The 115000-nt window shown below is 42.3% G+C and overlaps 6 protein-coding genes across 7 annotated transcripts in view; 2 read left to right on the top strand and 4 right to left on the bottom strand.

Annotated features, from left to right (window-relative positions):
• Nucleotides 1-16236, top strand: part of LOC143294080 (uncharacterized) — an 18317-nt gene extending 2081 nt beyond the window's left edge. The window contains exons 3-9 of the mRNA XM_076605501.1: nucleotides 7038-7061; nucleotides 7510-7614; nucleotides 10341-10441; nucleotides 11824-11932; nucleotides 13600-13773; nucleotides 14449-14609; nucleotides 15871-16236. Coding sequence (XP_076461616.1) covers nucleotides 7038-7061; nucleotides 7510-7614; nucleotides 10341-10441; nucleotides 11824-11932; nucleotides 13600-13773; nucleotides 14449-14609; nucleotides 15871-15969 — 773 coding nt within the window. The 3' untranslated portion in view covers nucleotides 15970-16236. The remainder of the gene's footprint in view (nucleotides 1-7037; nucleotides 7062-7509; nucleotides 7615-10340; nucleotides 10442-11823; nucleotides 11933-13599; nucleotides 13774-14448; nucleotides 14610-15870) is intronic.
• Nucleotides 16237-20248: 4012 nt separating this feature from the next.
• On the bottom strand, nucleotides 20249-28948 carry LOC143294079 (uncharacterized). 2 transcript variants are annotated; one of them, XM_076605499.1, is made up of 4 exons: nucleotides 28883-28948; nucleotides 26348-26513; nucleotides 23570-23616; nucleotides 20249-22667 (listed from the first exon to the last, which is right to left on the bottom strand). In XM_076605499.1, exons 2-4 carry the CDS (start codon nucleotides 26508-26510, stop codon nucleotides 21168-21170), a joined length of 1710 nt encoding a protein of 569 aa, XP_076461614.1. In that variant the 5' UTR covers nucleotides 26511-26513; nucleotides 28883-28948; the 3' UTR covers nucleotides 20249-21167. The 2 variants fall into 2 exon arrangements, with proteins under 2 accessions (XP_076461614.1, XP_076461615.1); XM_076605500.1 differs by lacking the exon at nucleotides 28883-28948 and adding an exon at nucleotides 26892-27027.
• A 5126-nt stretch (nucleotides 28949-34074) lies between these two features.
• Nucleotides 34075-40909, bottom strand: LOC143293494 (elongation factor 1-beta-like). Its single transcript, XM_076604392.1, has 6 exons — nucleotides 40751-40909; nucleotides 38603-38719; nucleotides 37544-37722; nucleotides 37063-37188; nucleotides 36524-36591; nucleotides 34075-34225 (listed from the first exon to the last, which is right to left on the bottom strand). The coding sequence occupies exons 1-6, from the start codon at nucleotides 40828-40830 to the stop codon at nucleotides 34139-34141; spliced, it is 657 nt and encodes a 218-aa protein (XP_076460507.1). The 5' UTR covers nucleotides 40831-40909; the 3' UTR covers nucleotides 34075-34138.
• Nucleotides 40910-41109: 200 nt separating this feature from the next.
• On the top strand, nucleotides 41110-64245 carry LOC143293492 (NADH-ubiquinone oxidoreductase 75 kDa subunit, mitochondrial-like). Its single transcript, XM_076604389.1, has 20 exons — nucleotides 41110-41162; nucleotides 43120-43186; nucleotides 43678-43778; nucleotides 45436-45543; nucleotides 45928-46004; nucleotides 47017-47098; nucleotides 47377-47441; nucleotides 47618-47695; nucleotides 48164-48349; nucleotides 49321-49420; nucleotides 51078-51227; nucleotides 52071-52216; nucleotides 55838-55966; nucleotides 59162-59228; nucleotides 59813-59875; nucleotides 60557-60718; nucleotides 61117-61270; nucleotides 61513-61688; nucleotides 62141-62275; nucleotides 62936-64245. The coding sequence occupies exons 2-20, from the start codon at nucleotides 43126-43128 to the stop codon at nucleotides 63083-63085; spliced, it is 2190 nt and encodes a 729-aa protein (XP_076460504.1). The 5' UTR covers nucleotides 41110-41162; nucleotides 43120-43125; the 3' UTR covers nucleotides 63086-64245.
• Nucleotides 64246-64386: 141 nt separating this feature from the next.
• LOC143293493 (Y+L amino acid transporter 2-like) lies at nucleotides 64387-88030 on the bottom strand. Its single transcript, XM_076604391.1, has 12 exons — nucleotides 88017-88030; nucleotides 79833-80137; nucleotides 78917-79141; nucleotides 78304-78432; nucleotides 77193-77292; nucleotides 74121-74165; nucleotides 72691-72814; nucleotides 70823-70926; nucleotides 70453-70549; nucleotides 69188-69340; nucleotides 66212-66392; nucleotides 64387-65659 (listed from the first exon to the last, which is right to left on the bottom strand). Coding segments are annotated over exons 1-12 (1527 nt in total). The 5' UTR covers nucleotides 88019-88030; the 3' UTR covers nucleotides 64387-65597.
• A 5615-nt stretch (nucleotides 88031-93645) lies between these two features.
• LOC143294077 (Y+L amino acid transporter 2-like) overlaps nucleotides 93646-115000 on the bottom strand; it is a 25346-nt gene continuing 3991 nt past the window's right edge. Inside the window, exons 2-12 of the mRNA XM_076605498.1 lie at nucleotides 114561-114849; nucleotides 112008-112232; nucleotides 109089-109217; nucleotides 108587-108686; nucleotides 108093-108137; nucleotides 105073-105196; nucleotides 103577-103680; nucleotides 102682-102778; nucleotides 101371-101523; nucleotides 99945-100125; nucleotides 93646-94876 (exon numbers count right to left, since the gene is read on the bottom strand). Coding sequence (XP_076461613.1) covers nucleotides 94815-94876; nucleotides 99945-100125; nucleotides 101371-101523; nucleotides 102682-102778; nucleotides 103577-103680; nucleotides 105073-105196; nucleotides 108093-108137; nucleotides 108587-108686; nucleotides 109089-109217; nucleotides 112008-112232; nucleotides 114561-114843 — 1503 coding nt within the window. The 5' untranslated portion in view covers nucleotides 114844-114849 and the 3' untranslated portion in view covers nucleotides 93646-94814. The remainder of the gene's footprint in view (nucleotides 94877-99944; nucleotides 100126-101370; nucleotides 101524-102681; nucleotides 102779-103576; nucleotides 103681-105072; nucleotides 105197-108092; nucleotides 108138-108586; nucleotides 108687-109088; nucleotides 109218-112007; nucleotides 112233-114560; nucleotides 114850-115000) is intronic.

Here is a 115000-nt window from a genome sequence, read left to right as displayed (position 1 = left end):
AGAGGGAGAGAGATGTCATCAGTACAGAAGTTCCAGAAACATCTGGGTGTTCAAAAGGTACAGTATTGTTACTGCCTCTGAAATCTACGTGTGGCAAGTGCAGCATACTACAGTGACTACCACCATCACCAATATTACTTGGACATTTGTCACGATTATGATAGAACGAAATGAATAGATTTATGCATGCATAAGAAATAGAAAAGAAAAAAAGGAAAGAGCAAAACAAAACACGATGAAATGAGAAAGCACGAAAAGAACAAAAACAACAGCAACAATAACTGATACAATAAATAAGACTTAACTGACCCCTTTGTTGCTGTCTACAATAATTCAAAGATCAGAGTTATTTACTGTTGGAAGGGGTGAAGATGTTTGTGCAGACTTGATTTGAAAATTGGAAGAGAACTGCCCGTTTGTATGTGCAAAGGAAGGGAGTTCCACAGGGATGCACCCGAAATTGCAAAACTAGTTTTGAACAAATCAATTCGGGTACGTGGCAAAATGTATTTGTTAGAGCGTATCGGCATGAAGCTCGTGTAAGCAGGTGTTTGAGAAATTGTGGTGTTTTGTACATGAGTAATGCTTTGTTGAATTCTAGCTGGTTTTGAAGTGGAAGGATATTTAATCTGGCTTGCTTTTCTAAGGTTGACAGTGAGTGATCTGGTAGAATTAATCTGGCTGCTCTCTTGTGGAGAGAATTTAGTTTCTTAAGGTGAACATCTGCAGCACAGCTCCAGACAACAGATGCATAGTTGACGTGAGAAAGACAGTGAGCGTGGAAGAACATTTTGCGAGCTTCACTGTTTATGTAAGGTTTGAGCTGATTGAGTAAGAACAGACTGTGTGCCAACCTTTTACAGACAGACTCAATGTGAGCTTGCCATTTCAGTTCTTCATCAATTATGACTCCCAAGACGCGGTGCTCTCGAACTTGATCTATGGATGTATCATCGACATTCAGGGTGAGAACAAGAGGATTTTCTTGGTGCTTTTGTCTTGACGTGATAATCATACTCTTTGTTTTTTGGGATGAAGTGTCACACAGTTGGATTTGCACCATTTAGAAACATCATTTAAGCCCGTTTGAAGAGAATTCTGAACTGAGGCAACGCTGACAGCACTGGAATGAAGGGAAGTGTCATCTGCAAAAAGGTCACACAAGATTCTGGAGTCTGATAAAGACAAAGGAAGATCATTAATAAATATGCAGAATAGAAGTGGCCCTAAAACAGATCCTTGAGGAACTCCACTTTTTATTGCTTCCATAGAAGAGAATCTACCATTGGTGAACACATGTTGTGTTCTGTCGGAAAGGAATGATTCGAAAAAGGACAGCGTGGCGAGGTCTCTGAGATACAATGACAATTTTGTGAGTAATATTTCGTGGTCAACGAGATCAAAAGCTTTCTGTAAGTCAAGAAAAACAGCGCCTACGATTTCACTGGTTGATGCCAGACAGCCATGAATCACACAGATGGACTAACGCTGTTTGACATGTCGGAAACCCGACTGCAAAGGATGGAAAAGTTTATGTTTTTCCAGATATTGCATAAAATGTTTATGAACATGTCTCTCGAGTGGTTTCGACAATACTGACAGAAGCGAAATAGGTCTAAAGTTGTTCAGATCAGACGTGTCTTTTGACTTCGGTAATGGAATAACTTTTGCTGACTTAAGAGCAGGGGGAATCATACCCTGTTCGATGCACAGGTTGTATATGAATGTAAGGGGGACAACGATGTAAGGGAGAGCGAGTTTAAATAGAGAAGCATTAATACCATCAGGTCCTATTGATTTTTTGTTTCTTAGACTGGAAATGAGAGCACCAACTTCATGGACGGCAAGAGGAGGTATCTTGAAGGAATCTTCTCGTTTAATTCTGCTGTTACAGAACGTTAAAAGAGAGGATGGCACATTATAATTTTCCGCGGACAGTGTTTCGTTAGATTTTGTTGACTCAGCTATGTTTAGGAAATGATTGTTGAATTCATCAGGCGACCATGTGTAGTGTTTTTGAATTTTAACACGAGACTTGTTAGTAATTTCATGAATTGCTTGCCATAGGGAGGAAGTATCTCTGTTGGTTGTTAACAACTTGTTGAAGTGTGCTTGTTTTGAAGTACGAATGAGATCTGTTACTTTGTTTCTTTGTTTTTTGTAGTCTGGTTTCTTTTTTTCTTTTTCGCGTTTTTTTGTCTTTTAATAGACTCTGGTAGATGTTCTAAATTTTCCTTCTCTTTTTTCTTTGTTTCGCGTTTAAGACTATCGCGTTTATCCATTGCTTCTGAAATTTCTGGTGTGAGCCAGCCGGGAAGATGGGGACATTTAACTCTTTTCCTCCGAAAAGGCGCATGCTTATCTATTATAAAGAGTAGTATGTCATAAAAAGTATCTAGAGCATCGGTTGGGTCAGAGGAATTCAAAACATTATCGAACGGTGCTAAGCTGAGATCGTGGAAAAAAACAATTTTGTCGAAGTTCTTGAAAGATCTGTAGTACATAGTTGTATGACCTTTGCTTGGTGATTTAGGGGGATTATATAGCAAAGTGCAGACGATAACAGAATGGTCACTGATGCTCTTGTCTAATACATTCATATCTGGTTATCGAGTGTTCGTTATTAGTGTATATGTGATCCAACAGGGTAGAGGAAGTGGACGTAACTCTAGTAGGATTTTTTATTATTTGGTGTAAGCCAAAAAGTGTGATGGTTGACTGCCAGGCTGGTTGGGGTTTTAATAGGTCATAGTTAAAGTCACCAAGCAGTAAGGTGTTGCGGTTACAGGCGTTAACTTGATCCATCATATGTACAAAGTCATCAAGCCAGGTATATGTCGATGCAGGGTTTCTGTATAGGTATCCAAGAAGAATGGGGGGTGACATACACTATTTCATTTCAATCCAGATGCACTCAACCATTTTGTTCTCTAAATCAGTTCTGCTTTTGACATATTGGGATATACTATTGTGCATATAGATTGCAAGTCCAGTTTCACCGCGGTTGACTGCATCCCGACGAATTATGTCATAGTTGGGGATCGACAGCATTTCGTTTGTTATCCGGGAGTCAAGACGCGTTTCATGGAGTCCAAGCACGTGGATGATAGGGGGTCCATTCAAAAGTAAACATATATCGGGTATTTTATCATACAAAAGGTAGACATTTAAGTGAGCAATTCTTGTCCCGTTGGCTTGGCCAAGCCGCACGGCATTTCCATGTAAGTCTGACATCTTTTTCAGTGGATGGTTATGATCAATATTATTATACAAAAAAAATTATAATAAAGAAAAGAAAAGAAAAGAAAACCTTTTTTAACTCAAAAAAGTAGCTGACAGCTGCAATATAGCTACTTGAACCACCAAATGAAATGTCAAAGCACAACACGATGTACACACTCAACTCAGACAGGAAAACCCACACCCACAATAATAAAAGTAGAAAAGGAGTGTCACTGTGATTTAAGAGTTCACAATCGTTCCGCACAGTTTGCAGTTTGTTATTGTCCAGTAGCACCGTAGGGAGATAACCATCATCAGAGACTTTTTGTTTGCTGATGATTGTGCCCTCAACGCTGGATCTGAAGCTGACATGCAACTCAGCGTCGACAAGTTTGCCACTGCCAGCAGGAACTTCGGCCTTACCATCAGCACGAGGAAAACTGAAGTTCTCCATCAGCCAGCCCCAGGGAAACCCTACGTTGAGCCCAACATCACAGTCAATGGTCAGAGACTCAGTGCGGTGGAGCGGTTCACATACCTTGGCAGCACACTGTCACGAAATGCGACCATCGACGATGAAGTGAACGTCAGGATTGCAAGAGCAAGCGCAACTTTTGGTAGACTCAGTGCAAATGTCTGGAACAGAAGAGGCATTAGTCTTGAGACCATGCTAAAGGTCTACAGAGCAGTAGTTCTCCCCACACTACTGTACGCCTGCGAAACTTGGACAGTGTACCAACGACATGCCAAGAAGCTGAACCACTTCCACACAACATGCCTCAGGAAGCTACTGAACATCAAGTGGCAAGACAAGACCCCAGACACAGAGGTGCTCGCAAAAGTCACCCTCCCCAGCATCTTCACCATCCTGATGCAGTCCCAGCTTCGCTGGGCTGGACACGTGGCGCGCATGCCAGACCATCGGCTGTCCAAAAGGCTCTTCTATGACGAGCTGCAACAAGGGAAGAGATCACACGGAGGTCAGAAGAAGCGCTTCAGAGATACTCTGAAAGTCTCTCTGAAAGCGTTTGATATCAACCCTGACTCCTGGGAGGAATCTGCAGTGGACCGTGACAAATGGCGCGCTGCTGTGCACAAAGGCGCCAGGTTGTGCGAGGCCAACAGGACTGCTGCAGCTGTTGAGAAGAGGCAGGCCAGAAAGTCACGGGCAAACAAGCTCCCTGACAATGGTATGCCTGTCTTTGTCTGCCCCAACTGTCAGCGAACATTTCGTGCGCAGATTGGACTATTCAGCCATCTGCGCATTCACAGATAGATTCATGAGCATCCTCCCCCCCCCCCACCCCACCACCACCCTCCCCCCAACCCCCAGCTGCATGACAACGATGGTCATCATCGATCTCGATGGACACACCACCAGGGAGATAACCATACGAAAGAATCCATGAAAAGAAAACAATTTAAAAAAAAAAATTAAGATAAAAGAATAATAATAATAATAATAAGGGGGAATAATAGCACAAAGGTAAAAGTATTGTCACGATGAGTCAAGTTCACAGAATATATTCTACACAGTTTGTGCAATAGCAGCACTCTGAGAAGGTTCACCAGAGTTCAGGTACAGGTTATTCTTTAACGGGGTTGTTCCGACTGCCAGCATCAGGGTTCAGTTCTTTACTTCACTTGTTTCAACACACACACACACAACACACACACACACACACACACACACTCACTGTGTCGAAGTTCTTGAAAGAACACACACACACACACACACACACACACACACACACACACACACACACACACACTGTGTCGAAGTTCTTGAAAGAACACACACACACACACACACACACACACACAACACACACACACACACACACACACACACACACACCACACACACAAAACCACACACACACACACCCCACACACACCACACAAACACACACACCCCACACCCCCCCACCACACACACACCTGTGTCGAAGTTTTTGAAAGAACACACACACACACACACACACACACACACACACACACACACACACACACACACACACATGAATATATATGTTGAAAAAGTTTCAAAAGTTATAACCAAATGGGGGGAAGAAAGCAGGTGGCGGCCAGTTGTACCACAGATGTGGTGGTGGTGTGTGGACGGGGAAGGCAGGGTGGTGCACAGGGGGAGGAAGGTGTGGTGGTGCCATGGGTCTGTACAGAGCACCGTATGACCACGGAACCCTGCGTTCGGCACTATGTGCACTGTTGGCGTGACTGAAGGACGGCGGCGGGCAGAAGTTATGCTGGGGTCGGGTCACGGTATCGCTTCGCTGCGTCTGTGCTGACTGGCTGGCTGACCAAGTGGAGGGGGAAGAGGGGGGAGGGCGCTCCGTTGCGCGCGTGAAGAAAGTATTGGATTTGCTTCAGAGTTTCAGTGTTTGTTTATTCCCATTAACTCTTTTGAGTCATAGAGAAACAAGGAAACATGACAATAACAGGATGGCGGCCACAGAGGAAGAGCGAAGATAATTTAAAAAGAAGAAACAAAACGGGGGATAATACAAATGGGGGAAAATAAAATGATATAAAAGGCCAAATGTAATCATCAGTCTGGTACAATGCAATAGAAATGGACAAATGCACAGAGAACAAATTAGATTTACAATACGGCTCTGTATCAGACTAGTTGAGCCTGAACTGGGAACTGGGGATGCCTTGGTCTGAAGTACTGACGTGAATGGTGGTGGGGGGTGGTTTGAAAGGAGGATGGTGGGAGGGGGTAGAACCATGGAATTTGGATTGGGGAAGGAGTGACCGCTGATGAGAGGGCAAAACTGGGAAATCTGCCTGGTTTAAGGGAGGGGGGAGGAGGGGGGGTTTCAACCATTCCTGGTGGTACGCCCGACACGCCAGGCTGGTGCTTGGGTGGGCGGGGCAGCAGGAATAAGAGGGTGTGGTAGGGCGTGGAGGGGAGGGGATGTGGACAAAAGGGGAGATCGCTTTTTAGGGAAAATATTTTCTGTGATGCCTGCGATACCTTTTTTACTGGGCTGAGTTGCACTCGCATACAAGGCCAGTCTTGGTGCCCCACTTTGTGTGGTGAAGGCGTTGAGATGGTCGGTGAACAAAACCTTCATGACACTGCAGACCTCTTTCAATTTGTTGTTGCTGGGACGGATGACAGCGTTGAGGGGGTGTCGTCCTCTAGCAGGACTGATAGAGGAGGCCTGTAACTGTGCCTTTGGAAAGGCACGTCGACACTGGGCGATGAGATTCTCCCACTGCTGTGTTGTGACACCTGTGGCCTCCGTTGTTGGTTGGTGCTCACGGCAGTCATTGATTCCCACGTGAACTATCGCTTTATCACAGTGTGGGATGGGGTCTGCCGAAGAAGCCACTCCGTGAGGCCGGAGACAGTCAGATCGGTGGAACAGACTGTCTGGTGTTTAGCAGGGGGAGAGGTGTAGTGTGCAGGGTTGGCGTGCCGAGAGAGAGAGAGAGAGAGAGAGATGAACTGAACTCAACTCAACTCAACTGAACAGAACCGAACTGAACAGAATAAATGGAATAAACTATAAAGATAACATATATCTAAAAAAAAATCTAAGGGTAACAGAGTAAGCAAGACAATGATTTTTTTTCCATCCAACCCTCGAAGGGGAAACAGTAAATTAAAACAAGGGGGGGGGGAGGTGGGGGGGGCAGTGGGATTGAGGATGTTTGTTTATACAAACCAAACGTCTTTCAGCCTTTGTGTGTGTTTGTAGGGGTGGGGGTGGGGTGTGGGGGGGAGGTTTGGATGGGGGGGGGGTCCGAAACTTCTTATATTTCTCTGTGTGGTTGTGTTTCAGAGGAGACATGGGACGGACTCAGCGGTAAGTGTCCTTATTGTCTGTTTGAGTGAGTCCCGTTACAGTGTGTGTGTGTGTGTGTGTGTGTGTGTGTGTGTGTGTGTGTGTGCGTGCGTGTGTGTGTCTGTGCGTGCGTGTGTGTGTGTCTGTGCGTGCGTGCGTGCGTGTGTGTGGCTGTGCGTGCGTGTGTGTGTGTGTGTGTGTGAATGTGTGTGTGCATGTGTGTGTACGTTTAATATGTGTAGGCGTGTGTTTGTGTGAGTTTGAGCGTACGCTGCACAAGCACTTTTATGTATTATAATAATTTTCCTGAATTCCAACCTCATGTATTCATTTTGGCCTCCCCATCCCAAACCCATCCCTAATATTCCTTGTGACCCATATATATTTGGTAATTAAAACATTTTCTGCTCTATGATCTATTCTTTTCTGTTCTATTCTATTCTATTCTATTCTATGTCCCTGTTGATAGTGACGTTCGGAGTTAACCCCTTTGATCCCAATGTCTTCGCCGACCTGCCCAGAATGGAAAGCGCTGCTGTCGATAAGGGCTGGACCAAAATCGCCGATTGTGACGGTCAGTTTGTATATTTGTGAGCGCGCGCGCGCGTGTGTGTGTGTCTGTGTATGTGTGTCTGTCTGTCTGTCTCTGTGTCTCTATGTCTGTGTCTGTCCGTCCGTCCGTTCGTCCGTCCGTCTGTTTGTCTGTCTGTCTGTTTGCCTGTCTCTGTTTCTGTCTGTATGTCTCTGTCTCTGCCCCCCCCCCCAGCCCCCTAAGCCCCGACACTGCCCCCCCCCCCCCACCTCTCCCCTTTGTATAATGGCCTGAGGCCGATGTACAATAAACCATTTGTCTTGTCTCTTTGTCTCTGTCTGTCTGTCTGTCTGTCTGTCTGCCTGTCTATCTGTCTGTCTGTTTGCCTGTCTATCTGTCTCTCTCTCTCTCACTGGATGTATTTAAATATGACTTCCCCATTTTTTTCATTCTTTGAGCGGAACTATCTGTCTGTCTCTCTGGCAAAAGAAAACTGGTCAAACGAAAAGTTACAATAGCTGTCGATAGACTTAAACAACAACAACAACAACAACAACAACACACAGACACACACACACACACACACACACACACACACACACACACACACACACACACACACACACACACAAACCAAGACTATAAATTGTTGTACATCAATGCTATATGTACAAATAAAACACAAATCAGTAGAACACACACACACACACACACACACACACACACACACACACACACACACACACACACACACACACACACACACACACACACGAAAAGCGCACGCGTGAGCATATACACGTGTGTGCACGCACCCACAACTTATATCACGCCAATAAATAAGTACAAAATCCATGTTATCTGAAAGTCATTCAAGTTACACTTCCAGTAAACGTTGGCACGTGCACTCACCCCTATAAGAGCCCTGCCTCTACCCCATTCCCCAACCCCCCTGACACCCCGACCCCCCACCACCCCCCAACCCAACCCAACCCACACACACAGGCACACACACTCACCACCAACCCAACACACAGATGCACACATACACATGATCAACCACACACTTCCACGTGCACGCAAAACGTTTCCACTTACGCACTCGTCTGCTTGTGAAGTTGAGAGGGTATGTTTACATGTCATTGAAACTGCAGCATGTTATGAATAAATGCGCAAAATTAATGGCAGCGGCGATTGATTAATAATTATGGGATGTTCTTGAGCGTGGGGCTGTAAACATGTCACTCCTGTCTAAACGTCTTCTCTGGCTCTCTCTCTCTCTCTCTCTCTCCCCTCTCTCTCTATCTTTCTCTCTCTCCCTTTCCCTCTCGTTCTCCCTCCCTGTCTCAATCGGTCTTTCTGTCTTTCTCTGTGTGTGTGTGTGTGTGTGTGTGTGTGTGTGTGTGTGTGTGAGAGAGAGAGAGAGAGAGAGAGAGAGAGTCCTCATGAATGAGGAGATTTTTCGTGTCATGGTTCATTGTTTTGAGTTGGGGGGTTTTCTGTACGTGTCCCACTTTTTTTTTCTTCTTCTTCTGTTTGCGCAATGTCTTGCACCTTCAGACGAGATATAGCTCTCAATGAAATACGCTCACAATATTGTCCTTTGTCTCCTTGTCCAAAAGCACGAATGCAGGTGATTTTTTTGTTTTTGTCTGTTTTGTTGTTGTTGTTGTTGTTTTTTAATCAAAGGCCACAGAGTATTTGTATTTCTTTTTATCACAACAGATTTCTCTGTGTGAAATTCGGGCTGCTCTCCCCAGGGAGACCGCGTCGCTACACTACAGCGCCACTCATTTTTTTGTATCTTTTCCTGCGTGCAGTTTTATTTGTTTTTCCTATCGAAGTGGATTTTTCTACAGAATTATGCCAGGAACAACCCTTTTGTTGCCGTGGGTTCTTTTACGTGCGCTAAGTGCATGCTGCACACGGGACCTCGGTTTATCGTCTCATCCGAATGACTAGCGTCCAGACCACCACTCAAGGTCTAGTGGAGAGGGAGAAAATATCAGCAGCTGATCGATCCGTGATTCGAAACAGCGCGCTCAGATTCTCTCGCTTCCTAGGCGGACGCGTTACCTCTAGGCCATCACTCCACATAGTGATGTTGTCAACAGTGCGCCCGTATAGCTCTCTTGGCTGAGCGCCGGGTTCGGGTTTTCAAGGTTTCGGGATAGAATTCACTCCAGATACTCGATGGAAAGACTTTGTGTCAGCTTTGACCAGGACAGCGCTGTATTCTGTCCATCGATTCCTCAAAATACCTGCCAAATTAACGTCAATGGAACTTACCTGTCCTTAAATGGAAGGGGGCGAGGAAGGGGAGGTCTCAAAATTTAAGTTGTGTATTTTTTTTTCTATCAGCATAAAGGTGTCACGGGAGGGGGGGGTGAGGGGGAGAGGGGGGGGGGGCGAGTGGGGATGTGGGGGGGAGTGAGGGGAACTAGTGTGAGTTGGTGGGAAGGGGCGGCAGGATGATGATGATGATGATGATGATGATTGATGATGATGATGATGATGATGATGATGATGATGATGATGATATCGCCAAGGGGCGGCAGTAGGGAGGAGATATAGAATGATAACGATGATGATGATGATATCGCCAATTATGACGATGGTGGTGATGATGGTGATGATGATGATGATGTTGATGATGATGATTGATGATCATGATGATGATGATGATGATATCACCGATTATGGTAATGACGACGACGATGATGATGATGATGATGATGACGACGACGACGACGATTGTGTGTGGACAGAGAACAGCAAATTCCGAGGCGTTCGCTACGTGAAGAACGACGACTACGCCGTGGTGCTGCTGTTCGATGTGAACGGCAACATCGCCGGCATCCAGTGCGGGGTATGTGTTCCTCACTCTCTTTAAAGTCTCAACTCCCGAGAGCAAGGTTTCGGTTGCGCCCCTTTTCTCTGCATTCAAATTTTGTATTACGTGTAGCTGACACATTTTGTACTTTCCAAAGTCAATTCAGGTCTAGATTGGAAGATGGTAGGCAAATCTCGCTCTCTGCCATAAATGAAGCCAAACCGTAGCTTTATTAGGCTTTTATTTTGAATAAACCTTCACCGACGTCACAGTGTCAGACTCTGGTGAGAAACTGGCTTGATTCAAATCGCCCGCCATTTATAGTCCGGTTCAGGCTTTAAGTGCTAGGTGCGGCCTGCAAGTGTCAACAATCTATATTGGTCAATGATAAATCATGGTTGCCGAATAGCCTGTTGAGCACAAGCGGAAAGTCAAAGTCTCTCTCTCTCTCTCTCTCTCTCTCTCTCTCTCTCTCTCTCTCTCATTCTGTCTCTAACTCATATTCACTATCAGCAGACCATTAGTGTTGTCAGATCAAAATATTTGTTGGTGATTTATTTGCAGCCGAACTGTCGCTCTCTCTCTCTCTCTCTCTCTCTCTCTCTCTCTCTCTCTCTCTCTCAGTATTTTGGACGAGACGATAAATCGAGGTCCCGTATACAGCATACACTTTGTAGTGCACGTCAAAGAACCCACGCCAACAATAGCTCAGGGTTGTCCCTGGCAAAATTCTGTGGAAAAATCCACTTTGATCAAAAATCAAGTACACTTGTAGACAGAGAGAAAAAAAAGAGGAAGAAAAATGGGTGGAACTTTCGCAATGCGCTCTCCCCCGGGGAGAGTAGCCAAAATCTGTTGTGACAATACAATACAATACAATACAGTACGATACGATACAATACAATACAATACAACATAAGCTCCTCAGTCACTGTAAAGCACGGCTCACACGTAGGTTATACCAACTATCACGACTGGTCCATATGGTGCAGGCACGGACTTATGCAATGGAATATCCGTTCCTATCTTTTCATTACTGCGAAATCTCGGATGGATAAGTGGTAGCCAGCATAGAAACTTGACATGTGTGAGGACCGCCTTATAGCCAACCATGCCATTGTCACCACAGAGTCATATGGAGGCTTTTAATCGCTACTGTGTATCTTTTGTTCCGTGTATCGTTCATATTTTAATAGCGTGTACTTGTTAGTTTATTTGTTTGTTTCGAAATACACTTCTCGTTTATCTTATTTCATATTAGGCTACTGCGCTTGCGTGTGCGCGTGTATGTGTTGTATGTGGGGTGTGTGTGTGTGTGTGTGTGTGTGTGTGTGTGTTTTGTGTGTGTGTGTGTGTGTGTGTGTGTGTGTGTGTGTGTGTGTGTGTGTGTGTGCACGCGCGCGCGTACACCTCTACAGGTGGCCAAGGCAGGTCTGCCCAGCTACTACCCCCCTGCCAACCAGAGAGGCAACATCTTCCAGGACGATGGCGACCACTACACCCTCACTGCCTACTTCGTTGATCCAGGTGGGTGCGTTAGGAGGTTGGGTGTGGGGTAGGTAGGACTGTGCACTGGGACGGGGCAGGGGGGTGGAAGGTGGTTCAGGAGGGCGCGGAAGGAGTGTGACTGGGTGGCTGGTTTGGGTGGGTGGATTTGTGGTCTTTCGGGAGAGAGTTTAAGCCCTGAAGTCCTGCGTGGAAATGCGTGATTATAACGCTGCACGTCAAAGAACTTACCTACAAAAAAAAAAAATAAATAAATAAATAAATAATAATAATAATAATAAATAAATAAATAAATAAACTGTCAGTGATAAAGTATTTGCAAATAAAATAAAAATGAAATGATAATGATTTTTTTATGATAAAGATGATGTTTATGATGATGTCAACGACAACACTACTACTACTACTACCACTACTACTACTAATTATGATGGTGATGGTGATGATGATAATGATGATGATGATAAGAAGAAGAATAATTTCGGAAAATCTTGAAAGAAGAAAAATTTGGAGAAAAAAAGAGATAATGATGATGAAATGATATGGTTGATATATGGCAAACAACGTATGCGCTACACCACACCACACCACCCCACACTACGCCACACCACGCCACACCACACCACATCACACCAAACCACACCACACCACACCACACAACCCAGTCCAATCAAGTCAAATCAAACTAATCACACCACAATCCAAAAACCTCAACCGAACCAAACCAAACCAAACCCAATCCACCACACCACACCACATAACACCACACCACACCACACCACATAACACCACACCACACCACACCACGCCACAACACACCACACCACCACACCACCACACCACACCACACCACGCCACACCACACCACACCACACCACACCACACCACACCACACCACCTCACCACACCACACCACACCACACCACACCACACCAAAACCCTCACCCATCTCAAGACATCAACAACAATGCGGTAACATCCAATTTTCGCATCCTCAATTCCTGGAGCTACATGCACGGTATATTTCGTGTATATTATCGCAATGCCAGGCATGAAGTATATCATAAACAACAAACATAGAATAGAATAGAATATGTCTTTATTACCAAGTGTACCGGGGTCACAAGGAATATTGGGGGGGATAGTACATAACAAGGTACGAACATAAATCGAAAATCATACACAAACACAGATACAGTATAAATTAGGATACATACAAATACATATCAAAATAAAAACTTGTGCATACTCACACATGCACGCACTGCACACACACACACACACACACACACACACACACACACACACACACACACACACACACACACACACACACTTACAGTGAAAAGACGTTAAACTAAAGAACGAACACACACACACACACACACACACACACACACACACACACACACACACACACACTAAAGAACGAACACACACACACTAAAGAACGAACACACACACACACACACACACACACACACACACACACACACACATGTTTGAACAGAAGCCGCATATCACATGTGGGGCTGATGACTAGATCTTCAGGTGGATGGTTGTTGATTGCACAATTCTATTAAAACATTTGCCCTTTGTCATCCACTCGGACTAGGTAGTAGCAGTAATAATAATAATAATAACAACAACAACAACAACAACAACAACCCGATCATGACTTTCCACAGCGACCATCTGCAGCTCTGGACGCACGTCTGACCAGCTCATGTCGGAAGGAACCGGAAACGCTCTGTACATCCAGAACGGAAGTGACCCCGTGACCGAGTCTGTGCGCATGCCGTCCGTGCAGTCGGACGTGGCCGGCACCAGCTGGGTTTTGGGTCATTGCTTCCCTGCCATGGGTGTGTGTCGATGTGTTCATCACTATCGGTATTTTGTTTGTTTGTTTATTTGTTTGTTTGTTGTTGGGTTGGGTTTTTTTCTTTTTTCTTGTCTGCTCTTCCTTGCCTTTGTGTCTATTGTATATGTTGTTTTCTGTCTGTCTCTGTATCTCTGTCTCTGTCTCTTTGTCTGTCTCTGTCTGTCTGTCTGTCTGTCTGTCTGTCTGTCTGTCTGTCTCTCTCTCTCTCTCTCTCTCTCTCTCTCTCTCATCGACTTTTTTTTTTTCAAACGCATATCCAGGTGGTGCACATATCACTGAAACAGCCATCCACGTAATAAACTGTGAGAGGCCGATGGTAGACCGTAATTATGCAGCCTGCATGATCTGAATTAACCCTCGAATTTTTTTTTAAACGCTATGTGTGTGTGTGGGGGGGGGGGGGGGGGAGGGTGGTTAGGGGTGCTTTTACAAACGAATCCTTAACATGTTTTTGCGAAGTCTGTTGTACTTCACGAGTACCCCTAAAAACGGTGCATAGCTGCCTACATGGCGAGGTAAAAACCCACTCGCGTACATACGAGTGAATGTGGGAGCTGCAGCCCATGAACGAAGGAGAGGAAGAAGTACTTCACGACTTATATCTGATGTCGCATGTTCCCCTCATCCTCATCCTCATCCTGACGGCTGTCATCAGGGGTGCACTACTGGTACAACGTCAGCACGGACATGAGCTGTGACGACTTCCAACCCGTCTTCCTGCTCTACAACGAGAAGAAGCTGACGGCCTTCGGCTGGGCCCTGGGCGTCGACCAGTCCTCCCCGCGCTTCGAACACCCCGCTTACTCCATGGTGTCGGTGAGAAAGGGGATAGGAAGGGACAGGACAGGGCAGGGAAGAACAGGGAGGGGAGGGCATGGCAGGGCATGGCAGGGCGGGGTGGGGAGGGCATGGCAGGGCAGGGCAGGGTGGGGTGGGGAGGGTATGGCAGGGCATGGCAGGGCGGGGTGGGGAGGGCATGGCAGGGCAGGACAGGGCGGGATGTGGAGGGCTTGGCAGGGCAGGGCAGGGCAGGGCAGGACAGGGCGGGATGGGGAGGGTTTGGCATGACAGTGCAGGACAGGATATGAAATGAACGTGTAGGGTAGGGTACCGCAGGGCAGGGAACGCGCTTGGAACATCCCTATACACAATCCCACTCACCCATACGAACGTTACCGTGTGGGTTAAAAAAAGGGGACAGGGCAGGGCGGGGCAGAACAGGGCGAGACAGGGCACCAGGACAGGGGACAGGGCAGGGAGGGGCAGAACAGGGCGAGACAGGGCACCAGGACAGGGCAGAACAAGAAAGGACAGGACAGAATATGGGAGATCACAATAACACAGGACAGCTAGGACAGAAGACATGATAAGACACGGCAAGGCAGGATAGCATAAGGCGGGACAGGACCGTGCTCGCGCGCGTGCGTGCGTGCGTGCGTGCGTGCGTGTGTGTGTGTGTGTGTGTGTGTGTGTGTGCTTGTGCGTGCGTGCGTGCGTGTGTGTGTGCACGCGCGCGCACGCGCGCGCTCCTGAAGGCAGCTATCAGCTGACTCAGCCCAGGTAGGCAACCTGTTGTGCAAAATGACTGTGTTTGTGAAGCACTTAGAGCTTGGTCTCTGACCGTAGAGAAGCGCTATGATAAGTATCAATAATGATATCAACAACAACATCAATAATGATAATATCTCAACAACAACAACAACATCAATGATAATAATGATAATAATAACAATAATGATGATGATGATGGTAATGATAAAAATAACATAATAATGATAATAACAATGATAATGATGATGATATGATAATAATTATCATTGTTATTCTATTATTATTATTATCATTATCATCATCATCATCATCATTGTTATTATTATTATTATTATTATTATTATTATTATTATTGTCATTATTATTCTTGTTGTTGTTGTTCAGTGTTATAACAATGACAATGATAATGATAATTGTAATATTGATATCTGTGTGTGTGTGTGTGTGTGTGTGTGTGTGTGTGTGTGTGTGTGTCTGTGTGTGTGTGTGTGTGTGTGTGTGTGTGTGTGTGTGTGTGTGTGTGCAGGCTTTCATGAACCCCGTGCCAAAGTGCCTGGCTAATTATGCCCGGCTGTCCACCATGCATATCTACCTGACCGCACACCCCACCAGGGACCTCTGTTAAAGTCGCTTTTCCCCTGAACTGGTTTTTATTCTAATTTCATTTGTATCATTTTATATTAGATCCCTGTTCAGCATGAAATTATGATTGTGTGCTTTCGGGTGGCAATGTGTGGTCTGAGTGAGATGGCGTGTCATTTTCGATGGTGAAATTAAAAAAAAAACAAACACACCTCTGATTCTGGCTGACGAAGGTGGTGAGAGACCACTGAAATGTTCAAGTTAAATTCGAACTTTCGATTGTGAGTAAAGTAAACTTTCCACTACACTATGTGTCGAGTTTGTTCTTTCTCTGTCTGACTGTCTGTCTGTCTGACTGTCTGTCTGTCTGTCTGTCTGTTTCCTCCTCCTTCTCCTCCACGTTGTTGTTGTCGGTGTCGTTGTTGTTGTTGTTCTTCTTCTTCTTCATCATCATCATCTTATTATTATTATTATTATTTTGTACTGTTGTAAACGTCAATCTATTATTCATTTATCCCTGATTCATAATTTTTATACTTCTTCCTCTTCCTCTTTGTCTTCTTCTTCTCCTGTACATACATACATACATACATACGTATATATATAGATACATGCATATGTGTCTGTGTCTGTGTACTTGTGCCTGTGTTTTGTCGTTCATTTAGAAATCATTCGATATCACACATCACACAAAAATGAAAATGCGCGCACCTGTGTGTGTGTGTGTCTGTGTCTGTGTCTGTGTGTCTGTGTGCGTGAGTGCGTTTGAGCACCGTTAGATTCACGATGTTCTATACTTTTTATGACATCAGATTTGGCGTAGCTTATATGGAACTGCTATACGTTCTGACACCTCCTTAAAACTTGAACTAAAACTGTTTTGCACACACACACACACACACACACAGAGAGAGAGAGAGAGAGAGAGAGAGAGAGAGCACTGTTCATGAAACTAAAATGCGACAATTAAAGTCATTTTCTCTCCCTCTGCACTCCAGGGATCCAATTCATGGGGAAGGCGTGAACAAAAACCTCCGGACTAAAGCGTGTTCTCCGAGACGATCCGTCCAAGTTGGAATTTATGGTGGGTGTCTCAAGCCAAATCCGAGTCTAAACGCAGACAAAAACGGTTGAAACTTAGTCCAACGATTTTTGCTGGACTGCAGTCCGTACGCCCAGATTTTGTTAGAGAAAAAAGGTGCGTGTGTTTTTGTTCAGCTCTGCAGTCGACTTGAAAGAGAATTTCGGGACAGAACACACGTGTCCACCCACAAGACGTGTATAAAAGAAGAAGAAGAAGAAGAAGAATTGTCTTTCATTAGAATGCAACAAAAAGAAATATATTTCATAAAAATTATAGTCACACACACACACACACACACACACACACACACACACACACACACACTGGTGATTCTCAAAACATAATTTAACGACTTGGTTGACTGACGTTCTCAACGAAGTGCATGCCACACTATCGTACGTGCCAGTGATGCCCTCCGGACACAACACAAAACCAATGAATCTCCATGCCAACCAAGCTTCAAGCCAAACTTCTCCCTAAGTGCTGACAAGCGTGCGCACAGCGATACTCATTCGGGAAAACCCGTTCTTGAATTTAAAAACGAAGGCGTTGTCAAGAACTATTTTCAGCAAGTCCATACAGTCCAGGCATTTTGAAGTCCAGGCGTTTGGCTTTACACCCGACGTTCCTCAGTCATTGCTCATGAATTAGAACACCCTGGACAAATGACACAGTAGACATTCAAACCGCGACAGACTGGACAGCGCAGTGAACGTCAAATTTTAATATCATCGTCGACTCCATGTCCGTCCCCATGAACTGGACCATAGACGACAACTGACACTGTTATAGGCCTATACATTCAAGCCGCGACAGGCTGACACGAGCAGCGAACGTAAATGTCATCGTCAAAATCCCTATGACTGTACTAGTCAGTTCAATGTCAATGACATACTGTCGGTGAGGAAGTCCATATCTTCCCACCCCCACACCCCAACGTCCCCCCCTCCCTACCACTACCCCTCACACACATCGGTCTCTCTGTGGAAGTATCGCTGTAGGAAAGATCATCCCCTTGACTTTCGAATCCTGGTGAATTGATGAGATAAGTGTGGCATGGTTTTGATGTGCAGTTGCTACGTTTAGTGTGTTTATCAACTGCGTCATTGATTTCGTGTTTGTTTTTTGCTGTTGTTGCTGTTGCTGTTGGTGGTGGTGTTGTTGTTTTGTTTTGCGGGCGGGGGCCGGGGAGGGGGGGTTAGTGTGTGTGTGAGGGGGGGAGAGGGGCGGGGGGGGGACTGTTGTTGTTGAACAAAGGTAATGCTCTCCAAAGAAGGAAGAGGTTCAAATACAGTGTGGTGACTTACATCCTGAGCTGTAAACTCTCTTTTATGTCACTGAGGTCACAGCCCTTCACTGACAAAATGTTCCCGTCAACAGCCGTTACAGGGTTAACAGTTTCGACCAAACACAAAATACAAAAACAAAACAAACAAACAAACAAAAAAACTAAAAATGAAAGAAATGTAAAAAGTGTTGTTGAGAGTGTGGTTCGATTCTAACAGAAGAGAAGAGAGGGGAGCAGACAGGGGGATATAGGATCAACTAATGATGCACTCACTCACTCACTCTCCTCACATCAATAGCAGGGCCACATGGAGTGGTTTTTATAGAGTGTTTACTTTACAATACAGCACACAGTAAAAAGTTCACCCTACACCTAAAGCAGCACCTATAAGCAGCACATAGTAAAAGTTCACCCTACACCTAGAGCAGCACACAGCCCAACAGGGATTTCCTTGTTCCTCACATCACTGTTCAGTCAGTCACCCTGTGTCAGTCAGTTCTTCTGGGAGACAGCTAAGAACTGGCTGTGCTGACTGGTTTTATCCCTTCCCACAACATACTGTGTATACTAATGCAAGCTACAACACTCACTCCCCCAACTAGTTGAACTGAAATAACCAATCTTCGCTTGCCCTAGTGACGCTATGTGAATGACTGACAGATTCACTGCTTAATCCCAATTCGTCCAATTCAACAGATTGATCTGATTCGCTACAATTCATTCCACTTGTTTCTATAACATTCTGTGATGACAAGTTTATCCGTTTACATCACAAAGAGATTGGGGAGACAGGACAATACAACTCTCGGCATGTTAGCCAGCATGATCAAGGTTCATATTAGCATAAATTCTCCTTAGTTTACGTTTCGAAGTCCCGCCATCTAAGTCAGCTGCGTTCGTGGAAGGGGAGATGGGGAACGACTTGAAAGACAGGCCGCCACACGGGATGTTCCGACATGCCGTGCTCGTCCGTTTCGTGTGGCAGACGTCACATAACCGCACGTGTTTCAACGACTGGGACTGGTGACGCGGTGTCACGGACCAAAGGCACCGACTAGGGAGGGGGGGGGGGGGGACAGAGTGTGGGTGGTGGGGGTGACACTGCTGGCACACTATAACAGAAAGAAAAGGAAAACCGCACAATCCACATGAGAACTGTGATCAATTTTCAGGTTGCTAGGTGTTTTCTATAGTTACCTGTATATCTTACATCCGTTTTGGAATCTACGCGTGTGTGAGTGTGTGCACAAGTGCCTTCAACGTGGACCATTTTCGTTCTTCTTTTATTTCTTTTAGATTACTTGCCTTCCGTGTATCATTTTTTTTTTTTCACTTAATTTCTGTTTACTTCCCTATTTCTTTACTCGGTTGCATATATTTCATTTCATTGGTGTTTGCTGTTTTTACATACATTTACACACACACACACACACACACACACACACACACACACATACTGGCACACACGTGTTATATATATATATATAGAGAGAGAGAGAGAGAGAGAGAGAGAGAGAGAGAGAGAGTCCCGTGGCCTGAGCAGCGCACTTAGCAGCACACTTGATTATGCATCTGCTCGTGGGGCCCCACCCCCCCCCCCCCCCCGGGGCCACACCCCCCCTTCCCCCCCCCTTTAAATCAGATGTTATGTAGCGCATGTTGATCAGTCCACACATCTGATGCCTCATAGCAGCTGAAACTGAATTGTACCAGTGGTCTTACAAGTAAAGGAGGTTGCTTGCTGATGTGGTTGTTGTGTGGTAGGTTGCCTGGTTTGTTTGTCTGTCTGCCTCCTCCCTCCCCTCAAACCCCTCCATCAATTAACCCACCCCCACCCAACCCTCGCCCCTCCCTCCTAAAACTCGAAATGTCATCGATCTTTTTTCTTTTCTTTTTTTAAATTTTATTATTCAGTTTTAAATAATGCACAAAACAGTCCATTCACAAATAATAAACATGTTTAAATACAGTATAAAAAAAATCCACATTCCAAAATATATGCATTTAATAGCTTTTGTTATATGACACAGACTTTGTAACAATGGAATGGATTAGACTGTTGCAGATAAAACCTTCTGAGTAAATCTCAGTTACATAGACAGGATTCTACACTTCTCCCTCGAACAACAAAACCTTCACATCACCAATACCCCCCAGCATTGAAACAGCCCAAAACGTGTGTCAAGATCACAAGTTAAACAGTCACCAGGATTTCCAGTGTGCACATACCCTGATGCAGAGGGACCATGAAAAAATGAACAGCAGTAATTCGATCCCTTCGTGCGTATAAACAATGCAGATGACTTGTCACACATGTTTGCTGTGTAATACTGCGACAGCTGCTGTTACCATCAGTCATTTTTGCTGCTGCCGAATCGTGCACACATGCATACGTGTACACACACGCAAGTGAGCGCAGCGCGCACGCACGCACGCCGCTCACGTGTACATTCAGCCACTCGCTCATTTATTTCAAACGTAAGTAAACAAAGGCAAATATACACACAAACTCACAGACAGACACACGCTCCATGGATCACACATGTGCATTTGCTCTCATCACGACGGACTTACCAAAACTAGCTGCTGACCAAACATTGCAGTTTTGAATCTGATTTGTCTTCCGTCACACTTCCGCACACACACACACACACACACACACACACACAAAATGTTTCCTTTGCAAATATTAGCCACCACCCGTGTATCGATCGTAACCAAAGTGGAAGTCTGACCCCACTGGAGTTCTTGCGTACGTGATCACACCCAAGTTTCCAAGGCACACGTGAGATTCGAACGAAAGAAGAAAGCGCGTCACTGAAGCAGATCTTCACAGGGTGTGTCCTACGAGCAACAGGAAAGCACGAACCTAAGTTTTTTCAAACAGTTCCGGGGGAGAGGGGTCATAACCAAACAGTATAAAATCCCACTGAAAGAATTTCTGCACAGCCAGTAACAAATCCCTGGGAATCTGCCGATACGCTTCGATTCTGAACCCGTCTTTCTGATTTTTCACATCCTCCGAAGTCCTCCCAGAGTTGTGGTACAGATCCAGAACTGCCGCTCTGAGTTTCACCTTACCCAAGGGTAACTGTTTCACCAGCCAGCTTTCGTTGTCAGCGGGAATGTAACCGTTGTAAACGAAAGCCTTGATCAGTCGTCGTTCGAGGTCCACGTCCGTCACACACTGCCTCTGGAGTCGCCTCTTGACGACCAGTTCGAAGTTGAAATCGATGAGCATGTCAATTTCCTGCTGCACGTGGTTGGCGCTCAGTTCAGGCACGAGGTGCTCCAGCGTCATGTGCCCCAGCACGTGCGCGTTGTCCTGAGCCATGGTCTCCATGTGGCCGATGAAGTGCGGGCGGAAGAAGCAGGGGTTGCAGCCGTGGTGGACAGGCCGGAAGTGCTCGTCCACCACGTGGCCCGTGGCGGCTTCCGTCACCACGTAGAGCAGGAACTGCCGGAAGGTGACGTCAGGGCAGGAGGACCCTTTGGTCGGCACACTGCCCCCGTGCACGTTGCTCCCTGCGTCTCGTGCTCCCACAAAGCTTGGAAAGAGTTGTCTGTCTTCTGTTGAGGTGGTGATAGTTTGGTTCGATGGCTGCGGACTCTGGTTGCCCTGAACTCTGCTGGTCGCGACAGGCTGTTTGCTGGCTGGTACCCCGGCTCCTTTTCTATACACTGCGCTCTTCAGTCTGGGGTAGTGGTAGGCCCAGAAGTAGTTGTCGGGCAGCAGGAACTTGTCAATGTACACAGACCAAAGGCGAGCGTAAGGGTCACGGGTGAAGAGGAAGCGGTAGCTGGCCTCCACCAACGCCACGTCCTGGGGCAGGCCCTTGCTGAGGTCGCGGACCTTGAGGGTCTTCAGTGGCAGCAGGTGCGCGTCCATCTTGGAGATGAGGAGAGGACTGGCCACGTGGCCGTGCCGAGTGTCGTTGTACAGCCAGCGGAACACGCGGACCCAGAACGTCGAGGCCACCTTGTGCGTGGAGCAGTAGGCCACCTTTCGGGCCTCGTACACGTACACCTTGCTCACCTTGCCCAGGATCTGGGAGCCGTTGTCCCGACACACCCTGGACACCTGAAGGAGTCTGGCGGCTGCTGCCTGCTGCCCAGACTGAAGACTGTCGGCGGTGCCGGCCCCGACTCTCAGCGCGTCCTTATGGCTCTCGGTACCGGCCTTGCTTTGAGGAGCTTCTCCGGTCCTGGCGTCATCATCATCTCTCTTTGCGGCGGGGTGGTCCTTCTGAGTGCCTGTCATCCTTGTCCCCGTGTCTTCTTCTCGTGCGCTTTCTTCACGGCCTCGCCGTGTCCAGGGTGTCTGTGTGGGCGTCTCCTGCATCGTCGGCTGGGCGGCTTGAGGGGCGGTCTGCACAGTGCGTCACAGCAACTGGAGAGTGCGCGGTCAGCAAAAGACAATACAATACAAGACAAGACAATACGGCACAAGCCAAGACAAGACAATGTTTTGACGAGGGTAAAAGATAACCCAAGGGACACGCATTTTTTTTAGAGATAGGCTGAGAGCGGGGGAGGCTACCTGTACAGAGATGGTGAAAGTGAAGTGACAGGGGAAAGTTATGTTTCTCTTTAAGTGCCTGGGATAAAGTGAACAGTAGTGTTTCACGTGCATGATGTTTTGATTGTTGTTGTTGTTCTTTTAGAAGTAGTAGTTGTAGTAGTAGTCGTAATAGTAGTAGTAGTAGTTCTTCTTCTTCTTCTTCTACTGCTTCTTCTTCTTTAATTGTGATTTGATTTGATTTGATTCTGTGGTGGCATTGGTGTTGGTGTTGGTACTGGTGCTGGTGTAGGTGCTGGTGCTGGTGTTGGTACTGGTGCTGGTGTAGGTGCTGGTGCTGGTGTAGGTACCGGTGCTGGTGTAGGTGCTGGTGCTGGTGTTGGTACTGGTGCTGGTGTAGGTGCTGGTGCTGGTGTAGGTACCGGTGCTGGTGTAGGTGCTGGTGCTGGTGTAGGTGCTGGTGCTGGTGTAGGTGCTGGTGCTGGTGTAGGTACCGGTGCTGGTGTAGGTGCTGGTGCTGGTGTAGGTGCTGGTATGTATGGTTATGTTGTCTTTGTCGTCCGTCGTCGTTGTTGTTTATTTTCAGTTACGCTCTTGTCGTTACTATTGCCAACAGGCGCCAACGCAGTTGTTATGGATACCAGTATTCTGTGATATACTATAGATAAAATATAAGTTCCAATAATAAGACCACGAAATGCAGCTGTCCTGAAAAAAAAGCTTTTCTTTTTCTTTTTCTCATTAAAACTTACACGACCGTGAGCGGTGTCTTGAGACGCTAGTTTTCTCGTGATTCCGTCTGAAACAGACAAGATTAAAAAAAATCAAAACAAGAAAAACAACAACAAACAAACAAACAAACAAAAAAACAGGAAGAAAATAGTGCCAACATACGTCATTCATTCCACTGGTAGCCTTTTATGTGTGATCCCCATCCATATATTGCTGCCCTTCCCTTTCCAACATGTTTTGTTGCCATCCCTTTCCAATTGTTGCCATCCCTTTCCAATTGTTGCCATCCCTTTCCAACATGTATTGTTGCCATCCCTTTCCAACATGTTTTGTTGCCATCCCTTTCCAATTGTTGCCATCCCTTTCCAACATGTATTGTTGCCATCCCTTTCCAACATGTATTGTTGCCATCCCTTTCCAACATGTTTTGTTGCCATCCCTTTCCAACATGTTTTGTTGCCATCCCTTTCCAACATGCATTGTTGCCATCCCTTTCCAACATGTTTTGTTGCCCTTCCCTTTCCAACATGTATTGTTGCCATCCCTTTCCAATATGTATTGTTGCCATCCCTTTCCAAAATGTTTTGTTGCCCTTTCCTTTCCACGTGTATTGTTGCCATCCCTTTCCAAAATGTTTTGTTGCCATCCCTTTCCAACATGTATTGTTGCCATCCCTTTCCAAAATGTTTTGTTGCCCTTTCCTTTCCACGTGTATTGTTGCCATCCCTTTCCAAAATGTTTTGTTGCCATCCCTTTCCAAAATGTTTTGTTGCCATCCCTTTCCAACATGTATTGTTGCCATCCCTTTCCAAAATGTTTTGTTGCCCTTCCCTTTCCAACATGTATTGTTGCCCTATCCTTTCCAACATGTTTTGTTGCCATCCCTTTCCAACATGTATTGTTGTCATCCCTTTCCAAAATGTTTTGTTGCCCTTTCCTTTCGAACATGCTTTGTTGCCATCTCTTTCCAACATGTATTGTTGCCATCCCTTTCCAAAATGTTTTGTTGCCCTATCCTTTCGAACATGTTTTGCTGCCATCTCTTTCCAACATGTATTGTTGCCATCCCTTTCCAAAATGTTTTGTTGCCCTTTCCTTTCCACGTGTATTGTTGCCCTTCCCTTTCCAACATGTTTTGTTGCCATCCCTTTCCAACATGTGTTGTTGCCCTTCCCTTTCCACGTGTATTGTTGCCCTTCCCTTTCCAACATGTTTTGTTGCCATCCCTTTCCAAAATGTTTTGTTGCCATCCCTGTCCAATATGTCTTACATAGCCTGACAGAAGAAGAAGAAGAACAACAACAACAACAACAAAAGAACAAAAGCGAGAACAAGAAAAGAAGAAAAACAAGAACTAGAAGAAACAGAAGATTGATTGAATCTTTAATGGGTAAAGAATTAGGTGCAGTAAAGGCCTTTTTACAATTCTGTCCATTTAACGACACAAAACATAAAAAACAAAGAAATAAAATAAAAAGATAAGAACGACGAATGAGAATAGTAACTGGAAGAGTCTATTAAAAGTAACAAAGCAATGAAAAGAACAATTGGTACATTATTAAGAAGATGAAGAAGAAGAAGAAGAAGAAGAAGAAGAAAACTGAGAAGCAGGTCTAGGAGGAAGGAGAAGGATGAAAACATGCAGAAGAAACAGACGAAGAAGCCGAAGACAAAAAAGAACACGTAGAAAAAGAAAAAAAGAAGGCAGGATGAGATGAAGCAGTAGCAGACGAATAAGAAGAACAAAAACGAAACGAAAAGGAACATGGACACCAACAAAAAGAAGAAAAAACACGAAAAGACGTGAGCGAAAAGAAAGAATCATCAGTCGGATGAAGACAAGATCTAAAGTGGAGTGATGGCCTAGAGGTAACGCGTCCGCTTAGGAAGCGAGAGAATTTGAGCGCGCTGGTTCGGATCACGGCTCAGTCGCCGATATTCTCTCCCCCTGCACTAGACCTTGAGTGGTGGTCTGGACGCTAGTCATTCGGATGAGACAATAAACCGAGGTCCCGTGTGCAGCATCCACTTAGCGCACGTAAAAGAACCCACGGTTGTTCCTGGCAAAATTCTGCAGAAAAATCCACTTCGATAGGAAAAACAAATAAAACTGCACGCAGGAAAAAATACAAAAAATGGGTGGCGCTGTAATGTAGCGACGCGCTGTCCCTGGGGAGAGCAGCCCGAATTTCACACAGAGAAATCTGTTGTGACAAAGAAAAAAAAGAGAAATACAAAAGAAGATGATGATAAAGATGAGTGGGGTAGAATAACAAGAAGAAGAAGAAGAAGATCATCATCATCAACAACAGCAACAGCAACAACGAGAACTGAAGAAGAACAATGAATTAGAAGAATGGGACGGAACAAGAAGCACAAAACTGTCATTGACATCACAGCCATTATTTGTTCTTAAACCTTCAGACATCGGGAACACACTGGGTATTTGTTTACCTTCATAAACTAGCGTGAGGACACACTAAGTATTTCATTTTACCTTCATAAACTATCGTGAGGACACACTAAGTATTTCATTTTACCTTCATAAACTATCGTGAGGACACACTAAGTATTTCACTTTACCTTCATAAACTATCGTGAGGACACACTAAGTATTTTATTTTACCTTCATAAACTATCGTCAGGACACACTAAATATTTCATTTTACCTTTATAAACTATCGTGAGGACACACTAAGTATTTCATTTTACCTTCATAAACTATCGTGAGGACACACTAAGTATTTCATTTTACCTTCATAAACTATCGTGAGGACACACTAAGTATTTCATTTTACCTTCATAAACTATCGTGAGGACACAGGCTTGCAGAAACACGTAGACTCCAGCTGCAGCCAGAACCCCAAGAAACATCAGCCTCCTGGACAAGCGTCTACCCGATGCCATGTTTACCTGGGTACCCGTCTGCCACCCCGTATGCAGGTGCAGAATGGTTAGCATACCCTGTCATCATAGACCATCCACTTTGAGTGAGTGAGTGGAGTGAGTGAGTGAGTGAGTGTGTGTGTGTGTGAGAGAGAGAGACAGAGAGAGAGAGAGAGTGTGTGTGTGTGTGTGTGCTCGGACAAACCCATATACTGACACAGGATGAATCCCTGCCTCCCCATAATAAATCATGGGAGTCATAATAGTATTTCTGTTCAATCGGAATAAAAATCAATGTGTGGAAATTCTTATCGTATTTTCTCCAAAATGTATACATATTCCTACCCTCAAATTTCACACCCATATACAACAAAAACCGGTATTTCCCATGGTATCAAAAAGTCTCAAACACACATAACCGAAACAACTTGAGGACATTATCACACACACACTCACGTCGTCCACGCACGTGCGCCCAAAAGCACTGCAGATAATCTTTACGCTGAACAGCTGTTGGGAGATCGAACATAATAATACCTCACAGCAGACAGATCAACATATTGAGACCTTATTTCATCTGATTACATTAAAAATTTTCAGTTATGTTCTTGTTCTTATTGGTCCGTGATCGTATCTGACCCCACAGGACACCAAACGTCATCTGGATTCACGAGCATGCGCGAGTCATTGATTCAGTCCGCATTCTCGATGTCACATTGATCCCACCGTTTCCTTCATGCGGCACGAATGTATCTATAATATATAAACAGATAGATAGACAGATAGATCTGTGCGTGCGTGCATGCGCGCGCGCGCGCGCGCGTGTGTGTGTGTGTGTGTGTCTGTGTGTGTGTCTGTATGTGTGTGTGTATGTGTTGCACGTGTATGCGATGGTGCATGCGTGCATGCATACGTGCGTGTATATATGCGTGCGCGCGCGCGCATGTGGTGTGTGTGTGTGACATGTATAGTGTGTAAGATTTTAGAATCTTTTATTTGAGATGCAATGATTTCGCAGATGAAAATAAATAACCATTATGCAGAATGTCAGCATGGCTTTAGACAGAATAGATCATGCATAACGCATCTATTAGAAGTAATCGAAGATCTGACTAAAATGACAGATAGCGGTAAATCTATTGACATAATTTATTTAGACTTCAAAAAAGCATTCAATTCTGTCCCACATGAAAGACTGTTATTAAAATTAGCCTCGTGTGGCATTACTGGTAACTTACTGAACTGGACAAGAAGCTTCTTAACAGGTAGAACATAATTAGTTAAGATAGGATAAGAAAAGTCAACTTGTGCAAACGTAATCAATGGTATTCCACAGGGCAGTATTCTTGGACCAGTACTTTTCACAATATATATAAACGACCTTCCTGATTGTATACAAAGTATGTGTAAAGTTTTTACAGATGACACTAAAATTTATGGTGATGCACGCAACAATCTCACATTACTTACATACACTAAAAGAATGGTCTGACAAATGGAACCTTTATTTTAATGTTTCAAAGTGTAAAGTAATGCACACAGGGGGAAAAGTCCAAATAATAATTATAATATGAAAATAAAAAACACGACACAGAATATTGAGAAATGCCATAGTATCAAAGACCTACTGAGGAATAATGTTTGACAATAAACTAACCTTTGATACACATTGATAATAAATTATTATAAATAAAGCCAGTCAAATGATTGGTGTAATTAAGAGAGCCTTCAATTACTTAGACAAAGATATATTTCTCAATTTATATAAAGCATTAGTTAGATCGCTTGTCGAATATGGTAATATTGTGTGGCACCCATACCTTAAGAGACAATCTATAGCATTAGAAAGGGTCCAAAGAAGAGCAACGAAATTATTAAAAGAATGCAAGAATATGAGTTATCAACAAAGACTTACACACTTAAATCTACATTCACTAAAAGGTAGAAGAGTAAGAGGAGAGTTGATTGAAACTTATAAGATATTAAATAACATAAATGATGTAAATGCAAGACATATCTTTAGAATGTCGGACTATGATAGTACAAGGGACTCAGTAAAGAAAATTTGTTTAGAACACTGCAACACCGACATTAGAAAAAAATCATTGGCTAACCGAATTGCACAAACATGGACGGAATGCACTACCAACCGAAGTTAAACTTGCACAAAATACTAACACGTTCAAAAATCTCCTTGACACCAACACCATCTTAAAAGAAAATATTTTCTACTATGATGAATAAAACAAAGTTTCTTGTAGGAGTGTACTTGCGTACCCAGCCCAACAACAACAAACAAAAGAAGAAAATAAATAAATAAAATAAAATGGAAGAAGTGAAGATGAAGATTCGATGGGGACATAAAAAGGCCGATCGGTCTAGGCAGATGACTGCCAGTCCCTATACTACTACTACTTCTACTGCTACTACTAGAAGACAGGTCTCACCTCACAAAACACACACACACACACTGACTATCCAGACAGCTCTAAGTCCAGCGTGTGTCTGCTCGCCCCCTTACCGTTCAGCTGGATGACCGGGACAGTGAGACGGTGAGACAGCTTGCATCCTTCAAGGGATCCAAAGCTGGTGACGTCAACAGTTCATCCCACCGCGCGCGCGCGCGCGCGCGCGCGCGTGTGTGTGTGTGTGTGTGTGTGTGTGTGTGTGTGTGTGTGTGTGTGTGTGTGTGTGTGTGTGTGTGTGTGTGTGCCAGTGTCTGTCTGTCTGTCTGTGCGTGCGCGCGTATGTGCGTAAGTGTTCTCTCTCTCTCTCTCTCTCTCTCTCTCTCTCTCTCTGTGCGATGGCAGACGTTTGCTGCAGTTCACAGACAAGACTCCACACGATAAGGCGTACAGGCAATAGGGAAGGTATCTATTATCGATAAATTCAATTGTTAAACGTATTATATATTGATTACTGAAGCAATCGAAATACATTTTCTTCGGACAGCCAATAACACGCTGTTGAAAATGTATGAAAGAACACTGAGTTACTTGGGTAACCAAAGCTCAAGCTGTGATGTGCGAAAATGGATTTGAACGAGTGTGGTCATATGGGTGCGGACAAGAGAAACTGTTTTTCAAAGAAGAGAAGATTTTTGCACATCAACACACGCGCGACCATGGCGTGTTTCATATCAGTCGTGTGTGTATCACACGCAGTGACACTGATACACTCATGCGCGCGCGTGGATGCATGCACTTACACTCACATAATTATGGCCGAGTTTCAGTTGTGTGGTTTTTTTTTGGTTTTTTCAGTTACAAGGACGTATCAGAGCGTGCGAATACGCTACATGGGCCATGATGTCAGCTGTTAATACTACTACTACTACTATTAAAAACAACAACAATAATCATCATCATAATAATCATAATAAACAATAATGATGATGACTGATGATGAGTGACGATGATGATAATAATAATAATAATAATAATAATAATAAAGGTGGATGATGGAGGTGCGCTGCGTAAAATAGTTATATAAAACTGAAATTCGGTTGTCAGTTTTTTTAAATGTCAGAATTACCAAAATACTGAAATAAATACATTAACATAATTTCATACTCAACGGAAAAGATATACGTATAAGACCAATGATTGAAATAAAACCAAGCACGAAAATGGGCCGTTAAAGTAGGAGATACTGAAAATCATCGAAAATGGGCCATTTAAGTAGACTATTATTGAAAATCACCAGTCTTTCAAAGCCTTTCAAAGGCCTCGCGGTGCACACTGGGTCCACACAACCATCAGCATCATGCTCAAACCGATCAATCTCAGCACTGAGCACCCTGTCTCAACGTCAAGACCTCATTAACTAAGGGAAGGGCCGAGGTTGCCTGGCTTTAGTGGCTGGCTGAGAATTAACTATGTAAGCGACAAAAGAAGATTGACGACACCTGGGTTCACTGACCACAGGGGCGATCAAGTCGTAACTGAATTGCGACAGTTCGGCCGGCTCCGAATAAATCACGAACAATATTTTGATCTGACAACACTAATGGTCTGCTGATAGTGAATGTGAGTTAAGAGAGAGAGAGGGAGAGAGAGTGGAGAGAGAGAGAGAGAGAGATATTGTGAGTGCGACAGTTCGGCTCCAAATAAATCACCAACAATATTTTGATCTGACAACATTAATGCTCTGCTGATAGTGAATGTGAGTTAAGAGAGAGAGAGGGGAGAGAGAGCGGAGAGAGAGAGAGAGAGAGAGAGAGAGAGATCGAGCAAAATATGATTTATTGAACCACTGAGGCCTTCTGCCAATGTCAGAAGGGTGGGCAGGCATGACTGTGCAGCTAGGAATGCGATCGAACATTGAGTGGTAGAGAAGGGGGTGGGGTGGAGAAAATCAGTATAATAATAACAATATTATCATACTAGTTATGTGTATGTTGTTGTTGTCTTCAGTTTAACGTCTTTCCATCCACTTGAAGTGATATTAGACAGGGGAAAAAACACATAAAAACGGAGAGGCAGGGGTAGGGGTTGTGGGAGGGGGAAGAAGTGTGTGTGTATGTGTGGGGGTTGGGAGAGACAACGCTGGGCCGACAAAATGGAAACGTTATAAACGCCAACATCATACAACTTTTACAACTATAACAAATGCCCTACTGGACTACGCAACAAACTTTTTGCAATAATATATAACACAGCGGAATTGTTTTTAAAAAAAAATTACAAGAACTTGTGTGAGTGTCTGTGTGTGTGTGTGTGCGTAGGTGCGCTCGAGTGTATGCGCGCGCGCGCGCGCGCGCGTGTGTGTGTGTGTGTGTTTGTGTGACAGAGACAGACAGAAAGAGAGGGAGAGACTTGCCCAGAACAGAAATGTGCGGCCATTTGCTGATCTAAGGGAAATAGTCCTGTCTTGGCCATTTTATTTGAGTAATCTGTTCTGTCCACAGCTATGCTGTAAGATTATAATTATACAGGTTTAGATCAACAATACAGTTGACTCCGGATAAGTCGACACCTTGGGGACAAAAAAAAAAAAGAAGGTCGACTTATACAATGGTCGGTTTGTCCACACTACGGATAAGTCCATCCTTTCTTACAGATTCAACTTATCCAAGGTACCAAGGCAGGCCATGAAAGCCAGCCTTTTAAATAATTGACTGCTGATTGGCTGCTCACACACACACACACACAAAGAAAGAAAGAAAGAAATAGCGCGCGATACATCTCATGATTTCCGCCTGTGTGTTGCATTGATGCATTCATGTTAAACATCATTTGGTTATTTTCTTTGTTTTTCTTTCCTTTCTATTTTTCTTTTGCTGTGTTTTGCCCCCTTGCACTTGCAGACTGGTCCATTATTTTCAGTTTCACACAGTGCTAGTGCTACCACAGTTTTATATGTTGTTTTTTTGTTGTTGGTTTGTTTTGTTTTGTCTTTTTCTTGAGGCATGCAGGATTTACACCCCTCACGAACGTGAGCGGGGACAGCTTTAAATAGACAGGTCTACATATATTGTTTTGGTCTGTCCCTGTTCTGGTCCTCATCGGATTTTTTTCTGTTGAGATGACAGGGTTTTCAATTTTCACCAAAATGTTGTTGTTGTTTTTTTATTTTGTTCTATGCTTTTCTAATTAAAAAAAAATTAATAGATTTTTTAAAAAGTCCATCCTCTTTTTCTTCCTCAACCTCATCAGGTAGTTTATTTTTTTGTCTCATTTTCAGTGTGTGTGTGTGTGTGTGTTGCTTCAACTCTTTCCATTAGTCTCGCTGTGATGTCAGCGCCAAGTTGCCTAGTTTTGTAACCCTTTCCTCCTTTTTGATTGATGCTGATCGTTAACGCTCTGGGCCCCTGCGATCAGGGGGAGAGAGGCCATTATAACTACCCGTTTTTGTTGCTGTCCCTCTTTCGTGCTTTCACATGGGTTTTCTCCCGTGCTGTCGATTTCCACCTCGGCCATGCACAACAACTGTTTTGGTGTGCCGCAGTCCCAGCACTCCATAGGGACCTCTCAGGGTCAGGTCACAGGATGGCTACTCACTAGAGGAGACCCTGCATTGTTGGCCGAGTCCAAAGTATTATCAGCGGTCCTTGCATTTGAGTAATTGTGTAGAGCTGCATTCCTTTTTGTCACAACAAATCTGCCGGTCTCCCAAGGGAGAGCATGTCGCCACAGTGCTGCACCAATCTTACTTTTCTGCCTGCAGCTCTTTTTGTTTTGTTTTTTTAACAATCTAAGACTTTTTCAACAAAACATTGCCCGGGACAACCCTTTTGTTGCTGTTGCAGTGTGTGTGCATATGTGTATGTGTGTAGGTAATGTGGTAGATGGGGAATGTGTGTGTGTGTGCATGTCCGGCGGGGGTGCATGCACCTGTATGTGTGCTCAAGTCGATGTGTCTGGGCTCATAAGCTTTTATGTAGTGTTGGGCCTGTGACACTTGTTTGTGCTTTCATATCTGTGAGACTGCATATTTGTCACCTATCTGTTGAGCATGTGAATGCGTGTGCCTGTTTATCTATACTTAATTTTAGATTTATTTTATCATTAGTTATTTACATTATTTGTTACTATTTTCTCGGATATTCTATTTCATGTCATTTAGTTATCTATGTTGTTTTCTTTCATTATATTTAATTTGTGTTCTTACTATGGTAATTTATCAATTCATTCATCTAATTCCTTATCTATTTATTTACTTTTGTATCTTATTTTACTTCATTTTTCTTTCTTTTCTTTTTCAAGGCTTGACTAAGCCTGTTGGGTCATACTGCAGGTCAGGCATCTGCTTAGCAGATGTGCAGCCTATATGATTTGTCCAAACATAATGACACCTCTTTGAGTAGTAACTGAACTGAACTGAACTGCCATGGGTTCAGTTTTCATGTGCACTTACACATACAAAGACACTTCCAGTTCCTCATGTCAGTCTGTTAAATAACAAGTCAGTCCCAGACTGTCTGTCAACCTCATGTGCAGTGGAGTCGTTTTATTTTTTGCTGCCTCATCATCTGCTCTGTTTCAGTGGCATTGCTCCCATGCCGCTTATTCCGAGTCCCCCAAACACAGCCACACCAGGGTTCATCTGTCACACTCTCAACATCGGCAGTCCACAGGGAACCACTTAGGACAAGAGTTGTACTGACCACCATGTTCTTTTAAACCTATGTGGTTGGAGAAAAAACAACAGAAAGGAATGTCTTTAAAACATATTCTACATCTTCTGCTTTTTGACTCACATTGCCTGAAATTGCAGGACATCCCAAGTTGTTTTTTTATGAGCAATGCTACGAACCATTTCAGAATGCCTGTTCCTAAAAAACTTTTTTTACAGTGTCTTTCCTCTTCTTCCATTTTTTTTTTTTTCAAAACACACAAATCATGGGAAGGATTACTGCCTGTGTTGAAAATAATGGCCTGTTATGACAAATGAAGTGTGGATCTGACTATATAATGTACCCATGCAAAACGGGACTTTTTTCCTTAGCCACACAGCATGCCAATAAAAACACAATGCTTTGCATGTCAAAGGTTTACAAATGTGCAAATGAAAAACACAAGAATAAAGGAGATGCTAAACAGATCTTCCCTTGCCATTAATTTTTTATTTATGGTTTTCACAAACACACATACATGACGGTCATTTCTGATCAAAACATCACCCAATAAAATCAGGAGACATCAACCACTGTTTTTATTCATGCCCTCTTCATTCACCCTGGGATTGGGATGGACACATGGTTACACTTTGTTGAATGCCAGCACATCGACAGACTGCACATAGTCTTCAAAGGCAGTGATGCTCTCTTCCAGGAAATCAGTACCCACCTGAAACAATCAAAATTTTTTTTTTTTAATTAATAAATAAAAAGTACCAAAAATTAAAGACACAGAAAAACGTACGTACTGGGGTGTCAAGATTTATAAACAGAACTTTCCCAAACATTTCTTTAAAATTCTTATTTAAAAAAGAAAACAGAAAAAAACAAAACAATGCTCTATCAGTTACAATAACTCACATTTGTGCATCAATCCTCTCATTGAAATAAAGTAACAGTGACACCGCCATTTTTTTTCAGCTCATGAATTTAGAAGGACAATGAATACAATAAAACCAAATACAATTTACATACAAGATATATACTTTTTTGGAACTCAAAATCCAGTGAAGTTATATAAGAAAATACTTGAATTCAATATTGTTGCTTACATTCCAGCAAATCACTGATGAAAGGTCAGTTTGGATAACCCATTTTATATCTGGAAATGTTGTACGAAAAAATAAAATAAAATAAAATAAATGCAATCACTTTTGAACACTTGATTCAGTCTTGCAATCTGTTTAACAACATTATTTCTTCATTAGAGGAGATAGCAAATGCCGGCTACAAATGTGTATTTTTCAAGATGTTTTGCCCCATTTATCTTCTGACATGGAAACTGCATATAATAGTAATATATACCATCACCGATAGCGAGGGACAGTGTTGCATACTTAAAAACACATGTACATTTTGTTTTAAAACAAAAAATCATATCAGTAATACCAGGATTTGTGTGCTTGCTTAGCAAAATATTTCAAAATCCTCCCCATCCACCCTTGAAATTGATGACAGCTAGCCATGAAGGATAATATATATATATATATAAAATAAAAAAAAAAACAAAAAAACAAACACCCAGCTTTCCTGTATAGCTATGGTACACACACACACACAAAAAAACCCCAAAAAAACCCACCTAATATATACAATGTGTAGGATCTCCAAAACCATCATTAACAAATCAGAATAGAATGGAGATTGTTGGGGGAGGAACGAAGAGCGTTACAATAATGCAGCACCGCTCCCAGAATTCCCCACTTTGCTATTGGACTGACTTTCTGGCAAACAGCACTGACAAGCTAACAGGCTGAGTACCATTTCACATAGCAATCCTATTATCTCGAAATACCTGACCTCTGTATTTCTCTCTTATCTGTAAACTTGAAGCAGGACTGTTAGCTGGCCAAAAAGAGGCTTTCCATGCACATTTGTTGGGGGAAAAAAACACCACCAAAAAGCATTTCTAAATGTGCAATTTGCTAATGTATTAATGTTTAGTACATTTTGCATGTGTTATATGCATAAAACACACATCTCTTATATATATATATATATATATACATATACATACACACACATCTATATATGGAGAATGTCAGGGGTGGAACGAAGAGTGTTGTGCACAATTTGCTAATGTATTAATGTTCGAAGAGTGTTGTGCACAATTTGATAATGTATTAATGTTAAGTACATTTTGCATGATATAACATCTCTCTCCATCTATATATGGAGAATGTTGGGGGAGGAACGAAGAGTATTACAATAATCCAGTACCACTCCCAGAATTCCCCACTTTGCTGTTGGATTCACTGTCTCTGGTACAAGGCACGGAGAAGCTAACAGGCCCAGTACTATTTCACACAGCAATCCTACCATCTCCAAATACCTGACCTCCATATTTCTCCCCAATCTGTAAACTTGAAGCAGGGCTGTTAGCTGGCCAAAAAGAAGCTTTCCATGCACATTTGTGGTAAAAAAAAACACCACCAAAAAACATTTCTATATGTGCAATTTGCTAATGTATTAATGTTAAGCACATTTTGCATGTTATATATATGTATATGTGTGTGTATATATATATATATATATATATATATATATATATATATATATATATAACATCTCTCTCTCTCTCTCTCTCTCTATATATATATATATATACACACATCTATATATGGAGAATGTCAGGGGAGGAACGAAGAGTGTTACAATAATCCAGTACCACTCCCAGAATTCCCCACTTTGCTGTTGGATTCACTGTCTCTGGTACAAGGCACAGACAAGCTAACAGGCCCAGCACCATTTCACACAGCAATCCCCATCAGGTTTTTGGTTTTTGTTTTTTTGTTAATCCAAAATCTACTACAAGGTTATTTTCAATGCTGAATTTTTTTTTTGTTAATCCATAAGCCTGACTGCTGAGAGAGAAATTTCTAAGAAATCACAAATCTCTCCAACAAAATACCACTTGTTTTTAACATTTTGCCTTTTATCAAAGTTATCCTGCTTGCTGCATATTTACCTTTGCATCTTCAACGACGCATGTGATTTGCAATTTGTTGATTCCATATCCCACTGGAACAAGTTTTGCTGAAACAGACAACAAAATCAAGTGACTGCACATTTTTACAGCACTAAATTCTTTATCAGCCTATAACCGCCTTTGACAGATTCCATGAAACAGGCAACTTGAGTGCACTTGTTATGTGCACCAAACTACATATCCACCTAGAACAAGGGTTGCTAGTCTCCAAATCAATCTTCTTCCACATGATGACCAACATCAGTATGCTGATGAAAACTGAACATGGTTAGCTAAATCAAAGAAAAAATGCAGCAACAGAAAACAAGGAACATATATGCTTTTCTGGAACTTGCTGATTCCATTCTCAAAAAGACTGAACACACTTTACCCATTTGGCTTTTGCACATGTCCTTCCAGACCCCGACTAAAATATCTCAACAAAACCATGTCAATATCTCAAGAGAGGCCCTCACTGGCTGAACAAAATGAATCCAATTCAGTAATCAACAAGTGTTAATTTCATATTTTAAACTTACAGACTCCCCAGACAAGTCCATCGGTGTTAACACTGCGCACACTCTCCTCCAGTTTTTTCATGTCCGTCTCATCGTCCCAGGGCTTCACTTCCAAGATGATGTTGCTCTTGGCGATCAGAGCTGGTTCTGCCACACAATGTAAAATGAACATCATTTCTATTCTTCCTTCTTTTCACAAAAAAACAAACAACTGAAACTTTCACAAAAAAAACAAAACAAACTGAAACAAAGATCACAATGTAAAAAATTCATTACTTTCTTTTCTCTTTCTCCAGGACTAAAACTAGCAATATGTGCACTCAAGGTTCATGAAGACTGGAAATGAATGTAACAATGGTTTTTACTCAGTCTGGAGATTACAACCCATGACCTCTCTTTGAAGGCAACACTCATCATTTGTAATGCTAACCTGCCTTGTGGATAACTGGCCAAGCACACACAAGCTCAGTCAACATTAAGGGTCCACTTTAACATCACTTACTCTTTGCCTTCTTATCAGCGTAAGCCTTCAGACGCTCCTGCTTCAACTTCTCTGCTTCGCCGTCATCATCAGAGCCAAAGAGGTCAAAGTCATCGTCATCGTCCTTGGCATCTCCTCCACCTGCAGCGGCAGCAGTAGCACTACCGTAGCTGTCCAAGGACTTCTTCACTCCTGGCAGGCTGTAAACACAACACAATCACTGTACTGTCCATAGTTAGTACATTTTGGATGGTCAATTCAAAAACATTTTTTGAAACTTTCAGTAATTCACAGAATTGAAATGCAACACCTATCTGACACATTTATCTATGATATCAGCATCAACAGATGCAAGACTTTTTCGCCTGAATCATGTGATAGAAAAGTTGCATGCAGGCTTTTATAATAAAAGACATGAAATGAATGAACCAATTATCTCATGACAGATAAACTGATACCATGCTCCTGGCAGGAGGTTGAAGGAGCAATCTGTGACAAAAGAACACCCATTTCACTGACAGTTCAGAAAAAGAGACCCTGGGAGACAGGGGAACCAAAGACATGAACTTCCTTATCCTCTTCCACTTTCAATAAGCAAGGCGGTGAAGTGACCTGCTGCTGTAAAATGATTTAATGTAACTACTCTTGCCCTCCCCCCCCCAAACACCCAACTAGTTCCCTTCTCTCTCTCTTTTTTTTTTTTTTTTTTTTTTTTTTTTTTTAAGAGGTACAGGGACAGTGCAGTCTTGAAGTCAAAACTCAAGAGTGCAGAATGAAAAATCTTGGGTTGGGATTTAATTCTTAAGATCTAACTGTGCATTTTCATCTTAACTGGGCATGTACTGGAGTATATTTACTCTTCAAGGGATGTCAGTCATGTTTGGCTCAAGGGAAATTCTTTGGTCTTGGTACAAAATTCAAATGTCTTGGCTGTTTTTTTGCCATGTTACTTATGTAAAGGATTTTGCCTAACAAGTAATATTTGAGAGTTAACAAAAACAGCTATTAGCCTCCCATTATCATGACAAGATAAACACAACAGTGAATGGGGCTCGAGATACAGCTCTTCAGCAAACTTACGCGCTTCTGTCCATGGATTTGATGTGGTTGAACCAGCGAAGGGCATGAGGAAAGCTGGCTTTTGGTGCACCGCTGAGGCCAGCAAACACCACAGAGTCGGCCTGAGAAGCTGTGAACCTGCAGGGGAAAGTAATCTTGGCATGAGTCTGAGAGTAAATCTCATTTTAAAGTGACAACACAATAACATTTCATATTGATACATGCTTTACAGTTTATGTGTGAATGAGTGAAAGCCTGAAGAGTGATGTAAAATAGAGAGCTTTCAATGGTCTACTACATTTATCATTATCTTGCAAGCTTCCACAAAGTTTGTTGAAAAGGTACTGCTGGAAAATCAGACTTGTCAATGCATATGTCCTAACATTTTATATTAATGTAGATCTAACTTAAGTAGGTAAAATACAATCATTAAAAATTAACAGCTTCTTTTGGAATCAACCCTCAAATGTGATACTGAACAAAGATTATAAAATTTCAACCATAATGCCACTTTGGCAAAACAAGTCAACATTATAGCAGACTCCCATCATCAGACATCACACAGATATTTTTTGTCAATTTAGTCAACCTGGCTGAATGAGTACTTTTTTTCATCGTGCTCTGCTTTGTCAGAGACGTATGTATAACAGTATATTATAATTGATGACATTTTTAAGTACATGCAAACTGCAATCATAAAATGTACAGTGTGTGTCCAAATCTGGACTATTCCAATGAATTAAAAACAGAGAACACAAAGCAAAAATGAACTATCCTGTTAAGACAGGCCCAAAGCCCTGAAGTGGAAGACGGTCAGAAAGCTGGGAGTCCTATAGCTATTCACACAGTGACTGAGAACATCCATTTACAGTAAACAGTTTACCTGATTGCCTGTTATTATGCTAATGTTCTGTCCTGTAGTGTAATAGCACTTTGAAGTGTATGACCATGCTACTGGACTTGGATCCATCCCCACCTTACATCCCTTTGGTCTTCATCATCGATATTCACACTGTGAAAGATTCAAAGAAGCAAGGGTAGAGAAAAGCAAGGGAAGGAATGCGATGGAGGACCCAGAGTGGGTGGGATAGGGAGAGTGCCTGTGGAGATCAGGAAGGGGGTACTGGAGGACCAAAGAGGGAGCTGACCCATGATCACTCATAAGAAGAGGTGTAGTGGGGTGGAGGGCATTTTACTTGGTTGATATCCTTCATTTCAAAATGCTGCTTCCCTGCTGATGAAAATTAGTCATTTCATGACTGCTGTGGCAACAGTGACAGTATGATCTGTCTTTGCCCTCACAGCAAAGAATTGTGTCAGATGTTGCAAGGATTGGACGGTGGAAATATGTTACTCATTGCTACTAATGCTCCACATAGAAACTAAGAGAATGTGTCAATATGTGTGTACACCTGTGTGCACAGCTCATGTGCTTGCACACGTTTAAAATCTGTGTGAATTATGCACAGAAAGACCAGAGAGAGAACTCTCAAATATAAAGAATGAGTAGTTTCCTCTTCGCTGCCACCACAGTTAAAGAGAAGGGTGAAGAGGGGTGGAATGGGGTGTGAAGCAGCAGAAAGGGAGAAAGTGGCATGCATGATTAGGAAGTTTGGAAAAATGGAACCGCTGTCAGTGCAAGCCCTATGCCCCAACTCTTCCAAAATTTTGAAATCCAACAGACACATGAACAATTTGATAAAGGTATCATTTCTTTGTCGACTCAAACCCTGTCAGAAAGATAACCACCAATTGACCAGTATAAACTACAGACCACACATCTCCAAAACAGCTTTGCTGGTAACACTTTCAAAAGTTTGGTTTATATTTTGGGTTGGTTGGGTTTTTTTGTCTGTATTTATGACACATCAATTCTTAAAATCCTCAAAGCAGGTTCCTCCACCTTCATCATCAGTAGGAAAGAAAATAACTGCCCCGTCATCTACTTCGTTTCAGTCACAGTGACATTACTCACACGCCACTCATTCCGAGTCAATCAACAATCGAAAGTACATTATGTGACATGTACCTAGACCAATGACAGTCACACGTCTACAATCAGAGGTTGTCTGCTTCTGCATTTTTTGTTCTGCAAGTCTTCTCGTTGCCTGACTGACTGCAGAGACACATGCTTACTCGATTTAAATATTAAAACGTATTTTTGATTACCCTTCGATGTAGCTGCGATCAGCGAGGAAATCATTCAGTGCCTTAAGGCCATTGTCAGATTTCAGATCACCAAAACCCATGGTTAATTTTGGAAATTGTGCACGAGCTTCTGCACACAGTCAACGTGTAGACGACCGGCGATGGCGGAAAGGAAGTCACGTGTATAGTTTATTAAAAAGAAAGAATTGTGTGGAATAGTAAACGAAAATATGACATGGTTTCTTGAGCTTCCCGTTAAACACATTTGCAAGGTGGGGTTTTTGCCTTTAATTTGATGTTGTTCATTTTTATTATCTTAATTTAGATTTTAGAAACCGTAAATATTCCAACGAAGAAACCACATTCCCACAATGCCATATCGGAAGTTGGCAGTCTGCAAGGTTTTCGTAAAGAACAGAAGGTCGCACAAGAGGTGATATACAGATCATTCATTTCTTTTAACATTTACATTTAATTTTTGCATGATATCTGTCTTATGTATGTAGGAGTAGAAAGCGATTTCATAGATGAACATGCACAGGCTATCAGTAACCAGCCTCTCTACTGATGTTCATGTGCGCCCCTTTAGATCGAGTTGTCAGTGGAAACAAGTTAACTTTCGGAACCCCGTCTGACGTCAAGATGGTATTATGTATCCATATTACCTCCAGTACTTGATGTTAGACTCCAGTAATCTTCCTTCTTTTGTACGAGCAATATTAAATCGCCGATGACTGTCTGTTGCATGTGTTTATTTTCATGTTTCCGCAAACTTGAAGAGTCAAATGTGACATGCACAAATGCGGCCGTTATGTGGTCTGCTTGTTGCGATATCTTTTGTTGTTTAAGTGAAAACCTACATTGCAGCTATAGATCTGTATCTCATCTGCATGTGTTTTTTATAGAATCACTTCCACCCATCGTCCAGTGGTGTGGGCATGCGTGAGCACGCGCGCCGATGTGTGTGTGCGTATGTGTGTGTGTGTATGAGAGAGAATGCAAATGCTTTTTCATTTTAGGCCATAGCCCCTCATGAAGAGGTGTACATAAACATACAAGCACATCACAGCCATACCAAAATGTTATGCATACAAAATGATACATATCAAGGTCACATCATATGAAATCGATGTTAAAATCATCTCATCAAGACAATACAATATCTCTAAATTTAAATGCATTGTACAAGATAAAAGACAAATTCCGAACATCACTCTCTCTTATTGACGATACCAACAAACTAAATTTAAAGGCACATGGATTTTGGTAATATTTTAAAGAATTAACTTTTGTCTGATATCACAAAGAGCTGAACAACACAAAACAAAATGTAATTCATCTTCCTTGGAGTCTTTACACAATGGACAAATGAAATTACTTTCATTCAGTTCTCTGTATCTATAATAATGCACAGTTAAATCAGATATACTGAATCAAAATCTAGTTGTTACATATTTCAAGTGTTTGTCCATAGTAGACAAAAGATAAAGTTTTACTTCATGGGTGTTACAAAATGTTCTGTGTATGTTAAGTTTATCACTGGTCTGAATAGAGAGAGAGAGAGTTGTGTGAGTGGTAGGGGTCATTGACCACAGTTTAGATCAATGCTCTGTAATAGTGTTCCATGCCCCACCTGCAACTACATGTGTGCTTCAGATTTGGGGTTACAAAGCCTCTTATATGTGTCCACTGATAATGGCACAAATGTGACAAAGTATTAATTGATTGTTTCTGAGAGATAACATGCACTGTGCTCATACAGATCAAGTAATTTCCAACTGGAAGGGGGTGGGGTGGGGGGGGAGGTAAAGGCGGGTGTATGCATGCTTGCCTAGAGGGTGGGGTTATCACATCAGCATTGCAAAGATGCCATGGATTACATGCACATTAATGTCAAAAGCAAATTTTATTGATATTGATTTCAGCATATATATGTTTTAGCTTGCATAAATACTGTTCTCAGTACATAACAGTAGTAATGGTCATTTGATTTCAGCATGTGTGTTTCAGCGTGCACAAGTATTGTCTTTAGTTCATAAAAGTAATAATGGTCATTAACTTAATCCACCATATGCCACTAGTCCAGTATGTGCTAACCCATCTGCTTAAAAAAAAAATCATTCAAATAAATGAAATTTAAAAGACTATCCTAAATCATTTAAAGATGGGCATATGGGGTTACATATGTTGGATGGGTCTGCTTGCAGGGATTACTGATCAATTTCAGACCCCCCACCCCATCACCCCTTCCTGCACACCCCACGCCCTACCCCCTACCCACCTCCCACCTCTGACCTCCCATCCCTGTTCCCCTCCCCCAATAAAGAAACTAAACTTCAGTCCAAGTAAAAGAATGTGTCATGTATGACTGGCTGCTTTTCTTTTTTCAGAGAGTCATGTTGCGGCTGTGGCCACTACGGCAAGCTGTATCATCGGCAGGGGCACGACTTCTACCAGGTCTCTAGTTAAACATTCCATCAAAAATACAAAGTATGAACTATGAATATTAATAGTGATCACTACATGTTTCAGCATGAACTGCAAATTATATTGGATAATAACAAGTAAAGCCGTTGTTGGTTAATTCAAGATGAGGAAAACAAATGTTACTACTGATAGCTTATAAAAGTTACAACTGTGATTTTTAAGGTGTGGTTTGGTAATTTACATTTTTACAAGTTCTTTCACAAATCATAGTATTATGAAGTTATACAAGTTGTTTAAGTGAATGATAGTGTGAAAATGAATAGTTATGAAATATAGAATATCAGTGTTTGAATAATCTAGACTGCTTCTAGCTTTCTAAGTGAGCAAGAGACCATTGATACCAAAATAGTAAAGCTGACTGTCCAAGTGTCTTATTAAAGCATGTAAAATACCACAGTGTGTTGTGTGTCATTTGTTGAGTTTTTCAGGACATATGTTTATTTTCATTTCTTCTGTTACAGCATGCCGGAAGTCAACTGCCTCAGAGCCAGCACCAGAACTTGTGGAAGTATTTGTGAATGACAAACCGGTGTTGGTGGAGCCAGGTACAACAGTGCTGCAGGTGAGTGTGCCAGAAATTTCACTGTTGTTTTACTTCAGTTATTACAAAGTATTTGATGAGTGTTCTCTGTTGGTGCCTGTTATTATAGTTGTACTGATACATGTGGGTGACCAAGAATAAGAACATTTTCAAAGTGATCTTGAACTGAAGGTCCAGCTGTGATGTAGTTACCAGTGTTGCTCTTGCTGACAACATCAGTTCCAGCTCAGCAAGATCAAGAACTCCAAAATGTTGATCACCAATATACTCCTTGGCAAATCGGACCCTCTCCCCTTCCCTTCACTTGTAAGATCCTGGACCTCCATCAGACTCTTGACTCTCATTCTGTCGCCGCCTCAGTCTTTCCTGGCCCACCTTTCTTTGGCACCCCCCTCACCCCTTTCCAGCCTGTCTCTGTTGACACTGTCAAGAGAATTATCAAACAGTCAAGTGTTAAAACATGCAAACTTGACCCTCTTCCCGCTTCCTTCCTCAACCACTGCCTTGACACACTTCTTCCACACATCACTACTGTTATTAACAACTCTCTTCTGTCTGGCGCCTTTCCCATTGTGTTTAAGTCTGCTATCCTATGGCCACTGCTCAAAAAGCCCAGTCTCAATCCAGACTAACTAGAGAATTACAGACCCGTTTCTAATCTTCCCTTTTTCTCAAAAGTAACTGAGAAAATTGTTCTTGCTCAACTTCGTGACTACCTCAGTAACAATAACATGGGAAACATTCATCCTTACATACCCTCACGCCAACTCTGCTCTTCTTCTGACACCCGTATGCTTAGGATCCCCCCTGCTCGAACCCAAACGTATGGCCAACGCAGTTTTTCATACCAAGCCCCCTTTCTTTGGAATCAACTAACCTTTCTCAGCCTCTCCATCACTCATCTTCACTGCAATCTTTCAAATCCAGTCTGAAGACCCAACTTTTCCCCTCCAGATTAATTCTCAACAGATCATCCATTTCCAATATGAACTAAAATGACTATTTGTGAGTGAGTGAGTTTTGATAGTTTCAGGATTTGTTAGTGGTATTTTTGATTGTGCACTATTTACGATTGTGTATTATGACTTGTGTGTGTGCATGCATGTGTGTATTGTGTGTGTGTGTGTGTGTGGAGGGGTGGGGGGGTAAATGCTCATAATAATAATAATAATGTTGATGCATCACCAAGTCTTAGATAAACCTTGTCCTGTGAAATTGTCATTTGTGTAATAAGTAGCCTTAAAACGTCATCAACAGTGTTAAGATTTTATTATATATATATATATATATATATATATATATATATATATTTCTCTAGATGAAATTGAAAGTAAATTATCAACAGAAAGACGATTAATGAGCAAATGGAAAACGTGAAACCATCGAAAATGAATTAAATAAACAGAACAGGGGATATTTGGTATTAATAAAAACGCCACCACAGACAACCAGAACTGTTTACTTCACTCATTGGAAAATCCATATTGGTATTATGCTGTTTGATATGATATCACCTTGTAACTGGGCAGCCAGTTGCAGTATCAATTGACATGACAAACATGCAAGAGTATTTGGTTGACTATCTGTGATCTATCATGTTTCCCCCTCACTGATGGCCACCCATGAAGCTGTGCTTGTATGCCTCCTCAAGTGACAGGAGAACACTGTGATGTTTCAGGCCTGTGCAGCAGCAGGGATTGAGATCCCCCGTTTCTGTTACCATGAGAGGTTGTCCATTGCTGGCAACTGCCGCATGTGTCTGGTGGAGGTGGAGAGATCACCCAAGGTCAGTGGACATGGCTTTTCTGATCCCGCATAAGTATGCGTCCTTGATGCTCTGAAAAAAAACCATAGAAAAGTTGCAAACTTTTCAGTATAACAAAAATCAGTCACTTCCTTCCTTGTGCTCTGTTATGTTGTTCTGTTGTATTGGTATTGGCATGCATTATCAGTAATAATTCATTCAGTGAAAGGGTTAATGATAAGTTGCAAGATGTGTTTGGAGAGTAGAAACTAGAAAATACATTTTTGGGTGATTGTGGAAAAAATAAGATAACAATTTGGGATAATATATGATAAATAGTGTTTGTGTGTGCAGGTACTAATGTATATATGCAAATGAATGTACCTTTGTGAGTTGTTTTTTGAGTGTCATTGTTCCTGTTTACAGCCAATTGCATCCTGCGCCATGCCTGTGATGAAAGGCATGAAAGTGAAGACAGACTCTCCCATGACAAAGAAAGCCAGGTAAAGAAACACATTTTCATTAACATTCAGTTAATCCCCAAATCTCCTCCTATCTGCCTGGCACTCCTCGCTCCCTGATACTGTCCTGTCCTTGAGAACTCTCTCTTTGTGTCAAGTCTATCAGAAGTAAGGTAGCTGTGACAGGAAGGGGTTGACAGAGTTCTTATTCAGTCTCAGTGAACTTACTGTGATATGTTGCTCACAGTAGCAGAGGGAAAATGATAGGGGTTTTGAGAAAAGAACTTGATTGTGGTAGGTTTTGGACAGGGAGGGGAGAAAAGAGTTTTTTTCGGGATTGAATTGAGAATGCTATGATATGTTTTTGTACAGGGAGTGGTAATGGGATCTTTTATTGGGTAAAAATGCTTTGATGTGTGATTTATGGTAAGGGGGATGATGGAGGTCTACTTGACACTCTTGTGACCTATTGTGGACAGAGGGGGGATGGTGGAGGTTTTTTTGATATAAGTCATAGCACTTTTGGTAATGCATAACTATGCATTCCTTACAATGGAAATGGAAAGGACACACTACATGTTCATTGAGCAGATCCCTAGAACGTTATGAAATTTTTTAGTAGAAATCCTGCATGGGAGCTTGTCTGGTGCAAGGATATCTGTATGAGGAAGAGTTCTTTTTCTTCACTTCTTGGCCCAGAAGCTGAGACAGTTATGACTAGAAGCTATGTCTGCCTTTATGTATGTGTGTGTTTATAGCATTTTGTTGGTGCCTTATGCTCCAGGTGGAGTGAAAAGGATTAAGTAAGTTTGTAGTAATGCAGATTTGATTAGAATGTGTGTCATTAGATTCTTCTTCTCACTGGCTTATTATATATTCACTACAAGGTGATTTGGTTCTTTTCAGCACATAAGTACACAATCATGCAGCATTAGAGTGACCCTTTGAAGGTACTCTGGAACCCCGTAGAATTAGTTCCAGGAGTAGTCAGGACCCCTGAGATTTTTAACTTTTCAGAAGCCCAAGTAAAATTGCTGTGACATGTTGTGAACAGAGAGGGAGTGATGGAGTTCCTATTGATGAACCACCCTCTGGACTGCCCCATCTGTGACCAAGGAGGGGAGTGTGATCTCCAGGTCAGTTTGGTTTTTAGTAGTATTATTTAATTGAAAAATTATAATCTTGAGAATTAACAGAAAGTGAAGTATATATTGTTATGAATACATTGGTATTATCTTTTTGTTTTGTAGTCATAACAATTGACAGTATTAATGCTGTCAAAACATGCATTCTTGTTTGATTAATTTATTAATGTAAAATGGTTTTTACCAGGTAATTTAATGAAAAAAGGAATATAATCAAGATGTGTGCTGGAAAAGATGATCACGAAGGATATGTTTTTATTTTTGTGCAGGATCAGTCCATGAACTTTGGCAGTGATAGAAGTCGATTCACTGATAATGCGTTCTCTGGCAAGAGGTGATTAGTACTTTTTTTTCTTTGTGTCTGTGTGTGTACTGTTAGTGTTTGTGAGTATATTAGTGTGTGTGCTGTATTGATGCCTGTGCTAAAAATGGCATGATTGTATGTGCACATGTATATGAGGACATGTGGTTGCTGCAGATGGTTATGTTGTGCCCCATGACTGTTTACAGAGCGGTGGAGGACAAGAACGTGGGACCCCTCGTCAAAACCATCATGACCAGATGCATCCACTGCACTCGCTGCATCAGGTAGGTGAACAGGCAGGCACTGCTCCTGTGAACTGTGTCAGCTCCAGTCTATATTGTACAGGCAAAAAATCTACAGTATTACGTATTGTGCTCTGTCATTGACTGATCCTGTATTGAGAAGAATAGTTAGTTCTTTGGTGGTTTGTGTAAACTTGTGTGTACTTGCATGTCTGTCAGAATTGGTGATATCACTGGTTTCGGAAAACGGTCTTGAATATATTTGTCCATGGAGAAAGTTCCAAGGGAGTTTGAAAAAAATTAAACCCTCATGTAATGTTTGTCTTTGGTTGGTTTTGGGTTCTGATGAAGATATCTGAATCAATCAAAAACTAAAGAATTCTTAATGATCACTTACCGTGTGAAAGAATGGTTTACATTGCACAGAAGATAATGTGAAAACTTGAAGACATTATATGTCACCATCGCCAAGTCACTGGCAGGTGAGCATATTTTCCATACCGTTTTCAGGTTTGCCAGTGAGGTGGCAGGTGTGGAGGACCTGGGCACCACAGGGCGTGGTAATGAGATGCAGGTGGGCACCTACGTGGAGAAAATGCTGCAGTCAGAGCTATCTGGCAACATCATTGACCTGTGCCCTGTCGGGGCCCTGACGTCCAAACCGTACGCCTTCACTGCCAGGCCATGGGAAACACGGTAACACACGCTTTTTTCCTTTCTTTCTTTGAAAAACATTTTAATGCAAACCTAGGCTTGTTGGATTGCTCTCTTGGCCAAATTTTGCAACAAACACAATATGAAGATGCCCTCTTCAGGCCCGTTTTATGCTCATCCAGTCGGCACAATTCCCTGCCTTCAGCACTGAATTGTCGCTCCCCTGGCCAAGCCTGCTAGGTTTTAGCACAGTCTGTCTTCACCCTTTTTGATTCAGGTTCTTTCAGTTTTGCGTCCAGTTTAGCAGAAGTGCCTCACAAACCTGAATAATTAGTTGTTGAGAAACACCAGTTTTTTCTTCTTCTTTTTTTTTTTCCAGTACTATTTTCACACAAGCATTCACTAAAGCAGTTTGTGTAGCTGTATAATCCTATGATCTGTGAAACAACTTGTGAAAATGTGAATTACCAAACCACATTAGTTTTTGTTCTAGATATATTATTGAAGGCTTTGAAACAGCATGTTTGCTGAGTATGCATAGAGATGACGCAATTTTTTTCCCGATACGGAGAGCATGGTTGTCTCTGGAGTTACTGCTGGTTTATGAAGGATGTGCTCAGCAGGCATGGAAGAAAATAGTCACTTGCAGAGAGGATGGTCTGGAATTTCCTAAGAATACTGTAGTTAGAAGTTATATAATGGATCTAAATTTGAACTGCATGATTACTGACTGAAATATGTGTCTGTGTAAGAGTTTAGGAATTTGTGCTGAGTCCGGGTTTTTGTAATGTTACCAATTAATGGCAGAATTCCATCATGTTGGTCTCTGTTTTCCTATGTTTTTATAGATTTCACATGTGGGTATGACACACAAATACGCAACTTGGTGATCCCTGACCAAAAAATAAAAAATGAAAAAGAAAAATAATTGATGAGTGCTGTTATCAGTCAGTTATTGTATGTTTTATTATTAATAAGAATTATTTATTTTTTGTTTTGCTTTCCGGTTCCAGTAAAATTGAGAGCATTGACGTGATGGACGGACTGGGCAGCAACATTGTGGTCAGCATGCGCACAAACGAAGTGATGAGGATCCTACCACGCATGAATGAGGTGAGCTTTTGGGTGAATGTAGAGCATGGTTGTGTATACAGCTCAACCAGGTTTGTGTGTGTGTGTGTGTGTGTATACACATATATATCTTCTTTCTCTCTATATATATGTATCTCTCTTTTTATTTGTCTCTCTCTGTATATATATTTATATATGTGTGTGTTTGTGTGTGTGTGTCTGCTGTGTGTTCTTTAAAATGTGTTTTGTGTTTTTCTGAGCAAGTTCACATATTCAGTGAGCAGCATCACTAACATTAACATTGCAGCCTTCTTTTAAGTCTTTGCCTTTTCCGGATGCCTGGGAGGGGGAGGGAGAGGATGAAATAGAGGAGACAAGAATTGGGGGTTGAAACGGGTAGTAGAGAATGACTTTATACTGGATTGTACTGCATGCACTCATTTTAAACACATATTGACTTTCCATAACAACCGAAATGAGCATGCGAATGCTTTGATTAAGTTACACTGTTGGTTTAAACTCATTCTACCCCACAGCTACATGCCTGTTATAACTCCCAGGACCAGCACTATGTGAGACCACTGCAGTAAAAAGCAAGATAGTTGTTTTAAACATGAAAATCATTGGAGAATTGTTGATTGAATCATTCAAAGCTTTGTTTTCATGCCAGTGGAATCCATAGGCAGTTTAGTTTAATAGCCAACTCTTACAAGCATGAATAGATTAATTTAGAAAAGTCTACGAAATACAAGACTACTTGTACCTGATTCACAGGGGAAGTAATCATGTTCACTTTTACCTGGAGTGGAATGAGTTAAGCGTGCATAACCTTAATGTATGTTTTCTGTGATTATGCATCCTGTTTAACTGGCAGTCAGTTCCCTGATATTCCCCACAGACAACCCATTTGTATGGGTAAGAAATACAATCACCAAAAAAAAAGTTACATTTATGAACTGAAGACTTCCAAACAGATCAGTAGCATGAGTTAGTTGGAGACAAAATATAAAACTTCCTCCCTTCTTATGTTATCATACAGTGAGATAGTATAAAAGTATCCAGATTTTTTGTTCGAAATTTGCACACACTGATGACTTGTAAACAAATCCAGGAAAACACACAGAGTTTGAAACAGGTTAAATTCAGAACATCATATAGCCCCGATAGGGCCCCTTCATCTTATTCTGTTGTCTGCCTTGTGACTGAGAAGAAACTGGGTCAGACACCATTGTTGACTCGCACTGTTCACATGAACCAGTCACCACGAAAATAACTCTCTTGCTCGCGACCACAGCAACACACTCTGCATGTATTGGTCGCAGTGGAGAGTGGAAAGGTAAGTTAAGATATTCTTAGCTTATAATGTCATTATACAAAGTAGGTACCAGTCACTGTCCAAAGCCTTTTTTGTCTGAAACATTTGTAAACAATAGGGCCCCAATCAGGGTCCTTCGTCCATAGTGAGTTAATGGTCAGTGTGAGAGGCATGTCCTAGGCTTATATGCATGAATACGACTACTTGTGCCTTAATTTTTTTGCAGGTGGTCTTTTTTTGTGTGTGAGTGTGTATTAATGCCAGGTTCTATTGGATTGGATATTAGTATTTTCAGCCCTGAATGGTCAACTGGGAAATAAGCAACAATAATGATGATACTATGAAGAAAATGCATTGTGTAATGACTGTGGTTGTTGTCCACAGGATATCAACGAGGAGTGGATCTCAGACAAGACCCGGTTTGCCTATGATGGTTTGAAGCGTCAGCGCCTCACCACTCCTTTTGTGAAGAATAAAAATGGGGAGCTAGTTCAGGCAGATTGGGAGACTGCCTTCTTTGCCATTGCTGACAAGGTATAATGATTACCTTTTTTTTATTTGAAAAAACAACATGATGTATGCATTTATTTATTTGTTTTCCTTTGGGGTGGTAAATGGTTTGAACAAACCTGCATGCAAAGCTTGAGGTAAAAATGTTTATGCCTCAGCTTTGCATTAACACTGATTTGAAAAGCCATCATTAGATTGATTTGAATTATATGTACATACATGCACATGCTCTAATGCTTGTACACTTACCTTGTTTTGCATATTGATTCATGAACATACATACAGTTAAGCATTTCGATGGCACTGCATAAAAACCTTCAGCCTGTTGAACGTCTTGTTTGAATGAATTATGGAGAACAAATTTCCATCTGAAAGAAATTGTAACAATGTATTTTTTTACATTATGATGTACTAATGAAAATTGTATAGTCAGTGAACATGTAAATTTGATTTTCAGTGGCTGTGCATTAATGTACAATAAGTTTCAGTGTTAATGTTATTTTTTGACACACACAGGTTTTCCTTGCTTCATCATTATTTTGGTTTCCTTCTTCATGGTTTTAAGAACTGATGGGTAAAGCTCCCTTTGCATTTGGCTGAACTGAAAGCAGTATGATTTGATAGGGGTCCCTGCCAGTCTGAATAGTGTGTGTGCGTGCATGTGTGTGTGTGTGACTGAAGCCTGACTGACTGACACGTGAAATGAATGATGAGCATCTAAAGGCAGCTGTCTATCAGCTCCACCAAGGTGGGCGGTCTGTTACACAAATGACTCAATGTTTGTAAAGCGCCCAGAGCTTGGTCTGTGACCAAGGATAGGTGCTATATAAGTATCCATATCAGTCAGTCTGGTTGGTGCCTTTGCAGCTGAAGGATGTGGAGGGGAATCAGATGGGGGCAGTGGCAGGGAGCCTTGTGGATGCTGAGGCCCTGACAGCACTGAAGGACCTGATGAACCGTCTTGGCTGTGAGACCCTGTGCACAGAGGAGATCTTCCCCATGGAGGGCTCAGGGTAAGCTGGAGGAAAGATGGTGATGTTTGTATTGTACTATATTGTGGGAGAGATTTCCCCATGGACGGCTCAGGGTAAGCTGGAGGAAAGATGGTGATTTTTGTATTGTACTGTATTGTAGGAGAGATTTCCCCATGGACGGCTCAGGGTAAGCTGGAGGAAAGATGGTGATGTTTGTATTGTACTGTATTGTGGAAGAGATTTCCCCATGGACAGCTCAGGGTAGCTGGAGGAAAGATGGTGATGTTTGTATTGTACTATATTGTGGGAGAGATTTCCCCATGGACAGCTCAGGGTAAGCTGGAGGAAAGATGGTGATTTTTGTATTGTACTGTATTGTAGGAGAGATTTCCCCATGGACGGCTCAGGGTAAGCTGGAGGAAAGATGGTGATGTTTGTATTGTACTGTATTGTGGGAGAGATTTCCCCATGGATGGCTCAGGGTAAGCTGGAGTACTGATGGTGATGATTTTATTGTATTGGTCTATATTGTGGGAGAGACTTTTCCAGTGGATGACTCGGGTTAAGCTTTTTGGGGACCAGAGAGGACTGATGGTAATGATTGTATTGTATTGTACCCTGGAAGAGATCCCCATGGTTGGCCAAGGGTAAGCTGGCTTGGACCAGAGTGGACTGACGATGATGGCTGTGTTGTATTGTATGGTGGGAGGGATCTTTCTCATGCGCTCTCAGATCTCTGTCAGCTTGTCGTTTGGTAAGGTCACTTACAGAAGCTGAAATCATTTATCGTTGATACTGATTAATAATTGTATAGTCTTATTGTCAGAACAAATTAATGTGTGTGAAATTTGGAGCTGCTCTTCCTTAGCAGAGAAATTCGCTTTTTAATTACACATACTTAACCGTGACCCAACTAGTGCAGACTCCAGCAGGGGTCTGACATTCCTGTCCTCTGCAAACTACTATCCATCAATGCAGAGAAAACGAAAGCAACTACGGCCGATAACTTCCTGGAAGTAGGTAACCTTCCCTTTGTCTCGCTGGCTAGCGCCCTCTTTTTCCGGCAGCCATCTCGATACCAGTTCCTGTGCACTGCATACGACTAAGTTTTTTCATATTTTCTATCTGTCTATCGATTCTTTGGCGTCCATGTTGTTTGTGTAATTATGCCTTCAACCAGGTTGCATAATTATGTGGCTCGTTTTGGTGATTGGGCTAAAATTAAGGTGCGATCGCAATCGATTCGCGGACACTCTGGGCCCTCTACTTTGGGCTCTCTAAACAACACCAACCTGCCACCTCCACTTCCTCCACTACCTCCGGTCGACTCCAGGCCCCCACTGCCTCCGACGTCTCCTCCACCGACTTCTAGGGGTTCGTTACCCCTATCTCAGGTCAGTGGTGCCATTGACAATATTCTTTTTCATCCGCAAACGGACTCGACGCGCTCCGCATTTCCTCGGCAACTCCTGCTTTGGCACCCTTTCCAATCACCGCCGCAGTTACTTCCCTTGCAACGACATCGCCCTTCGCCTTCAGTGCGGGTGTGTGCTCGGCCCCTACAAGCTATGCGGTGATGACACCATCTGCCATACGGCCGGTTGGTCTTGTTTCCCACTCACTAAAGCGGATCAGCAAGCTGCTCAACCAAACAACCAGCAACTCATTGTCGACTTGCTGCATCAGTTATGCACCACTCTGCTTCCTGGTGCCGCATCTTCTACCACTGCTCATTCCTCTGCTGCAGCAAATCTGCTTCCACCCTCCACGACCACCTCCCAGCAGCCTGGTCACATGCCCAGCACACAGCCTGACACATCATCCTATGCCATAGGAGAGACATTTTCTGAGGGGGACACTGATACAGAGGAACCACCTGGGGAAGATCATCAGCTGGTTTCCTTTCAAGAAGCACTAGCCCTCCTAGCTTCCTACTCTCCAGATAGGGTGCAGACCATTCGTGCACCGGGCACGCCTCTAACCTGTGGTGCTATGGAGATTATGGGCATCCAGAGATCCTCCCATGCCCTTCACTATGCTCTTACTCAATCGACCATGGTAGTCAAGGCCCTGCAGAACACACTGGCACGTATCAGGGGCCAACCCATCAGCGATGTCCTTTCTGACTCTGTTCCAAATTTTCCAGTTGCAATGGGCCGAGGGAAATTCCTGAAAACTCTGCCCCGATCCACTTCAAAACCTCCACTTTTAGCTCCGGGCCCTATTCCTCAAAAACCACTTCCTCTTTCTCATGAAGACCTCTTACTCCTCCGCAAAACTTGCGTGACAATCGCAGAGTAACAGTACATGACAAATTCCTCATGGACCTGGAGGAAGCTCTCAGATCTTCTTTAGAATCAACCGCTGCCATGGAAAGCTTCCTTGTGGGTCTTGCGCAGGGCCCTGACCGGGCAGAGGAATCTGTCCTCATCGTCATGGGCCATTATGAGGACAGATTCCTCTGCCCGGTCAGGACCCTGCGCATATACCTTAAAAGGTCGCGTCCCTTCCGATCGTCCAAACGACGCCTCTTCATTAGCTGGAACCTGGACCATCCGCGTGACATTAGCAAGACATCTCTGTCTCGATGGATAGTCAATGCGATTAAAGGCGCGTATGCAGACGTAGGATTAAGACTTGATGCCTCCTCAGCCAGAGCACATGAAGTCAGCACATGGTCCTCTTCTCTTGCCTTAGCGCACTCAACACGGCTGCAAGACATCATGGATGCTGCCTACTGGAAAAACCCTGCCACCTTCATCAACTTCTACCTGAGAGACATCGCACGCCTGCGGGATGATGGCTCAAGAGGCATCGCTTCTGTGGTAGTTGCACAACAGGCCATCACAGCACACAGACAGTAGAACAGGCGAGCCCTCCACCTTGTTGCGCTATTCTGCACTAGTTGGGTCAAGGTTAAGTATGTGTAATTAAAAGGAAATTTTCTATCTAAAATTACGTTTGAATAACATACTTACGGTGACCCAAATTATAGCCCTCCTGTCCTCCCCGCTTCCTGTTCTCCCTGCTCGCTGCGCTGGTGATGGCATATTGCCGTCAAAAGAGGGCACTAGCCAGCGGGACAAAGGGGAGATTACCTACTTCCGGGAGGTTATCGGCCGTAGTTGCTTTCGTTTTCTCCGCATAGGCGGATAGTAGTTTGCACAGGACAGGAATGTCAGACCCCTGCCTGAGTCTGCACTAGTTGGGTTACGGTAAGTATGTTATTCAAACGTAATTTTAGATAGAAAATTTCCTTTTTTTCTGATTCTTTATGTACACTTTTAAGGAAACTGGATTTGAATTTACAACAGAAGAAAGAAACAAAAACAAAACAAAAAAAACAACGACAAAAAAACCCAACAGATTTTGATTGTCTTGTGGAATAGTTGTGAAGAAGAAACACACAGCCTGTAAGCATTATCAGTCTACACTACTCAGCCAACTCACTTGGCATGTATGAGGTATGAGAGAGTTGGGGGTGGGAGGAGTGTAGTCATGAGTGGTTCATTTCATATGTAATTTGTAACTTTTTCTTTCATGTAAAGCATTCAGAGCTCTCAGAGAGAAATGACACTATTCAAATGCAGATTGTTATGATAATAGTAACAATAATTATTAATTTGTGAAAAGTAACATCTACTTGTGTCTGTGTCCCAGGACTGACTTCAGGTCCAACTACCTGTTGAACACTACCATTGCTGGTGTGGAGGAGGCTGACTTGGTACTTTTTGTGGGCACCAACCCTCGCTTTGAGGCGCCAGTCTTCAACGCCAGAGTGCGCAAGAGGTAAGGCAATTTCACCATCAGGTGTTGAAGGTACACCTGAGCGGGAGTATTTCTGAATGACACAGATTTCTGTATTGGCATTTTGGCGATTAAAATCAAACAAGAAAATTTTCCATTATATTACGTTTAGTTTTAATTCCTTGACCCTCCATCCGAGCATTTCTAGGGCATCATAATTGGTTTCAGCATTACTATGAATGCATAAACCACAAGCAAAGGGAACTGACTTCTACACTATGTACTACTGTGTCCACACGAATCAATCTGAAGTAAAAACAGGTTGATTTCAGTATATTTTCAGCTTTTTTCTGCATCACTATGACAGGAAATCCTGCCAAGGCTGTACACTGCCTAGGGTTGAATGGGTTAATTCACACATTTCAGTCAAGAAGTCCCTGGGTCCAGGCTGAAAACTTTCAGTGTTACATAAATCAGTACTACTCCCAGGTGATGGCTTGGGTCAGATTTGACCATCATTCGTTTAAAACTACTTGAATGATGGATAAACCTTTAGCCTGCTTGTTAGATGTTTGACTTACTTGCAAGTTTTGGCATTTATTCCTGTTTTTAATCAGCGATTTATGGATATAGATTAACCCTTTCAATGGCACAGGTACAGAGCTAGCTCACTGTAGAAACCAGCTGAGCAGCAGTACACTTTTGTCTAAACCAGCTGTGCAGGAGAGGGAAAACTGTGTCACCACCAACCCACTTTAAACTGCCACAACTTTGCTCCTACTCATTCAGTTTTGTTTCTCCTACTCATTCAATCTTCTTTCTTAGCTCATTTTAAAGGGCAAAGAATGCAAATTATGTTAAGCATTTTTATTTGTATAAACACATTGACTGAAGTTTGAAATCAGTTGATGAAAATGAAAAGGTATGTACTTTTGAATAGTTTTCACATATTCTTTGTTGTTTTAAACATAAAATACACTATTTCAAGTGAACAGTGAACACACAGACCGGGAAATACAACTGGAAACATAGACATAACACAATGTAATAAAATGTGCACTCGCCTATGTGCAGATATGAGAAGAACACACACACACACACACACACACACACACACACACACACAGAGTATCACCAGCAATTCCATTAGGGAAAACACCACCACCACACACACTGTATGTTGCAAAACTGGAAAGTTTCATGGTTCCTTTCACAAATGTCTTTGTACATTATTAAATAATGTATTTGTGTCAATTTGATATAACAAAACAAAAAAACACACACACACAAAAACCACCACATCATATTTGGAAACACAACACCACACACACTATATGTTGCAAGACTGGAAGGTTTCATGGCTCCTTTCACAAATATCTTTTACATTATTAAATGTCTTTGTGTCACTTGTCAATCATTTTAGATTGCTCTGGCGAACTCTTCTCCACTGTCACTGTCAGCAATCAGCACTCCAACGGGCGATTGTCTAAAATCATTTGCAGTGCTGCCGTGGTGTTGTAAACATCCTTTCGTTTGTTTCCTGAAGTGCTGGCCATGCTTCGATTGGAGAAATCTGCTAAATAGATTCAGAAATATTCGACAACATGTGTTAACTTGCAACTTAAACGTAGAATAGACGTTCCGGAAACATGCGGTGAACATTTCAAACTTGTGTGGTTTCACGAAAAGAAGAATGAGCGAGGTTGGTAACTCTAGTGTACAAGTCTCCAGTCTGCGCCTGAGGCGTTGAGCGTACAAGTCGCCGATCGGCGTCTGAAGCGTTCAACTAGGAAGTTGCTGATCAGCATCTGAACCTGTCGAAAGGGTTAATGAAAACTATCCGAATTGATAGCCATGTACTTTTTAGAAACAACAAACATAGCACATGTCAGATAACGTGATCTGCAGAGAGTACACTTTAAAAAAAAAAAAAAAAAAAAAAAAAAGCAAATGAAAGGTAAAACAGACAAGGGTGATGTCCATTGATTGGTTTTTTGGGTTTTTTTTTTAACCCTTTCGCTGCCAGGAAAATAAAATTTAATTGAAATCTATTTGCCAGGGTTTTTTTCACAAAAAACAGGTATAAATTTTCCAAAAATTCTGTGGTCTTTGTTATTGGAGAAAGACCCATAAAAGTATATATTTTCTGAAAGGGAAATGAATAAAGAATACAAAACACATGCTGTTTTCCCATTTTATTTATTTTTAGTGACATGCTGTTGTTTTGAAATCAGTGTTTTGTTTTTTGTCACATTTTCAACTTGTTCATTACAAACATTAGTCAGGTAATTTGCACAAAAAAACATATTTTCTGGACAAACGGATATCTGCAAACACAAAATCATACTAGAACAACCACAGTATATAAAAATTTTTTTTTTTTTTAAGAGATAGATACACAATACATTGTGACTTCTCCAAGTGATAAGATGGATGTGAGGCCACGCCCCCTCAGTCTCCACCCACCCTTCCTCTTCACCCCTCTCACACGGTCACTTGATTCAGTTCTCATCAGACCGCGTTGGCTGCGTGCCAAGAATATCGCTCTGCTGCTAATTCGGTCATGTTCTGACGACTGCTAACATCTGTACAGCCGGCATCACTCACTGACAGTTGCATCTTGGCCACTCTCTTGATTGCTCCCTTTATTTTCTATCAGATCGTCCTATAAATGTTCATCACTATCTTCTCCTTCGAATTTACGCTTCAATTCTTTATGAGCATCAGCTAAAGAAAGAAATCTTGGTTGATTTAGTTCGTCACGATCGCATGTCTTGAGCACGGCGTCAGTCCGACATTTTGTTGAGCGAGTGAGGAGAGAAGTCAGGCAAACACTTGGACAGTGACCCAACCAAAACGTTCAAATAAAGGACTGCTTCATGACGTAGATGGGGTTTCTAGCTATGAATAGAATCTAGAGAGATTCCCCAGGCTAAAGCTACCACTATTTTTGTCAACGAAGTGAATGCAAACCAGCGAAAAGTCAGAATATTTCGATGACAAGTTATCTCGTCATTGTGGCAGCGAAGCATACATGCTTGCCATGACGAGTCATCTCGTCATGCAGGCAGCCTAGGGGTTAATTTTAAGCTAATAATGCATGCATATGTGTGAATGCATGTACATTCAGTGGTACAGTTAACCAGATGCCTGACCTCTAAGCACATGATTATTAATGTGATCAGTTATGGTTCTGTTGGTGTGTCAGTGGACATGTTCAGTGTGGTGTGGTTTCAGCTGGATTCACAATGACTTGAGGGTAGCCATGGTGGGGAGCCCTGTGGATCTGACCTATGAGTATGATGTGAGTGTGCTTGGTAATATGATTATGTGGATGATATATGAATGTTCACTATGTAGTTGAGGTGACAGTATGTTGCACACATTAGATAGTTGTAGAAATTTTACTCATGATTTTAATGTTACATCATACCTGTTTTCTTTTATTGTATTACTCATGTGATGTGCCTTGAGTGTTATTGTATTTGAATAAAAGGTTCAATTGTAATAAACTCTTATTATTATAACATGCTGCATGGGACATCCACTCCCTTTCTCTGTGGTAGAATGGCTTTAGCAAGCACATGAGAGTTTGTGTGTGTGTGTGTGTGCATTCAGTGTATCATATCTAAGTTTGGTCTGGTTAATATGTATACTTCTATCAGTTTTATTGCCATATTTTACAAGACCCTGTGGATTGTTAAGTACGTTTTCCAAATCAAGATTTTTCCCACAATTTTGACAATAAATATGGCACTGCAAATAAACCTCAAACCATAAGAAGCTGTTCAGATCAAAAGTTAAATAGTTTATTTACAAATGATGACATGCATTGGGAGCATTGTTTGACAGCCTGTGATGTGGTGGTGGGTTGGGTTTTTTTTCCAGCATTTAGGAGATACTCCAGATGTGTTGAAGAAATTAGCCGATGGAACTCATCCATTCAGCAAGGTAAGCTGGTTTTGTTCTTTCATATATCTGTAGGAGAGGGGGGGGGGTATTTATGTGTGTCTTTATGTATTCATCTGCGAGGGTAGGTTGCAGAATCCAGAGACATACATTGTAAACAATACATACTATCCAGATGAATATTCCAAGACATGTCCACTAAATGATTTCCAGTGCAACACCAGTTCGCTTGCACGAACTGTTGTGGATGACTACAGGGCCTGTACACATAAAGACATGACAAGTGTGTGCTGCTGGTGAGAAAGGAGCTGGAAGAGTCAATAGACACCTATTCTGTAGCTGCCTTTGAGAACCAGTCTATCCAGATGATGTCACCAGTATTGACAGGAGCAGACCTGACCTGCGCTTCCAGTTGACAATGACAGTTTGTTAGTGTTCATCGCATAATGTGCAAACCCTTTTGATGGCTCTATTGACCAGTGCTACCAAAGCAAATTTGATAAATACATGCCACTGTTTCTTATATTTAATCATATTTAACAATGCTGGCTTTTACACGAAAACCATTATGTTGATGGAAATTTTTCATTCTGGTCAGGAAGATATATGGAATTTTGTGAGGTCACATCTGCAGCACTTCAGTAAAGAAGAGAGAACTTGTGGCTGGCATGGCAGCAGGTCAGGCTGGGGCTGACTGTAAGGTGTGTGAGTGTGTGTGTGCAGGTGTTAGAGAGTGCCAAGCGGCCCATGGTGGTGGTGGGCAGCAGCAGCCTGCAGCGAGAGGACGGAGCCGCCCTGTACTCCGCTGTGTCCTCCCTGGCCAACCGCCTGTGGTCCAAGTCCGAGTGTGAGACCGACTGGAGGGTGCTGAACGTCTTGCACAGGGTCAGTCCGTTTTGTCAGGCCTGGCTGGGCATTTGATCAGTTCAGGGTTATTGGGCCTGGGTATCTGTGAGAGTATAGATTTATAGTGTGTGTGTGAGTGTGCATTTGCACTCTTGTGTGAGTTCATTGGATATGCTGTGTTGTTGAAAAATTGCAGAGAAAGTTAGCACACAGCAGGACCAGGTGGTAGGTTAGGACTGGTGGATGTGTTCAGGTTTTACTTTTAAAATGTTACAGTAAAATTGTGTTAAGGCACACACAGAGACACACAAGCACCCACCCACCCCCACACTACACTGCACACACACACATACAACACACGCACACACTACACACCTCTACTCCTTCACATTGTTGCCTTCAGCCCCCCTAAGCCAGGTATAATTGCCTGACGTCAGGTGGCCAGCCAGGTGGCAGCCCTGGATCTTGGCTATACGGCTGGTGTGGATGGAGTGCGACAGACCAAGCCCAAGGTGCTGTACCTGCTTGGGGCTGACGAAGGCGCCATCACCCGCCAAGACCTGGCCCCTGATGCCTTCGTCATTTACCAAGGTGAACTATCACTGTTGCTTACAGTTAGTTGCAGGGCTTGAAATCATAACATTTTACCCAGTAATTATTTTAATGGATGGATTACCATAATGGCATTTAAAAAAAAAAAAAAAAATCCCTTTATTTTTCTTGTTTTAATATTAATACATGTACTTCAGTTAAGTGGGCCCCTTGAACTCGAGCCTCACACTTACCTGTGTTCATAAAAACAACACACACCTACCCACATCTTTGCTGCTCAGGTCACCATGGCGACCAAGGTGCCCAGATGGCCGATGTGATCCTGCCCGGGGCGGCGTACACAGAGAAAGACGCCACATATGTCAACACAGAGGGTCGCGCCCAGCTGACCCGACAGGCCGTCACACCCCCTGGGCTGGCCCGCAACGACTGGAAGGTCTTGCGTGCTCTGTCTGAGGTATTAACTTGGATGAGGGGGGTAGGGGTGATACACTGCACTGCATGGTGGTAAAATGATTTTCAGGGGTATATGTGTGTGTGTGTGTTTTGGGGGTGGGGGAGTTATTGTGAATGTGGTGTATGCTTCTGTGAATTGTGATTATGTGTGTGTTTTTTGTGCTTGGTGATGTTTTCTTGGTTTTTTGGTGTTTTTGTCATGGTAAGGAATGTTCCAGTTGAAGTCAAGATGTTAAAGTATATGTCATAACTGAAGAGAGAAGATTCATGATTTTGTCAAAAACGTTTGAACGTATGTATGCATATTTGCATGCTTGCATGCACACAGATGCTGTGGTGCTGCACTGTTGTGAAATGACTGACTCTCTTGAAAAAGCAGCTCAAATTTCACACAGAGAAATCTGTTACAGAAAAAAAACAACTATAATCAGTATCAGTGAACAATGCTTTCAGCTTCTGGAAGTGACCTTGCCGTACGACAAGCTGACAGAGATCCGACAGCGCATGGGGGAGATCTCTCCCACCCTGGTGCGTGTGGGTGATGTGGAGCAGGCTAACTTCTTCCAGCAGTCTGTGAACATGACACAGGTGAGGCATGGTGCCTGTCTTGTTGTTTCTCTGCACTCATGTTTTTTATATTTCTGATGCTTTGAAAATGGAAAGGACTCGCTGCATGTTCATCTAGGGGGTCCCTGGAAAGTTCTAAAAATTAACAGAGAAAGAGTGAAAAAATATATATACAGGAAATTCAATGTGGTACTAGGTTCTGCTGCTACGCAAAAAAAAAAAAAAGTTGTCTCCCTTTGTCGACCTGACGCATTCCCTCTCCTACCCATAATTCCTTTCCATGAAAACTTGAGCAACATGTCTCTGAGGGTGGTCCAAAAACCTAGACGATTAAGCCTGAAAAGTATGACTGCTTCTGTATGTGTGTAGCAATGCAGGTTTGATTAGCATTAAAGTGACTCTCTGAAGGTATTCTTGAATACCCTTGAATTACCACTAAGACCACTAAGATTTTAACGTACCAGAAGTCCTGGTTGGTTCACTGTCGTTGATCAGTGTGCAGGTTTTAATGGTGGAGATCAGATGATCAGAATTGTTTTGTCAGTTGGTTTGTGAATATGCATTTGTGGGAGTGTCTAAGTTTTACTTGATTCATAAAAGAAAAAAAGAAATCAGTCACTCCCACTGATGGGTTCAGTATTCATTGTAATGACAGAGTGACTGTTCCTGTCTGTCGGCCAGGTGGTGAAGGGGGCGGTGGCTGCAAATCCGCTGTCAGCGCCCCAGCAGGTACTGAAGGACTTCTACATGACAGACACCATCAGCCGTGCCTCCCCCACCATGGCCAAGTGTGTGCAGGCCGCCAAGGAGGCTCAGGTTGCCAAGAAGTGATGGACCCACCCGCTCCACCATGCGCTGTGGCTTATACAGACTTAGGACTAGAGCTGCACAGCCACTGTTGCAGAAAGTCTGACCGAATAGTGTGACTGAAATGTGTGGATGGCTTATGCTGGGAACTCTAAAGTTTGTTTGGTCATAAGGTTGTTGTGTATCATGGCATAAAGTGCAACAAACCTGCAGGTAAAGAATTAGAACCAGCACTCTTGAAACTCAGCATGTTTGTTCGGGTTGTTTGTGATTTCTTCACTGTGATTTTTAGTGTGAAGGCTCATGGAAAGAAAGGACAGCAGTTTGTGCAGCGGCAGGATTTGTCTTAATTAAAAATTTGATTGAAGGTTTCACATGTGTGTGTGTGTGTTTGCTTTGTACCTCTCTCAGTTCAGGTCAGTTAGTCAAAGAGGCATCACTGTGCTCAGACAAATCCATACATACTACACCACATCTGCTAAGCAGATGCCTGACCAACAGCACAACACAACACGCTTAGTCGGGTCTCACAGACTTTTATTTTACAGCTGATATCGTTTGATAAGAGATGGAAGATGTATCAGCAGTAAAGGTCAGAGTTATTCAGGGAAGGAGGGTCCAGAGGAAACAAACAAAACCTGAGCAGCAAGTCTGGCAACTTATTACACACCATCATGAGAGTGTACCAATCTTGTTAGAAACCAGAAAAAAAAAATGTTTTTCTTCTTGTGAAGGGGAATATGTGTGTCCCACAAAGAGCAGTCAGGTGTTCAAACCATTTAATGTCATTTTGGCATGACACTCTTGAGTGTTATGCCTATAGGTACCCTATGTCTCCCCCTTGTTTATTAAAAAAAAGTATTTTTTATCATGGCAATGTATATAAAGACTGCAGTGTGCTCAGTGTAATATGTTTATACAGCTTCCCTATAGTAATGTTACTGCAAGGTTCACAGTTATGAAAAAAAAGAAAACAGAGTTTGGCTTTCACTTTCCTCTGTGAACATTGAAAGTGACCTCATGTTCCTCTGTTCTTGTTGATTAACTAAGTTAAAAGTTTATTAGATGTTACTGGCATTACCTGTGTATTTGAATGAAGCAGTTAAACAAGATATGTGTGTTAAAATGGTTCTTAGCAGTAATTTGATACAACAAAGGTGAGATGAGAATAAATTTGAGTCATGCTTGTGTGTGTAATTTTGCATACATGTGCATACATGATTGCATATGTGGGTGTGTGTGGGAGAGAGAGAGGAAGATGTAGAAATTTGTTGTCATAGGTTTTGCTTGCTGGTTTGAAAAAAACAACAAAACATAGAAAGAATATTGTTACATGATCATTGAGTAGTTCCCCAGTAAAAGAAAACAGCTATCATAAAATGAAACCCTTCAAGGAAAGACCTGAATCCTCCTCTCATAATTCTACAGGGGAGTGACCTGCCCATGGATAATGGCAGGCAGCAGGAACTAACAGCTCTGTCATAAAAATCTATTTAATTACACATACTTAACCGTGACCCACTAGTGCAGACTCTGGCAGGGGTCCGATTCCTGTCCTGTGCAAACTACTACCCGCCTATGCGGAGAAAACGAAAGTAGCTACGGCCGATAACCTCTGTTTAACACACCTTTTACATGTTTTCTACAGAGGTTTTAATGATTTATTTCTACTTCTCTGTGTTTCATTGAATGGTTTATTGATTTGTGCTGTGCATTCAGTAGGAGTGTGCTTTCAGATAACCTTTTGTGTGTCATTCTGTGTCAGTGGGAAGGTCACAATGACCATTTGGAGTAGTGCGCTCCAGTCAGAATATTGTAGATTACGTTAACTGGTGGCTAAAGCCAGTATTAATGTTTTTTTCCCTTTTTGTGTCATTCCCACCCACAACTTCTTCATCTATTTTAATTAGATGTCTGTTGTCAGATTCTAATGCCTTTCTCTCACTGTCCTTGGGGAACTGGCAAAAAGTTGTTATCCTATCATCGCAGAGTAATTGTGTGTGTGTGTGTGTGTATGAGGAGGAGTGACGAGGAAAGGGGGGTGTGGTGTTTATCACACACTCTGTCGTAAGACTTGGCTGCGATGTAACTTTTTATTAAAGCACAAAGTAATGTGGATAAACGAAAAAAAAAAAAATAATAACCCACTTCCATAGTGAAAAACATGCAAAAACCACTTGTCTAATGAAAGACTTGAATAAGGCACTACTGTAGTGAAAAACATGCAAAATACACTTAATTTGAAAGACTTGAAAAATACACTTGTAGAACATGAAAACTACACTTGTGAAAAAATAGAAGAATCCACTTGTGTAGGAAAAACCAGAAAACCCTTGCACAATAAAAAAAAAAAAATAAAAAAAAAACCAGGAAAATCCACTTGTATAGTAAAACAAATGCACTCATAGACAGAAAAAAGAAAATAACTGAAGACCACCACCATCATCACAAATGCGCACTCACACACACATACAGTACCATACTACACAATTTCTTTAGCACTGTTGGCAGAATGGTGTGATGACTTCATGGCACATCAGTAGGTTTTTGTGGCAAAGTCGCACAGGAAAAATTTCTGACTCATTGTTATGAAGAAGCCTGGAACAGAAAGTACCACCCAAATGATGACAGAGATAAATTCTTCATTAACAAGGGTATGTATTATACTTGTGTCCGACTGCGACCACAAAAACAGTAGAAGAGGCAACTGCTGCCTTGATTTTCTGGGCTAGATTTTGATTATTTTGGAGAGTCCTGCTCAAATTAAATCCACACTATTGGCCAAGAGGGCTTTTGGACAGTCGGCATTTGAGATGGTCCCCAAAAGGCCAAACTGGCACCCAATGCTGCAGCTCTAAGAGCCAGTGTAGTCTTGCCTCCTAGTTTGATATTCATTGTCTTTCACAAAAGATTTAGCTGTAAGTGAATTGCCGTTGCTGTGGAGAAACCACTGATCATACAAACAGCTCTGGCTTTGTTGTTGGTCCAACTGTGAGATTATGTCAATCTGATGTATAAGCTGAACATTGAGCTGTAATAGACAAGCAACAAACTTGTATTTGTTTTCCTATCAAAGTGGAGTTATCTACAGAAATTTGCCAGGGACAATCCTTTGCTGCCAAGGGTTCTTTTACATGCGCTGAGGCTCACCGTGGAGTTTTCCCAGCGGTCCCTGACTGCTGCAGACTCGCGAGGTGGAGAGGAAGTAGACAGGGATGCCAGTCAGGGCCACGAGGAGAGGGGTGACGTAACGAGATATGTCACGTGTGATTGCCACCATTGCCAGACTGACGTTCAGCATCACGAACAGCACAGCCACTGCTGTCGGGGCCTGCAGCACATTCATGATAGTGTTGATGATAACAACACCAATAATAATTCACCACCACATGCACCGAAATCCACTGCTAACAGGGCCTGCATCACAATGATGACGATGATGATAACAACAGCAATAATGATTCACCACTATACATCATCACAGCCACCGTAGACCGGGCCAGCATGATAATGATCACGATGATAATAGAGAAGAACAAAAATAATCCAGCACTAGATACACTGATAGCACTGTCAGGGCCTGCATAATCATCACTGTGATAGCTTGAGGGGTGAATATAATGTTAATGGGTATACCTATTTATCATAATTGTCAGAACTTACTCCCTTAAACATGATAAGGAGCATTTACAATACACAGACCGCTAACAATGAACATCAATAAGGCACACGCACGCGCACACACACACACACACACACACACAGAAACAAAACAAAAAAACAGGGCGCTGTAACCAAAATTAACAACAAAAAATAGCCCTATAATTAAATTCTTTTAATCAAGACAAATGGAATGTTACAGGAAATAACATCAGCACATGGAAAGACGTGACCAGAAGAAATGTTAACTTGACAGGAGAGAGGTGCACGGGCCCTACGTGCTGTCAGCTGCAGGGTGTTTGCACACTCACCTCGTCAACCTTCAACATGGAAAAACCTTCCAAAAAATCCTGTGAAACTTATTGCCCACTGCCATTTCCAATCAACTACTCGCCCAGTGCAATCAAGAGAATATGGAAACCATCATCATGACAAGGCATCGGAAATGGATTGGACTCGCCATGCGAAAAGAGAAGGGTCACATCACAAGGATAGCCCTTCAGTGGACACCAGAAGGCAGACGGAAGAGAGGTATTTCAAGAAACAGTTGAAGGAGAACTGAAGACCCTGAAGCACACCGAGGGAACCATTCAGAGACTGGCCCAAAACAGACAGTAGAGTCTGTTCTTCGTTGCTGCCCTGCATGCCAAAGAACATAGCTTACAGAGCAGTAACTAAATAAACTATTCACACTCACCATTCCGGTGCTATTGGTAGCAGGATGTTAACACACTTACCACATAGGTGTTATCAGTAGCAGGGTGTTTACACACTCACCACATAGCAGGGTGTTTCCACACTTACCACATAGGAGTGATCATAGCAGGGTGTTTACACACTTACCACATAGGTATGATCAGCAGCAGGGTGTTTACACACTCACCACATACGTGTGATCGGTAGCAGGATGTTAACACACTTACCACATAGGTATGATCGGCAGCAGGGTGTTTACACACTCACCACATACGTGTGATCGGTAGCAGGGTGGTTACACACTCACCACATACGTGTGATCGGTAGCAGGGTGTTTACACACTCACCACATACGTGTGATCAGCAGCAGGGTGTTTACACACTCACCACATACGTGTGATCAGCAGCAGGGTGTTTACACACTCACCACATACGTGTGATCGGTAGCAGGGTGGTTACACACTCACCACATACGTGTGATCAGTAGCAGGGTGTTTACACACTCACTACATACGTGTGATCAGTAGCAGGGTGTTTACACACTCACCACATACGTGTGATCAGTAGCAGGGTGTTTACACACTCACTACATACGTGTGATCGGTAGCAGGATGTTAACACACTTACCACATAGTTGTTATCAGTAGCAGGGTGGTTACGCACTCACCACATAGGTGTTATCAGTAGCAGGGTGTTTACACACTCACCACATAGCAGGGTGTTTCCACACTTACCACATAGGAGTGATCATAGCAGGGTGTTTACACACTTACCACATAGGTATGATCAGCAGCAGGGTGTTTACACACTCACCACATACGTGTGATCGGTAGCAGGATGTTAACACACTTACCACATACGTGTGATCATAGCAGGGTGTTTACACACTCACCACATACGTGTGATCGGTAGCAGGGTGGTTACACACTCACCACATGCGTGTGATCGGTAGCAGGGTGTTTACACACTCACTACATACGTGTGATCAGTAGCAGGGTGTTTACACACTCACCACATACGTGTGATCGGTAGCAGGGTGGTTACACACTCACCACATACGTGTGATCAGCAGCAGGGTGTTTACACACTCACCACATACGTGTGATCCGTAGCAGGGTGGTTACACACTCACCACATACGTGTGATCCGTAGCAGGGTGGTTACACACTCACCACATACGTGTGATCAGTAGCAGGGTGTTTACACACTCACCACATACGTGTGATCAGTAGCAGGGTGTTTACACACTCACTACATACGTGTGATCAGTAGCAGGGTGTTTACACACTCACTACATACGTGTGATCGGTAGCAGGATGTTAACACACTTACCACATAGTTGTTATCAGTAGCAGGGTGGTTACACACTCACCATATAGGTGCTATCGGTAGCAGGGTGGTTACACACTCACCACATAGTTGTTATCAGTAGCAGGGTGTTTACACACTCATTACATACGTGTGATCAGCAGCAGGATGTTAACACACTTAGCACATCGGGTGCTATCAGTAGCAGGGTGTTTACATACTCATCACATACGTGTGATCGGTAGCAGGGTGTTCACACACTAACCACATGGGTATGATCAGTAGCAGGGTGTTTACACACTCGTCACATAGTTGTGATCAATAGCAGGGTGTTTACACACCACACAGGTTTAATCGGTAGGCAGGGTGGTTACACACTCACCACATAGTTGTTATCAGTAGCAGGGTGTTTACACACTCATTACATACGTGTGATCGGTAGCAGAGTGGTTAAACACTCACCACATACGTGTGATCGGTAGCAGGGTGTTTACGGCGCAGTCGGAACATGCCCAGGATGGTCAGTGTCTCCCCAGACGTTCTGAACAGCACGTAGGACCCCAGAACAGAACTGATGTTGTCCACCATCAGCACCACCAGGCTACCGGCCACACCCTGCGGAGCACAGTGACAACTAGGGGGCGTGTGTCTGTGTGTCTGTGTGTGTTTGCCTCTGTGTGTTTTGTATGCTAGTGTGGCTCTGTGTGTGTGTGTGTGTGTGTGTGTGTGTGTGTGTGTGTGTGTGTGTTGTCTACTAAATTAAAAGCATCGGCCACAACAAAGGAAACTGCAGGCATTCTACCATTTTGCCATGAACTATGCGCGTAGTGGGCCGATATGTGTATCTTCAGCAGGGGTACCTGTTTGCTTGTTGTGGGTTCGAATCCCGGACTATCCAACATAAAAATATGGCATTTTCGCTGCTCAGCTGGGTTGGCTGTCGACGTTAAAACCTCGACTGCACCCCCGAAAACCGTGTATGGTTGCCTATTTGGCGGGGTAGCTTCGGAACGCAGAAGTAAAATTAGACAATCTGACTGCAACTATTGTACTGTATTAATAATGATAATGATGATAATGATAATAATAATTATTAGTATTTATATAGCTCTGAATCTTGTGCAGAGATACGTCAAATCGCTTTCACACCAGTCATTCACACGCATGCATAACTTGAACTTGAGAAACTGAAGACAAAGAAGAGGCAGGGGAGGGGGGAGGGGTGGGGGCTATCTTGGAAAAAGGTGGGTTTTAAGGCCAGACTTGAAAGAGCTGAGTGTGGAAACCCGACGAAGCGAAAGCGAAAGTTCATTCCAAAAGCATGGTCCATAGACAGAGAAAGGAGATTCTTATTACATTTTTATCTCTTTTTTTTTTATTATCACAATTAATTTCTCGGTGTGAAATTCAAGTGGCTCTTCCCGGAGAGAGCTCATGTTTTTTTTCTGTCTGCAAGTAATGTTTTTGTTTCAGTCCTATCAAAGCAGATTGTTGCTAGAGATAACCCATGTGTTGCTGCGTGTTCTTTTACGTGCGTTAACTTGATGATGTGCATGCCGCACGCGGGACCTCGGTTTATCGTCTCATCCAATATACAAAATACTTTGAAAAAAAAATTAAGATTGAATTTCCTTTTACGAATTTAAGGAGTATGAAGAATTACAAACAAAGAAATAAAAGAACAAAATTAACAGCTAATAACTACGTGAGCCTTAAAGAGGGCTGACCAGAGCGAGGGCGGCGACCAGAGGTGTCTTTCTGGACACGTTGATCATGCTGAACACCGATGGAAACAAACCGTCACGTCCTCCTATGAAGGTCATTCTGAAACAGGAACTGACGTAATAGGTCATAGAACACATACCCGCGCTCCCAACATGCACACAAAACATGAACAATACTGCTACAACTTCTGCGGCACACACACACACACACACACACACACACACACACACACACACACACAGATCACTCACACACAAACAGACACACAAAGACACACACACACACACACACACACACACACACACACACACACACACACACACTAACAAACTAACTAACTAACTGACTAACGAACCACTATTGACTCACTACCTGACAACGGCAAAGATATTGACATTGACCATTCCAACAGCGGAGATCGCGATGCAAGGTATCATGACCCACATCAAGAGAGGAACCGTCACTTGCGTAAACACCTGTAGGCAATCACAACACGTTGTCTGCATATCATGCTAACATTCTTCTGTGTTAACACCTGTAGGCAATCACAACACGTTGTCTGCATATCATGCTAACATTCTTCTGTGTTAACACCTGTAGGCAATCACAACACGTTGTCTGCATATCATGCTAACATTCTTCTGTGTTAACACCTGTAGGCAATCACAACACGTTGTCTGCATATCATGCTAACATTCTTCTGTGTTAACACCTTTAGGCAATCACAACACGTTGTCTGCATATCATGCTAAAATTCTTCTGTGTTAACACCTTTAGGCAATCACAACACGTAGTCTGCATATCATGCTAACATTCTTCTGTGCTAACACCTGTAGGCAATCATAACACGTTGTCTGTGTATTATGCTAACATTCTTCTGTGTTAACACCTTTAGGCAATCACAACACGTAGTCTGCATATTATGCAAAGTTTCTTTTGTGTTAACACCTTTAGGCAATCACAACACGTTGTCTGCATATCATGCTAACATTCTTCTGTGTTAAACACCTAGGCAATCTGCTAACATTCTTCTGTGGTAACACCTGTAGGCAATCACAACACGTAGTCTGCATATTATGCAAAGTTTCTTTTGTGTTAACACCTTTAGGCAATCACAACACGTTGTCTGTATATTCTGCTAACATTCTTCTGTGTTAACACCTTTAGGCAATCACAACACGTATTCTGCATATCATGCAAAGTTTCTTTTGTGTTAACACCTTTAGGCAATCACAACACGTTGTCTGCATATTATGCAAAGTTTCTTTTGTGTTAACACCTTTAGGCAATCACAACACGTTGTCTGCATATTATGCAAAGTTTTTTCTGTGTTAACACCTGAAGGCAACATAACACGTGGTCTACATATCATACCAGGTTCCATCTGTCTCAACACCTGAAGGCATTTCACGTACACATACGATTCTTCTTAAGTGAACGCATGTAGGAATTATAACACGTACATATATGTTTCTTCCGTAAGTTAATACTTACAGGTGTTCACAGCACTTACACATTATGCTATGTTTCTTCTGTAAGTAACGGCTTGTAGGCATTCATAACACATGCATATTACAATCCTGAATATTAGCATCTGTAAGCGTGCATAACACACAGATAATCCTATGATTCTTCTGTATGTTAACACCAGTTGGTATTCATGACATGTAAGTATACATGTTAAGCTGTTCCTTTTGTAGGTGTTCATAACACGTACATGTTATGCTATGTTCGTAATTTAACACCTGTAGGCATTCACAAGCATACATATAATTATGAATAGTATGTAAGTCAACACTTGTACGCGTTCATAACACGCACATATTATGCTGTGTTTCTTCTGTGCGTAGACAGCTGTATGGATTCATAACACATTCATATGATTTTTCTGTAAGTTAACACCTGTGTGCATTCATTAACAACTACGTATCATGCTACGTTTCTGATGCAGGTTAATTAACATTTGTAGGCATTCACAACACATGCATATGATTATGATCCTTCGCTTGGTTAACATGTGTAGCCATTTACAACACATAGCATGCATGATTATGACTGGTCTTTTTTTTTCGGTTCATTTATTTCCCTTCCGATGTTACACTGCATACTTATAGCTATTTTAATGGACATTTAAAAATAAAAAGCATTTAAAAAAAAATTAAAAAAAGCGAAAAATGACAGCCTTGCTTAAAACCATGCATAACCGGAAAACTCTTCAGCTAGTGAAGACACACACTTACAGCAACAACGGCGACTCCCGACACCATTTGTGGTGTGGTGAGCACAGCATGGTAAGACACGTTGGCCAGTAAGTACACCACTGTCGCCAGTACCACGGCCAGCAGAACAGCCAGTGGGATATTTCTGATGTCAGAGTACGAAGAATTCTATTGAATATCTTTAAAGAAATGCATGGATTATTCTTAACATCGTGATTTTTGACTCACTTGTGTAAACAAAGTGAGTCTATGTTTTAACCCGGTGTTCGGTTGTCTGTGTGTGTGTGTGTGTGGGTGTCTGTGTGTCTGTGTGTCCGTGGTAAACTTTAACATTGACATTTTCTCTGCAACTACTTTGTCAGTTGACACCAAATTTGGCATAAAAATAGGAAAAATCCAGTTCTTTCCAGTCATCTTGTTTAAAACAATATTGCGCTTCTGGGATTGGCACAAAAAAATAAAGAATGAAGCCTAATTATATGCAAACTGCATTTACTGTTATATTTATATTTTTTGTATTCTCTAAACTTGGCACTTTGATCCGATATTCTGACCCAACAGCTAGAGCAGTCATTATTATCATTTTTTGTTCAAACAGGAACTTCTTTTGCTAAGCATGGAATTTTTATTTATTTTGCAAACGTTTTGGTTCAGATAGTAAAAAGGGGAAATTACTCTGTAATGCTAGTGGAGTTAATTTGCTTTAAACTGATCTTTCTCATCTTAAACATTACATTTTGAAACAAGAGAGGCAAGGCCTTCAAGACTCACTTGTGATGCACTTTAAAAAAAAAAATCCAAGCTTTTTATGTATTGAGTATAATTTCAAAATGTAATGTTTAAGATGAGAAAGATCAGTTTAAAGCAAACTAAGTTCCCCAGCAGAGTAATTGCCCTTGTTCTGCTATCTTCACCAAAACGTTTGCAATAAATAAAACTTCCATGCTTAGCAAAAGAAGTTCCTGTTTGAACAAAAAATGATAATAATGACAGATCCTTTGTTGGGTCGAATATCAGATCAAAGTGCCAAGTTTAGAGAATACAAAAAATATAAATATAACAATAAATGCATTATACTCAATACATAAAAACTTGGATTTTTTAAAAAGTGTATCACAAGTGAGTCTTCAAGGCCTTGCCTTTCTTGTTTTCTGTGCTTTAAAAAAAAAAAAAAAAATTTGTACCCATAATCAATCATTTTCACATAACGAATAAACTTGTGAAATGACCTTATGTTCTATGCCCAGTCCGCTGATAAAATTCATGCATTAACACCACACACACACACACACACTCATAAACAAACATCAACAAAGACACACAACCTGTAATATTGCTAATAGAGTAATACATGGTAAAACAAATTATAGAGAATCTAAATTCAGTCAGTCACACACACACACACACACACGACAGACAGACAGAAAGAGACAAAGAGACATTGTCATTACCTCTGAGGATTCTTCACTTCTTCAGTCGCCATGTTGAGATTATCCCTTGAAGAAAACCAGGACGAAGAAATTAAATGCCAGGAAGACTGCTGGCTGTTCTCATAGGAAGGGTGAGAGACAGCGAGTTGCACACACACAACACAACACACACAACACAACACACACACACACACTCTTTGAGAGAGAGAGTGAGAGTGAGTCACTTTTACAAATACAATTACACATACATAAATTGATGCGCCGGATACACTTCATAACATTCGTTTGCCTATATGCATCACAACTGAAATAAACAAGTCTCACACACTTTGAGAGAGTGAGTCACTTTGCAATTACCGTGTATAAACAACATGAGAGAGATGAACAAATGTTTTACTGAGGGTAACTGGATAAGCTGGAAGCTTCTTTACACCATGCCCTCCCTCACGCACAAACACACACACACACACTCACACGCACAAAAGATGAAAAAGGGGGGAAAAAAATCAAAATCGGTACGGACACTCGGTGTAGACAGTAACAACAACAACAACTACAACAACAGGAGTTAATCACGAAACATAAAAAAATAGCATGGAATATAACTCAGTCACACACACACACACACACACGCACGCACGCACGCACGCACCAGCTTACGCACGCATGTATACACGGACTGATATACACTAATCTTCTGAGCTCCTTTCCCTGTTCACATTGTCAGAGAGCAACGAAAAAAATGTTATTGTGTAGAAGCTCTCTCAAGAAGCTCAAACAAAACACGGTATGTAAGAATTATTTATAATTGTTTCATGAGATATTTTTGGTACTCTTTTTTGAATGATACCAAGGTGGATTTATTTTTCAGATAGTCGGGAATTTCATTCCATAGTTTACCACCATAATACATGAGAGATGTCATGAAAAGGTTAGTTCTCGGACGAGGGATAGAAATGGTATTTTTGCCACAAACACTTTTTTTCAGGAAATTTCCTCTGAAGGTAGGATGGTGCTAATTTCTTTTTAATTTTGTACATAAAAACACCTTTATTAAAGATACATTTGAGATGGAAAGGAATAATGTTTAGTTCTTTGTAGTCGTTAGTATAGATAGAAGATTTGAGGAGAATAATCTTGAGAGAACGTCTGTATATGCTTATGAGTGGTTTCAAGCAATTTTTGCTTGCTAAGTCCCAGCATGTTGAGGCATAGTCGATGTCAGGTTGAATGTATGCGTGAAAAAATAACTTGCGGGTATGTTGATCAAGGAAATGTTTAATTCTGTTGAGCTGATATAATTTTTTCGATAGCTTTTTACATAAAGCAGAAACATGATTAGACCATGACAGGTTATTATCAATAGTAAGAACAAATAATTTGAAAGAATTAACTTTTGAGAGAAGATTATGATCAATAGTATCAAAAGCTTTAGCAAAATCAATAAAAACAGAACCAGTAAATGAGTCGTTGTTTATGTTTAAATGCCATTCTTCTACGAGATTTGTTAGTGCGGTGTGACAGGAATGATTTTTTTCTAAAGCCACTTTGGTTGGGATGAAATAAATCATATTTGCTGAAATGTGCTTGAAGATTAAGTTTAATATGTTTTTCGAGGGGTTTGGGTAATGTGGATAATATTGATATAGGCCTATAGTTTACAGGGTCAGATGGATCACCAGCTTTAAAGACAGGGAACACTTTAGCATTTTTAAAAGCTTGAGGATAGGAGGATTTATCAATGCAGAGGTTATAGATGTATTTAATGTGTTTAGAGATAATAGGTGCTGAAATCTTTAATATTTCACTATCCATGCCATCCAAACCTCGGGATCTGGACAGTTTTAATGAAGATAATTCCTTGAACACGTCATGTACGCTAATATATGTTAGATTGTATGTGTTTGGTATCACAGAAACATTTTAGTAACTGCAAGTCATTGGACTGTGTGTTATCAACCTTGACAATTCTTTCGGTGATAGTAGTAAAATGTTTATTTAGGATTTCAGGAGATAGTTCATTTCCAGTAGCAGAAATTGAATTTTTCCTCGACAGTTGGTTGATAGCTTTCCAGATGGATTTTGAATCCTTTTTATTTATTATCAAGTCACTGAAATATTTCTTTTGGGCAGCCCGTTTCATTGCAGTTACTTTGTTTCTCTGTTTCTTAAATTTCTCATCTTTTCCTGTAGTTTTCAGTAACAGATCATGATACTCTATTTCTAATTTAATGTCTTCAGTTAACCAAGAAGGCTTTACTTCATGTTTGACACGTTTAGTCCTTAAGGGAGCATGCTTGTTAAAGACAGAAAGAAAGTTACTATACCAAGTTGCAAGAGCACTATCAGGATCGGTACACTGGTAAACATTAGAAAAATCAACCATACATAAATCTGACAGAAATCCCTCTGTATCAAACTTTTTGTAGCTGCGGAACGATATATACTTGTGACTGCACCTGGGGATTTTTATTCCTTTCTTTGACCATGTTACACAAACAGGAAAGTGATCGCTAAGGCCGAATACGGGAACAGATGTTTCTACAACACTGCTAGAGTTAGAAGTTACATAAATGTGATCAATTAACGTTTCTGAGAGCAGCGTCTTTCTTGTTGGGGTATCTACAATCTGTGTTAAGTTGTATGATTCAAAAGTGCGTCTCCATTTATCCTGTGGTTTTAACAAATCTATATTAAAATCACCTAGCACAATTACTTCTGTGGAATAGTTCAAAGCATCTTCCATCATCAGTTCAAAGCGATCATGCCATTCAACCCGTTCTTCGGGGTTTCTGTAAAGAAAACACACAAGGATTGGCTTTGTCCCTTTGAAATGAATCTCTAACCAAATACACTCTATTCTATATTGATCAAAACAACTAACTTGTTATCAAAACAACTAACTTGTTGAGAGAGACAGATAGACAGACAGACAAACAGAGACAGACAGACAGGGGCGATGAGGGTGAGCAAGACAGAGATTAAGAAACAGAGAGACGGGAAAAACAAAAACAGAGACACAACAGATGACAATACAGACCTTCATTGACTGACGGCCAGAATGATATCTACAGAGATTCCAGGTTCACTCACCAACCATAGTAAGCGAAGGAACAGGAGTAAATGGCGAAAGTGATGTCCTGTACCGACAGTTCCTGAGGACTGAAGGGATCCTGCAAGCTCTCTGAAGGTCCTGGAATGGCACGACACAGGATGATGATACTCTCTCTCTCTCTTCCCCACTTCCTCTCTCTCTCTCTCTCTCTCTCTCTCTCTCTCTATATATATATATATATACATGTGTGTGTGTGTGTGTGTGTGTGTGTGTGTCTCCATACCACACAGCACATCACATCACACCCCTCCACTGGACACCACACCACACCACCGCACACCATACCCCTCCCCTCGACACCTCACCACACTAGCCCACACCACACTACACCACATCACCCCATACCACACCGCATCCAAACACAAAGGAACCTGCATGACGAGGAATAATCCACACCTCTCCACCCCACACCACACCTTCCCACACTATACAACATCCTAAACCACGCCATACCACACCACATCACACCTTCCCACACTATACCACACCCTAAACCACGCCATTCAGCCCCACACCATACCTTCCCACACCATACCACACCATAAACCACGCCATTCCACCCCACACCACACCTTCCCACACTATACAACACCATAAACCACGTCATTCCACCCCACACCACACCTTCCCACACTTTTCCACACCCTAAACCACGCCATTCCACAACACACATGACACCTTCCCACACTATACCACACCCTAAACCACGCCATTCTGCCCCACACCACACCTTCCCACACTATACCACACCCTAAACCACGCCATTCTGCCCCACACCACACCTTCCCACACTATACAACGCCCTAAACCACGCCATTTCACCCCACACTTCACCTTCCCACACTATACAACGCCCTAAACCACGCCATTTCACCCCACACTTCACCTTCCCACACTTTTTCCACACCCTAAACCACGCCATTCCACAACACACAACACACCTTCCCACACTATACCACACCCTAAACCACGCCGTTTTACCTCACATCTCCCTACACTATTCCACACCACACGTCACCACACTGCATCCACACCGCTTACACACACACACACACACACACACACACACACACACACACACACACACACCATGCATGATGAGGAAGACGAGGCCGATGAGGATGATGACGACGAGGGATGACAGCTTGCACACTGTGGACACTGTCTGCACCACGGCCACCCACCTGGTGCTGAGGCTGTTCAGAAACACCAGCAGCCCTGCACACACACACACACACACACACACACACACACACACACACACACACACACACTGTTTGTTAGTTGTAACTTGACATACAACTCTCTCTCTCACTCTCTTTCTCTCTCCCTGGCTGAGGAGACGACGGGGCTGGTGGAGGTGTCTTATTACTGCATAAGCCGCGAAATTTGGCCAACAGAGATAGAGCATACTGACAGGCAGGGTTTCACCAGTTTTACTCGGTAAGAATAATTAACTAAGTAAGGAGCAAACTTAAAACTCACAACCTTAGATCTTGAAGTGAAATATATCGTTCGTTCGATCAAATGGAGACAGTCAGAAATACCTAAGATTCACCTGCATTGCGTTAGTGCAAGACATGAATATGTTTTCATGTTATGTTTCAGTCAAACGCACGTGCGGTCTTCTTTTTCCTTTTCTTTTTTTCTTCTTCTTTTTTTCTCGCTACACCTGACGATAAACAGAATTCTATGAACTTACCCAGGATGCACACAGACAGCATCACTTTGGCAGGGGCGGGGGCCAGGTGGGGACAGAAGACGAAGACAGGTCTCAGGGCGTATTCCGAGGCGGCCAGAACGCCCAGGGCCGTGGACATTGGTCTGACCACCACCAGCTGTGTCCACAGGAGCACAAAGCCCACTCCGTCCCCGAACGCCGATCGGACGTAGGTGTAGGAGCCACCAGACTTGCGGATACGCGTGCCTGTGCATTGACACTAGAATTCCCTAGTGTCTGTGGCCTGTGTGCCGCATTGTGCGCGTATGCACTGGGACATGGATGAACAGGTAACACAAACACACACACACACACACACACACACACACACACACACACACACACGTGCACAGAGAAAGAGAGAGGGAAAGACAGGCAGACAGACAGGACAGAGAGAGAAAGAAAGAGAGAGAGAGAGAGAGTTGCGCATCAGAGTATAGTAACAACTAACAGAGTGGCCGAGTATTTACCAAACTCAGCAAAACCTCCGCAGTACAAGGAGTTTTAGGTCAAACAGAGGTTAACCGACAGACAGGGGATTAAACGCACATGAGATGGGAGCGTGTCGATCTTCCCCCAGGTCAATGTTCCCCAAAAACGTTTTTGGTAGGTCTATTTTCCTCCAGGTCTATTGTATTCCCCCAGGTCCATGTTCCCCCAGGTCTATTGTATTCCCCCAGGTCCATGTTCCCCCAGGTCTATTGCATTCCGCCAGGTCTATGTTCCGCCAGGTTTATGTTCCGCCAGGTCTATGTTCCCCCAGGTCTATGTTCCCCCAGGTCTATATTCCCCCAGGTGGGCAGGGTCTGGTGAGGTCGAGGGTCGGGTGGGAGTGGGGGGGTGGGGATGGGGGTCGGAGGGGGTAGAAGAAAGACAGATGCAGAGAGACAGGACTGACCGAGCTCAGCATAGCAGAGAGCCCCACAGAAAGCGAGGAAGGCACAGAAGGTCCACACACACAGAGCCACGCCCACGGACTTCCCCGTGTTCAGCAGAACCGCTTGGGGGGAGACGAAGATGCCCACCCCGATGATGCCTCCCGCAACGTAGCTGATGGCGGGGATCAGGCCCAGGTTTCTGGGCAGCTGTAGTGGCTCGGTGGTGATGGGGGTGTGGTTGTTGTCGTCGTTGGTGGTGTTGGCGGATCCTGTCATGTCTTTGTTAGCAGCCATTGCTGTTTTGTTGACACTATCCTTGTACAACCTGCAAGTGAGAAGATAATGAAAAACAGTTTGCAGTTTAATGGTGTGTGTGTGTGTGTGTGTGTGTGTGTGTGTGTGTGTTGGGAGGGAGGGGCTGGGGGCCTGGGGGAGGGGGGGGCATGGGGGTATGTCTGTTTCTGTCTGTCTGTCTGTCTGCCTACACGCCTGTCTGTAACTCTGTGTGTGCTCGTGGTAAACTTTAAACGAATTCTTTTTTTTATATACTAGAAATACTTTTAAAGACAGGAGTGAAGCAACGTTGCTTACTGTCGTGTTTCCTGTTCCAGCTTGCAATAGACTGGATTAGGAAGACTTCCACAGCCCAGAAGCCAAACGCGCATGCATTGGTCACTTTGGACACAGTCGGCGACCTTGACTTTCCAGATGATCTGGTCCATCTCGCCGACACCCAACAGCAGATGCAGGAAAAGACCAGCTCTTTTGCGGAAACCTCAGCTTGCCTGGGCCTCAACATCCGTGGAGGGAAGAACAAGATCGTCAAGGTCAACACAGCAAACACAACTCTCATGAAGCTGGAAGGCAAGATGCAAACAAAACAGGTGGAGAGTTGCACATACCTCGGCAGTAACACTGACGACCTACCGGCACACGAACAATTGAAATAGTGTTTACAACATAGACTCACGTTGTGTGTAAACACACATGTGAGCCAAAACTAAGATGTTCTTCCCCCAAAGACTGCTCAGTGACAAACATACGGAGACAGACCTGCCCTCAGACTGCTCAGCGACAGAGTGACACAGACCAACTCACCCAAGGATTGCTCAGCGACAGAGACAAAGGATTTCATAGTGACAGAGAGACGGACATAGATTTTCCCATAAATTGCTCAGAGACAGAGACACATAGAGATTCACCCAAAGATTGCTCAGTGACAGTGACACATATAAACTCACCTGAAGATTGCTCAGTGACAGAGACAGAGACACATAGAGACTTTTTCAAAGACTGCTCAGTAACAAAGAAACAGAGACAGACACCTCAAAACTGCTCAGTTACATAGAGACATAGACTTATCCAAAGATCGTTCAGTGACGAAGAGACATCGGAGGACTATAACGTGCCGCACGTGCACGGTGTGCCCCTCTTTCTCACGCATCCTCCGCACTGGCACGCCCCGTTCACACAACCACATCGTTCATCCTTCATGCCCGAGTGTGGAGGAGGGGGGTAGAGGAGGTGCAAGGTAATGTGTGTGTGTGTGTGTGTGTGTGTGTGTGTGTGTGTTGGAGCTCATGTACGTTTATATGTATTTGACTGTGCTTTCATATCTGTGAAACTGCATGTTTGGTGCATTTCTGTTGTGCATGTGTGGGTGTGTGTGTGTGAATGTGTGTCTTCATGTTTTACATTTATTCGCTTATTTATCACCATTGTTGTCTTATTTATTTTTTTATTTATTTTTTTTAATTTATTTATTTATTTATTTATTTTTTATTATTCTTTTTTTTTAATCATTTTATTAGTATTACTATTATTATTACTACTACCTTTTTCTACATTATAATTATTATTCATTTATTTATGTAAGCTTATCTATTATATATTCCCCCGTTTTTTTTTGTTTTTTGGGTTTTTTTTTTTCTCAAGGCCTGACTAAGCGCGTTGGGTTACGCTGCTGGTCAGGCATCTGCTTGGCAGATGTGGTGTAGCGTATATGGTTTGTCCGAACGCAGTGACGCCTCCTTGAGCAACTGAAACTGAAACTGCCCGAGAAACTGGCTTTGCTCCAGTAACTTTTCAGGCAGATCCGCAGTTGTTCAATGAAAACTTAAAAACAAATTCTAAATGCCTTTTACCGGGAAATTGGTGGGTTGAAGGGTATTAAAATGATGGGGGGTGGGGTTTACTGTGATTTTTTTTTAAACCAAAGATAAGATATATCACAGCGTCAAGGAGTGTTTCACTGTATTCTGTCAAATATCAATGTTGATTAGCTCTAACCAGTGAAAGCTCTAACAGTGGTAAGGAAAATATTTTCCCTCACTTTATATAAAGGTAACCAACAGTAACCCAAGAAAATTGAATTAGTGTAACGTAACTATTTTCAATATTGAATGGTAATAACGACATGACTGAGGTGACGAAAAGATTTCAAAGGTGCACCCTCAAAGATTTCTGAGAAAGAATTTGATGATTTTTATTTTATTTTTTTTTTTATTTTTTTTTTTTAAATAACAAAAGTCTTAAAAAGCGATCTAGAAATACAACTGGTAAACGAAAACCGGAATACATGTACTGTTCCCTCACTAAGTCAATCAAATCAAATATACATGTATATAAACCGCATATGTGTCATCCTTGAAAAGAAAAAAGAGTACGGGGTTTTTTTTGTGTTTTTTTTTTAATCACAGTAATTTTTGACTCACTTGTGTAAACAAAGTGAGTCTATGTTTTAACCCGGTGTTCGGTTGTGTGTGTGTGTGTGTGTGTGTGTGTCCGTGGTAAACTTTAACATTGACATTTTCTCTGCAAATACTTTGTCAGTTGACACCAAATTAGGCATAAAAATAGGAAAAACTCTGTTCTTTTTAGTCATCTTGTTTAAAACAATATTGCACCTATGGGATGGGCACAAAAAAATTAAAAAATGAAGCCTAATTATATGCAAACTGCATTTACTGTTATATTTATATTTTTTGTATTCTCTAAACTTGGCACTTTGATCTGATATTCGACCCAACAACAAGAGCAGTCATAATTATCATTTTTTTGTTCAAACAGGAACTTCTTTTGCTAAGCATGGAAGTTTATTTATTTTGCAGACGTTTTGGTGCAGATAGTAAAAAAAGGGAAATTACTCTGTAATTATGCTAGGGGACTTAATTTGCTTTAAACTGATCTTTCTCATCTTAAACATTACATTTTGAAACAAGAGAGGCAAGGCCTTCAAGACTCACTTGTGATGCACTTTTTTTTTTTTTTTTAATCCAAGCTTTTTATGTATTGAGTATAATTTCAAAATGTAATGTTTAAGATGAGAAAGATCAGTTTAAAGCAAACTAAGTCCCCTAGCATTAATTACAGAGTAATTTCCCTTATTTTACTGTCAGCACCAAAACGTTTGCATAAACAAAACTTCCATGCTTAGCAAAAGAAGTTCCTCTTTGAACAAAAAATGATAATAATGACAGATCTTTTGTTGGGTCGAATATCAGATCAAAGTGCCAAGTTTAGAGAATACAAAAAATATAAATATAACAGTAAATGCATTATACTCAATACATAAAAAGCTTGGATTTTTTTTTTTTAAGTGTATCACAAATGAGTGTTGAAGGCCTTGCCTCTCTTGTTTTTAAAATAAAATACTTGATAAATGTTGAACAAAGACACGCGCTTTAATGTACGAAATTAACTGAAGAAGTGTCAACAGGGGAAAAGAACGGGAAGTTTACATGAAAACAAAGCAAAACAGAAGGGGAACAAACGGCAATTTAACTAACTATAAAACATTCAAAAAAAATTGCGAAAAAGGGCGAAACCTTGTGACAGACAGACACAGAGAGACTCACCCGATGATTGTTCCGTTGCTAGTGTGAGTCAGTTTGCATGTGCACAGTGGTGATCCGATAAATGAAAGTCACACACACACACACACACCAAACAGAAAATGCTCTTTGTAGCTGATAAACTCATCTTGTTCATCTCTTTTCCAGTTAAAAGGACTTTTTTGAAAAGAACCCCGGCAGCACATAGATCAAAAAACAAAAACAAAGCTAATTATGACAACGTTCATATTTCACTCATCAGCCGACACATGCTTACGGCCCATATGAAATACACGTTCAATCGCAACCATGATCATTGCGTGTGATCACGTACCAAATAACAAGTCAAAGAAACAACATTGTGTGATGTTTCTGTCTGACTCATGGCGGGCAGGAGTCACGAGTGCTGTTGTCTGTTGTGTCTGTACATCTATGCGTGCGTTTGTCTGTGAGCAGAGTTGTGTTTGTTGTTCACGTGTACTCGTTGCTCTCAACACCTCCTCTGAGTTTGCAATGCTACTTTTGGACGAATTGCTGTGATTCTGATTAAATTCGTTAAGCTTTAGGGTGTTGTGGGTTTGTTTCCCATAGCCGTCTTTTCCCTGTTCACCTGCTTTTGTGTGTGTGTGTGTGTGTGTGTGTGTGTGTGTGAATGCTGCAGAACTACATACGTATTATATTGAAAAAATTTATTTTTATAAACATGGATAGCTAGAGCAACAGGATCTTTGTCGAGTTAATTAAACAGTGAAGAAAATCTGATCGTGTTTAGTATTTGTAATGGAACCTCCGCAGAGAATCTCTCCTGCCTTCCTCATGATACTGACTGGCGCTGCAGAAACGGCGACACAATGCATTCACTGGCGTGTGTTTAACTCTCTCCATACGAACGGCGAAAGAGACGACGTTAACTGCGTTTCACCCCAATTACCACCATCAAAATATTGCAAGCGGAAGGCTCTTATACTGAAGAGGTGAATGTTGACAAAGAATACCACAATTCTGACGACGGAAGCTAAAGGTTGGGTCATTGAGACACCCACTGGACATCCGAGGGGTCTGTGTGGAGGAGAAAAGAGGACTGGCAGTACTGAGTGAGTTAAAATGATCTATCGAATATTTGTAGCTTGTATCCAGTGCTTTTAACTCATGGAGCCCCGCGCCCTAGCACTGCTCTGACGAACAAAATTCGCCTCACTAGAATAATAATAATAATAATAATAATAATGAACATTTGGACGCCCTATCTCCGGAGAGCGCACAGCGTTTACAAATTACACATTCATAAATTGATGCAGATACACTTCATAACATTCGTTTGCCTACATGCATCATAACTGAAATAAACAGGTCACACACACACACACACACACACACACACACACACACACACACACACCAGCCATTCATACCGATACAGCCCCATTCCTCTCTCCACCCACCAACAATCGCAGACAGACATACGGGGCGGGAAAACTAATCATAACAACTGTGGAAAAGGTGAGTTTTGACAGCTGATTTGAATGAGGACAAAGACTGGGCGTGTCGGACAGAATAAGGGAGCTTGTTCCAGATGACAGGTCCAATGAAAGAGAAAGCACGTTCCCCATGGAAATTCTTTCGCCTGCTTGGTATGCGAAAAATGCGAGTGTCACAGGAAGAACGCAGAGACTGAGACGCAATATCGATCTGGAGGAGTTCCTGAAGATAAGGAGCAGAGCCCGATCTTCTTCTTCTTCTTCTTCATTCGTGGGCTGCAACTCCCACGTTCACTCGTATGCACACGAGTGGGCTTTTACGTGTATGACCGTTTTTACCCCGCCATGTAGGCAGCCATACTCCGTTTTCGGGGGTGTGCATGCTGGATATATTTTTGTTTCCATAACCCACCGAACGCTGACATGGATTACAGGGTCTTTAACGTGCATATTTGATTTTCTGCTTGTGTACACACACGAAGGGGGTTCAGGCACTAGCAGGTCTGCACATATGTTGATCTGGGAGATCGGAAAAAATCTCCACCCTTTACCCTCCAGGCGCCGTCACCGAGGTTCGAACCCCAGACCCATAGACTGAAAGTCCAACGTTTTAACCACTAGGCTATAGCGCCCGTCGCAGAGCCCGATCGAGATGGCTCGGTTTTCACATTCATACCGCAAAGAAAGAATGGGAACTTACCTCTTTCGGATGTGTCCATATGTGATCTGGAGGGAAAACGGTGTATTTCGTGCAGTTTTTGTGTGTGTGTGTGTGTGTGTGTGTTGTTGTTTTTTTCGCATCAATATGGCATGAAAACCTGTCGAGGCTGTAAACTGCCGAGGGTTGAAAGGGTTATGGTGCAAGCTGTCTGTTGCTGTTTTTGACTCACTTGTGTAAACAAGGTGAGTTTGTGTTTTATCCGGTGTTCGGTTGTTTGTGTGTGTGGTGAACTTTAACATTGCCATTTTCTCTGGAAATACTTTGTCTGCCAATAGCAAATTTGGCTTAAAAATAGTAGAAAAAATATCTTCACAGTCATTCCAGTAAAAGGTTGTAAGTCTCCCGAATTTAGCCGTATTTCCGAATCATTAACAGTTTATTTCGTTGATGTTTGTTCCGCATTCCGAAAACCGCTGTTACCCATTTGAAACTTCCCGATTGTCTGAATACGCCATGACCTCATTTTCATGTCCGCAATTAAACGCAAAGAAATACACATTCTGGACAGAACACATACGGTTACACTAACTACATTATTGACGTGTTTACTGCATATGAATATTCTAGAGTGGACTCTGAATAAAAGAGAATGAACGAAAAAGAAAATCTGAATCAACCGTTTCACTACCTCTACACGGCCCTGGTCAGTGCAGATCTTGACAAAACATGTTGCGAAGCACTGACGCGATGGCAACGTTTCCTTTCACGCCAAATTAAAAGAATTTCTTAAATAATCATCGACGTGTTTACTGCTTACGAATGTTTTAAAGTGGATACTTAATTAACTAGAATGAACAGAAAAAAGAAATTGAATGGAAGGTGTTGTTTCTCAGTGAGTGGAAAGACAAAGTTTGTCGAACACGGATCTGTGCAGATCTACACAAACAGACATATATTGCAGTGTTTTTGAGGTGAAGGGAACGTCTCCTTTACCTCGGACTTGAAAGAAAGAATTTTTTTAATGCCCGAGATATACCAAAATAACATGATTTCAACCGCGTTGTGACTTCGATTGCCACTGTCGAGTCATTCCGCTAAAAGAACATGCTCAAAGGATAATTTTGGAACGTCAACATTGAACCCGCGTTAGCGCAGTGGGTAAAACCACTCATTCTCGATCCAAACATCCGTGGTTCGAATCTGCATTAAAGGTATTTTTGTTTTTTGTTTGTTTGTTTTTATTTTCGCGAAGCTGTATATAATTATAATAACGAATAGAGAACATAGTCTTGAAGGCCTTGCCTTTCTTGTTTTCTCTATGACTGTGCCGTTTGGGTTGGTGCGACCACAGATTACTAAACAGGCAGAAGGGACATTCCTTCTTCGCGCGATCGGAAAACGCGTTCCGGTTGGCCAAGGCGTCCGCCATCTTGTTTACCCTGTAACTCGTGAGAGGCGGCGTCGCACACACACACACACGCCTTATGTCGGAGTCATTGGAAAGTCGCTTTCCAAGTTTCGTTTTACCACACACTGATTTTGAGTGTACTATCTGTTTCTTTCTATGTGCTTCTGACCAGATAAATTCGGCTGTGCACATACTTGACTGAATCAGAGTAAGCTAGATTGCGCCGATCGACTGATTGCGCGTAACACTAACAGGCGGAGTTTGCAAGGAAAGAGGAGGGGTGGGGATGGTGTCCGCGTTGTTTCTGCAGTTCATTACATTTACCCTATAACACCCGTAAAGAAGCTGAATATGACTGAGTCTATTCATCACTGGGCCAAAGTACTTTAGGCCTACTGGCAAACTCTAGCCTGTGATTACATTGTCAGTCACTTCAGATGAATCTATGTGCATGTTTGTAACGCGAGTGAGATTGTGAGTGTATGTATGCGTGTTTGGATAACATTCCTCTTCAGCATTAAAAACATACCAGGACACATTTTTTCATTATAACAGCAAAACCCCTTATAGGCGGTCACTGTATGAGCAGTACCAGTGGGATGGTTCTCACATGGAGTTTTCCACCTCAAACGAGGAAGAAAAAGAAGAAGACAATTCAGTGTTTCCAAGCACTTTTGCTTCCAATATTTATGAATTCAAACTTCTTTTGAGAGGCCGCCTCTAATTTACAGCCACTACTTCCTGGCTAAAGGGGTGGCCGCCCAAGAGAGGATTTACTGTATATTATTGTATTAAAAATCATTGTATTAAAATAGTGTACTCACATCAATGCACCTTCCTCGATCAGCCACAGAATTGTGAATGTCACAGAATGTAGAGTAAGCATCACTCTCAGTGTCAATCTAACATTTTTCACCCAAACAACAGATAATGAAGATTACTGTCATTTGACACATTTCACAAATAGGTCACTGTATCGTGCACTGCCAGTGTTGCTCAGATTATAAATAAATCCTCAGAGTATCACACAGTCAATGTCATACATTGCACAGATAGGGAAATCCTAATAGCATTATACTGTCACCAGTGTCAGTGTCACACACACGTTGCAGAGATAGGGAAATCCTTAGAGTGTCATATACTGTCACCAGTTATTCTCTAACTGAAGAATATGTTCACTATGTTTCTTCTTCAACTTTTTCTTGCCTTCCTGTGATGTCTTCAACTTCCTCTGCAGGCTTTTATTTTCTTTCTTCAAAGCGTCAAGAGCCTGCTTGGTTTTCTCAAGTTCTTTCATTAGAGTGTCACTGTCAATTCTGGGCTCTTTAGCAGGTGGTTCATCAAGCGGTGCCACATCACTGACATTACTGCTGTTGGTACAAGGGCTGGCTTCAGAATCTGAATCGGAATGTTGTCTTTTTCGTTTATCTATTGCCACAATGACGTCTCTCTTCTTTGGTTGAGGTCGTCGACAATCTAGAGAGGGAGGAGGATTTGGGCAGGTGACGAGGGTAGGGACTGCAGTTGGAAGGAGTCTAGATTCCTGAATGTTCGTCGGGCAGTTGAAAGCCTTCTCCTCAAAGTGCACTGAGCACACCTGTTTCCTCTTGATGTTGGAGATGTTGACGTCAGCTCGTCGGATGTTGATGACCCATTTCTGGCATCTTAAAAAAAAAAAAAGTATTTTTATTTACTCACACCGTGACAGTGCACTCATACATAAAACCTCTCACCAACTCTTATGGAAAAATGTGGTGCACAAAAAAAGACAGATCCATACTGAAATACACACACACACACACACTCTCTCTCTCTCTCTCTCTCTCACACACACACACACACACACACACACACACACACACACACACACACACACACACATTATTTTGTTCCAGTGTTTTCCGCAGAGCAGCAGACTCTTTACTCCGGCTGGTATAAACAATGACCAGAATCAGCCAGAATTGCTTGTTTTCTACGACTCAATTTCTGTCTGTACTTTAAGACACTTTGAAAGCCCCCCCCCCCCCCCCCCCCCCCCACTTCCCCGCACCATCAGCGGTTTCCTCACAGGCGATACATTTCTCCCGAAGCAACGCAGATGTCTTATCACAATAAAATATAAACATCAACGTAGGCTGAGTCTGCGAAGCTTGGCCTCCCATGGAGAATGCCCAAACTGAAAAGAAAAAGATATGAACTTACCGTTCTCTTTCCGTCTCTGGGTTGGGAAAATTAAACATCCACACAGTTCTGCCCGTCCTTTCATCGATGCTGGTTTTGCTGTTATTACTGCAGTTAATTACACAGAAGTACTTCGCACCACGTGTTGATACTGTTGAAATAGCCGCCATCGCAAATCGTGTACAGGGATAACAAAATGGCGGCCCGAGTATGTACGGAAACTAACGGAACATACCGAAGGCGCGTATGTCCGTTCTGCCTATTTAGTATTCTGTGGGTGCGACTGCTGTTGTTGATAAGGTTTGTTTGTGCCGGCTGCTTTTCCCAGTCGATGTCTGACAAAAAATCCGGACTCTCCTGCCCCTCCATTACAACATGGCGGACCTGCTTCAGCTTCGTTACTGGGAGGCAGCCATGAACAGTCACCAACTGGACTTACCTAAGGAGCTGAGACTTCGCAGGAGAGGACGAAACGGTGGGTTTAGAGCCAGGAACAATGTCAGATAGTACAAAAACCTATCTACCATCTATAATACAGGCCAATGTATATTCGATCCACACAAAAAAAGGAAAAAAAAAGAAGAAAATGAACGATCTTTCTGCTCGTATCCTCTCTTTCAATGATTTTAGAACGTGCAGCCTTATGTGTATTGCTGAAACTTGGTTTAACTGTTTTATACCCGACACACAGTTGTAATGTACTCTGGGGGGTAGGACAAATGAAGCAGCAAGGAAGGGGGCAGGGGGTATGTGCGCATGTCAATAAACAGTGGTGTCATCCCAAATATATTACTGTACAACAAACATTGCCGCTAACTCCAGAGTTTATGACCCTTGGACAGAGGCCCAACGGCCTGCCCAGATAATTTACGCAAAGCCTTTGACAGTCGAAAAATGAAGCAGGGAGGAAGGGGGAGTGGGTATGTGTGCATGTCACCAAACAGTGGTGTCCTCCCAACATTAATTATTACCCATGTAAACAAACATTGCTCGCCTGCTTTGGACTTGCTGACGATTCAGCTCTGACAAGACTTTCAGCTGATGACGATGACACTAAGTACAAACAGGAAATCGACGTTTTATACAACTTGGTGTTGTGATAACGTTTAAGAGCTAGGTTTTACAAAAACAAAAGAAGTTCGTTATTTATTACAACTAAGGAGAAGAAACCCAGTATCAATGAAATTGCCACCAGAGGAGATATTGTTGAAGAGCTCAATACATGCAAATATCCTGGAGTAATTATTGACGGCAAACTATCATGGAATGAAAACTGAACTGCATTTGTGAGGAAAAAAAATAGACGGCTGAATGTATTGTGTCTGGAAACTAAGATCTTTCAACGCATGCAACCAGGTACCAGAAATGTTTAATTGTTCTGTTGTTTCCAGTGTTCTGTTTCATGGGTCTGTGTGCTAGGGCGGCAGTGTGACCAAACGACAAAGACCGACTTCACAAGATTATTAGAAAAGCGTTTGGGGTGGTGGGCAAAAAAACAAGAGAGCTTTGACGACGTATACCGGTGTAACGTCCCAAAGCGCCCCCACCCCTTCGGTAGGTTCCCCGGTAAACACATACATGTCCTAAGTCGTCCCATGGGAGACGCAACAGTGTCGTAGAACGCCGCCCGGGGGACCCATCTGTGTCCTGAAATGTCCATCGGGGGATGGTCTGGGACCCCCGCCCTTCCCCAGCTGTTTCGGTCCCCCAACGACATTATTTGAAAATCTTAACGAAAGCGTCTCCCTCTCCCTATGTACACAGACGTGTCTGCTTTTACTTTATATTGCAATACATTCCGTGCATATTTTGACGTGTGTGTTTTATCATGACCTCCAGGCAGGTTTTCACCACTGACCACTACCCTGTAGCCATTGCTGACCTGCTGAACATTTCCCAAAAGTGTCAAGATTGTCACGTCTAGTCTGTGCATCATTATGTCTTGGCAGGTTTTGACCGATACCTGACCATTGCTGACCATTAACTACCAATTTTCAAACTGCTTTAGTTTGTGAAGGTTTTGAAACATTAGGATTCTATGATAGGAATTGACAATGACCATTAACTGACAACTGCTGACTAATACTGACCGCTACTTAACCACACACCACTGCTGACTAACCACAATCCGAAAGTGATCTTTCAAGTTTGTGATTCATTACGATTTAATTTATGTACACGAAGCTCATTTACAAAAACAACAACAACAAAAACAGAAAAAAAAAACAGATGTGCCTCTATGGAGGAAAAACAGTGGGGAGGAAAAATATTTTACACCGAAGGGACTAACAAAGGTAAAGGGGGAAGTTATACTAGTCTTTTTAAAACTTTACTAGTTTCTTTGATACTGGCACAAGATAGAATCCTTGTTGTCTCAGTCATAAATGGCAGACATAACTTTATTTTGGCAAATGTATATGCACGAAATAACTCTACAGATAACATATCCTTTATTTGAAAGAATTACAAGAAAAGTTTGATGAATATGGTAGAAGTAATTTTCTTCTCTGAGGGGATTTTAAATGCGCTCTTAATAATGAATTAGACATCATATCAGGGCACTCTCATCGTCAGGTTGAAGTAAACAAATCCAATAAACTGACCAAGTCATGGGAACTAACCCACACCTGGAGAATATTCCACAGTGCTGAAAAAGAACACAGCTGGAAGGGGATCAGCTCGACGACTGGACTATTGTTTCATGTCCGAAGGCGTGTTGCATTTCAACGTATTATATCAATTCCAGTATGTTCCCTGTTCAGACCACTGAGCTGAATAGGAAAGAGTGGAAGCCGCGGTAATATAAACAGGCCGCCAGTTCTCCATCTTGTTAGAGGCTGGCAGCGAACATTTCACGGCTGGACAATAGTAGAGTGTAGATATTTTCAGCAAAATATCTAATCGTTATTTGGCAATAAACTGCGACAATAGGTATGGGAAAGAGTACTATTTGTTAAAGAAAAAAGAAGAAGAAGCAAACAAATGATCTTGTTTTTTTATATCTCTGTCTGTCTGTCTGTCTCTCTCTCTCTCTCTCCTCTGTCTGCCGTCTGTCTGTCTGTCTATCTCTATGTGTCTCTCTCTTAATCTTGGCCATAATGATAATAATGATAACTACTAATGATAATGATAATATCAATGATGTTGATAATGATAACAACAATTAGTAATAATAATAGTGATGATGATAATAATGGTGATAATGATAATGATAACAGTAAACAACAATAATGATAATGATAATTAAAGCAACAAATATTTGTCTTAGACAGCATTGGTATCAGTCGCTCAAGGAGGCGTCACCGCGTTCGGACAAGTCCATAAACGTTACACCACATCTGTCAAGCAGATGCCTGACCAGCAACGTAACCCAACGCGCTTAGTCATGCCTTGAGAAAAAAGAAGAAAATGAATACAAATAATAAAATAGAATAAAATAAAATGATAATAATAGAAAAAAAATAATGATAATAATAATAATGAGGATGATGATGATGATAATAATAAATAAGGATGAAATGAAATAAATGAATAAATAAATAACTTTAAAATAATAAGAGAGATAGATAACTGAAAAATAAAATAGAACAATACTTTTTAGATAAAAATAACCCAACTTTGTTTTAGACAAAGTTCATGGCAACTCGAACACTTAAGTCGACAAATGTTGCCCATCAATAAAAAAAAAAAAAAATAAAAAAAATAAAAAAGATAAGCAAAGAACTGTGCATGAATGGGAGTAAAAGGAAAGAAAATGAAAGTGAGAAAAATTAGCTTGGAGTTTGGATGTCCCACAAAAACAACAAAAAAACAAAAACAAGAAAACAACGGCAAAAACAGTGTGTGTGTATGTGTGTGTGTGTGTGTGTGTGCGTGCGTGCGTGCGTGCGTGTGTGTGTGCGTGTTTGATCACTATTATCTCTTTTTTCTCTCATTGCCCCGCTCCCTCCTGTAAGTTTCCGTCGCAGTTAACATTTTACAGCTGAGTAACCAATTCAATTCTCCATCTCTCTCTTGTCCAGTTGTTTGTATACATTAAAACCAAGCCACAACAGATTTGCCAGTTTAATTAGAGAGACTCAGAGAGAGAGGGAGAGGCGTTCGCGGCAGGCAGTAGCCTCCAGCAAGATGGCGAACAGCTGGCGCGCGGCCGGCCTCACTTCTTCCCCTTCATACTATTGAGCCCGATGGTTCAGACCACAGTTCAACAGATACAGAACTGAATGCTAGTGATCTTTTTCGTGGATCGGGGTACCGAAAATTTAATAACAGCTATCAAAGAACCAAACATTTGTCAAAGAAATGAATGCTGTTCTCGAAATATTGTTAAATGGATACAGTAACGGTGTTTCTAAAATAAATAAATGAAAATTATGTAAAAAGGATATTAGAAACTTCTTCTGTGACTTTGGAAAAAAAAATCTCTTGGAGTAACGAAATGAACTCCAAAATAAACAATTGCAGTTAAAAGAAAAGGAATATTTGTTAATTTGTTTTAAACCCCAGTAATGAAAATGCAAATAAGAGTTCATTGCAACTGAAGCAGAAATTATAAACATATATATTTTCATGCCTCAAGTGGTGTATGAAAGTGGGGAAAAACCGTTCTTGGCTACCCGCTTCCCCCGAGAAAATCACATCCACCGATGTATCAACTGATGCCAATAAAGAAGACTTAAAGTTCAAACATGGGTGCTTTAATTTTCATCAGACATGTATTACATTCTTGAAACTCAAGCCTTAAGATCACACTGGCTACTACTGGAAACATTTGCACTCCATATGGGATACCTAAAACACTGTGATATAAAATCAACAATTACACCATGTCCCTTCCATTTTGAACATCAAACGACCATGATTAAATCATAACTGATGATCATAATTAGTAATCATTATCATCGTATTCATATACTGATTGTCATAATGACCAGGTATCATTCGTCATGATATTTACAGTAAAATACCTTTACCAGAACAGATAACAAACATAGACACGTTACCAAATCCTGTTTCACCCCAACGACTCATTCCATCCTCCTCTCCTAGTTTTTAATGTAAAGATTAGGCCTTTGAACATACGTCTACAAAAATCAGTACGTGAGACGGGACATAGAACAGAATCCGTTTCTTGCTTCTTCCTACTTGTTGCTAACTAATCCAACAATAAAATAAATATTTAAAAAAACAGCGAGTAAACAAGTATACAACAACTAGGAGAAGTAACATAACAAATCATCACAAAAAACAACAACAGAAGAACAAAAACTACGAAAAATATATTTCAAAAGTGCTACGGAACTACACCAAGCAGTGCAGTGCTCACAGAGTCAGTTGTTCATAGTATTCCTGCGTAAAGTCTTAAAGAACACGACCAGGCAGTCATATAACACCTGTTCATCATTGCCTCTGCTTTCATCTGGATCCCGTTGTTGAATGTATCAGTACACTTTCGTGGCGAAGTCACACAGCAACAGTTTTCGGCTGATCTTTACGAAGAATTCTGAAACAGGCATCAGAGTGAGGGTAAGTGTAAGAACTGTGAGTAAATAAAAGGTGCACCGGAGCTTGTACACGTATCTAAGTGATGAATAGTTCACAAGGGTTAAAGGCCAAAGCTTCCATAGCTTTTTGCGGTCATCGGGACAATGGTTTTATATTTACTGTGTCTAGGAAGGTTCGGCATATAAAGGCGGGGCCCAAAACTTTCCTCCTGCTGTTTTACCCTTCCCCAGCCCGTCACATCCCCGTTCACACCTGGGTGGGGTGAGGAAAATCGGAGCAAAGTGCCTTTCACAAGTACACAACGACCTGCCGAAACGGGGCCTCGAACCCTGATCACTGGTGAACAGTGAACCAGACGTCTGCTGCCTGAATGATTCTGCAACAGCGGGTCTTCACAAGGGAACGTCAGGCTTTGACAGAACTCTGTCCGGTCTGACTCTTTTTTGTCTGTCTGTCTGTCTGTCTGTCTCCCGCCTCTTTTACCCTGTTACATACTTCATGCCACCAACACACTCTCACACACATGCATAAACACATACACGAATACATACCTACGTACCTACGTACTCTCTCTCTCTGTCTCTGTCTCTGTCTCTGTCTCTCTCTCTCTCTCTCTCTCTCTCTCTCTCTCTCAGACAGCCGACCGTCAAGCAAGACGGACGTGTTTTTTGCGGCGCTCCGTGAACACTGAACTGAACTTGACAAGCATTCGTGAACACTGCACTGGACAGAACAAGCATCCTTGCTCTTCGAAAGAGGTGTGCATTTTACAGTACAACTCTGATTTGATTTTTTTTTTCAGTTACTATTATTGCTTTCATAAACTTTTCTCTGTACTAGCGTCTAAAGGTAGGTCCGCTGATCATGCCAGTGTCTAACTTGCAGACAAGAAGCTGCTGTGGATGTTTTTATTTTTATTTTCAAAACTTCATAAAGCGGAGAAGTTGGATGGCAGTACAAGCACGGACTTTGTTTATTTCGCTTCGTTGACCACTGAGTTCTGTAAGCACTGTATTCACAGGATGTGTGATTGTGTCACTTTGTTTCACTGCGAACTGTAATGACACAAGACACTACAAGGAAGCACCAAGCTCCGCGAACTCTGCCTGTATTCTGAAAAAAATGCTGGTAGTGCTCGCGATTCTGTCAGCTACTCGATGGAGAAAGTAACGTCGCCGTTTTTAATGCTTGCTTGTGCCAACATGTTCTTAAGGAGGAAACAGAGAGAAAGAACACAGCAAGTTCGTTATATTCTGATTCTTCGACTGATTCTTGGTTGTCGTTGTGTTCGTGTTTGTTGCATGCCTCCTCATTGCATGTGGCGATGTGGAATCCAACCCAGGGCCAGTGACGGGGAAGGAACTTGGTGGAGGTGAGTCTTGTGAACCCAGTATCAGTGGCGGAAAAGATCAGGCCGTTGATTCTACTTTGTCCCTGCTTCACAGCGAGATAGCTCTTGTGAACGAAAGTGTTGTGAGAATGGAAATTGCCAGTCAGCGACAAGGACAAATGATACAAGACAGACTGATGAGTGTTGAAGACAAAATTGACCGCCGTCTACAGCAGGTAGAAGACATTCAGAACCAGCTGACCAGTGATGTTGGTGACTTACAGGCGGAGTGTCAGGTATTACGAGAACAGAACTTAGACCTCAAAGGGGCAATACATCTCCTCGAAAACAAATGTGACTACCTTGAAAACCAAAGTCGACGGAATATCCTTCTCTTTTTTGGCCTTCAAGGAGAACAGTCTTGGGATAGATGTGAACAACAAGTTCAACGGGTCATTAGAGAGGGAATGCAAATCGATTAAGAAATTGTCATCGAACGTGCGCAAGGCGCTGGCAAAGCGATTGTGGTCCGGTTCTTGTCATCCAAACAGAAGTCGCTCGTTCTCTCCCAGTCTTACAAATTGAAGGAGTCCGAACATTTTCAGGATATTTACGTCAGGGAAGATTTTTCAGAGACTATTCAAAAGAAACGAAAAGCTCTGATCTGCACTCAGCGGGATCTGAAGTCAAGGGGACAGACTGCCAAGCACTTCAAGTAGTTTATCCACTGGAAATTATACAAATAATGAGGCCAGTCTTGAATAAAAGCTAATTTGTGTTTGCACATTTCTTCTGTCTTTGCTGCTGTGTGCTCATGTCAAATGATTGGTATAAGGACAGGCCCGGCGCTTCCTTTTTTGAGGAAGTGTCTGAGTTTGTTCCAATGAACCTTTTATTTACCTGTGTGCTAGCTGAATCGGAAGCGTAAGCATCACTGACTTGAAGTTGTGTACCTTGTGTAATGGAGCGAGTTACCACTCTTTACTATTTGTTAATCATATCGTCTCCTGGCCTCATTATTTGTATAATTTCTTTTTGTTAAGGGATTTTCCCAGAGGAATGGACTAGAGCAATAATTGTACCGTTACACAAAAAGGTGATTCAACAGTCCAGACAATTACCGAGGCATATCACTACTAAGTGTTGTGGGTAAAGTGTTTACCAAAATTATGAATGATAGGCTGTATCTCTGGGCTGAAAACAGTTCTCTGTTAAACGAAGCACAAGCAGGCTTTCGTAAGGGACGTTCAGCAATAGATCACATTTTCACACTTCATGCTGGCATTGAAAAACATTTCTCTAAAAACACAAAATTGTATGTAGTTTCATTGACTTCAGAAAGGCATATGACACTGTAAACAGACACAAACTAGTAGCAGTGCTTATGAAATCGGGTATAAGTGGGAAAATGTTACGTATTATCCAAACAATGCACGAAACAGTACAGTCATGTGTGATGAGTGGGAGTGGGTTTTCTGACTACTTTTTCTGTTTGCAAGGATTGAAACAAGGTTGTAGTATGAGCCCAACACTTTCAACATTCTAGTAAATGAATTGGCAAATGAAATAACTATGAAAGGTAAATATGGATTGTCCCTCAGCTCAGCGGAGATTGACTTATTTTTACTACTTTTCGCCGATGACCTCACACTCATATCCACAACAGTGACTGGCTTGCAAAACCAACTAAACAATCTTCAAGAATCTGCACATAGACTGAGATTAGCTGTAAATATGGACAAATTTAAGGTGTTAGTGTTTAGGAAGGGTGGGTTTTTAGGACTGAGGGGAAAATGGCATTTAGATGGTAAAAAATTGGAAATAGTTAATACATACAAATACTTAGGATTAACTTTTTCAACACGACACAGTTGGACGGCAGCAAATAGAAGTACAATAGAAATCATTAGAACCTTGAATAGAATAGACTGCAATTCAGCTGATGTATTTTTAAAACTGTTTGATACGCAGGTTGTTCCAGTTTTGTTGTACGGAGCAGAAATATGGGGATTTGACAGATATGAACAAGTAGAAAGGATTCAGCTCTATGCTTGTAAACGTCTGCTGCATGACACAGATAAGACTCCTAACGATATGGTATACGGGAACCTGGGCAGGTATCCATTATGGATTAATTCAGTCATTAAATGTATAAGATATTGGTTTCGATTACTGAAGCAGCCTGAACAATTATTTTCAAAGAGAGCTTATAAAATGTTGTTAAAAATGTGTATTTGACTGTGCTTTCATACCTGTGAAACTGCATGTTTGGTGCATATCTGTTATGCATATGTGTGTGTATGTGTGAATGTGTGTCTGCATGTTTTACATTTATTTGCTTATTTATCATCATTGTTGTCTTTTTATTTATTTATTATTATTATTATTATTATTATTATTATTATTATTATTATTACCTTTTTTAAAACAAAATTTTTTAATTTTTATCTTATTATTTTTTTATGTTGACTTCATCACGTTTTTGCGCCTTATACGTATTATTATTAGTAGTAATAGTTCTTTTTTATGTATTTATCTATTATTTATTCACCCTTTTTTTCTTCAAGGCCTGACTAAGCGCGTTGGGTTAAGCTGCTGGTCAGGCATCTGCTTGGCAGATGTGGTGTAGCGTATATGGATTTGTCCGAACGCAGTGACGCCTCCTTGAGCTATTGAAACTGAGACTGTTAAAAATGCATGAAAATGGTACTGTCACTTGGGCGACCAACGTTCAAAATGTTCTGTGTGAAAATGGATTTGAGCAAGTGTGGTTGTTTAGATGTGGGCATGAGAGACTATTTTTCAAGAAAGACTGTACAACTCATTTTGCTATCGTTGGCATGACCACTTTGAAAATAGTGTAAGATACTCGGTATATACACAATACAAGACTTGTTTTGGAAGAGAGAAATACGTGGATGTTTTATGGATGAACACATATCGTAACACCCTTGCTCAGTTTAGGATGGGAGTATCACAGATTAATGTTCACAAATGCCGTTATTCAAGGAATCAAGAAAACTGGAATTGTCCATTTTGTAGTAACTCACTTGAAACCGAAATTCACTTCACTTTTGAGTGCCCTAAGTATGAAGACTTAAGATCTAAGTTTTTACAGAATATTGTCAATTACAAAATTCATAATCTGGAATTTGTGAGAGTTCCAGAAGATAGTATTTTTGTTTTTGCGAAGTTTCTTTTCTATGCCTTTAAGCTTAGATCCCAGACCTTGAATGCAGTCCAAAATATACAAATGCAATTTTTTCCCCTCGTGTAAATAATAATGTATCTGTCGACTGTGAAGCCCCATTGAAAGGGGCTGTGGCCTGTTCAATAAACTAGTGTCAGTGTCAGTGTCTCTCAGACATATACCACCCATCCATCACTCACTCCTCTCCTATTTCACATTTCACACACACATACACAGCTGCTACCGCACATACGCACGTGCGCAGACAAGACACACATACATACACACACACACACACCACTAACATCTCACGGGGGGAAGGGGAGGAGGGGCGGAGAGGCGGGGGGAGGGGTGGGCTTAAGCTTGCTTCTGAGGAAAAAAAAAAAAGAAAACAACAACAAAAACACCACCACCACTAACAACAACAACAGCAATAAAAGAAAAGAAAAAGGAAGGGAAAATCATTAATAACCACACACACACACACACACACACACACACACACACACACACACACACACACCTCTAACTGAAGCCACATCTCACCATTCAGTTTTCCCAGCGATCCCTGGCTGCTGCACATGCGCGAAGTGGAGAGGAAGTAGACAGGGATGCCGACGACGGCCACGAGAATGGAGACGATGTAACGGGACACGTCACGCGTGATGGCCAACACGGCCAGACTGACGTTCAGCCCTGCGAACAGCACAGCCACTGCTGTCGGGGCCTGCAGCATAAGGACGATGATCATGATTACCATGACAGTGAGGATGACAATGACATTAGCGAGGGTGTGCAGCCCGCTTGCGTGGTGGACTTTTCGTCGCTTTCAGAGCGAGAAGTAGGTCACATTACGACATGGGCAGCCCACCACCGTTACTTGCTTCTTTTCGTTTGCACTGCTTTTGTTCGGACAACTTTTCGGTGGAGTTTATAGATGGATCAGTTCGAATACGTAGTGGAAGATATATGATCAGAAACACGCTCAATGTAAACACAGACTAAAGCAAATAATGGGTGTAATTATAAAACCAGAACTTGCAAAAATAGTCACCGAAAATGTTCACAATCCTTTCGTCAGAACAGCGATTTCACGACCAAATTATAATCTTTCGGTGACGTGAAAAAAAGGAAATAGAGACTTGCATGAGCACGCAGTTCTCGCTAAAAAACAACAACCAGGAAACCCCGACGAAACTCCGATGAAAGCGGGCCTACACACCCTCCCTAATAATAACAATAATTCCCCGTTAGGTTCGTCACTGGCCCTTCTATAGGGCCTGCATGATGATGATGATGATTCACCACTGTATATGGGCAAACAGTGAACTTTGGACACTTGACATGTTCACAACATATGTGCAGACGTTTGGGATATTTACACAACACGGTCATCTGCTGCCATGTATTAATTTTAGACAGTGACCAGCATATGCAAAGAAAGCAGGGTGTTTCTACAATCACTACGAAGGCCTGTACACCATCAGCAGAAAACACAACATTGGCACACCACACACAGGCAATCGGCATTATCTACTCAACAGACACGAGTTGTCAGTAGCAGGGTGTTTATACAATTACCAAATACGTGCGGTCATTAGCTGTGTATTTATACAATTACCACATAGGTGTGATCGGTAACAGGTTGTTTACACACTCACCACATAGGTGCTATCAGTAGAAGGGTGTTTACACACTCACCACATAGGTGCTATCGGTAGCAGGGTGTTTACACACTCACCACATAGGTGCTATTAGTAGGATGTTTACACACTCACCACATAGGTGCTATCGGTAGCAGGGTGTTTACACATTCACCACATAGGTGCTATTAGTAGGATGTTTACACACTCACCACATAGGTGCTATCGGTAGCAGGGTGTTTACACATTCACCACATAGGTGCTATTAGTAGGATGTTTACACACTCACCACATAGGTGCTATCGGTAGCAGGGTGTTTACACACTCACCACATAGGTGCTATCGGTAGCAGGGTGTTTACGGCGCAGTCGGTACATGCCCAGGATGGCCACTGTCTCTCCAGATGCCCTGAACAAGGCGTAGGAACCCAGAACAGAGTTGATGTCTTCGGCCATCAGAACCACCACGCCAGCGAGCACACTCTGCAGGGCAAAAGGTGACAGGTGTGTAGTCAACACAGAATCGTATCATTAGTCATCCATCTGAATTTCCAGAGAGGGTCTGTCGTATCGTATCGTATGGTATCGCTTTGTATTGTATTGCGTTTTTATGGTCACAGCATGTTTCTAATGTGTGAAATTCGGGCTGCTTTCTCACCTGCCTCTCTGCCTCAGCAGCTTGGCTTCCCAACATTAACAACACCAAAAAACACAGACACCCAGGACAGGTTCTAAATACAAGAAAGGATGTGAAGATTTTTTTTTTATACAAACATTCGAACAAAGAATACTACAAAAGCTGCAAAGGACTTTCACTTTCACTTTCACTTTCTCAAGGAGGCGTCACTGCGTTCGGACAAATCCATACACGCTACACCACATCTGTTGAGCAGATGCCTGACCAGCAGCATAACCCAACGCGCTTAGTCAGGCCTTGAGTGCATGCTTACATATTTGTGTACCTATGAAAGGGGATTTCATTTTACGTAATTTCGCCAGAGGACAACACTCTCGTTGCCATGGGTTCTTTTTCAGTGCGCCAAGTGCGTGCTGCACACGGGACCTCGGTTTATCGTCTCATCCGAAAGACTAGACGCTCAGTTTGATTTTCCAGTCAAACTTAGGAGAAAGGGCGAGAGCGGGAATCGAACCCACACCCTCACGGACTCTCTGTATTGGCAGCTGAGCGTCTTAACCATTCTGCCACTTTCCTGCAAAGGAAATAAACCGCAGTAGTGAAGTGGATAGTGTCGCGAACTAACGACTGGAGGCACGCGGGTTCTAGCCCCATCAAAGGGGTTTCTTCCAGTCAGCTCAGAATCAGACGAAAGGGTGCTAAGGCCTCAGATGGGATGACTGAGACCACGCAGTTGAGGGTCATTCACTTCACAGACGTGTCTTTGGGAGTGTTGCTCGAATTTCCTGACTTACACTGAAGGTGTCTGCAACTCTCGGGCCTGGTTGACGCCAAGATTTATCACGAGAGCACATCCCTGTGAAGCAGTTCCACACAATGGACCTTCCAAGCCAACATAGTCATTGCCCACATCAACTTTCATCATCCTTAAAATATAGCAAACAAAATGCCCCAAACTACGGATCCCCCAAACCAAACGCGGCACTGAACCAGGGAGTACTGACCAGGACGAGGGAAGAGACCATTGGTGTCTTTCTGGACACGCTGATCATGCTGAGAACCTCTGGAAACAGACCGTCACGTCCTCCGATGAAATTAATTCTGGAACAGATCAGTCAGATTAAGTGCATCACTCAGGATATGAAGGTATGTGAGCAGCGCCACCAAGCGGGCGCGGAAGCTGGAACTACCAAAAATGTGTTTCTTTATTGCCATGCAATGGATCGTGATAAACAAAATCACAGAACCTAAAAAAATGATAATAAAGATCTCCATAGGAGAAGACTGCCTTTGAAATGTCGCAATAAAGACTACCTTTCGCAATATATTCTATCTTTTTTTTCCTTTCGAAACAAAGAGTACCTCAAATCATTCACGGTGAAGCCTGAATATTGTTCTAAAGTCAAGTGTATATGCTTCAGTAATGTGACCATTAAGCACACAATTTTTTACTGTGATTTGATGAAGCCTTATCTGCACGAAAGAGTGTCATCACAAGTGATTGAGAACTTTAATGCTTTTTAATATACCTTTTGCATTTATTATCTGTCGTTTCGTTTGCTAGATTAATGACTTCGTTTATACGAATTTAGAAATGTTTCAAATCCCCGTTTCCCCCAACTGACCATTCACCCCCTCTATCTCCTAAACGATAATACTCAAATGTATGTATTAATACTCTAACAAAATGTCTTTTAATTACCGATATGTGTGACTGGGCATTAAACAAAATTTCTCCTCCTGAATCAGGGCGTTCAAAAGGAATAGGTGTTTTCAAAACGAACGGTACTTTCGAAATAAACAAGGATGACACCGGATCTTTCAAATCAAACAAAATGTCATCCACTCGAGGCATACAACAATCACTGTGGTTCACAGTAAACAAGAAGAGGTGAACACCTGGTGGAAGTGAAGATGATGACGTTGACGATGCCAATGGCAGACATGGCGATGCAGGGGACGATGACCCACATCAAGACAGGCACCGTCAGCTTCATGAACACCTGTCAGCACGGAGTTAACCACTTGACTGCTGAATCTTGGTGAAGTGATACCAGTGTGGCATAAGTTTGAAATAGAATTCTACTTTCTGTGGAATCTTCAATGGTGAGATTGGTTTTGCTGATCGAATGTAATGCATGATGAAGTACATTTAGAGAATAGTGACCAACGTCCTGACCTGTGAGCTCAGTCTCATCCCAGTGAAGTGAGAGCCCATCACTTATGAACATAATTGCCAGCAGCAGTCAAAGGGTTATAAACAGCGATGATATTTTTTTTAAATGAACATTTTAATTTTATTTTTCAAGGCAGGATGAAACGTATATGCACATATAATTATGCTCACCCACGTCTACACTGTTCAAACCCGTGCATGTCTGGACATTAATTTGCAACGAGTGAACAAGAATGGGGCCGTGTAAAAGTACATCCACAGACTATAATAGTGCAGACAAACGAAATACCTACAGACATGTAAGACCCCTGCCATGCCCGCACTGTTACGTTCTCGCAAGAGTAACTATTAATCCATTACATGAACACATAAGAACAAGCTCAGTTCTTTCTTTCTTTCTTTCTTTTCTTTTGCGTTCATGGGCTGCAACTCCCACGTTCACTCGTACATACACGAGTGGGCTTTTACGTGTATGACCGTTTTTACCCCGCCATGTAGGCTGCCATACTCCGCTTTTCGGGGGTGTGCATGCTGGGTATGTGCTTGTTTCCATAACCCACCGAACGCTGACATGGATTACAGGATCTTTAACGTGCGTATTTGATCTTTTGCTTGCGTATACACACGAAAGGGGTTCAGGCACTAGCAGGTCTGCACATATGTTGACCTGGAAGATCGGAAAAATCTCCACCCTTTACACACCAGGCGCCGTCACCGAGATTCGAACCCCGGACCCTCAGATTGAAAGTACAACGCTTTAACCATTTGGCTATTGCGCCCGTCAACAAGCTCAGTAAAAGCTGTCATCTTTTCCATTCAATGCAAACAATAGAATCATACTGTTACAAACTACTCTGTTTGGGTATTTGTTTTATTCAGAAATGTAATGAAAGCTTACAAGTATAGCAGCGAATCTTACACTTGCATGCATGCGTACAGTGTTGTTTGCAATAAATGTAAGTACAAAAATAAAAGACTGAACAGTTTCATACATCCGAAAAGAAACGTACTGTTCTTTACATGAATTCCGGAATTTCTCTAATTTGTTCAATAACTTAGCAGCTGTTGAATCCCATCCCAAACCTTTGGGACAATAGGACAGCCATAATTTATTTCTTTTTCTTTCTTTTTCTTTTTTTTTTCTTTTCTTTTTTTTTCAAAACTGCATTTTCTAAAGATATAAACAGATGATGAGCATATGCGACACAGACACACTTACAGCAGCAACAGCGACCCCCGACACGATCTGTGGTGTAGTGAGCACAGCATGGTAAGACACGATGGTCAGCAAGTATACCACTGCCGTTGTCACCACAGACAGCAGAATGGCCAGTGGAATGTTTCTGGTGTCGGAGTACAAAGATTTCCACAAAACATTTTACTGACTGACAAACGGCTGATAATGAACAATTTGTATTTGTATTTCTTTCTATCACAACAGATTTTGTATTTGTATTTGTATTTCTTTTTATCACAACAGATTTCTCTGTGTGAAATTCGGGCTGCTCTCCCCAGGGAGAGCGCGTCGCTACACTACAGCGCCACCCTTTTTTTTTTTTTCTTTTTTGTATTTTTTCCTGCGTGCAGTTTTATTTGTTTTTCCTATCGCAGTGGATTTTTCTACAGAATTTTGCCAGGAACAACCCTTTTGTTGCCGTGGGTTCTTTTACGTGCGCTAAATGCATGCTGCACACGGGACCTCGGTTTATCGTTTCATCCGAATGACTAGCGTCCAGACCACCACTCAAGGTCTAGTGGAGGGGGAGAAAATATCGGCGGCTGAGCCGTGATTCGAACCAGCGCGCTCAGATTCTCTCACTTCCTTGGCGGACGCGTTACCTCTAGGCCATCACTCCACATCTCTGTGTGAAATTCGGGCTGCTCTCCCCAGGGAGAGCGCGTCGCTACACTACAGCGCCACCCATTTTTGGTATTTTTTCCTGCGTGCAGTTTTATTCGATTTTCCTATCGCAGTGGGTTTTTCTACAGAATTTTGCAAGGAACAACCCTTTTGTGCCGTGGGTTCTTTTACATGCGCTAAGTGCATGCTGCACACAGGACCTCAGTTTATCGTCTCATCCGAATGACTAGCGTCCAGACCACCACTCAAGGTCTACTGGAGGGGGAGAAAATATCGGCGGCTGAGCCGTGATTGGAACCAGCGCACTCAGATTCTCTCGCTTCCTTGGCGGACGCGTTACCTCTAGGCCATCACTCCACAATGGAGGGACAACGGATACTTTTTTTTTCAGTTAGATTTTGAAATTCTACATTGAAACGTTTTCATGCAATCTCGAATTTTATGATGTTAAAACTATTGTGGATTCTAAAACTTTTCAGTGTCGGAAAAACGATAGCGTTTCTCTGAATGTGAAAGGTTTGTGGCATACCTATTTTGTGAGAATATTGCTGTCATCGTCAATGATCTGTGTTGTATTTTGTTTCACACCAACTATACTGCTGGACACATTTACAATGTTGCCCAATATGTTCTTTTTCTTCAGTTAAAACTTCCGCACTAGCAGATAAAAGAAAATGGTAAAACTAAATCAATGAAGCAGCGGTAAATACCGCGGAATTTTTTGTTGTTGTTTGTTTGTTGTTGTTTTTTTGTTTTTTGTTTTTTGTCGACCTGAATATTTCTTTTGGTTATGATAGGTGTTGGGTGTAATACCTGTATTCACTCTTTCGACTTTTGTGCAACTGATAAAGAAATGCGGAACAAGGGTCGCTCTTTTCCTGAGAAAAAATCTCGACTAGTTCAAAATAGACAGAGTGAGAAGGATCTGAAAGAAAAGAGACATCAGAGTATTTAGTTAAGGGTTTTCGTTGTTGTTGTTGATGATTTTGTTTTTTGTACCAGTGCAGTCATTTGGTACAATGTGAACAGGACAGGTGACAGAACTGTTCCTTGGGCAGCACCGATTGAAGTTACTTTGAAAGAGGAAAGAGCTTGATGAGAACGGTCAATTCTGTTGACAAGAAAATCGATAAATCATACAACGAGCTTTGGACTTGCTTTTTGGGAAAGAAGCTTCAGTGCCATCAGATGTGGTTGGATGGCATTGGATGCTAATAAGAAATCCATAGACAAAATACAAACGAAGTTTCTCAAGGTGTGTATGTGTGCGTGATGAAGGCGAGTGTTTCGATTGGCTCTGTATGCAAACTGATGCTGATCATTGGACGGAACAGTGTATGACAGACTGCATTTGATAACTATGCGTTCAAAGCATTTCATAACAATATGGGTACGGGTAACTGTGACGATAGTCTTTCATGAAGATAGTCATTCATGGGGCTAGGTCTTTTGTTTTTTGGGGGGGCGGGGGCGAGGGGCGGGGGGGCAGGGTGAATAACTGATTCCTTCATTCGTGTTGTTTGTCGGAAGAATGCAGGCTGACCTCCCGTGGCGAACCTTTTGGTCTGTGAACATTTCACAATGGGGACTGGTTGTTTTGTTGTTGTTTTTTCTGGCCATTCCCGTCCTAGTTTTGGGGTGTGGGTGTCTGTTGTTGTTAGTGTGATACATGTTTGTGTAGTGATACATACTTAACGAAAATATTTTGGAATAAATTGTTTCACGATAATATTTTGGAACAAATTCTAATCATTTACGTTCATATTTGAGTGTGTGTGTGTGTGTGTGTGTGTGTGTGTGTGTGTGTGTGTGTGTGTGTGTGTGTGTGTGTGTGTGTGTGTGTGTGTGTGCGTGATTCTCCCCCAGATGTTCTCCAAAATGTGAATGAAGGTGTATGGATCTTTCCAACCTTCACGCAATAGTCTAGAGTACAAGGACCATTGTATTACGATTCCAATGAGTTAGTGACAAGGTGCAGGAGCCAGTTGCATTGCTTGGTTCTAACTTTTTGACAGTTACACGTGACTGAATGCCTACGTTGACCGGACTACGCCATTGGTCAGTTCCATACTACACACAATTAGTAGCGGGTCACGACTATACTAGGCTCTTCCGTCCGAGGAATGCGACTGGCTCCTCAGAAGAATAACCGATATAACAGTCTCAAAGAAGTATATGAAGATGCGAAAGCACCTTTCAAGAGTGAAGCTGGGTTCTAGCGATGTGTGACGCATGTGAGGGGATGGTTGTAACTGAGTCTGTCTGTTTTATTTCCTCACTTTTCAACAAGCGACAGGCAAACACACAAGAGGGGAAGGTGTGTGTGCCTGCGTGCGCGCGCGTGTGTGTGTGTGTGTGGGGGGACGTGGGGGTCCTACCTTTGCGGATTTTTCACCTCTTCAGTAGCCATGGTGAGGTTATCCCTTGAACAAACCAAACACATTTCAGAAGAAACTATAAATGCCACGAATATTGAGGCTACCCTCGATACTCTCAGACAAGCATCACCCTTCCCTTCCCCCTCCCTCTCACACACGCCTTCAAACCACCCACCCCAATCACCCCCATTACCTGCCCCCCCACCCCCCACCCCCAACACACACATACACACATACCCACACCCACACCCATACGTGTACACACAAACGCACACCTTCACGTACACCCACCCACCCACACATGCTCGCCTATTTCCCCCACACACACTCACTTCCACTCTCGCCCACACACACATACCCACACCCACACCCACACCAATAGACATATGCACTAACACCTGTTCCCATTTACACCCACATCCCCCTACACCTTTACTCCCCCTCCCCACGTCCCTCCTCCCCCACCGCCCACACACGAATGCGAACTCATTTACCATCCCGAATAAGCGTAGTTACAAGAATACACTGCCAGTGTGAGACTGCCCACAGAGAGATCCTGGGGTGAAAAGGGATCACCCAGCTCCTCAGAGATGCCTGAAACAATGGTTATTCTTTTTATTCACGCTCTGTTTACAAAAAAAGAAAAAAAGAGAGAAACAGATGCCTGTCAATACAATATACATCTACATATTTAAACTGTAATTCAACTAACTACCGAAAGCATCCATGGATATGACTGAATAAAAGAGTTCAGCCGTTTCTTTTTCGAAATATCACAAATTTTGTAAGCTGCCAAGACGTTTCCATAATCATAGTGTTTGATTAAGTGGATATCGCACATGAATCTCGAAAGTCTTGCCTCTCCTAATATTTTCAGAATATTCATAAATTGACAATCGCAAATGATTTTAAAATCGGTCACAGGAACTTCGTGAAAAGACGTTAGAAGCAAGAAAAGGAACACACACACACACACACACACACACACACACACACCATTCTTGAAGAGAAAAGTGACACCAATGACGATGATGACGACTAGGGCAGACAACTTGCACACAGTGGACGCAGTCTGGATCATAGCTCCTAGCCTGGTACTGCAACAGTTGAGAAACACTAACAGCCCTGCACAGAATAATAATGACAATGATAATAGTAATGGTGATAATGTGGACATGTAAGTGAATAACTGTCTCTACAATGACAAACATGGATTCAGTCAACATAAAATGTCATTCGTATACTCGGAAATGAGCAGTCAAGCTTTTCAGCACCAAAGATTTCCCCTCCCAGATCTAACTAAAATGTGCTGTGCATGTCGGCTTGCCTCCTCTTCCAACAAGTCAATCGTTTGATCAGCGACAAAAAGCTCTCGTCCTCTGCATCCCCCACCCCCCTTCTCTGTCCTCTGCATCCCCCACCCCCCTTCCCGCGCTTCGCGCACATACTCTGTCGTCACTGCCAATAACTTTGATTGATTGATATGGATACTTATATAGCGCCTATCCTCGGTCGGAGACCAAACTCAAAGCACTTTACAAACACGGGGTCATTTACACAACAGGCTGCCTACCTGGGTAGAACCGACTGACGGCTGCTATTGGGCGCTCATCATTCGGAACTGTCACTCGCTCAAAACAAAAATAAATAAATAAATAACAAGAAATAAAATAATGCTGTATGCTTCGATAACATGATTGAACAAGCGTCTAATTTTGCTATCAGTTTCGTCACTGTCATTGTCGTTACGTTCATGCTCTGACGAATCATCAGGCAAGAGAGATCCACCTCCATCATAAAACTAAGCTATAATCATTTGAATAGCCTGCTAAGCTATTCAAGCCCACGACTACTGTCTCTGCTTATCAAATGTTCCGACGTCAAATGAGGTAATCCCCCGTTCCCCGTGTGTTGCACGTGGTCCAGTTAGCAAATCATTATCGAGGATGAATTGGGGGTCTTCCACTCACTCAAAAAAAAAATATTATCCAGACACACCAAGCCAACCGTTCACAGTCTGTGTGTTTTCTTTGAGCCAAACTCCGATGACGGAAAATAGCAATATATGGAGAATGTCAGTGGAAGTTTTATAGGCACTAAGGAAGCACTTTTGTGTAGGACGTCAGCAGACGTCTCCTGGGTCCGAAAAGGGAAATAATATTTTTTAATGCAGGCTGACGCTCACACTTCACATTACGTTAACTATACAAATACGTATTGTGGACGCAGTACGGGGGAGGTTTTTTGTCCCGGTGTAGCATTCCAGACTGTCCCCCGGGGGACAACTTGACCGCTGGAAATGTCCCTCGGGGATTTTCTCGCCGTTCATAATGTCCCCTGCGGACATTTTCAGCAGCCAAAATGTCCCCTTTGTTGCATTTTAGCCTCGTTCTGAAATGTCCTCCCTACCCTGAAAATGTCCACCACCCCCACACCCCCGCCCCCTTTATGCGCGCTCTCTCTCCCTCTCTGTTTTTCATAACCCCCACCCCCACACATACACAAACACGCACACACACACTTGCACGAACAAAACAACAACACACACACACACACACACACACACACACACACACACACGCACACAACACAACACACACACACACACACACACACACACACACACACACACACACACACACACAGAGGCGTGCGCAATGAAAAAAAAAGTTGATGAAATAAAATGAATAGAATAAACCTCAGTGGCTCAAACAATTATGGCCAATACACATATGATCTAAATATCAACATTATATTTCTGTCTTTCTATCCACCTCATCTCATTATCTCCCCTCCACTCCCTGTCCCCATCCACCCCCTCGCGAGCTTTCACACGAATCAGATTTGTCTGTACGTATCAAATTAGCACAAAAGGCAGATTTTCAGATTAGTTGATCAGATCAGTGAACTTAATAATAATAATTGTTATTATTATCATATTTATATCGCGCTGAATCTTGTGCAGAGACAAATCAAAGCGCTTTCGCGTCAGTCATTCAAACGCATGCATAACTTTTAAACTGGAGAAACTGAAGACAAGGAAGAGGCAGGGAAAGAAGGCTATTTTAAGGCCAGACTTGAAAGAGCTGAGTGTGGACACCTGAGGAAGCGAAAGAGGAAGTTCATTCCAGTTACAAAGTCCAGAGACAGAGAAAGAACGGCGGCTAACAGTCGAGTGTTTGAATCTGGGTATGCGTAAACAGAGTGGATCCGAAGCCGATCGTAGAGAGCGAGATGGAGTGCAGAGGTGAAGGCAGCCACAGAGATAGGAAGGGGCAGATTTGTGAATACATTTATAACATAGAGTGCTGATCTTGTACTTTATTATATGTGAAACAGGGAGCCAGTGGAGATGTTGCAAAAGAGGAGTGATGTGCTCATATCTTTTCTTTCTGAGTCGGGCAGCAGAGTTTTTATGCGCTGAAGGGACTGAATGGGTGAAGCAAGCAAACCAGACAGCAGAGAGTTACAGTAGTCAAGGCGAGAGAGAATGAGAGAAACGACAAGTCTTGATGTTGCGTCAGTGGACAGATATTTCCGGACGGAACTGATGCGCCGCAATTGACAGTAGCAGGATTGACATGTCTGACTGATAAATTTGTGTAGGAGCAGCTAGTGTGTGTACCAGGTCGCAAATTATCTGGCCCAAATACAGAACTGACAATGTACTGAAAAACGAGCTAAGTTGACAGGGCTGCATATCTTTCACACGGATCAACTTTGTACGAATCTAGATAACACAAAAAGTAGGTTTTGAGATAAGTTGATCAGATTGGTGAACTTGTGTGTGTGTGTGTGTGTGTGTGTGTGTGTGTGTGTGTGTGTGTGTGTGTGTGTGTGTGTGTGTGTGTGTGTTCGTCTCACCACGATAACAAGACAGCACACACACCCCTCCACCCCCACCCCCCAACTCACCCAGGATGCACAAAGACAGCATCACTTTGGCAGGGGCGGGGGCCAGATGGGGACAGAAGACGAAGACAGATCTCAAGGCGTATTCCGAGGCGGCCAGGGCTCCTAGAGCCGTGGCACAAGGCCTGACCACCACCAGCTGTATCCACAGGTAGACGAAGCCCACTCCGTCCCCAAAAGCAGATCGTATATAGGTGTAGGTGCCACCAGACTTGCGGATACGTGTCCCTGTGTGCAATGGTTGCTTCAGTAATCACAGTGGCAATAGTTAGTTGAAGAATCAGGAGCAGCCGAAAAATTAATAGTCAAGACACGACAAATTCTTTATTATCGAGGGTAATAGATAAGCAAGTAACATGCTTTTTAGCATGCAGCCCTCGCCTTAAAGAGGGAATACAGCTAAAGAAGCGAAAATGAGTAAAAGGAAGAAAAAATCAAAACGCAATCAAAATACATCAGTATTTTCCGATTATATCACCATTTACAGCCAATCCACCCAAAGCAAAATAAGAGAGAGAGAGAGAGAGAGAGAGAGAGAGAGAGAGACACACACACACACACACACACACACACACACACACACACACACACACACACACACACACACACACACACACACACACACACACACATGCACTCACTCAAGAGAGAGCGAGAGGGAACCCACAAATTGTCGAAAGCAATACTGGATTTCACGAGACGTCAAGTTTTGTGAATAGGTGCATTTTTAGATTCTGCTTAAAGTTGTTGTGGTTAGTTATATTTTTTAAATGTGATGGTAAAAATTTCCAGTAAGTTGCCCCCCTGTATGTGAGACAAGATCAGGATTTGGAAGAGGTATATCCAACTTATGTACATGTCTTATGTTATTTACTGGGGAGTTATTTATAACTGAAGGAGGTGCGTAGCCGCTTATTATTTTGTGCATAAAAACAGCCATATTATATTCTAGTTTTAGCTCCAATGGGGGGGATATCAAGTGACCAATAATCATTAGGAGTTAACGAACATGACTTTAATAGAACTAATTTCAAAGCACGTTTGTATAATCAGGGGTTAGTAAGAGGTTTTAAAGTATTAGCGCTAACGGAATCCCACAACGTAGAAGCATAATCTGTGATTGACTGTATGTGAGCAATAAAGAACTGTTTACGGGCATGTGTATTTAGAAAGTGGTTTTTGTTTGTTTGTTTGTTTTTGTTTTTGTTTTGATAACTGGAATATTTTTTGAGACATTCTTTTACATAAGTAAGTAATATGTTCAGACCATGATAAATTATTATCGATAACTTTACCAAGAACTGTGTTTTTTGACTTAACATTGGAAATGAAGATATTGAATACATTTTTTAGCATTAGCTGGCGTTTCTGTCAAGTTGTTACAGACATGATTTACTTTTTTTTTTAGCAGTAAGAGACATACGGTTATGTTCCGTCCATCTAACTAATTTGTTCACACTGTCTTGTAAATTGGATGTCAAAACTTTAATACATGTATGGTTGGAGTGGATGGAGTTGTCGTCGGCAAACAATTCACAATGAGATTTGATGTAAAGAGGTAAATCATCGATCCTTGTGGTACACCATACCTTGTTTCTTGAAAAGTTGATTTGGAAGACTTAATGCAGTTCAATTGTTGTCGATCTGATAAAAATGAAGAAATGAATTGCAAAGTATTATTAGCTAAGCCATAAGAAGCAAGTTTCTTAGGGAGAAGAGAATGATTGATTTATTACGGCAAAGGCTTTAGCAAAATCAACGAGGACAACTCCTGAAAATTTGCTATTATTTATATTTAAGAGCCATTTATCGATCATTCGTGTCAGAGCAATATGTCAAGAATGGTTTTCCCTAAAACCTGACTGCACTGGGTGAATCAATTGATATTTGTTTAAGTGACACAGTATATGTTTTTGGATAAGTTTTTCAAGTGGTTTAGGAAGAACCGATCTGAAGAGTGGGAAAACATTAGAAACACACAGGAAAGTAGTTTTTATAAATGCACAGATTATGAATATACGTAACAGACTCTGTTATTGCTGGTGCAGAAATCTTCATGATCTCACTATCCAGTTCATGTATATCTTTGGTATTTGACTGTTTCATGGATTAGAGAGGCAAAAACTTCGGGTACTGATACATATAAGGGATGAAAACTTTTGAATTTATATTTTTGGACTGAAGTAATCGGTTACCAGTTCTAAATCATTATTTATCCATCTATCATTGGTAATTAACTTTTCACTTGTACTTAAAAAATGGTTGTTAATTATATCTGGGGTGATATCGTTAGTACTAGTTTGTGATTTAGTACATCCCCTGTCAGTATGTCTGTTAATGGCATCACAAATAGATCTTGAGTCTTTTTTGTTAGTCACTTTCTGTTGGTAAACTCCGAAGTAAACTCCGACGAAATAAAACTGCAAATGAGAAGCTATACTTCATGATAATGTGACAGAGAATAGAGAGAAAGAGAGAGACAGAGACAGAGAGACAGGGAGAGACTGACATACACACAGACACACAGACAGACACACAGATAGAGACAGGACTGACCGAGCTCAGCATAGCAGAGAGCCCCACAGAAAGCCAGGAAGGCACAGAAGGTCCACACACACAGAGCCACGCCCACGGACTTCCCCGTGTTCAGCAGAACCGCTTGGGGGGAGACGAAGATGCCCACCCCGATGATGCCTCCCGCAACGTAGCTGATGGCGGGGATCAGGCCCAGGTTTCTGGGCAGCTGTAGTGGCTCGGTGGTGATGGGGGTGTGGTTGTTGTCATTGTCGTTGTTGTCGCCCGGATTACCGGCCACTGTTCTTTCTTCGCCTTCAGTCATTGGTGCCTGTTGACGCAGTGTTTATCTTCCTCGTTATCATTAACACCTGGGTTGTGCTTAATCTGCTCCATCAACATCGCGCTTGGTGATGTGATTTCTTAAAACTAGATGGCCGTCGGTGGCTCTCCTGAGCCGACGCCCTTTTATGGATCTCCAT

Source organism: Babylonia areolata, chromosome 19 (assembly GCF_041734735.1).
Source record: "Babylonia areolata isolate BAREFJ2019XMU chromosome 19, ASM4173473v1, whole genome shotgun sequence".
NCBI classification, from domain to species: Eukaryota; Metazoa; Mollusca; class Gastropoda; order Neogastropoda; family Buccinidae; genus Babylonia; species Babylonia areolata.
Note: the sequence above shows the minus strand (reverse complement) of the source record. Positions and strands in the feature narration are given on the sequence as shown.

What these genes read in the sequence shown, in the direction of transcription:
- LOC143293493 (XM_076604391.1), bottom strand. An exon ending in TCCTTCGCTTACTATGGTTG is followed by an intron (nt 74,166 to 77,192) that starts GTGAGTGAACCT and finishes GTTTTCTTCAAG; the next exon opens with GGATAATCTCAACATGGCGA. An exon ending in AATATCTTTGCCGTTGTCAG is followed by an intron (nt 70,550 to 70,822) that starts GTAGTGAGTCAA and finishes TTCCTGTTTCAG; the next exon opens with AATGACCTTCATAGGAGGAC.
- LOC143294079 (XM_076605499.1), bottom strand. Translation starts at nt 26,510, where the DNA reads ATGCTAACCATTCTGCACCTGCATACGGGGTGGCAGACGGGTACCCAG. An exon ending in CCTCACGATAGTTTATGAAG is followed by an intron (nt 23,617 to 26,347) that starts GTAAAATGAAAT and finishes TGTCTGTTTCAG; the next exon opens with ACGGAATCACGAGAAAACTA. An exon ending in AAGACACCGCTCACGGTCGT is followed by an intron (nt 22,668 to 23,569) that starts GTAAGTTTTAAT and finishes CGCACTGTGCAG; the next exon opens with ACCGCCCCTCAAGCCGCCCA.
- LOC143293492 (XM_076604389.1), top strand. Translation starts at nt 43,126, where the DNA reads ATGTTGCGGCTGTGGCCACTACGGCAAGCTGTATCATCGGCAGGGGCA. An exon ending in CACTGCACTCGCTGCATCAG is followed by an intron (nt 47,696 to 48,163) that starts GTAGGTGAACAG and finishes TACCGTTTTCAG; the next exon opens with GTTTGCCAGTGAGGTGGCAG. An exon ending in TTCCCCATGGAGGGCTCAGG is followed by an intron (nt 52,217 to 55,837) that starts GTAAGCTGGAGG and finishes TCTGTGTCCCAG; the next exon opens with GACTGACTTCAGGTCCAACT.
- LOC143293494 (XM_076604392.1), bottom strand. Translation starts at nt 40,830, where the DNA reads ATGGGTTTTGGTGATCTGAAATCTGACAATGGCCTTAAGGCACTGAAT. An exon ending in CGCTGATAAGAAGGCAAAGA is followed by an intron (nt 37,189 to 37,543) that starts GTAAGTGATGTT and finishes ATTGTGTGGCAG; the next exon opens with AACCAGCTCTGATCGCCAAG. An exon ending in GCGTCGTTGAAGATGCAAAG is followed by an intron (nt 34,226 to 36,523) that starts GTAAATATGCAG and finishes TGATTGTTTCAG; the next exon opens with GTGGGTACTGATTTCCTGGA.